General features: G+C 37.4%; 6 protein-coding genes across 8 annotated transcripts; 2 read left to right on the plus strand and 4 right to left on the minus strand.

Annotated features, from left to right (window-relative positions):
- Positions 1-25,119: 25,119 nt before the first annotated feature.
- On the minus strand, positions 25,120-30,623 carry LOC110605392 (L-aspartate oxidase, chloroplastic). 2 transcript variants are annotated; one of them, XM_021743956.2, is made up of 9 exons: positions 30,503-30,623; positions 30,298-30,353; positions 29,647-29,787; positions 28,707-29,070; positions 28,262-28,504; positions 27,955-28,011; positions 27,795-27,875; positions 27,057-27,118; positions 25,120-26,482 (listed from the first exon to the last, which is right to left on the minus strand). In XM_021743956.2, exons 3-9 carry the CDS (start codon positions 29,775-29,777, stop codon positions 25,474-25,476), a joined length of 1,947 nt encoding a protein of 648 aa, XP_021599648.1. In that variant the 5' UTR covers positions 29,778-29,787; positions 30,298-30,353; positions 30,503-30,623; the 3' UTR covers positions 25,120-25,473. The 2 variants fall into 2 exon arrangements, with proteins under 2 accessions (XP_021599648.1, XP_021599647.1); XM_021743955.2 differs by having other exon boundaries at positions 30,298-30,504.
- A 30,970-nt stretch (positions 30,624-61,593) lies between these two features.
- Positions 61,594-65,082, minus strand: LOC110604990 (protein KINESIN LIGHT CHAIN-RELATED 2). The gene is made up of 3 exons (XM_021743272.2): positions 64,916-65,082; positions 62,724-64,724; positions 61,594-62,009 (listed from the first exon to the last, which is right to left on the minus strand). The coding sequence occupies exons 2-3, from the start codon at positions 64,718-64,720 to the stop codon at positions 61,796-61,798; spliced, it is 2,211 nt and encodes a 736-aa protein (XP_021598964.1). The 5' UTR covers positions 64,721-64,724; positions 64,916-65,082; the 3' UTR covers positions 61,594-61,795.
- An 11,650-nt stretch (positions 65,083-76,732) lies between these two features.
- Positions 76,733-78,899, plus strand: LOC110604974. The gene is made up of 5 exons (XM_021743252.2): positions 76,733-76,779; positions 77,068-77,251; positions 78,045-78,280; positions 78,362-78,485; positions 78,567-78,899. Exons 1-5 carry the CDS (start codon positions 76,733-76,735, stop codon positions 78,897-78,899), a joined length of 924 nt encoding a protein of 307 aa, XP_021598944.1.
- A 22,736-nt stretch (positions 78,900-101,635) lies between these two features.
- On the plus strand, positions 101,636-104,287 carry LOC110605627 (RNA exonuclease 4). Its single transcript, XM_021744259.2, has 7 exons — positions 101,636-101,756; positions 102,225-102,376; positions 102,477-102,607; positions 102,717-102,937; positions 103,083-103,289; positions 103,645-103,725; positions 103,794-104,287. The coding sequence occupies exons 1-7, from the start codon at positions 101,722-101,724 to the stop codon at positions 104,026-104,028; spliced, it is 1,062 nt and encodes a 353-aa protein (XP_021599951.1). The 5' UTR covers positions 101,636-101,721; the 3' UTR covers positions 104,029-104,287.
- Positions 104,288-110,731: 6,444 nt separating this feature from the next.
- On the minus strand, positions 110,732-112,290 carry LOC110605038 (2-methylene-furan-3-one reductase). The gene is made up of 4 exons (XM_021743333.2): positions 111,974-112,290; positions 111,560-111,883; positions 111,322-111,481; positions 110,732-111,058 (listed from the first exon to the last, which is right to left on the minus strand). Exons 1-4 carry the CDS (start codon positions 112,178-112,180, stop codon positions 110,787-110,789), a joined length of 963 nt encoding a protein of 320 aa, XP_021599025.1. The 5' UTR covers positions 112,181-112,290; the 3' UTR covers positions 110,732-110,786.
- Positions 112,291-118,633: 6,343 nt separating this feature from the next.
- On the minus strand, positions 118,634-121,440 carry LOC110605386 (CASP-like protein 4A1). 2 transcript variants are annotated; one of them, XM_021743949.2, is made up of 3 exons: positions 120,636-121,434; positions 120,375-120,510; positions 118,634-119,014 (listed from the first exon to the last, which is right to left on the minus strand). In XM_021743949.2, exons 1-3 carry the CDS (start codon positions 121,322-121,324, stop codon positions 118,820-118,822), a joined length of 1,020 nt encoding a protein of 339 aa, XP_021599641.1. In that variant the 5' UTR covers positions 121,325-121,434; the 3' UTR covers positions 118,634-118,819. The 2 variants fall into 2 exon arrangements, with proteins under 2 accessions (XP_021599641.1, XP_021599642.1); XM_021743950.2 differs by lacking the exon at positions 118,634-119,014 and adding an exon at positions 119,520-119,679 and having other exon boundaries at positions 120,636-121,440.
- Positions 121,441-121,896: the final 456 nt, after the last annotated feature.

Here is a 121,896-nt window from a genome sequence, read left to right on the forward strand (position 1 = left end):
ATGCATGAAACATGCTAAAAGCATTTACTTTCTCATATTAAACTTAGTTCCACTTACCTCTGGCTGACTTTCTAAAGCAGTGCTCACTGCTGATCTCTTTGGTTCCTCTGGTCCGTTCCTACACAGATGGACTCAAATGAGGGACCAAACTAGCTCAAGAACAACTCTATAAAACTCCCCAAAAACCCCTTCATACATCCTAAAAGAATCAAGAAAAACAGGCAAAAGAAGGCTGGACAGGGCACTTTCGGCGGCAGGTTCGGCGGCCGAAAGTCCCTTCCAGAGCCGAACCTCAAGCACTTTCGGCGGCACTTCGGCTGCCGAAAGTCCTTTCAAGAGACGAAAGTCCCTAACCTTCGGCGGCACCTTCGGCGGCCGAAACCCCCCTCCAGAGCCGAAATTCCAAACTTTCGGGAGCAAGCTTAGGCAGCCGAAACCACCTCCTTAGCACGTTCGGCGGCTGAACCCTCCTTCGGCGGCCGAAACTGGGTTCTCCAGTAAGGCAGAACCCTGCTCAGCTTCATGCACAAATTCCTCTAATCTTCTCAAACATGCAAACCACAACTCCACAACACACATTGTAATACCCGGCTAGACTCCGGTATTGAAATTCCTACCGTCCGGTGGAATCTCGGATGTCAGAGACCTCTAGAAGGGTAAGACCATGTTTTCATAAAATGTTTTAATGTGTTTTATGGTTTTAAGTAAAAAGGAAATGAGTTTTTGCATGAAAACAACCTTGGAGGAAAACCCAGGTTCGGCCGCCGAACATGCAGGCATTTCGGGTGTGCCTTAGGCCCCCGAAGGCATGAGTGAGGGAAGTCCAGGTTCGGCCGCCGAACCTCAAGTTCGGCCGTTGAACATGGCATGCATGCGGAGGCACATTCGGCCCCCGAACGTGGCCTGGCCAGCCACTATAAAAGGGTCCCTTAGCCGAAAATGGGCGAGCTTTTCTCCCCATTGTCGGCCAAGGTGAGTTCTCTGCCACCCCTCACCAATATTGAGTCCTTTCCTTCAGATCTTTCAATATTTTCACAAGTTTTACTTTGTTTTGAAGATTTTTTGAGTTTAAAGCAAGTTTTGGAGCTTTGAGGTTCAAGAACTGAAATCTCTCCCATCTCCGAGTTTAGGTCGTCTCTCTCTCGATCTTTACGAGGTAAGAGCCGATCTTAAGCTCAATGCATGTTTTAAGTAAGTTTTATGAAGATCTATGGGGTAGAATGCATGTTTAGCTTATAGTTAGGTTTTTGAGTTATTGTTGTGTTTTGAGCAATGTGGCTTGCCAATGTATGTTTGATGTGTTGTAGATGGGGTTTTAGGTAGTTTGAAGCCCCTAGGAGCTTGTATGCTTGAGTATGTGTGTTGTAGAATAAGTTTATGCATGATTGGAAGTTTTGGAGACAAATGTGCATAGAGGAGCCAAGTTTCTGCCCTTTGGCAGAAACCAGGTTCGGCAGCCGAAGGACTTTCGGCAGTAGAACATGGCTGGGGAGGCAAGCCTTTCGGCTGCCGAAGCCTGCCCCCGAAAAGAGACTTTCGTCTCTGTCTGGGACTTTCTGCCGCCGAAGGTGCCGTCGAACCTGCCTGGGTTTCGGCTCTGGAGGGGCTTTCGGCCGCCGAAGGTGCCGCCGAACCTGCCCTATTCAGCCTTCCTTTGCATGTTTTGCATGTTTGTTTTGAGGTGTTTTAGGGGGTTTTTGGGGGATGTTTTAGAGATATGTTCTAGTTGTTTGGTCCCTCATTTGAGTCCACCTGTGTAGGTTCGGACCCGAGGAACCGAGGACCTCAGCAGTGAGTCAGCTGCTCCAGTGTCTGGTCAGAGCTACCCAGAGGTGAGTGGAATAAACCTTATGCTTTTAAATAAATAAATCAGTTTTAGCATGATTCACGCATCATGAATGCCATGAGATATAATAGGGTGTTTGCATTAGACTCACGAATATGTTGCATTGCATAATATGTTGATGATGTGGATGAATGTTGAATGATCCTTTAGTCCCCATATGTTATGATGATGATGATACGGTACGGAAGACCAGTGAGGCCCATTCTACGCCCCTGGCACCATGTAAGAGAAAGACCAGTGAGGCCCATTCTACGCCCCTGGCACAGTTGGACCATGTTATGTTATGTTATGTAAGAGAAAGACCAGCGAGGCCCATTCTACGCCCCTGGCACAGTTGGACCATGTAGGGGACTATTGGTGACAAATTCATCCTTGATGTGATTAGCTGTGATGTGATGCATTTCATGTTATCATATGTTTTAAATGTTTTATTATTCTGCTCACTGGGCTATTGTAGGTCACCCCTCTCCCTTAACCCCCAGGCTTGCAGGTACAGGGTAGACCAGGAGGTCAGCAAGAGTAATGAAGTCTTATGTATGTAATAGATAGAATGTGGACATGACGAATTGTAGAATGATAAATTGTAAAGTGATGAATAGATATGCAATGTAATGATATTGAGGTTTAGAGTGTGCTTGACCATAGTATGTTGTTATCCCTTTTAATACATGATCTCAGACGTTTTATGATGTATATGTGAACCAACTCAACGCAGGTTATGTAGCCCATTGAGGCTTTGATGAATTCCCAAAGAGGGGTCAATGTGTATAGTTATGACTATGTTCAGTGCATGCACAGGTTGAGGTTGGTATATGTGAAAATGAATGAAAGAAAAGTTTTAATTTTTTTTATATGTTGTTGATCATGTATGGGATTAAACAGGTTCACACGATGCATGTTAGGCTTGCTACGGGTCCCGGCGGCCTTAAGTCGACCTGGATCCTAGCGCCGGTAGCGGTCCGATTTTCGAGTCGTTACAGAATGGTATCAAAGCCCTAGGTTCATATGGTCGGACCTAGAGTGTCGGGCTCATAGATGTTATAGAGGGTCAAGCACAATAGGAAGATCATGTCCACTAGGATAGGATGTGGAGTCCTGTCTTGTATGATGATGTGAAATGCCATGATTATATGCATGTACATTAATGATATGTGATGTATGTGATGCGGGTTCATGTGTGCTCACATGAACCATATGATGCTAATGTTTGTGTGATGTGTACTGTTTTTCAGAAAACAGGATGAGAGGAACTCGTCGATCTGCACGATTGACTGGAGTACCACCTGAGGATGAGGGCACGAGCGCCCGTTCTCCTGCATTGCCTAGGGCAATGTCAAGCAGGTCTAACAGAGAAAGAGCAGTAAGAGACCCTAGAAGGTCTTTGGATCTGGGTAGAAGCAGATCAGTGAGGGGAATAGTTCGGGGAGGAATGTCAGAGGACATGGGGGATGATATGGATGTAGAGCAGAGGAGGGATGGCAGTCTGGGAGTTAGCATGTCAGAAGAAGGAATGGGAGAGTCCCAAGGAGGCACTCAGGCCTCGGAATTTGTTCAGCCACCTTACTACCCACCCTTCTCACAAAACCCTGGGTATTCGATGGGAGGCACATCAGATTACCATAGCTTTAGCCCTTATCCCATACAGATGCCATACCCACCTTATTATCCACCATACTCACAGTACCCAATGTATCCACCTCCACCTTACTATCCAAATCCGGCAAACCCTACCCCGGGGGATGCTGCACCTCCTCCTCCACCAGCAGAACCCACAGTTCCAGAAAACCCAGTACCTAAGCCTAGCTCATCTGGAGGGAGCAAGGTCAAGATGACCGACTACATGAAGCTGGGTGCTCCTCAGTATGAGAAAGGGGATGACCCATTTGTGTATCTTGAGAGGGTCAAGGTGATCACAGATTAGATTGGGGTTGATGATAGTAAAGCCATTCAGATGGCTGGGTTCACACTTAAGTGCAAGAAGGCACGAGAGTGGTTCAAGAATTATGTGAACCCGAGAGTAGACAGCATGTCTTGGGAAGAGTTTGCAAACGAGTTTGCAGGATGGGCTTTCCCTGACAGCTCAAGGGAATTGAAGATGATAGAGTTTGAACAGTTGAGGCAGACGGATGATATGAGTATAGATGAGTTCACAGACAGATTCTTGGAGTTGTTGCCATTTGCAGGGCAAAATCTTGACTCAGACCAGAAAAGGTCAAGGAGGTATATCATGAAACTCCACTCCAGGTATTCCTCCTTGATCCAGTCAGCAGATAGGGAGAGCTTCCATGCCATAGTGGATATGGCCCGAAAAATGGAGGCCAGTGCCATCGTTCAGGGGACGGTTAAGCAGTCAGTGGCACAGCCTTCTGGTTCTAAGACCCCAGGCTCTTCTTCTTTTAGTGCAGCAGCTTCAGGTAGCAAGAGGTGGAGCAGTACCACCAAGAAGCCAAAGAAGAACAAGTTTTGGAACAAGGTCAAGTCCAGTCTGGGACTAGGGAGTGGCTCGAGCTCTGGTGCGGATAATGCAGTTTGTGCAAAGTGTAGTAGGCCACACAGGGGAGTTTACCGGGCTGGGACAACAGCCTGCTTCAGATGCGGGCAAGAGGGACACATGGCTCGGGAGTGTCCTAGGGCAGCTTTTAGAGCACAGTCCCAGCAGACAGCTTCAGGTAGTGTAGCGCAGCCAGCAGCTCCAGCCACGACTCAGGCCAGTGGCAGAGGTAGAGGGAGAGGAGCAGCCTCTTCTTCAGCGGGTTTCAGAGGTGAAGGTCCATCAGCTCCAGCACGGATCTTCACCATGACTCAGCAGGAGGCAGATGCATCTAACACCGTGGTGGCAGGTAACTTAGTCATTGGTTGTTCAGATGTGTATGCCTTGATGGACCCTGGTGCATCTCATTCTTTTATTGCTCCGAGAGCCGTCGAGAGGTTGAGTCTGATGATCTCTGGGTTAGAGTGTCCTCTCTGGGTCAGTGGACCCAAGTGTGATCCATCAGTGGCAGAGTCAATCTGCCAGTGCAGTTCAGTCTTTGTTGAGGGAAGATGCCTTTCCGCCGACCTTGTGGTTCTAGACTTGACAGATTTTGACGTCATTCTAGGGATGGACTGGTTATCTACCCATGGTGCTACCTTGGACTGCAGGGACAAGGTAGTCAGGTTCAGAGGTCAGGATGGGTCAGAGGTTGTCTTCAGGGGAGACAGGAGGGGTACACCTAGAGGTCTGATATCAGCTCTTCAGGCTCGTAGGTTGCTTAGGAAGGGATGTCAGGGGTATTTGGCTCATGTGAGAGAGCTTAGCAGTCAGGTTAGAGAGCCCGCCTCGGTGCCAGTGGTTAGAGAGTTTCTAGACGTCTTCCCAGACAAGCTGCCAGGTTTACCACCTGCTAGGGAGATAGAGTTCGAAATTGAGCTGATGTCTGGAACCCGACCGATCTCTATCCCTCCCTACAGGATGGCTCCAGCCGAGTTGAAAGAATTGAAAGAACAGTTGCAAGAGCTGGCAGAAAAGGGCTTCATCCGACCGAGCACCTCACCTTGGGGTGCACCAGTCTTGTTTGTGAGAAAGAAGGATAGATCCCTTAGACTTTGTATCGACTACAGGTGTAATACCCGGCTAGAATCCGGCATCGGAATTCCTGCCCTCCGGCGGAATCTAGGGTGTTGGATCTCTCTAGAAGGGTAAAATGTATTTTCTAAATGTTTTTATAATGATTTCAATGGTTTTAATTGAAAAAAAATTGAGTTTTAAAGAGAAAAGACCAAGGAGGAGTCTGCCAGGTTCGGCCGCCGAAAGTGATGTTCGGCCGCCGAACATGGTTTGGTTTCGGGTGTGCCTTTGGCCTCCGAAAGTTGAGTTGGGCAGAAACCAGGTTCGGCCGCCGAATCTCCATGTTCGGCCGCCGAACTTGCATGAGTTTTGGAGGCACGTTCGGCCTCCGAAGGTGTTTTTGGCCAGCCCTATAAATGGACGCCATGACCGAAACAGGGAGTTTTCTCCCCATTTTCGGCCACGGTGAGTCCCTACTCTCCCTTGGTTCATTTTTAACGATTTCTCCTCAAATCTTGTAAGATTTAACGAGTTTCAACTTGGTTTTGAAAGATTTGAGCTTTTGAGCAAGGTTTTTGGAGCTTGGAGGTTCAAGAACCAAATCTCTCCAACCCCCGAGTTTAGGTCGTCTTCCTCTCAATCTTCAAGAGGTAAGGGTCGATCTTGAACTCTTTTTATGTTTTAAATAAGTTTTATGAAGATCTATGGGGGGTTAAAGGCATGTTTAGTTCATGAATAGGTTTATGGGTTTATGTTATGATTTGAACAATGTATGTTGGAAATGTGTTGTTTGAAGTGTTGTAGTTGGGGTACATTATAGTTTGAGACCCCTAGGTGTGATGTATGATGTGTATGCATGTGTAGAAACAAGTTTATGCATGATTTGAGGTGTTGGGAAGCAAATGTGCATGAGGAGCCGAGTTTCTGCCCTTTGGCAGAAGCTCAGGTTCGGCCGCCGAAGTGACTTTCGGCCGCCGAACCCTCTTGTGAAGGCAGTTTCGGCTGCCGAAGCCTGCCCCCGAAAGTGGAGTTTCGGTTCTGTCTGGGACTTTCGGCCGCCGAAGGTGCCGCCGAACCTGCCCGAGTTTCGTCTCTGGAGGGGACTTTCGGCCGCCGAAGGTGCCGCCGAAAGTGCTCTGTCCAGCCTTTTTCTTGGGTGTTTTCCATGCATGTTTAAGTGATGTTTAGAGGGGTTTTTGGGGGTATGGTTATGAGTTGTTAAAGTATGTTTGGCACCTCATTCGAGTCCACCTGTGTAGGATCCGACCCGAGAGACCGAGGAGGCCATTAGTGCTAGCAGGTGCAGAGTCAGTCGGCGTCTGCCAGGAGGTGAGTAGAACTAAACTTAATGTTTTATTTTAAGAAATTCTAAGGCCTAAAGCATGAGCATGCATCATGATTATGTATAGTAGGTTGATTGCACTAGTTCACGAATATGTTGCATTGCATTATTTCATGTTGATGCTGAGGTAGGTTTGGACCAAGGCGACTCCAATAGCCCATATCTGTCATTGAGTCTTGTCTAAGTCCTTTGAGAGCCGGACGAGTACCTGTAGGAAAGTCCATGTGAGCTCTCTGTGGACCAGACACCATGTTATGTCTATGTTAGTCCTGTGAGCTTCTTTGGGGAGCCGAGCACCGACAGAGGGATTTTTGGGGTCATGTCCGATCCTTGAGAGTAAAGATGCTAGCAATTCAAGAGTACTCTCAGAAAACACTCCGTGGGGAATAGTTATCTGCATGAACCCCGAGACGGACCAGAGAAAGTTATGTGATTTACTTGTGTTATGACGCATTTCATGAAAGCATGTAATTAATGAATGGTTTTTTTCTGTTTCTACTCACTGGGCTTTTTAGCTCACCCCTTTCCCCTAACCCCAGTGTTGCAGGTTTAAGTCAGAGTCCAGAGGCTGCAGGGTAAAGTCAAGGTTAAGATATGCATGTTGTAATAGCTTAGATTATGTTTATGTTTAGTATGTTAGAGTGGACATGTATTATAAATTCATGTAAGATAATGTAATGTTAAGTAAAGTTGTGTCTATGGATTAGTTGTGCTTGGCCCTATAGACTGGTTAGTCCCTGTTAATGCATGGTTATGTTTATGTTATATGTTGAGTTGAGAACCAAACTTGAGGCATGTAATGTTACCCCATTGGAGTATATGATGAGGACTCCAGTGGAGGTTTTATGATTTTATGATTTTATGATGTATGTTTCATGTCAGGATACATGCACAGGTCAGATTTGGGTTCAACAGATGTTCAGTTTTCATGTTTTTATGGTTAAGTTTTAATCATGTATGGGTTTTGACCAGGTAATAGTATGTATGTTTGGCTTGCTACGGGTCCCGGCGTGTAACGACCCGGAAATCCGACCCGTTACCGGCGCTAGGATCCAGATCGGCTTAAGGCCGCCGGGACCCGTAGCAAGCCTACATACTTCCTGTAAACCTGTGGAATCCCATACATAACAACATATACATGATCTGTAAAAATTTTTCTTTTTTTCTTATCCAAGCAAAACCTGTGCATGCACAAAATCATACATAAACCCCACACTGGAGTCCTCATCAAATACTCCAATGGGGTATCATCATCATACATATCAGCTTGGATAATCATGGTCATTAACATCATTACTCATTAAATACTCTGTACATAATGGGGATTCACACACCTCTAGGTCAAGCACTACTATAATCCTCAATACATCATCAAAATCATGAATTACATTACATGGTCATACATACTCATTACATCATGTTCATGTCCACTACTATCTATTACAACATACATGACTTGACTTCACTCTGGCCGACTTCTTGGTCTATCCTGTACCTGCAACTCTGGGGATAAAGGGAGAGGGGTGAGCTACTAGAGCCCAGTGAGCAGAAACTAAAAAAAACATTTGTTTTAATTCCTCCATTTTTAGGTATATTATTATTCATTTTATTATTATTATTATCATATAACCTTTTTCTTATTCATGCTTTCATGTATGCACCATAACACAAACATTTCACAACAAGGATGAACTTGTCACCATTTAGCCCCTATCTTTCTTACTTATACATGCCGGGGGCGTAGAGCCGTAGCAGGCACACCCGGACTTCCATAATCTGTCATAGTGCCAGGGGCGTAGAGCCGTAGCAGGCACACCTGGACTCACATAGGCTATCATGACATACAAGGGCTAATGGATCATTCAACATTCATCCACATCGACAACAAAGTATGCAATGCAACATATTCGTGAATTCTAATGTAAACAACCTAATATATCTCATGGCATAATGATGCATGGGCAATGCTTTATGATTCATTCATTTATTCATTTACTTTAAAGCTTAAGGGGTTGTTCCACTCACTTGGTAACTGAAGCTTTAACAACGAACTCTGAACGACTATCTCACAACCGGGGGTCTCGGTTCCTCGGGTCCGAACCTACACAGGTGGAATCAAATGAGGCACCAAACATACATGAACATGACTCTAAAATACTCCCCAAAAACCCCCTAAAACATCCTGAAAACATCACATGAAAACATGCAAGAAATGGCTGAACAGGGTACTTTCGGCGGCACCTTCGGCGGCCGAAAGTCCTGGACAGAGACGAAACTCAGGTAGGTTCGGCGGCACCTTCGGCGGCCGAAAGTGCCAGACAGAGACGAAAGTCTCTTTTCGGGGGCAACTTCGGCAGCCGAAAGGCCTGCCTCCCCAGCCATGTTCGGCGGCCGAAAGTACCTTCGGCTGCCGAACCTGGTTTCTGCCAAATGGCAGAAACTTGGCTCCCTTAGCACATTTCGCCTCCAAACCTTCCAAACATGCATATTGTTCAACCAAAGCATGCATACAAGTTCCTAGGGGCCTCAAACATGCATATACCCCATCTACAACACTTCAATCACACACAATCAAGTTACATTGTTCAAAAAGTCATCAAAAACCCATAGGTTTAACATATACCCTAACATGCATTCTACCCTTTAAAACTTCATAAAACTTGTTTAAATCATACATTGAGCTTAAGATCGGCCCTTACCTCTTGAAGATCGAGGGTTGAGGAGATCTAAACTTGGAGATGGGGGAAGTTCCAACTTTTGGTCTCCAAGCTCCAAAACTCGTTCTAAGCTCCAAGATCTTCAAAAACAAAGTTATAAACTTGTAAAGATCAGGGAAAAAGGAAGGAAAAACTCAAGATTGGGGAAGGATGGCGGAATGCTCACCTTGGCCGAAATAGGGAGAAAAAGCTCGCCCATTTTCGGCTAAGGGACCCTTTTATAGTGGCTGGCCAGACCACGTTCGGGGGCCGAATGTGCCTCCGCATCCATGCAAATGTTCGACGGCCGAACATGAGGTTCGGCGGCCGAACCTTGACTTCCCTCACTCATGCTTTCGGGGGCCTAACGTGCCTCCAAAACGCATGCATGTTCGGCGGCCGAACTTGACTTTCGGCGGCCGAACCTGGGTTTCCCTCCAAGGACTTTTCATGCAAAAACTCATTTAATTTCTTACTTAAAAACATGAAATACATGAAAACATTTCATAAAATCATAGTTTCACCCTTCTAGAGGTTTCCGACAACCGAGATTCCACCGGACGGTAGGAATCCCGATACCGGAGTCTAGCCGGGTGTTACATTCTCCCCCCCTTAAGAACATTCGTCCCCGAATGTTCCTCAACTAACATACAAAGCATGGCATCAATCATAGTATACAACATGGCATACAATGTCTCATACATGCAACACATAGAACAACTAACACTCACCTCAAAACAGATGGGGGTATTGCTGGAGCATGGACTCCCGCGTCTCCCAGGTGCATTCCTCTAAGTTGTGGTGGTTCCAAAGGACCTTTACCATCGGGATTTCCTTGTTCCTCAGCTTTCTGATCTGGGTGTCAAGAATCCGTACTGGCTGCTCTACATAGGTGAGATCCTCTTGGATCTCCATATCAGGCTCACTAAGAACCTTTCCAGGATCCGACACGTACTTCCGTAACAGAGAAACATGGAAAACCGGATGGATTCTCTCCATCGAAGCAGGCAAGTCTAGCTTATACGACACATTACCGACCCTCTGAAGCACCTCGAAAGGACCGATGTACCGTGGAGCTAACTTACCCTTCTTCCCGAACCGAACCACTCCTTTCATAGGAGACACCTTGAGCAAAACCAAATCCCCCTCCTGAAACTCTAGCTGTCTTCTGCGAATATCTGCATAACTCTTCTGCCGACTAGCAGCAGTCTTGATCCTCTCTCTGATTATGGGTACCACCCTGCTGGTAAGCTCTACTAACTCCGGACCCGCAAGAGTCCTCTCTCCTACTTCCTCCCAGCAGATAGGTGATCTGCACTTCCTCCCATACAAAGCTTCGTATGGAGCCATCCCTATGCTAGCATGATAGCTGTTATTGTAGGCAAACTCCACCAAAGGAAGATGCTGCCTCCAAGAACCGCCAAAATCTAGCACACACATTCTGAGCATATCCTCTATTGTCTGGATGGTCCTCTCTGACTGTCCGTCTGTCTGTGGGTGGAAGGCAGTACTGAAGTCTAATCTGGTACCCATAGCGTTCTGCAGACTCCGCCAAAACCTGGAGGTGAACTGGGGCCCTCTATCTGACACTATAGATACCGGGACCCCATGCAGTCTGACAATTTCATCTACGTACACCTGCGCCAACTTGTCCACAGAGTAACCACTCCTGACAGGGATGAAGTGAGCAGATTTGGTGAGTCTGTCCACAATCACCCATATGGAGTCCAATCTGTTGGACGTCGCCGGTAACCCCACTACGAAGTCCATAGCTATATTCTCCCATTTCCACTCTGGAATAGGTAGCGGGTTAAGCATTCCAGCCGGCTTCTGATGCTCTAGTTTCACCCTCTGACACACATCGCAGGCTGACACGAACAGTGCCACGTCCTTCTTCATAGCTGGCCACCAATACACTCTCTTCAGATCCTGATACATCTTGGTGGCTCCAGGGTGAACACTATACCGGGTATTATGGGCTTCCCCCATAATATCTCCCTTCAGACCAATGTCATCTGGCACACATAATCTGTTCCCGTAGCGGAGGATCCCCTTATCATCAAACTTGAACTCATTACTCTGGCCTGACTGAACCGTTCTGGCTATCCTGACCAACTCTGGGTCCTCATGCTGTTTCTGAGCTACCTGCTCCAGAAACACGGGTGTCACTCTCATCTGAGCCACTAAGGCACCTGTGCCAGACAACTCCAACTGTAATCCCTCACTCATAAGTCTGTGGAACTCCTTCACCACCGGCCTCCTCTCTGCTGAAATGTGGGATAGACTGCCGAGTGATTTCCGGCTTAGGGCGTCTGCCACAACATTCGCCTTACCCGGATGGTACTGAATCTTGCAATCATAGTCACTCAACAGCTCTACCCATCTCCTCTGCCTCATGTTCAGTTCTCTCTGACTCAGGATGTATTGCAGGCTCTTATGATCTGTGAAGATCTCACACTTTACCCCATAGAGGTAATGCCTCCACATCTTGAGTGCAAAGATGACTGCTGCCATCTCAAGATCGTGTGTGGGGTAATTCAGCTCATGCTTCTTCAGCTGCCTTGAAGCATAAGCGATCACCCTCTCATTTTGCATTAGCACACAACCCAGTCCCACACGGGACGCATCACAATATACTGAGAAGTCATCATCACTTTTTGGCAGAGCTAACACCGGTGCTGAAGTCAACCTCCTCTTAAGCTCCTCAAAGCTTTCCTCACACTGATCGGTCCATATGAACTTCTGATTCTTCTTTGTCAATTTGGTCATAGGAGCAGCAATCTTTGAGAAGTCCTGAACGAACCTCCTGTAGTAACCTGCTAAACCCAGAAAACTCTTGATCTCGGTCACTGTGGTGGGTCTAGGCCAGTTAGCTACAGCCTCTACCTTCTTGGGGTCTACTTCAATACCCTGTTCTGACACAATGTGCCCCAAGAATGAAATACTCCTAAGCCAAAACTCACACTTGGAGAACTTGGCATACAAGCCATGCTCTCTCAAGGTCTGCAAAACTGTCCTCAGGTGATGGGCATGCTCCTCTGCATTTCTGGAGTACACTAAGATATCATCTATGAAGACAATAACGAAGTGATCCAGATACTGACTGAATACTCTGTTCATGAGGTCCATGAATGTTGCAGGGGCGTTGGTCAACCCAAACGGCATCACAAGGAACTCATAGTGCCCATACCTGGTCCTGAAAGCTGTCTTCGGTACATCTTCATTCCTTACCCTCAACTGATGGTACCCTGATCTCAGATCTATTTTGGAGAAACAACCTGCTCCTGCTAGCTGGTCGAATAGATCGTCGATCCTCGGCAAAGGGTACTTGTTCTTGGTAGTGACCTTGTTCAACTGTCTGTAGTCGATACAAAGTCTGAGGGATCCATCCTTCTTCCTCACAAACAAAACCGGAGCACCCCAAGGTGAAGTACTCGGTCGGATGAAACCCTTATCTACCAGTTCTTGCAACTGTTCCTTCAGTTCTTTCAATTCAGCTGGTGCCATCCTGTAGGGAGGGATAGAGATCGGTCTGGTACCAGGCATTAACTCAATCTCGAACTCTATCTCCCTAGCAGGTGGTAACCCTGGCAGCTCGTCTGGGAAAACATCTAAGAACTCACTCACCACAGGCACTGAGGCGGGCTCTCTGACATGACTATGTAACTCCCTCACATGAGCTAGAAACCCCTGACATCCCCTCCTAAGCAACCTACGAGCCTGAAGAGCTGAGATCAGACCTCTAGGTGTACCCCTCTTGTCTCCTCTGAAGACGACCTCTGACCCATCCTGATCTCTGAATCTGACTACCTTGTCTCTACAGTCCAAGGTAGCACCATGGGTCGATAACCAATCCATCCCTAGAATGACGTCAAAATCTGTCAAATCTAGAACCACGAGGTCGGCGGAAAGGCATCTTCCCTCTATGAAAACTGGACTACATTGGCAGACTGCCTCTGCCACTGACGGGTCACACTTGGGTCCACTGACCCATAGGGGACACTCTAACCCAGAGACCATCAATCCTACCCTCTCCACGACTCTCGGAGCAATAAAAGAATGAGATGCACCCGGGTCCATTAAGGCATACACATCAGAACAACCAATGATGAGATTACCTGCCACCACGGTGTTGGATGTGTTGGCCTCCTGCTGAGTCATTGTGAAGATCCGTGCCGGAGCTGATGGACCTTCACCTCTGTATCCTGCTGATGAAGAGGCTGACCCTCTCTCTCTGCCTCTGCCACTGGCCTGTGTTGCGGCTGGAGCTACTGGCTGCACCACACTGCCGGAGGTTGTCTGCTGAGACGGTGCTGTAACGGCTCCTCTAGGACAGTTACCCGCCTGTCCGCATCTGAAACATGTGTTTGTCCCTGCCAGACATACTCCCTTGTGTGGTCTCCCACATCTCATACATGCTGCAACCTCTGCGCCAGAGCTTGAGCCACTGCCTAAACCCAGACCTGACTTGATCTTGTTCCAGAACTTATTCTTCTTAGATTTTCTGTGGCCTCTGTCCCACTTCTTACTGCCTGCAACTGCTGCACTTAGAGAAGAAGAGTCTACCCTTTCCCCACCTGGGGTCTTGGAACCAGAAGACTGTGCCACTGACTGTTTTACCTTCCCCTCAACGATAGCACTAGCCTCCATTCTCCTAGCCATATCCACTATGGCATGGAAACTCTCTCTCTCTGCTGACTGTACCAAAGAGGAATACCTGGAGTGCAGCCTCATAATATATCTCCTTGACTTCTTTTGATCTGTGTCCAAATTCAGCCCAGCATATGGCAACAACTCCAGGAACCTGTCTGTGTACTCGTCTATACTCATGTCATCAGTTTGCCTCAACTGCTCGAATTCTATCATCTTCAATTCCCTTGAACTATCAGGGAAAGCCCATCCTGCAAACTCGTTTGAAAACTCTTCCCAATTCATGCTGTCCACTCTCGGGTTCACATAATTCTTAAACCACTCCCGTGCCTTCTTGCACTTAAGCGTGAACCCGGCCATCTGAATGGCTCTACTGTCATCAGCCCCTATCTCATCTGTAATTGCCTTGACCCGCTCCAAATACACGAACGGATCATCATCAGTTTCAAACTGGGGAGCACCCAGCTTCATATAATCGGTCATCTTGACCTTGCTCCCTCCAGATGAGGTAGGTTTGGGTACTTGTGTTTCCGGGACAGTAGATACTGGTGGTGGTGGAGGTACAACATCCCCTGGGTTAGGGTTTGCTGTACTGGTATAGGGAGGTGGAGGTGGGTACATGGGGTACTGAGAGTATGGTGGGTAGTAAGGTGGGTATGGCATATGTGGAGGATAAGGGCTAAAACTGGGGTAATCCGATGTACCTCCCATCGAATACCCTGGATGGTGTGAATAGGGTGGGTAGTGATGTGGCTGGACATAACTCGAGGCCTGAGTGCCTCCTTCTGATTCTCCCATGCCCTCTTCCGGTATGCTCACACCGAGACTGCCATCCCTCCTCTGATCTACTTCCATATCCTCAGACATTCCTCCCTGCACGGTTCCCCGTACTGATCTGCTTCTACCCAGATCCAAAGACCTTCTAGGGTCTCTAGCTACTCTGTCTCTGTTGGACCTACTGGACATTGCCCTAGGCAAAGCTGAAGGACGGGCATCAGTGCCCTCGTCCTGAGGTGGCACTCCAGTCAATCGTGCAGATCGACGAGTTCCTCTCATTCTATCTTCTGAAAAACAGCACATAGCACAAGCAATCATTAGCATCATATGGTTCATGTGGAAACACATGAACCCTCATCACATACATAGCATCACATCATAGCATTTATGCACATGCATATCATCATGGCATATCATATCATCATATAGACAGGACTCTACATCCTATCCTAGTGGACATGATTTTCCTAGTGTGCTTGACCTTCTAGAACATCTATGAGCCCGACACTCTAGGTCCGACCATATGAACCTAGGGCTTTGATACCACTCTGTAACGACCCGGAAATCCGACCCGTTACCGGCGCTAGGATCCAGATCGGCTTAAGGCCGCCGGGACCCGTAGCAAGCCTACATACTTCCTGTAAACCTGTGGAATCCCATACATAACAACATATACATGATCTGTAAAAATTTTTCTTTTTTTCTTATCCAAGCAAAACCTGTGCATGCACAAAATCATACATAAACCCCACACTGGAGTCCTCATCAAATACTCCAATGGGGTATCATCATCATACATATCAGCTTGGATAATCATGGTCATTAACATCATTACTCATTAAATACTCTGTACATAATGGGGATTCACACACCTCTAGGTCAAGCACTACTATAATCCTCAATACATCATCAAAATCATGAATTACATTACATGGTCATACATACTCATTACATCATGTTCATGTCCACTACTATCTATTACAACATACATGACTTGACTTCACTCTGGCCGACTTCTTGGTCTATCCTGTACCTGCAACTCTGGGGATAAAGGGAGAGGGGTGAGCTACTAGAGCCCAGTGAGCAGAAACTAAAAAAAACATTTGTTTTAATTCCTCCATTTTTAGGTATATTATTATTCATTTTATTATTATTATTATCATATAACCTTTTTCTTATTCATGCTTTCATGTATGCACCATAACACAAACATTTCACAACAAGGATGAACTTGTCACCATTTAGCCCCTATCTTTCTTACTTATACATGCCGGGGGCGTAGAGCCGTAGCAGGCACACCCGGACTTCCATAATCTGTCATAGTGCCAGGGGCGTAGAGCCGTAGCAGGCACACCTGGACTCACATAGGCTATCATGACATACAAGGGCTAATGGATCATTCAACATTCATCCACATCGACAACAAAGTATGCAATGCAACATATTCGTGAATTCTAATGTAAACAACCTAATATATCTCATGGCATAATGATGCATGGGCAATGCTTTATGATTCATTCATTTATTCATTTACTTTAAAGCTTAAGGGGTTGTTCCACTCACTTGGTAACTGAAGCTTTAACAACGAACTCTGAACGACTATCTCACAACCGGGGGTCTCGGTTCCTCGGGTCCGAACCTACACAGGTGGACTCAAATGAGGCACCAAACATACATGAACATGACTCTAAAATACTCCCCAAAAACCCCCTAAAACATCCTGAAAACATCACATGAAAACATGCAAGAAATGGCTGAACAGGGTACTTTCGGCGGCACCTTCGGCGGCCGAAAGTCCTGGACAGAGACGAAACTCAGGTAGGTTCGGCGGCACCTTCGGCGGCCGAAAGTGCCAGACAGAGACGAAAGTCTCTTTTCGGGGGCAACTTCGGCAGCCGAAAGGCCTGCCTCCCCAGCCATGTTCGGCGGCCGAAAGTACCTTCGGCTGCCGAACCTGGTTTCTGCCAAAGGGCAGAAACTTGGCTCCCTTAGCACATTTCGCCTCCAAACCTTCCAAACATGCATATTGTTCAACCAAAGCATGCATACAAGTTCCTAGGGGCCTCAAACATGCATATACCCCATCTACAACACTTCAATCACACACAATCAAGTTACATTGTTCAAAAAGTCATCAAAAACCCATAGGTTTAACATATACCCTAACATGCATTCTACCCTTTAAAACTTCATAAAACTTGTTTAAATCATACATTGAGCTTAAGATCGGCCCTTACCTCTTGAAGATCGAGGGTTGAGGAGATCTAAACTTGGAGATGGGGGAAGTTCCAACTTTTGGTCTCCAAGCTCCAAAACTCATTCTAAGCTCCAAGATCTTCAAAAACAAAGTTATAAACTTGTAAAGATCAGGGAAAAAGGAAGGAAAAACTCAAGATTGGGGAAGGATGGCGGAATGCTCACCTTGGCCGAAATAGGGAGAAAAAGCTCGCCCATTTTCGGCTAAGGGACCCTTTTATAGTGGCTGGCCAGACCACGTTCGGGGGCCGAATGTGCCTCCGCATCCATGCAAATGTTCGGCGGCCGAACATGAGGTTCGGCGGCCGAACCTTGACTTCCCTCACTCATGCTTTCAGGGGCCTAACGTGCCTCCAAAACGCATGCATGTTCGGCGGCCGAACTTGACTTTCGGCGGCCGAACCTGGGTTTCCCTCCAAGGACTTTTCATGCAAAAACTCATTTAATTTCTTACTTAAAAACATGAAATACATGAAAACATTTCATAAAATCATAGTTTCACCCTTCTAGAGGTTTCCGACAACCGAGATTCCACCGGACGGTAGGAATCCCGATACCGGAGTCTAGCCGGGTGTTACACGGCGGCCTTAAGCCGATCTGGATCCTAGCGCCGGTGGCGGTCCGGTTTTCGGGTCGTTACAACAGGCAGTTGAACAAAGTCACTACCAAGAACAAGTACCCATTGCCAAGGATCGACGATCTATTCGACCAGCTAGCAGGAGCAGGTTGTTTCTCCAAAATAGATCTGAGATCTGGGTATCGTCAGCTGAGGATCAGAGAAGAAGATGTACCAAAGACAGCTTTCAGGACTAGATATGGGCATTTTGAGTTCCTTGTAATGTCGTTCGGGTTAACCAACGCCCCTGCAGCATTCATGGATCTCATGAACAGAGTGTTTAGCCAATACCTGGATCACTTTGTTATTGTCTTCATAGATGATATCTTAGTGTATTCTAGGAATGCAGAGGAGCATGCCCATCATCTGAGGTTGGTTCTGCAAACCTTGAGGGAACATGGCTTGTATGCCAAGTTCTCTAAGTGTGAGTTTTGGCTGAGGAGCATTTCATTCTTGGGGCATGTGGTGTCAGAAAATGGAATAGAGGTGGACCCCAAGAAGATAAAAGCTGTGGCTAACTGGCCTAGACCCACTTCAGTGACAGAGATCAGGAGTTTCTTGGGTTTGGCAGGTTACTACAGGAGGTTCGTCCAGGACTTCTCAAAGATTGCAGCTCCTCTGACCAGGTTAACCATGAAGAATCAAAAGTTTGTGTGGACCGACCAGTGCGAAGAGAGTTTTGAAGAGCTTAAGAAGAGGTTGACTTCAGCACCAGTGTTAGCCCTGCCATCTAGTGATAAAGACTTTACAGTCTTTTGTGATGCGTCCCGTGTGGGACTGGGTTGTGTACTAATGCAGAACGAAAGGGTAATTGCTTATGCTTCTAGACAGCTGAAGAAGCATGAGTTAAATTACCCCACGCATGACCTAGAGATGGCAGCAGTAATCTTTGTACTCAAGATGTGGAGGCACTACCTCTATGGGGTAAAATGTGAGATCTTCACAGATCATAAGAGCCTGCAGTACATCCTGAGTCAAAGAGATTTGAATTTGAGACAGAGGAGATGGGTAGAGCTGCTGAGTGACTATGATTGCAAGATTCAGTATCATCCGGGTAAGGCGAATGTCGTGGCAGACGCCCTAAGCCGGAAGTCACTAGGCAGTCTATCCCACATCACGGTAGAGAGGAGACCAGTGGAGAAGGAGTTTTACAAGCTCATTGATGAAGGTCTACAGTTGGAGTTGTCTGGTACAGGTGCTTTGGTTGCTCAGATGAGAGTGGCACCCGTGTTTCTGGAGCAGGTGGCTCAGAAACAGCATGAGGATCCAGAGTTAGTGAAGATTGCCAGGACTGTTCAGTCAGGCAAGGATAGTGAGTTCAGATTTGACAGTAAGGGGATCCTCCGCTATGGGAGTCGATTGTGTGTACCAGATGACATAGGGCTAAAAGGAGACATTATGAGGGAGGCTCATAATGCAAGATACAGCGTTCACCCCGGAGCCACTAAGATGTATCAAGATCTGAAGAAGGTTTATTGGTGGCCAGCTATGAAGAAAGAAGTGGCACAGTTTGTGTCAGCCTGCGAAGTGTGTCAGAGGGTGAAGCTGGAACATCAGAAGCTGGCTGGAATGCTTAACCCACTACCTATTCCAGAGTGGAAATGGGAGAATATAGCTATGGACTTTGTAGTGGGGTTACCGGCAACGTCCAACAGATTGGACTCCATATGGGTGATTGTGGACAGACTCACCAAATCTGCTCACTTCATCCCTGTCAGGAGTGGCTATTCTGTGGACAAGTTGGCGCAAGTGTATGTAGATGAGATTGTCAGACTGCATGGGGTTCCTGTTTCAATAGTGTCCGATAGAGGACCCCAGCTCACCTCCAGGTTTTGGCGGAGTCTGCAGAATGCCATGGGTACCAGGTTGGATTTTAGCACTGCTTTCCATCCGCAGACGGACGGACAATCAGAAAGGACCATCCAGACAATAGAGGATATGCTTAGAATGTGTGTGCTGGATTTTGGCGGTTCTTGGAGGCAGCATCTACCTCTGGTGGAGTTTGCCTACAATAACAGCCATCATGCTAGCATCGGGATGGCTCCATATGAAGCTTTGTATGGAAGGAAGTGCAGATCACCTGTTTGCTGGGAAGAAGTTGGAGAGAAGGCCTTGGTAGGGCCTGAGTTAGTAGAGATTACCAGCAGGGTGGTAACCCATAATCAGAGAGAGGATCAAGACTGCTGCGAGCAGACAGAAGAGTTATGCAGACATCCGCAGAAGGCAGGTAGAGTTTCAGGAGGGAGATCTGGTATTGCTCAAGGTGTCTCCAATGAAAGGAGTGGTTCGGTTCGGAAAGAAAGGTAAACTGGCTCCACGGTACATCAGACCCTTTGAAATCTTGCAAAAGATTGGGAATGTGTCGTACAAGCTGGATTTACCTGTTTCAATAGAAAGAATCCATCCGATTTTCCATGTTTCCATGTTGAGAAAGTTTGTGTCAGATCCGGGCAAGGTTCTTAGTGAGCCTGATGTGGAGATCCAAGAAGATCTCACCTATGTTGAGCAGCCAGTACGGATCCTAGACACCCAGATCAGGAAGCTGAGAAACAAGGAAATCCCGATGGTGAAAGTCCTGTGGAACCACCACAATATGGAAGAATGCACTTGGGAGACACGGGAGTCCATGCTCCAGCAATACCCTTATCTTTTCTGAGGTTAGTTCCTTGTGAGTTTTATGTGCTGGATATGTATGATATGTGTATGCCATTCTATGTGCTAGTTGAGGAACATTCGGGGACGAATGTTCTTAAGGGGGGGAGAATGTAATACCCGGCTAGACTCCGGTATCAGAATTCCTACCGTTCGGTGGAATCTCGGATGTCGGAGACCTCTAGAAGGGTAAGACCATGTTTTCATAAAATGTTTTAATGTGTTTTATGGTTTTAAGTAAAAAGGAAATGAGTTTTTGTATGAAAACAACCTTGGAGGAAAACCCAGGTTCGGCCGCCGAACCTCAAGTTCGGCCGCCGAACATGCAGGCATTTCGGGTGTGCCTTAGGCCCCCGAAGGCATGAGTGAGGGAAGTCCAGGTTCGGCCGCCGAACCTCAAGTTCGGCCGCCGAACATGGCATGCATGCGGAGGCACATTCGGTCCCCGAACGTGGCCTGGCTAGCCACTATAAAAGGGTCCCTTAGCCGAAAATGGGCGAGCTTTTCTCCCCATTGTCGGCCAAGGTGAGTTCTCCGCCACCCCTCACCAATCTTAAGTCCTTTCCTTCAGATCTTTCAATATTTTCACAAGTTTTACTTTGTTTTGAAGATTTTTCGAGTTTAAAGCAAGTTTTGGAGCTTTGAGGTTCAAGAACTCAAATCTCTCCCATCTCCGAGTTTAGGTCATCTCTCTCTCGATCTTTACGAGGTAAGAGCCGATCTTAAACTCAATGCATGTTTTAAGTAAGTTTTATGATCTATGGGGTAGAATGCATATTTAGCTTATAGTTAGGTTTTTGAGTTATTGTTGTGTTTTGAGCAATGTGGCTTGCCAATGTATGTTTGATGTGTTGTAGATGGGGTTTTAGGTAGTTTGAAGCCCCTAGGAGCTTGTATGCTTGAGTATGTGTGTTGTAGTATAAGTTTATGCATGATTGGAAGTTTTGGAGACAAATGTGCATAGAGGAGCCAAGTTTCTGCCCTTTGGCAGAAACCATGTTCGGCAGCCGAAGGACTTTCGGCCGCCGAACATGGCTGGGGAGGCAAGCCTTTCGGCTGCCGAAGCCTGCCCCCGAAAAGAGACTTTCTCTCTGTCTGGGACTTTCGGCCGCCGAAGGTGCCGCCGAACCTGCCTGGGTTTCGGCTCTGGAGGGGCTTTCGGCCGCCGAAGGTGCCGCCGAACCTGCCCTGTTCAGCCTTCCTTTGCATGTTTTGCATGTTTGTTTTGAGGTGTTTTAGGGGGTTTTTGGGGGATGTTTTAGAGATATGTTCTAGTTGTTTGGTCCCTCATTTGAGTCCACCTGTGTAGGTTCGGACCCGAGGAACCGAGGACCTCAGCAGTGAGTCAGCTGCTCCAGTGTCTGGTCAGAGCTACCCAGAGGTGAGTGGAATAAACCTTATGCTTTTAAATAAATAAATCAGTTTTAGCATGATTCACGCATCATGAATGCCATGAGATATAATAGGGTGTTTGCATTAGACTCGCGAATATGTTGCATTGCATAATATGTTGATGATGTGGATGAATGTTGAATGATCCTTTAGTCCCCATATGTTATGATGATGATGATACGGTACGGAAGACCAGTGAGGCCCATTCTACGCCCCTGGCACCATGTAAGAGAAAGACCAGTGAGGCCCATTCTACGCCCCTGGCACAGTTGGACCATGTTATGTTATGTTATGTAAGAGAAAGACCAGCGAGGCCCATTCTACGCCCCTGGCACAGTTGGACCATGTAGGGGACTATTGGTGACAAATTCATCCTTGATGTGATTAGCTGTGATGTGATGCATTTCATGTTATCATATGTTTTAAATGTTTTATTATTCTGCTCACTGGGCTATTGTAGGTCACCCCTCTCCCTTAACCCCCAGGCTTGCAGGTACAGGGTAGACCAGGAGGTCAGCAAGAGTAATGAAGTCTTATGTATGTAATAGATAGAATGTGGACATGACGAATTGTAGAATGATAAATTGTAAAGTGATGAATAGATATGCAATGTAATGATATTGAGGTTTAGAGTGTGCTTGACCATAGTATGTTGTTATCCCTTTTAATACATGATCTCAGACGTTTTATGATGTATATGTGAACCAACTCAACGCAGGTTATGTAGCCCATTGAGGCTTTGATGAATTCCCAAAGAGGGGTCAATGTGTATAGTTATGACTATGTTCAGTGCATGCACAGGTTGAGGTTGGTATATGTGAAAATGAATGAAAGAAAAGTTTTAATTTTTTTTTGTATGTTGTTGATCATGTATGGGATTAAACAGGTTCACACGATGCATGTTAGGCTTGCTACGGGTCCCGGCGGCCTTAAGTCGACCTGGATCCTAGCGCCGGTAGCGGTCCGATTTTCGGGTCGTTACACACATATACTCAAGTATATGTACAAAGGGGTCCCAAACTACCTTAAAACCCCAACAAACAACACAACTACACACATAAGCATGCTTTGACCACAAATCAACCCAAAACTCAACTTACCCTAATCATGCATCTCTACCCAAAAACCTTCATAAAACCGTAAGAAAATATCAAAGAAGCTACGGATCTCCACTTACCTCTTGAAGCTCTAGAGGATATGTGATCCTAACGTGGAGATGTGGAGAAATTCACTCTCAACCTCTCCAAACTTCAAACTCTTGGGTTTTAGCTTAAAACCTTCAAAACAACATACAAACTCATCAAAACTTTGAAAGATTTGTAAAAATCATAAAGATCACCCAAGGAAGAGCATGGTCTCACCTCTGTCTGTGAAAATGGAAGAACCTTATCCATTTCACCGACCTAGAGCCTTTTATAGGTGGCTGGTCAGACCACCTTCGGCGGCCAAACATGAAACCAAAAGCCATGCATGTTCGGCGGCCGAACTTTCACCTTCGGCGGCCGAACCTTGCATTTCTTCCTTGGCTCTTTTCTTTCACAAAAACTTATGTCCTTTATACTTAAAACAGAAAAACATACTAAAATGCTTTAGAAAAACATAAATCTTACCCTTCTAGAGGATTCCAACATCCTGGATTCCACCGAAAAGTAGAATTCTGATGCCGGACTCTAGCCGGGTATTACAATCATATTTGGATGATCAGATGGATCCCCGCTCACCTTGTCTACTGCATGCTCCTTATCTTTTCCCGAACTGGATGTCTTAATTCCTACCATGGGCACTAGACTTGCCATTCCTCTGTTTTCTAACATTCTGGCTGAATGAACTAAATGGAACAAAAGTCGCAACCTTTACCGAATCCTAGCCCTAGAAACTCGCCCACTCTAATACCATATTAAGAGAAAAAATGAATAATACTTCTTGTATATTGACATATTTTAGTTATATACAAGAAGACTATTTATACATATCCATAAGTTTAACTCACGTGCAATGTACGGTCTTAGAAAAATTCAGAAAATAATACAAAATTTTTTTTAAGAAATTTAAGCTAAACTAAGTAATGCTCCTTAGTTGAATAGGTTGTTATGCCAATCGTTAGTAGGTGACATTAGATCATTCATTAAATCACTCCATCTCATCATTAGGTCGTTCAACATCCTTCTACAAAAAACTTTATCCCACAAATCTAAAAAATTAATTTTGTGGATTGGTACAAATACCAAATCAGTAAATTCGAAAAGTTGAAACACAAATGTTCTATCACTCTTAACAGATTTGGGAACAACTTGGTACACCTTCACTGTTGTAGATGGACTTTTTTTTTCTCCTTCTTACGACTTCTTGCGACTCATGTGGGATTGCCCACCTTCAAAAAAAAAAATGACATGTATCCTTGTGTCCATTGCATACAAAAACTACTTTTCATGTTAATATGCTTGCAAACAAGGCAACAAACATATTTGCTTCTATGCGGCCAATTAAAATTCAATTATGCTCGAAACTCAACTCTTGGAAGCGGAGATGTCTATCTAGGGCGGGAAAGAAGTGATGTTAAAAACTGTTCTCCAGGCACTTCCAACGTATTCTATAAATTTATTTTTGGTGCTGCAAACAATTTGTTATGAATTGCAGCGACTTATGACTCGATTTTGGTGGGGGAGAGGGAGCTCTCACAAGCGAGGTATGCATTGGGTAAGCTAAGAACGGAAGGCAAAATCGAAGTTTGATGGTGGGTTGGAATTTAAGAAATTGCATGAGTTCAATTTATCTATGTTAAGGAAGCACGCATGGGCAATTTTCACTAGAGATAATTCATTGGTGGCAAGAACTCTCAAGGCCAAGTATTTTCTGTTTGGATTTTTTTAGATTCGGAGATTGGGAGTAATCCAAGCTACTTGTGGAGAAGTTTGTGGGAGAGTACGAAATTGATTGCGTCAGGTTCTCTCAAAAGAGTTGGACATGATAGAAGCATTTCGATTTGGGAGGATTCATGGGTGCCATTAAATTTGAATGGTAAGGTTTCTACTCCTCAATAGACAGATTGCGATGTGTTTTTGGTTTCTGATTTCATTCAACAAGAATGCTGGAAAAGGTATTTGATTCTGTCTATATTTAATTAGGTTGATGCTCATAATATATTGTCTATCCTTTTGAGTATCACTGGGCAAGCAGATATAGCAGTACAATCAATAATGACATTTTTTTGATAAGTTAAGTCAAACACCCTTGTAGCCTGCTTAAGTATAGTAGTGGAGTCTGCAACAGTTATGTGCTAAAAAAATGAATAGATTTGTGATCTACGAGCATTCTTTTTTCATAAATTGTCTCATCGTATTCAAATGTTGAAAACTAGCCGCAAACTTTGTATCAATTTAATTCTGCTTATATAGACAATTCTCACAGGAACTAATACAGGCCACAGCATGTTTTGTAGCATTTTCTTCCCTTCAAATATCCATCTACTCCGTACAAGTCTTCTTGGGCCCCACTTATAGCAGTGCAATCAATAATGACATTTTTTGTTAGGCTCTCTTAACAAGTTCATAAAAAGAAACAGATAGATTTGCAAGTAAAAGGAAGAATGGCGCATTCCATTTCTCACCAATTGTTTCACTGCAAATCTTCTGTTAAACAATGAGTGATATATGGTATAATAATGAAGTTTTGGCTGGAAGAAATCAGAAACAGGCCTTGCTAACAGACAGCCTGCTTGTGTAGCTGCCGCGAACTCCATGTAGTATTCATGGGAGAAGGGAAAATAATAGTGGGCAACCTCTTACTTTCTTCCACATGTGGAAAATCGGTGGTATAGTGAAGACCACGGCTTTCATGCCTAGCCAGGGCGCTGCTCACCACCAGCTTTGCACAACAAAAGAGGTTCCTCATTTCACAGGCCTCAAGCCCTACCATTGTTTGCTCCCATCCTTGCTCAAATAAGTGCTTCTCCCACTGAGACTCCAATTCTCTTATTTTTCTCTCAGCAGTTTTTAGTATAGTTGTTGAGCGAACAATTCCCACGTATTTCCACATGATTGATTGTAGTTCTTTCCTTACTTTTGTCGTTGTCTTCAATATGTCATCTATTACATCACTTCCAAGAGAAACGGGAACAATTGGTCGTGCCCAACAACTTGAAGCACTGAGATCAAGCCTAGAGTTCTCCATGTGATCAATTGAAGGCTGGACAGCTCTTCTTGCAAAAACCAGTGCTTCAAGCAATGAATTGCTAGCAAGTCTGTTCGCCCCATGCAAACCAGTGCATGCAACCTCCCCTGCTACGTAGAGGCCATGCACATTTGTCTCCCCCTGAAGCCCAGCACGGACTCCACCACACATGTAATGTGCAGCAGGAACCACTGGAATTGGCTGATAAGTTATATCCAGGCCATACCGAAGACACTCAGCAGCTATGTTGGGAAAGTGGGAGAGTATCTTTTCTCTGGGTTTGTGACTAATGTCAAGTAGCACGTACTTCTCATTGTGCTTTTTAAGCTGGTCATCTATACTTCTGGCCACCACATCCCTAGGAGCTAGCTCGGCTCTCTCATCATACATGGGCATAAACCTTTCCATGCTTAAATTATAGAGGAGACCCCCATCACCCCTGACGGCTTCAGTGATCAGAAACGCATTTTCTCGAGCTTTCTTTGGTTTGACAGGAAGGCCTTCATCAGCTAAGGCAGTTGGGTGGAACTGCACAAATCTGAGAAAATACAAGATTGTTGTAAATCCTGTCTGAAAGAAAATTTTATAACATGATTCCATAGATAATTTGATACATGTACAACATATAAGCACAACTGCAGGAACCTTCCCAAGCCAAACACCTGGGCAGGAGCATTTATGGACCAAAAGAAAGCAACAGTTACGAAGAAAGCTCTCCAATTTTATAAATCCCCCTCTCTAACAATTAGCCGACCTCAGTTTGCAATTCATAAAACGAAAGCAATTTTAATCATTCATGCGACCTTTTGTAGCTAAAGTTGTTTTAGACTTCCTGATAAAAGGAAAGTTTCAACTATCCGATTTTTTGCTGCCATTCTATTTTGTTAACATGTTTTTTTTGTTCGAATTAAACCACCTGGAAAACAATATTGCGTGCATAAGAAATGAGGCAAAACATTTTCATTTATATATCTTCACACTCCCCAGGATGATTTAAAAAATCTGCGAAATTCATTTATTACCATATAATGTTCACATAAGAGAAGTGGCAGAATACTAAGATTAGTAGTAAAATGTTCTTTTGGGATAATATGATATGAAATTTTACTTACTCCATGTTTGATATCACAGCTTGAGCTCTGTGAGCCATAGCAATGCCATCTCCAGTGGCCACCTATAAGAACATTTGGGGAAATAAGAATACATCGTATAATAGTATAGCTGTGATCAATACTGCACTCTGCTCATTTATCATATATGGAAGCAAAATAGATTGACAAACCAATTAACAAGTCAATAGATGAGTAAAGATTTCTATGGATTAGCTGAAAACGGATTCCAACTCTTTACTGCATGTTCAGTTGATCAATATTTTTTACTGGTGCACATCAGTGTAAGGTAGATTACATTCACCACCCTTTCAATCATTTCTCAGACACATTTTGCAGTGAGCACAAGTACATATGCTGATCTACAAGCTATTAATTAATTAGTTCAATAGAACAGCTAGCAAATGTTATTAAAACAATAAAACAGGCAGTAACCACTTTCTTTACAGAGTAAAACAGTAAGGCACAAGCCAAAAATCCATTTCAAGGGTGTTTCATGAATTATTCAAACTAGAGAGAGGTTTTGTCTAATTTGTTTGTTACTCCTTTTCAATCACATTCCTAATAGGGGTGTCATTTTATGAACTAAAGTAGCCAAGTCTTAACATCCATAGTCAATGATTAAAACAAGTGATTACACTAATCAAAGATTAATTAGCTGGTCTCTTAAAATATAAGATACAAAACCATCCAAACTATCATTTAGGAAACAACCTTGTACAACTAGAAAAATAAGCATACCGGAGGATTTGTGGTAGATGGATACACATGCCCAGCCCCACCTGATGCAAGTAAAGTCACTTTTGAAATGAATCGAACAACCTGGAAATTTTGGGGAAAAGGTTGTCAGGAAAAAGAAAATAAATTGGCAAGTCAGTCCTAAACAAGCAAACCCCATCACCTCTTGTGTTTCGGTATTCATTGTGTCAACACCATGGCAAACCGTGTCAGGACCATCCTACAGCAACACAATATTCATGTCAGCATCCACATTGATGTAAGCTTAAACTTTATGATATCAAATGAAGAGAAGCACGTTATGAGCGAGGCAAACACTTTCACCTGTTCATTAATTTTGAAACTGAATATTAAAGCTGCTTCTACATTTATACCTACTTACCTCTAAGAAATAATTCAACCAAAAATTTATTATAGTACCTAAATTATGCTTCTCAGTTTTTAATAAACAACAGAAGTAGGAAATGAACCTGAGAAGTTAGTAAATCAATAGCGAAGTGGTGTTCAAACATGGATATATTAGGATCATTGACAACTGCCTCAAGAAGAGCTCGCTCAATCTCTCTTCCAGTCATATCAGCAGCATGGACAATTCTATGGTGAGAGTGACCCCCTTCCCTTGCTAGGTTCAGATTTCCATCCTCACCGTGGTCAAACATCACACCCATAGCTATCAATTCCCTGATTCTGTCAGGTCCTTCGGTACAAACAACCTAGACAATAAAATAAAAATAACTAAAACAGGTTACTTTCATTGTGGTCAAACTTACTGAAGGTAATCATGGAAAAGATAGAAGATATCCTATTCAGGTTCAGGGAAATTCAGCATTCAATAGTTTAAATTCTTTAAAGATTGTAAATTCAGTTTGGCACCAAGTAGATTCATAATGCAAAACAAGTAGTTCTAAAACTTACTCTAACAGTTTCCTCATCACATAGATAAGCCCCTGCTACAATGGTATCTTGCATGTGGCTCTCCACAGAGTCCAAAGGACACAACACAGCACTAACACCACCTTGGGCATAGTTTGTATTGCTCTCATGAGGCTCAGCCTTGGTTATCATAGCAACAGTTCCATGTTTTGCAACTTCAAGGGCATAGCAAAGTCCAGCAACTCCACTTCCAATAACGACAAAATCAAAATACTTAGTGGAAGCATCTCTTAAGCAAGATGATACACTAACTGTTATTGTTCCAAAAGACTGCCAGTATTCACCAACGGTAGACTGGGAAAAGTTGTATCTTTGGATTTGCAACATCTTGGATACTCCATGTGACCTAGAGAGTTATGTGCACCACAAAATAAATTTTAACAAAAAAAAAGAAAAAAAAAAAGGCTGTGATATGATATATAATCATGACTTATTGCCTTATTGCTTATGATACAAGCCCACAAAATAATGAATTTATAATGTCAGAAGAAAAAGGCATGCCATAATTCATAAAGCCCGCGTCTCATCAAGCAAAATCCCTCTTGTAAAGCACCACATTTGCGGCAAACACTGCAAAGTTGAAAATCTTGTAGTATATTTTTGTGGTGTCACATAATTGAACACCGTAAAGGGAAAGCTGAAAAGAGCAATGTTTAGAAGTTTTAGGAGGCATAGTATACAAACATCATCTCTTCTACCAAGAAAATTTTCAAACAAATGATGTTCGTGGGATGAGATGCAACCTCAACTCTACAAATTAAGGATTCAACAAGCCCTTAACCCAGAAACTCCACAAATAAATAAACAAAAGAGAAAGAGATCACAAATTTATTGAATCGCCATTTAGATAAAATGAATAAATCATATCAATTTCTTTGCACAAACAAAACCAAAGCAAATGCTCAGCAAAGATCCTTAATACCATGAAAGTTCTTTCTGCAACCCTCCATTGAATGCCACACCAAAGACATAAGCAGGTCGTTTGCAACTATGTGCCCTGCATTTGTTTAACCCGTAGTGCAGGTTGCCGCTCAAGGCAGCTATACTTGTCATCTTAGTTCCTCTGCCAAACGAACAAAAAGTTAAAAAAAGCAACACTATCAGGAACAAGAACAGATCAAGTTAACAGCATATAATTGATCAAAACTAAACACAGGAACAACAAAGAATTGTCTCCTGAACTTTCATGAAATTCATTTTTGAATTCTCATATTTTTAAAGCAAAATCCCTTTAAAAAGGGAACAATAACCAGAATCCAACGTGGGAACGTAAATGGCTAAAATTCAAACACAAACGAAATATGGGAAAGACAAAAAGGGTTGGGGATAAGGCAGAAATTCCTCTAACTAAGCAAAAAACTACGAATCAGCCAAAAAAAGAGAAAGCTACAAATGAAGGCAACATGCAGTGATGCAGACAAGGCCGTAACCTTAAAACAACAAAAAAACAGAACTTAAGATCAGAAACCCAACATCTTCATTCTAATCATCAACAAGAATAACATCATTTCAATGATTCATCATCAAAATCCCATTACCAATAATGGAAAAATCTAACGATGTAAACACTTACAAAGATTGTTCTTCTCAGATGACAAGTTTAAAACAGTCCTCCGGTAAAATCTGAATCTGCGTATAAGGTTTTGCAGTTGAAGAAGAGCATCATTAGACACAACAAGAGAACAAATGGAGATTCAGAGAATACTTTTTGTTGAAAATTAAATATTGGGATTAAAAAACAAAAGAAGGAAAGGCGTCAAGAGACGAGAATCACACACCTACGAAGCGCAGCCCCAGAGCCACTCTAATTTAAGGGTAGTTGCTCAGAACTATCCCATGTTCGCTTTTTCTCTGCGCGCCGCCATGCTCTTTTCCTTTCTCTTGTTTTTTATTTTTTTTTAACTATTTTTGTATGTCATAAAATGACTTTAAATTTTTTTTTACCATGACTTTAATATTATTAAAATAAATTTAATTTTTAATAATTCTACATAATTAATTATAAAAAGCCTTTATTCAAAAAATATGTACAAAATTTATTTAATATTTTCTCATTCTAATAATTTTTATATATATATTTTTATAATTATTTTAAAATTATTTTTTTATATTATAATAATATATAAATTAAATTAACCGATATCATTTTATTTAAATTGATTGTTAATATTATTTAAACTGTTGACTTAGATTTATATTTTTGATGTCGCTCTAATTATTTAAATGAGATTATTTATGAATTTATTTAATGAATATGTTTATTAATTTATTTAATACATGTATTTAACAAGTTAGATTGCAAATTTATTTAATGAATTATCTCTTGAGTTTGTTTAACCAATAAATTTGCATGTTTATTTATGAATTTAAAAATAAATTAATTTATAAATTTAAAAATAAATTAATTTAAGAATTTACTTACAATCTGAAAATGAATCAATTCATAAATTTTAAGGAATCAAATATTATTAAGCTTAAATTCATCTAATTTAAATGAAAAGCCTCAAAATTAAATTTAAATTTTTATCTGCCTTTAAAATGAACCTTTAATAAGAGTAAGTCCTCCACTTGGCGTAAAGAACTTGTACCGATAAAGATAAATTTATTAACAATAAAAAATCAACCTCTCCTTATTTTTAAAATAAATAATATTATTTAAATAATGTATTTTTAAAGTATTGATAAATAACTACTCTTTTACATTAATTTATATTCAGAATTAATTTTAAGACCTTTAATAATATGAAATTTTTTTATTTTTTATTTAAAATTAAAAATTTTATAAAAATTTAATTTAATTTATATTTAGCCAATAATTTTTTATTTAAAATGAAAGAATTTAATTTTTTTAAATAAAAGATAAATGATTTTGCATTTTCCATGTGTGTAACAATTTAATTTTATTATTTTGTTTTTTTAAAATAAATAGGTGAAAATTTTTTATTTTTTTAAATAGTTTTTTTCTGAAATAAAGGATATAATAAATATGAAATTCAGGAAAAGACGTGGTTGGCAATTATTCTCACAAGCACCCTTTTCGAGGGAACCAATGCTAAAGCAGGATTAGGTCATGGCCCACAATACACGTACGTTGAATTGTCACTTGTACTAGAATCTCCAACTAACTTTTCAACTTTTTTTAAATAGCTATTAATAAAAAAAAATATATCAAAATAAAAATTATGTTAAAATTTAGAAAATTTATTATTTAATTTTTATATATAAAAAACTTGTTAATTGATTTTTTAATTTTAAAAAATATATTTTTTGTATTTTAAAAAAACTTTTAATAAATTTTAGTTATTAAATTTTTTAATTTGAAAAAGTTATTAATAGTATTTTAATTTATTCTTCGCTTTAGTATTTCATATTTTTTATAATATTTAATAAATAAAATTAATAAAGTAATTAATTAATATATTTTTAAAAATATTAAAATATTTTAATATATTTTTTAAAATCAATTAATTAATTAATTAATTTTTCAATATTACAAGAATTAAATAATAATTTTTTTAAAAAAAATTATCAATTATTTATAAATAAATATTATATTTTATTCAGTGATATCATTTTCAAATTATTAAATAATTAATTTGTATTATCACTATTTTTATGTTTAATTTTATAACTTGTATATGTATAAATCCACATAATTAATTTCAAGGTTAAATGATCAAAATATTTTAAGTTTTAGCTAATTGGATTAAATAAATCTCGGCTATTTGTGATCTAAAATGTTTTTCCTTTTAATTTTTGATCCTCTGCTTAATTTTTTTATTTCCGATAATTTTTTAAATTCTTAATTTATTTCATTCAATATTAAAATTTTAACTATTTAAAATCTATACTGTCACCTCTTTCTTATTTTTTAAATAAGTATCAAGACATTTTACCAATTCAATTCAATTCAAATTAATTTCTATTTAAAATTAATTCAATTCGATTTTTACAAACTTTAAAATTTTAAATTTTAAATTTTAGTTTAATTTAATTTTAAATTTTTATTTTTATTTTTTTAATTCAATTTGATTTTAAAATTGATTTCTAATTGAAATTACTCAAAATTTGATATTTTGGATCCATTTATTTTGTATAAAATATTTTATATTAAAAACATATATCTTTCACAAAATTATTTTTAATAGTGGGACTTATTTTCTATTATTTTAGTTGTAATATTAAAAAATAATACGATGCTAATAAAATTTATGTATGAAAATTTTAAAATTTAAGAAATTATTTCCTCTTAAAAATAGCTTAATTTCCTCTTTTATTAGGAATATTTTTTCTAGAATAAATTACTTTTTTTGTCATTAATTTTATGTTAAAATTAGTATACATATCCTTCTATTTTAAAAATTAACAATTTAATTTTTATATTTTCACTACATCAATTTATTTTAAAATTTTAATTTTCATATTTTCACTGTATCAAGATATATGCATTCACAAGTTTAATCTAGTAGTAAATACATTTGAATAAATCTAAGAGATTTTAAATTTTATTATTCAATATCCATTTCAAAAAAAAATAAAGATATCTTTATTTAATTTTTTATTAATTAATTATTTTAAAATTGATCAAAATATCTATAGATTTTTATTTTTGAATAATGTTAAAATTAACATTTATATCTCTTTATTTAAAAAAATATTTTTTTATCTTGAAAATATATCACTTAAAACTAAATAGACTAAGTTACACGTACTTAAATTGTAATATAAAATTTTTAATATTTTTAATCTATAATTCATGAATAAATTTAACATTTTAGTCTGTCTTAATTCAACATTTGAATTAAATAGTATGTATATTCATAAATATTTCTAAAATTCAAAATCAAATGAGATTTTAGTTCATTTTATTTAAAAAAAATATTTAAAAAAATATTTTAATATTTAAAACACTAGAAAAATAATCAACAAAAAATATTTTTATAGTAAAAAAAATTATTTTAAACACTTTGAGAATTTTATTAGTTGCTTTAGTATATTTTAGTTTTTAAATTAAAATTTAACAATGAAAAACAAATTATTTTATTAAAAATATTTTCTAAAAATATTTTGACTTTTTAAATATAAATTATTTTTCACAAATAAATCTATTAATAAAATTTAAAATTGCTAATATGTTTTAAAAAGTTGGTATTTCCTGACCCCATCATTCAGAACCCGTGAATGGTTCCGTTTTGTCAAAGAATGGTTGGTTAGCATTCATCTTGGAGGGGTGAGGCTATTCCATGAAAATTGAAAAGGACTCGAACACACAGAGAAAAAGACAAAGATGATTTCGTGCACTTTTCTTCTTACCACTGGGAAAAAGAACATGCGAGTCCACTTTTTGTCATGACTCCATTGTATGGTAGGAATAGTCTTTGGGTCCAGGAAATTTGAGGTTGAGTTGAACTTGGAGGTCTCCCCGTTTTAGATGTAAATCCACCTAGTCAAATCAAGTTTTGAAGTCTTTGAATTTTAGTTCATTAATATTAAGTTGTGTTTGACTTTAATCTTTTTTAAATTTGAGTTAAAAATTAATAAATTTAAATTTGATTCATTTAATCACGAGCTAAATTTTAAATAATTTAATTTAATTTAAAAATAATAAATTTAAAATTAAATATTTTAATTAAATAAATATATATATGAATCAATTCACCAATATATAAAAATAAAATAAATCTTTAAATTTCAATAAATTAAATATTTACAAATTAATAAATGAGCTTAAAAGTTAGATTCGGTTTATCCAGAAAATAAATTGAGTAAACTTTTTTTTGAGTTGAATTTCCAATAGTTCATATTCATTTACCGCATAAGACCATGTAATCAATTTCAGTTTGCTCTTTGAATAAATTCCTTGTTGATTTATATATATATATAGAAAAAAGAAAAGCTCCAAATGGGAAAATGGGCTTGAAGTACACACAGGCCCAAGGTCTGTTTAATATTACAAACTCCGAACCATAACCACAGCTCAATCTAACAAGCCTTACAAGGGCAAGCTCAATCCACAAGAGGAGATCCTTAGAACCTCTGGCCAAACTCCTTCCTTTATTGCTCAAACGTGAAAAAACTATTTGTTTGCTAATTGATTATTTGGATTATTCATTTTTATAATTAATATCTAGCAAAAAGGTAAAATTTGTTCTTCATTTATATAAGGAGTAAAAAAATATTCAATTTTATTTTGAAAATTTTATTACTTAATTTCTATGATATAAAAAAATTGACTACTTGATCTTTAAATGTTTGAAACACATTAAAATATTTCATATATTTTAATAATTTGATTAATTAGTCCTTCTATTATTAGAAGTCATTAAGAGAAACGAAAATATAAAAATACTTTTAAAAATTTACACTAATAACTTAAATGGTCTAAATAATAAAAAAACCTAAATTTTTAATTTCTCTCTTTTTCTCATATTTCTCTAATCCATTGCTGTCTTTCTCATTTTTTCTGTTCTCTCCTTTTATTGCTCGACATTGTTTAGTGTATTGCGTTGTCGTATTCTTGAGTAGTTATTTTTAGAATAAAAATATTTTCTTCTCTCCTTTCTCATCAAAACTAATGGCATTAGACATGAAAACTAATAGTAGGGGCTAACTAGTTGAATTATTAAAATGTGAGAGATATTTTAATGTGTTTTTAAAAAGTCAAGTGCTAAACAGTAATTTTTTAATTTTTCATCCAAATTTATTCTTAAATTACATTAAAATATCAATAAAAATTCAAATAATGTCAAATAATACATAGTTCAAAGACAGATAACTTTATTAATTTAGATTAAAATATAAAATTTTATATTTTTAGCTCCTAATATTTCATAAAAGAGAAAATTTTGCCATTTTAAATTGGCAATATTTTGAATCCTTCCAGACGAAAGAGAAATATACACATTAATGATAAAAATTAACAACAAATTATTTTTTTCTTGTAAATAAAAAAAGAAAAACTTATTTTTTAATTTTTAAATTATTTTATAATTAATGGATTTATCTTTTCAATTTTAGAATCAAATATTTTAATTCATAAATTTTAATTCTATTAAAATATGAAATCATTCCGTTCAATAATTCTGTTAAATCAACTATGTAAGAATAGTTAAAGGAAAAATACTAAAATTTAATTTCAAATATACTTTTATTAATTATAAAAGTTTTTTTTCCCTATAAATCTTCTAACTCATTTAACGTTCTATTTTCTTTTTCTTTTCCTTTTTTCAACTCCACCATATACGATGTTGATATTGAGAAATACACTTCCTCATTCATATTTAATTCAAACCCATGTGCTTTCCACCTTAGCTCTTAGCTTGTTGTGCCATCATTTTCTTCTTTTTTTTTTTCTTTTTATTCTTCTAGCAGTGGTATCACATGGGATGAGTCTCTTTTGTGCACTCTCACATATTGCTTCTTCTTCTATATTCATAGGCATGCTGTAACGACCCGAAATCCGAACCGCTACCGGCGCTAGGATCCAGATCGACTTAAGGTCGCTGGGACCCATAGCAAGCTAAACATACATCCTGTATACCTGTTAAATCCCATACATGATCAAACATACATATAAAACTTTAAACTTTTTCTTTCATTTACCAAGTTTAACCTGTGCAAGCACATAACCATAAACATAAAACCCCACACTGGAGCCCTCATCAAATGCTCCAATGGGGTAACTTAACATACATTAAGCTTGGTTTACATAAAATATCATTAAAACATTACACAGATCATGTGAAAAAGGGATTAACTATACATACTATGGTCAAGCACAACTCTAAACCTCAATATACATCATTGCATTACATTACTGTACTATACGTTACATTACAATATTTTTCATATCCACATCTAGCTATAACATAAAACATGACTTTACTCTGGCGGACCTCCTGATCTATCCCGTATCTGCAAACCTGGGGGTTAAGGGAATGGGGTGAGCTACTAGAGCCCAGTGAGCAGAATAATAAAAATATTTAAAACATATGCTATCATGGAATGCATCACATCACAGACAAATCACATCAAGGATGAACTTGTCACCAATAGCCCTCTACACATTCCAATAGTGCCAAGACGTAGAATAGGTCTTGGTCTTTCCCTTAAACATATCATAACATTCCAATATGCCAAGGACGTAGAATGAGTCTTCCTGGACTTTTTCTTACATAGTGCTAGGGACGTAGAATGGGTCTTCCTGGACTTCACACCGTAACATATCATATCATAGTGAGGGCTAAAGGATCATCCAACATTCATTCACATCATCATCATATTATGCAATGCAACATATTCGTGAATTCTAATGCAAACAACCTAATATATCACATGACTTTCGTGATGCATGAACATGCTCAAATTTATTTATTTGCTTTGGAAATAAAGGTCCATTCTACTCACCTCAGGCTAGCTCTGAAAAGACTATGAAGCAGCTATCTCACTGCTGGGGTCCTTGGTTCCTCGGGTCCAAACCTACACAGGTAGACTCAAATGAGGGACCAAACATACATGAACATGACTCTAAACATCTCCCCAAAAACCCCCTAAAATACCTTAAAACAATCATAGAAATCATGCAAAGGAAGGCTGAACAGGGCACTTTCGGCAGCAGGTTCGGCGGCTGAAAGTCCCTCCAGATCCGAAACTCAGCCACTTTCGGCGGCACATTCGGCGGCCGAAAGTGGTTCCAGAGCCGAAACTCATGCATGTTCGGTGGCACCTTCGGCGGCCGAAACTCCCCTCCAGAGCCGAAAGTCCAACTTTCGGAGGCAGGGTTCGGCAGCCAAAGCATGCTACCACAGGCAGGTTCGGCGGCCGAAAGTGCCTTCGGCTGCCGAACCTGAGTTCTTCCAAAGTAGCAGAACTTAGCCTCCTCATGCACATTTTGCCTCCCAAACCTTTCAAACATGCATTTAGCTATTCTACAACATGCATATACACATACATAAGCATATAGGGGTCTCAAACTAACATAAACCCCAACACAAACACATATAGCAACTCATACAACATACATTATCCATAAACTCAACATTAACCCTAACAACAAACAACTAACTTAAATACCATGTTTTTGTATTTCTCATATCAATAAAGAAAGATTTAAAAGTGTGTCATATGAATATGCTTGCATGCTTAGTATTCAGGATGTTCATGACAGACTGGGACATGTTTCTATTGACAAACCAAAATATATTGATGGGATTAGGTATGATGAAAATGAAAAATTACAATGTGAAATCTGTCATTTGGCTAAACAGCCTAGGCTTCCTTTTCCTATGAGTCATAATTTGAGTGTAAAACCGTTTGATTTATCGCATGTGGATATATGGGGGCCTTATAGAGAAGAATCCTTAGCTGGAGCTAGATATTTTCTCACTATTATTGATGATCACACTAGGGCAACTTTGACCTTTATGATGAAATTCAAGGGTCAGAGTGTGCATTTTCTATCCAGATTTTTAAAAATGATTAAGAATCAGTTTGAGGCTAAAGCAAAAATTATAAGGACTATAATGGGCATGATTTCTTAAGTAGAGAATGCCAAAATCTGTTTGAAAATAAGGGTATTATTCACTAGAGGTCTTGCTCTTACACTCCACAACAAAATGGAGTGGTGGAGAGAAAATATAGACATCTCCTAGACACTGCCAGGGCCTTAAGGTTTCAAGATAACATGCCAAAGAAATTTTAGTCGAAATGTATTATGATAGCCGCCTATCTCATAAATAGAATGACTATTGCTAGTTTTAATTGGCAAAGTCCTTATGAGAGGTTGTTTAAAAGGATTTTAGATTATACACACCTCAGAAAATTTAGGTGTTTATGTTTTGCTGCTAGAGTCGGTCCTAATAAGGACAAATTTGAGTTAAGGTCTATTAAAACTGTTATGATAGGATATGGAGGGACACATAATACAAACTTTATGATTTATAGACAAATAATATTCTGATTAGTAGGGATGTAGTTTTTTTTATGAAAATGTCTTTTCTTATGCCCATGCTATAGATTTAAATTCATCTCCTGTGATTCCTATCTCCATTACTAAGCTTGATGTTGTAGACAAGGTCCTTACACCTTCCATGCCTCACTCCATGTCTGACCAGTCCGACTAGGACAATGCAGGTCACTCCATGTCCGATCAGTCCGACCAGGACAATTCAGATCCATCTCCTTTTCATATTGAGTTAAGAAGGTCCACTAGAGTTATTCACCAGCCAGCTTAGTTACACGACTTTGTTAGTTTTGCTTCTAGCTCAACCTAGCCTGTTTTCAAGTTGTGCTTTGAGTTACACCATCAGTTCTTTGTCCATAATATAGCGGTTGTTAATGAGCCCACTACATATGCACAAGCTTGTCTTAATGCTCAGTAGACTGCTGCTATGCAATAAGAATTGATGTCTTTAGGGAAGGACCATACGTGGGTTTTTATAGACTTGCCTAAAGGGAAAAAGGCTATTAAAAATAAATGGGTTTATAAAGTGAAATATAAACCTACTGGTGAGGTGAAGAGACTTAAGGCTCGTTTGGTAGCCAATGGTTACAATTAAAATGAGGGTTTGGATTTTAAGGACAGGTTCTCCCCTGTTGCAAAACTAACAACTGCTAAGATTTTAATTACTTTAGCCACTGCAAAACAATGAGTTATTTTTCAGTTCGATATTAATAATGCTTTTCTCCATGGCACTTTAAATGAGGAGGTCTACATGTTACCTCCTCAAGGATACCATAAGGCCTTACCTGGCCAGGTCTGCTTACTTAAAAAATCTCTTTATAGTTTGAAGCAGGCCTTCAAGCAGTGGAATATTGAATTCACTAGTTTTCTCCAGTCTTTGTAATTCAAGCAGTCTTCCAATGATTAATGCTTGTTTATTAAGCAATCTGAGAACTCTTTTATGGCACTCTTTTATGTCACTTGATGATATTGCTGTGGTTAAAACTGCTTTGCATAATAAATTCACTATCAAAGACCTAGGGCATCTTAAATATTTCCTTGGGCACTTTTATGGCACTTTTTTATGTCTCTTGATGATATTGCTGTGATTAAAATTGATTTTGCATAATAAATTCACTATCAAAGACCTAGGGCATCTTAAATCTTTCCTTGGGCACTTTTATGGCACTCTTTTATGTCTCTTGATGATATTTCTGTAACGACCCGAAAATCGGACCGCTACCGGAGCTAGGATCCGGGTCGACTTAAGGCCGCCGGGACCCGTAGCAAGCCTAACATGCATCCTGTAAACCTGCATAATCCCATACATAATCAACAACATACAAAAATTAAAACTTTTCTTTCCATATACATCAACCATACTCAACCTCTGCATGCACTGTATATAACATAACTCATAAACATTGGTCCCTCAGTGGGATCTCATCAGTGCCCCCAAATGGGTGACATAACATAAGTCGAGTTGGTTTACATAAAAGACATAAAATCTCTAAGATCATGTATTACAAGGGATAACAACATTCTATGGTCAAGTACACCTCTAACATCCATAAACATCATTACATAACTATACTGTACTTAAGACATTACATTACAATTTGATCATGTCCATTGCTAGCTATTACATAAACATGACTTCTTTACTCTATCCGGACTCCCGCTCTATACTGTACCTGCAAGCCTGGGGGTAAAGGGAGAGGGGTGAGCTAAAAGCCCAGTGAGTAGGACTATAAAACATATTAACACTATGCTCCAATGAAATGCATCATAACACAGACAATTCACATAAGGGTTGGGTGAACTTGTCACCAATTAGTCCAAGTTAACATAGTGCCAGGCCGTAGCATGGGGTCCTGGTCTTCCTGTCATAACATACATTACTTACCATTTCCCCAGGGCCTCCTCTGGGCTCCTGGTCTTCGAGTCTCATAACCGTGCCAGGCCGTAGAATGGGGTCCTGGTCTTTCCTTACATAGTGCCAGGCCGTAGCATGGGGTCCTGGTCTTCCTGTCATGGACTAATTGGGTCATCCAATATTCACCCACATCAACAACAATCGATGCAATGCGGCATATTCGTGGAAACTAATGCAATCATCCTATTGCATAATCGTGATGCATGAAACATGATAAAACATTTAATTTAAAAGATTAAGTTTAGTTCCACTCACCTCTGGCTGACTCTGACAACACCGAAGCAGCTGAACTCACTGCTGGGGTCCTCGGTTCCTCGGGTCCGAACCTACACAGGTGGACTCAAATGAGGGACCAAACATACCTGAACATAACTATAAACCACTCCCCAAAAACCCCCTAAAACACTATGAAACAACCATACAAAAACATGCAAGGAAGGCCTGGACAGGGCACTTTCGGCGGCAGGTTCGGCGGCCGAAAGTCCCTTCAGAGCCGAAAGTCAGGCAGGTTCGGCGGCACCTTCGGCGGCCGAACTCCCAGACAGAGACGAAACTCATGCATGTTCGGCGGCACCTTCGGCGGCCGAAACTGCCAGACAGAGACGAAAGTCTCCTTTCGGGGGCAGCTTCGGCAGCCGAAAGGCTGCCTCCCCAGCCATGTTCGGCGGCCGAAAGTCCTTCGGCTGCCGAACCTGGTTTCTGCCAAAGGGCAGAAACTTGGCTCCCTTTGCACATTTCGCCTCCAAACTTATCAAACATGCATCAAACCTATTCTACAACACACAAACACAAGCATACATGTTCCTAGGGGCCTCAAACCAACATAAACCCCATCTACAACACATCAAGCAACTCACATTGTACATGAATATACATTTATACCCATAAACTCCAAAAGCATAACCATAGCCCAAACATGCATTCTAACCCATAGATCTACTGAAAACTTACTTAAAACATGCAATGAGCTTAAGATCGGCTCTTACCTCTTGAAGATCGAGAGAGAGACGACCTAAACTCGAAGTTGGGAGAAATTGGGTTCTTGAACCTCCAAGCTCTAAAACTTTGCTCAAAAGCTCAAATCTTCAAAACAAAGTGAAAACAAGTGAAAACCTTGAAAGATTTAGAGGAAAAACATCAAAGATGGGTGAGGGGGCGGCGGAGACTCACCTTGGCCGAAAATTGGGAAAAAGCTCGCCCGTTTTCGGCTAAATGACCCTTTTATAGTGGCTGTCCAGACCACGTTCGGGGGCCGAATGTGCCTCCGCATGCATGCCATGTTCGGCGGCCGAACTTGAGGTTCGGCGGCCGAACCTGGACTTCCCTCACTTATGCTTTCGGGGGCCTAAAGCACACCCGCAACGCATGCATGTTCGGCGGCCGAACTTGAGGTTCGGCGGCCGAACCTGAGTTTTCCTCCAATGCTATTTTCATGCAAAAACTCATTTTCTTTCATGCTTAAAACATAAAACACATTAAAACATTTCATAAAAACATGGTTTTACCCTACTAGAGGCTTCCGACATCCGAGATTCCACCGGACGGTAGGAATTCCGATACCGGAGTCTAGCCGGGTATTACATTCTCCCCCCCTTAAGAACATTAGTCCCCGAATGTTCCTCAACTAGCTCATGCAAAGCATACAACATATAATACACATAAAGACTAACCTTAAAAGAGATGAGGATATTGCCGGAGCATAGACTCCCGTGTCTCCCAAGTGCACTCTTCCAGATTGTGGTGGTTCCAAAGGACCTTCACCATCGGGATTTTCTTGTTCCTTAGCTTTCTGATCTGGGTGTCTAGGATCCGTACCGGCTGCTCAACATAGGTGAGATCCTCTTGGATCTCAATATCAGGCTCACTAAGAACCTTGCCCGGATCTGACACAAATTTCCTCAACATAGAAACATGGAAAACCGGATGTATTCTCTCCATTGAAGCAGGTAAATCCAGCTTATACGATACATTCCCAATCTTTTGCAAGACTTCAAAGGGTCCGATGTACCGCGGAGCCAGCTTACCTTTCTTCCCGAACCGAACCACTCCTTTCATTGGAGACACCTTAAGCAATACCAGATCCCCCTCCTGAAACTCTACTAGCCTTCTGCGGATGTCTACATAACTCTTCTGTCTGCTTGCAGCAGTCTTGATTCTTTCTCTAATTAAGGGTACCACCCTGCTGGTGATCTCTACTAACTCAGGCCCTGCCAAGGCCTTTTCTCCAACTTCCTCCCAGCAAACAGGTGACCTGCACTTCCTCCCATATAAAGCTTCATATGGAGCCATCCCGATGCTAGCATGATGGCTGTTATTGTAGGCAAACTCCACCAAAGGTAGATGCTGCCTCCAAGAACCGCCAAAGTCCAGCACACACATTCTTAGCATATCTTCTATGGTCTGGATGGTCCTCTCTGACTATCCGTCTGTCTATGGATGGAAGGCAGTGCTAAAATCCAATCTAGTACCCATGGCATTCTGCAGACTCCGCCAAAACCTGGAGCTGAACTGGGGTCCTCTATCTGACACTATAGAAACAGGAACCCCATGTAGTCTGACTATCTCTTCAACATACACCTGCGCCAATTTGTCCACAGAATAGCCACTCCTGACAGGGATGAAGTGAGCAGATTTGGTGAGTCTGTCCATAATCACCCATATGGAGTCCAATCTGTTGGACGTCGCCGGTAACCCCACTACGAAGTCCATAGCTATATTCTCCCATTTCCACTCTGGAATAGGTAGCGGATTAAGCATTCCAGCCGGCTTCTGATGTTTCAGCTTCACCCTTTGACAAACTTCGCAGGCTGACACAAACTGTGCCACTTCTCTCTTCATAGCTGGCCACCAATAAACTTTCTTCAGATCCTGATACATCTTGGTAGCTCCGGGGTGAATGCTGTATCTTGCATTATGAGCCTCTCTCATAATGTCTCCTTTTAGCCCTATGTCATCTGGTACACATAAACGACTCCCATAGCGGAGGATCCCCTTGTTGTCGAATCTGAACTCACTGTCTTTGCCTGACTGAACAGTCTTGGCAATCTTCACTAACTCTGGGTCCTCATGCTGTTTCTGAGTCACCTGCTCCAGAAACACGGGTGTCACTTTCATCTAAGCAACCAAGGCACCTGTACCAGACAACTCCAACTGTAGACCTTCCTCAATGAGCTTGTAAAACTCCTTCACCACTGGTCTCCTCTCTGCCGTGATGTGGGATAGACTGCCTAATGACTTCTGGCTTAGGGCGTCTGCCACGACATTCGCCTTACCCGGATGATACTGAATCTTGCAATCATAGTCACTCAGCAGCTCTACCCATCTCCTCTGTCTTAAGTTCAAATCTCTTTGACTCAGGATGTACTGCAGGCTCTTATGATCTGTAAAGATTTCACATTTTACCCCATAGAGGTAATGCCTCCACATCTTGAGTGCAAAGATTACTGCTGCCATCTCAAGGTCATGTGTGGGGTAATTCAACTCATGCTTCTTTAGCTGCCTCGAAGCATAAGCAATCACCCTCTCATTTTGCATCAGTACACGACCCAGTCCCACACGGGACGCATCACAAAAGACTGTAAAGTCCTCATCACTAGATGGCAGAGCTAAAACTGGTGCTGAAGTCAACCTCTTCTTAAGCTCTTCAAAACTCTCTTCGCATTGGTCGGTCCACACAAACTTCTGATTCTTCCTAGTTAGTCTGGTCAGAGGAGTTGCTATTTTCGAGAAGTCCTGAACGAACCTCCTGTAGTAACCTGCCAAACCCAAGAAACTCCTGATCTCTATCACTGAAGTGGGTCTAGGCCAGTTAGCCACAGTTTCTGTCTTCTTGGGGTCCACCTCTATCCCATTCTCTGACACTACATGCCCCAAGAACGAAATGCTCCTCAGCCAGAACTCACACTTGGAGAACTTGGCATACAAGCCATGTTCCCTCAAGGTCTGTAGAACCAACCTCAGATGATGGGCATGCTCCTCTGCATTCCTGGAATACACTAGGATATCATCTATGAAGACAATAACGAAGTGATCCAGGTATTGGCTAAACACTCTGTTCATGAGATCCATGAATGCTGCAGGGGCGTTGGTTAACCCGAACGGCATCACAAGGAACTCAAAATGCCCATATCTGGTCCTGAAAGCCGTCTTTGGCACATCCTCATCTCTGATCCTCAGCTGGTGGTACCCAGATCTCAGATCTATTTTGGAGAAACAACCCGCTCCTGCTAGCTGGTCGAATAGATCGTCGATCCTTGGCAAAGGGTACTTGTTCTTGGTAGTGACTTTGTTCAACTGTCTGTAGTCGATACAAAGTCTAAGGGATCCATCCTTCTTTCTCACGAACAAAACTGGAGCACCCCAGGGTGAGGTACTCGGTCGGATGAAGCCCTTGTCTACCAGCTCCTGCAACTGCTCCTTCAACTCTTTCAATTCTGCTGGCGCCATCCTGTAGGGAGGGATAGAGATCGGTCGGGTTCCAGGCATTAGTTCTATCTCGAACTCTATCTCCCTAGCAGGTGGTAAACCTGGCAGCTCGTCTGGGAACACATCTAAGAACTCTCTAACCACTGGCACCGAGGCGGGCTCTCTAATCTGACTGCTAAGCTCTCTCACATGAGCCAAATACCCCTGACATCCCCTCCTGAGCAACCTACGAGCCTGAAGAGCTGATATCAGACCTCTAGGTGTACCCCTCCTGTCTCCTCTGAAGACAACCTCAGACCCATCCTGACCTCTGAACCTGACTACCTTGTCCCTGCAGTCCAAGGTAGCACCATGGGTAGATAACCAGTCCATCCCTAGAATGACGTCAAAATCTGTCAAATCTAGAACCACTAGGTCGGCGGACAAGCATCTTCCCTCAACAAACACAGGACTACACTGGCAGACTGACTCTGCCACAGATGGATCACACTTGGGTCCACTGACCCAGAGAGGACACTCTAACCCAGAAGTCATCAGACCTAACCTCCCCACGGCTCTCGGAGCAATAAAAGAATGAGATGCACCAGGGTCCATCAAGGCATACACATCTGAACAACCAATGATTAAGTTACCTGCCACCACGGTGTTAGATGCATCTGCCTCCTGCTGTGTCATTGTGAAGATCCGTGCTGGAGCTGATGGACCTTGACCTCTGAAACCCGCTGAAGAAGAGGCTGCTCCTCTCCCTCTGCCTCTGCCACTGGCCTGAGTCATGGCTGGAGCTGCTGGCTGCGCTACACTGCCTGAGGCTGTCTGCTGGGACTGAGCCATCGGAACTGCTCTTGGACATTCTCGAGCCATATGCCCCTCCTGACCACATCTGAAACAGGCGTTCGTCCCAAACTGACATACTCCCCTGTGTGGCTTACCACACTTCGCACAAACTGCATTGTCCGCACCAGAGCTTGAGCCACTCCCAAATCCCAGACTGGACTTGACTTTATTCCAGAACTTATTCTTCTTACCCTTGGACTTACCCCATCTCTTACTGCCTGAAGCTGCTGCACTCAGAGTAGAAGGATCTAATCTTCCCCCACCCGGAGTTTTAGAACCAGAAGGCTGTGCCACTATCTGTTTAACTGTCCCCTGAATGATGGCACTGGCCTCCATTTTCCTAGCCATATCTACTATGGCATGGAAGCTCTCCCGGTCCACGGACTGAATCAAGGAGGAATACTTGGAATGAAGCTTCATGACATACCTCCTTGACTTCTTTGAATCTGTGTCCAGACTCTGCCCAGCAAAAGGCAACAGCTCCAATAATCTGTCGGTGTACTCCTCTACACTCATATCCTCTGTCTGCCTCAACTGTTCAAACTCTATCATTTTCAACTCCCTTGAACTATCGGGAAAAGCCCATCCTGCAAACTAGTTTGCAAACTCTTCCCAGGACATGTTGTCCACTCTCGGGTTCACATAATTCTTGAACCACTCTCGTGCCTTCTTGCACTTAAGCGTGAACCCAGCCATCTGAATGGCTCTACTGTCATCAGCCCCTAACTCCTCTGTAATAGTCCTGACCTTCTCAAGATACACAAACGGGTCATCACCTGACTCAAACTGGGGAGCACCTAGCTTCATATATTCAGTCATCTTGACCTTGCTCCCACTGGCTGAGCTAGGTCTAGAAGGTTGAGCAACTGGGGCTGCTGGTTCTGTAGGTGGTGGAGGTGGTGCAACATTTTCTGAGGTAGGGTTTGCTGAATTTGGATAGTAAGGTGGGGGTGGATACATTGGGTATTGTGAATATGGTGGGTAGTATGGTGGGTATGGCATCTGTGTGGGATAAGAGGTGAAACTAGGGTAATCCGATGTACCTCCCATCGAATACCCGGGATGTTGTGAAAAGTGTGGGTAGTAGGGTGGCTGAACAAATCCCGAGGCCTGAGTGCCTCCTTGGGACTCTCCCATACCTTCTTCCGACATGCTAACTCCCAAACTGCCATCCCTCCTCTGCTCTACATCCATCTGGTCCCCCACTTCCTCTGACATTCCGCCCTGAACTGTTCCTCTAACTGATCTGCTCCTATCCAGATCCAAAGACCTCCTAGGGTCTCTTGCTGCCCTTTCTCTGCTAGACCTACTAGACATTGCCCTAGGCAATGCTGGAGGACGGGCGCTCATGCCCTCATCCTCAGGTGGTACTCCAGTCAATCTTGCTGATCGACGAGTTCCCCTCATCCTGTTTTCTGAAAAACAGCACACATAGCACAAACATTAGCATCGTATGGTTCATGTGGGCACACATGAACCCGCATCACACATCACATATCATAGCATATCATCATGGCATATCACATCATTAATCAAGACAGGACTCCACATCCTATCCTAGTGGACATGATCTTTCCTATTGTGCTTGACCTTCTATGACATCTATGAGCCCGACATTCTAGGTCCGACCATATGAACCTAGGGCTCTGATACCATTCTGTAACGACCCGAAAATCGGACCGCTACCGGCGCTAGGATCCGGGTCGACTTAAGGCCGCCGGGACCCGTAGCAAGCCTAACATGCATCCTGTAAACCTGCATAATCCCATACATAATCAACAACATACAAAAATTAAAACTTTTCTTTCCATATACATCAACCATACTCAACCTGTGCATGCACTGTATATAACATAACTCATAAACATTGGTCCCTCAGTGGGATCTCATCAGTGCCCCCAAATGGGTGACATAACATAAGTCGAGTTGGTTTACATAAAAGACATAAAATCTCTAAGATCATGTATTACAAGGGATGATAACATTCTATGGTCAAGCACACCTCTAACATCCATAAACATCATTACATAACTATACTGTACTTAAGACATTACATTACAATTTGATCATGTCCATTGCTAGCTATTACATAAACATGACTTCTTTACTCTATCCGGACTCCCGCTCTATACTGTACCTGCAAGCCTGGGGGTAAAGGGAGAGGGGTGAGCTAAAAGCCCAGTGAGTAGGACTATAAAACATATTAACACTATGCTCCAATGAAATGCATCATAACACAGACAATTCACATAAGGGTTGGGTGAACTTGTCACCAATTAGTCCAAGTTAACATAGTGCCAGGCCGTAGCATGGGGTCCTGGTCTTCCTGTCATAACATACATTACTTACCATTTCCCCAGGGCCTCCTCTGGGCTCCTGGTCTTCGAGTCTCATAACCGTGCCAGGCCGTAGAATGGGGTCCTGGTCTTTCCTTACATAGTGCCAGGCCGTAGCATGGGGTCCTGGTCTTCCTGTCATGGACTAATTGGGTCATCCAATATTCACCCACATCAACAACAATCGATGCAATGCGGCATATTCGTGGAAACTAATGCAATCATCCTATTGCATAATCGTGATGCATGAAACATGATAAAACATTTAATTTAAAAGATTAAGTTTAGTTCCACTCACCTCTGGCTGACTCTGACAACACCGAAGCAGCTGAACTCACTGTTGGGGTCCTCGGTTCCTCGGGTCCGAACCTACACAGGTGGACTCAAATGAGGGACCAAACATACATGAACATAACTATAAACCACTCCCCAAAAACCCCCTAAAACACTATGAAACAACCATACAAAAACATGCAAGGAAGGCCTGGACAGGGCACTTTTGGCGGCAGGTTCGGCGGCCGAAAGTCCCTCCAGAGCCGAAAGTCAGGCAGGTTCGGCGGCACCTTCGGCGGCCGAAACTCCCAGACAGAGACGAAACTCATGCATGTTCGGCGGCACCTTCGGCGGCCGAAACTGCCAGACAGAGACGAAAGTCTCCTTTCGGGGGCAGCTTCGGCAGCCGAAAGGCTGCCTTCCCAGCCATGTTCGGCGGCCGAAAGTCCTTCGGCTGCCGAACCTAGTTTCTGCCAAAGGGCAGAAACTTGGCTCCCTTTGCACATTTCGCCTCCAAACTTATCAAACATGCATCAAACCTATTCTACAACACACAAACACAAGCATACATGTTCCTAGGGGCCTCAAACCAACATAAACCCCATCTACAACACATCAAGCAACTCATATTGTACATGAACATACATTTATACCCATAAACTCCAAAAGCATAACCATAGCCCAAACATGCATTCTAACCCATAGATCTACTGAAAACTTACTTAAAACATGCAATGAGCTTAAGATCGGCTCTTACCTCTTGAAGATCGAGAGAGAGACGACCTAAACTCGAAGTTGGGAGAAATTGGGTTCTTGAACCTCCAAACTCTAAAACTTTGCTCAAAAGCTCAAATCTTCAAAACAAAGTGAAAACAAGTGAAAACCTTGAAAGATTTAGAGGAAAAACATCAAAGATGGGTGAGGGGGCGGCGGAGACTCACCTTGGCCGAAAATTGGGAAAAAGCTCGCCCGTTTTCGGCTAAATGACCCTTTTATAGTGGCTGTCCAGACCACGTTCGGGGGCCGAATGTGCCTCCGCATGCATGCCATGTTCGGCGGCCGAACTTGAGGTTCGGCGGCCGAACCTGGACTTCCCTCACTTATGCTTTCGGGGGCCTAAAGCACACCCGCAACGCATGCATGTTCGGCGGCCGAACTTGAGGTTCGGCGGCCGAACCTGAGTTTTCCTCCAATGCTATTTTCATGCAAAAACTCATTTTCTTTCATGCTTAAAACATAAAACACATTAAAACATTTCATAAAAATATGGTTTTACCCTACTAGAGGCTTCCGACATCCGAGATTCCACCGGACGGTAGGAATTCCGATACCGGAGTCTAGCCGGGTATTACAATTTCTGTGATTAAAACTGCTTTGCATAATAAATTCACTATCAAAGACCTAGAGCATCTTAAATATTTCCTTGGGCTTGAAATAGCTCGGTCTGATTAGGCCGCTATTCTTAGTTAGGCAAAATTTATTATAGACATATTAAGTGATGTTGGCATGTTGCATTATAAACCTACTTTGTTTCCTCTACCTAGAGGTTTACATTCATTACTGGATGTAGGTGAGTCTCTTACTGAGTCGGATTGTTATAGAATGCTTATTGGGATACTTTTATATGTTAATCTCACTAGGCCGGACATTAGCCATACTGTACAACACCTCATTTAATTCATGGCTACCTCTAAAAAACCACATTGGGAAGCAACCATGCATATTTTACAGTATCTGAAAGCTACTATTAACACTGGTACCTCTAAAAAACTACATTGGGAAGCAACCATGCATATTTTACAGTATCTGAAAGCTACTGTTAACACTGGTCTTTGTTTTCATATTAATTGTGATTTTCAAGTTATTGCCTATTATAACTCAAATTGGGCATCTTGTTGTTTTTCTCAGAAATCTTTAACTGGGTTTGGAATCTTTCTCGGGTCTTCGTTGATTTTCTAGAAGAAAAAAAAAGCAAACTACTGCTTTCAAGTCCTCTGCTAAAGCAAAGTATAGGGCCATGATTGCAACAGTTTATGAATTGCTTTGGATTACATCTATTTTACGAGATTTGCAGCTTCCAGTTAATTATTAAAGAGATATTATGTACTGCGCCTTCCAAACGACGTCGCAGAGAACCAAAAGACAGAATTCATTCAGAAGCAAAACGGCGCCGCATAGACAAAGACAAAACGGCACCGTTTCATAAACTGTTGTAATTTATTCCAGAAAGTCTAGGAAATTCAAGAAAACTCTAGAAAGATCAGTTTGTTAGGAATCAGTTTTCCAGATGTGTATATATACATGACTTTTCTCAGATCTAATAAATATACTCTACATTTTTTCATCTCAATCTTAGCTAAAACTTTACATGGTATCAGAGCACTACTGCCTTGTGTAAACTACCTCAACAAACTCAGATCTAGATCTGAGAAAATTTCCTCTCACTTTCCCAAGCCACACAGCCTGTTCAACAAGCACAATGGCAGAGATCACTGAGGGAAACACACCAGGAAAAGAAGAGAAAGACGACAAGATGATGAAGTTGCTGAACTCTGATTCTCCCAGCATGATCCTCGTCAGCTCTCCATTAAATGGCAACAACTACCTGACATGGAAAAAAATCAATGGTCATTGCTTTGAAAGCGAAGGACAAACTAGGATTCATAAATGGCAAATGCAAGATGCCAGATCAAGGTGACAAAAACTATGAGGAATGGCAGAAAGCAGATAATATGGTAATGTCCTGGATCTTGAATGCTCTTTCAAAAGAATTGGCTGAGGCTTTTCTATATGCCACAAATGCTTATGAATTATGGGAAGAATTAAAAGAAAGATTTGGAGACAGTAATGGCCCCCTGATGTACCAATTAATGAAAGAAATCAACAATGTCAGTCAAGCAAACAACAATATTATGATGTATTACACAAAATTAAAAAAATTATGGGATGAATATGCATGTTTAAAGCCAATTCCAGTATGTGAATGTGGTGTAGCAAAGTTATTTGCTGAGATAGAAGGCAAACACAAATTAATGCAATTCTTGATGGGCTTAAATGAGTTTTATGACCATGTGAGAAATCAAATTCTCATAATGGAGCCACTGCCTAGTGTAAACAAAGCATATTCCATGATTTTGAGAATTGAAAAACAGAGGGAAACACAAAATGATGAAGCTGGGAACAGTGCAATGACAGCAAGCACTTCAGGGATCAACAAAGGCAAAACATGGAAAAATCAATTCAAAAAAAAGGATGACAGAACCTGTTCTTATTGCAAAACTACAGGCCATGTGAGGGAAACATGCTTTAAGCTCAATGGATATCAAGATTGGTTCAATGAACTCAAATTGAAGAAAAACAAAGGAAAAGAAAATGTTACAGCTCATGTGTTTGAAACCCCCCTAGAATGCAATGATTACACTCAAGGCAAAGTTGATTGGAACATGGAGTCACTGATGCAGGAGATGATCAAATACATGAAGAATCATGGCCAGAGCACAGCCAGCAACAATGATGCAAATTGTGTGAACTATACTGGATTTGCAGGTATGACATCTTCTTGCTACTCTAAGGTTTATGAAAATAGAACTATAGGAGAGTGGATTATAGACACAGGTGCCACAGCTCACATGTGCAATGACCTATCTCTTTTTTCAAACCACAGAACTCTAAATAAACCAAGTGTAGTAACCCTACCCGATGGCAGCATGAAAAATATCACCAAAATTGGTACAGTGCCTTTAAACCAGAATATGCAATTGCTAGATGTGCTATATATGCCCACATTTAAATACAATTTACTGTCTGTTAGCCAAATCACCCAAACTAACAAAATATCTGTACTATTCTACCATAATCAATGCATCTTGCAGGACCTAGTGACTAAACACCTATTGGTTGTTGGGAGAATGCACCAAGGATTATATAGACTAAATAAAGAATCATTTAGCCATCAAGAAAGCAGAATAAAGACAATTGGCACAGCATTGGCATCTCAACAACTTCAAAGCAACTACGAAGTATGGCACAGAAGATTAGGTCATGCATCAAAAAGCAAATTATTGCATCTAAATGTAATAAAAGCCAATGAATGTGATTCTCATGTATACATCATTTGCCCTATTGCAAAACAACAACGATTGAGTTTTAATAAGAGCAAGATTACATCTACATCACAATTTGAGTTAATTCATGTGGACCTCTGGGGCCCATATTCAATAGTTTCAGTATCAAATGCAAGATATGTATTAACCATAGTTGATGATTACACTAGGGCTACATGGACATATTTACTACAGCACAAACAATCTGTATCTGCTGTGTTAAAGGAGTTCATAGCCATGGTGAACAATCAATTTCATAAGTCAGTCAAGAACTTAAGATCAGACAATGGGACAGAGTTTGTGAACCAAGATTGTAGTAAGTGGCTGAAGGAAAAGGGCATTATTCATCAGAAATCATGCCCATACACCCCACAACAGAATGGGGTAGTTGAAAGAAAGCACAAACACCTATTACAAGTTGCAAGAGCTCTAATGTTTCAGTCAAAACTACCAAAAAGATTCTGGGGAGAATCCATACTCACTGCCACCTACATCATCAACAGATTACCAAGCCTTGTACTTAATTGGGAAACACCTTATGCTAGTTTGCACAAGGAAAAACCCAATCTAAACTTTCTCAAAACCTTTGGATGCCTATGCTTTGCAACCAATACCTTACCCCACAAGACAAAATTTGAAGAAAGGGCCTTTAAAGGAGTATTCCTTGGATATGTTCCAGGAATGAAGGCCTACAAAATCTATGCCCTAGACCTAAACAAAATCATAGTTTCCAGAGATGTGATTTTCCATGAAGACATATTCCCATTCAGATCACAACCTGACATCCATGACCCACATAAAACAGTATTACCAAATACAATACCTGAACCTAACTCAAACCCAACCATGCCAATACCACCACATACAGATATCAACCCTCCCCATGAATATTTAAGAATAACAGAAGAGACTGAACAGTATACTGAGGATTCTGCAACTGAAGACAGAAGAGAAACATCTACTGAAGATGAAGGAGAGACTCCTGACAATCTTGAACCAGCCCCAGAACTTTCAGAAGAAGGAGCTTCTACACACACAAGGAGAAGCACAAGGCTACCTACAAGACCAAGATGGCTAAATGACTTTGTGGCAACCTCTATATGTCCTATCAATCCTGGTGCATTCCCCAACAACACCATAGGTAATTCTCTCTATAACTACCCCTGTTTCACCTCTGAACCTATTTTTACCCCTCATTATCTGAGTTTTGTGGCAAATGTTTCTATAAACTGTGAACCTAAGTCCTATTCACAAGCCAAGGAGGATAGCAATTGGGTGCAAGCCATGCAAGATGAACTAACAGCCTTAGATACCAATAATACTTGGTACTTAACAACTCTGCCCAAAGGAAAAAGAGCCATTGCCTCCAAATGGGTTTTCAGAATAAAATACAAGCCAGACGGCTCAGTTGACAGATTCAAGGCCAGGCTAGTGGCCAAGGGATTTAATCAATTACTTGGAATTGATTATACTGACAATTTTTCTCCAGTAGCCAAATTGGTTACTGTAAGAATGTTCATGGCAATTGCTACTGCCAAGAACTGGCCTATACATCAACTTGATGTAAATAATGCATACTTACATGGTCATATAGAAGAAGATTTATACATGGTGCCCCCGGAAGGCTATGACAAAGCTCAACCAGGGCAAGTGTGCAAACTCATAAAAAGCATCTACGGACTGAAACAAGCAGGGAGAATGTGGAATAAGGAGCTTACCCAATGCTTAAACCAATTTGGTTTCAAACAATCACCTTTTGATCACTGCCTATTCACAAGAACAAAGGAAGGCAGATTTTTAACGTTGTTAGTTTACGTTGATGATATTCTTATAGCAGGTCAATCAGAAAAAGATATAACAGAAATAAAAGCTCACCTTGATAAAGCTTTCACAATCAAAGATCTGGGACATGTCAAGTATTTTCTGGGATTACAGATCGCACGTTCTGAGACTGGATTATTTCTTCACCAAAAGAAATATCTATTAGACATTATGCAAGAAATAGGTTGTATGCAAGCCAAACTTTCTGACAACCCACTACCACAAGGACTCAAACTTGACAACACAACAGGACCTTTTTTGACTGAACCAGATAAATACAGGAGGTTAATAGGTAAGTTACTCTACCTCGGAGTTACCAGGCCAGACATATCCTACGCGACGCAGCACCTCAGCCAGTTCATGCAACAGCCGCGTCAACCACACTGGAACGCCGCACTTCACGTGCTTCGCTATCTGAAGAGTTGTCCAACAAGAGGGTTATTTTTCCCAGCTCAGAACGATCTCAAGCTCCGAGCTTTCTCCGATGCTGACTGGGCTTCCTGTCCGATGACCCGGAAATCACTCACCGGGTTCTGCATATTCCTCGGACCGTCCTTAATATCCTGGAAAACAAAAAAACAAAACTCGGTTAGCAAGTCCTCAGTAGAAGTTGAGTACAGAAGCATGGCTCTCACAGTGTGCGAGCTCAAGTGGATAACATACCTAATGAAAGAGTTTCACGCCGATCCACAACTTCCTATACCGCTTCACTACGACAACCAAGCGGCCCAGCATATCGCGGCCAGCCCGGTTTTTCATGAACGAACGAAGCACCTGGACATCGACTGCCATATCGTCCGCGAGCAGATCACCAGAGGCCTCATTTCCACGGTGCATGTACCCTCACGGCAACAGATCGCCGATCTCTTCACAAAACCCTTGGGAGCGGCGCAGTTCCAGACTCTTCTATCCAAGATGAGTTTCCCTAAAGATTAGGGCAACTCTATCTTGCGGGGGGCGTGAAGAGATATTATGTACTGCCCCTTCCAAACGACGTCGCAGAGAACCAAAAGACAGAATTCATTCAGAAGCAAAACGGCACCGCATAGACAAAGACAAAACGGCACCGTTTCATAAACTGTTGTAATTTATTCCAGAAAGTCCAGGAAATTCAAGAAAACTCTAGAAAGATCAGTTTGTTAGGAATCAGTTTTCCAGATGTGTATATATACATGACTTTTCTCTCAGATCTAATAAATATACTCTACATTTTTTCATCTCAATCTTAGCTAAAACTTTACAATTATCCAGTCTAGCTTCTGTGTGATAATAAGGTGGCTCTCCAAATTGCGACTAATTCGGTTTTTCATGAAATAATGAAACACATTGATATCGACTATCATATTGTACGAGAATAACTTCAGAAAGGTTTCTTCGCATGTATCAAGTCAAGACCAGATAGCATACCTATTCACTAAGCCTCTATCAGCTGCCTTACACAAACATTTTTGCTCCAAGTTGTCTCTGGTGTCTCTTCCAGCTCCAACTTGAAGGGGAGGGGGGTGTAGAAGGAAAAGACCTGACCAAACGAGGTGTATAGACCTAAGACGAGGTGTAGACTTGATGACCTGATGGACTACTTGGACGAGGTGTAGACCTGACGACTTAGTAGACGACCAAATAAGGTGCAGGGGTGTCTTGGTGACCAACCTGCTGACAAACGAGATGTAGGGGTGTCTTAGTGGCTGACCTGATGACGAGGTGCAGAAGTGACTTAATGAACGACCTAATGCCACCTACTGACGACCGGCTTAACAACTTATTCAATTAAGGAGCATTACTTAGTTTAGCTTAAGTTTCTTAAAAAATTTCTCTTGTATTATTTTTTGAATTCTTTTAAGGCCGTACATTGCACGTGAGTTAAACTTATTGGTAAGTATAAATAATTCTCTTGTACAAAACTAAAATATATCAATATACAAAAAATATTATTCATTTTTTCTCTTAACAGTTTTTGTTGTACTTTTATAAAAAAGAAAAGATCCACACTCACGATTTGTGAACTTTTAAGAAACCTGTAAAATAATAGAAAATGGTCAGTAATTCACTAGAGATGTTCTCAAATAAGTTTTTTGGCGCTTAAATTATATGTAGAGAAATTTGTAGAGGTTTATTTTCAAAAAAGCTGCAGAGAAAATGGATAAAAAGAAAGAAAAAAAGAAAAAAAAAAAGAAAGAGAGCAAAGAAAAAGAGAAACTCCTTTTATCTTGTTGCTTTACATTGAGAGATGTAAGAATATTTTCTTTAACTTAAATAACTTCTTTAAATATTATCACCTTTCAATGACCTCCGTTTCAAAAATTGAATATAAATTCCGGTTTGTTAGTCCATTGATTTAGCTTATTGATTTTAATATGATATTAGAGTAATGGCCATAGATTCAAAATTTGAAATACCGGTGGACTAAACCATAGCTAATCAAACCCATAAATTAACCAAAATGATCATCAGGATTTGTCACCAAGAGGAACTAAACTTTCTGAGTAAAGCCGAGAGGGGCTAAACTCAAGCTAGATTGGTCACTCCATAGCATGCTAAGTGATAATTGAGCCTCAATAGGTCTAGCCCTCAAATTCTCCATCAGCCATCAAAAAACAAAAAAGGAAAAAGAAATGGAGGATATCTAAAGAATGAAGAGTTGCCAAACTAAGTTTGTGCTCCTTGCAATCTCCTGGCTGCAGTTTCAAATTCAAGGCTTCTTGACGATATTATTTCAAAGCTTATAACAGAATCCAGCAAGAAGAAAGGCTTATTTATCGTGGGTAGCTTCAACCCTTGAAGCATATTGCTGCTGCTGTCGCTGAGACTCAGCTAGAATGGATCCTGTGAGGCTGCTTGGGCATTTTAGGAGACCATATGGACTCCACTAGAGTGCTTATTGGGCTTCATGCCTCAAATGAGGCCCATTGGATTCTATTCAATCTCTTTAATTTCTCATTCTCAAAATAATTTAGAAGTGAATAGAACATTTGTTAACTCGATCATATAATTTTTAAATTCAATTAAATGATCTCTTATTATTTTTAAATATAATTATTTAATTATTTTATTAGTATTTCTGTGAAACTTTCCATTAAGATTTCCTTATAAATAAAAAGATTAATAAAGCATTGGCAAAAAATCAATTCCCAGTTACATCACACAATGTCACTTAGCATACAAACACATTATTGAAATTGCATAATGATTTAATCCCCAACTACTCATTAAATAGATCGGTAAAATACATTTGAGAATTCTTGGGGATCAGAAATTTCATTTTTTCTCTTTCTAAATCTTTATAGATGAAAAAAATCTATAGTCAAAATTACCACAAAAATATTTTTGATGTTCTAATTTTTCATATTTTGAATTCAAGTATGATGTGACTAAGAAATTATGGTTGCCCAAATGGTCAAATCTCCATAGTCCTATCCATTTTGTTGAGAAGTTGCATTCATATCAAATAAAACAAGAGCTAATAAAATAGAAAACTTCAAAGTTGAGTAGCTTATCAATATGGTAAATATAAATTACAAGCATTTTAATGTGCAGTTTGGCCTACCAGTAGAAGAAAATGATATTTCAACCCTTGTTTCTTTATTCAAGCTTAAGCCATACAAACAAGAATGTGATGAAGGATATTTCATTTCCTGCCTCACCCCACTTTCCAAAAAGATATTATTCATAGTAAGAAAGTAAAAATATAATTATGACTTTTCACCGATAAATTTCGATCACTTATTTTATAATTTAATCGGTAAATTTTATTATTATTTTATTATTTTTTTTAGAATTTCTCATATTTCACAGAGTTAATTTTTTTATGTAGATTAAGAAAATATAATTAAAATAGTTAAAAAAATATTAAATTTTGTATTATTTTTGCTAATGTATCCTCCACTCCTAAAATATTCTTAAAACTAATAAATTTTATTTTTTCAGCATATTAAATAGGGTATATTACATTATTATAAAAATAGATAAAACTAATAAATTTCATTTATTCAGCATATTAAATAGGATATATTACAATATTATAAAAATAGATTTAAAATAACAACCATAAATTGTTGTCTTATATATTTAAATCGTAGCCATAAATCAACACTAATAATTTAATGATCGTTGCATTTGCCTTCATTGTTATGACATAGAATATCAATTTACTTATTGTTTTGCAATGGATAAAAAGCACAAATAAAATTATAATTTTATTAAATATAATATAAATAATTTATTAAAATATATTATTGATACGGCCGAAAGGAAAACTGTGTTGTGACTAGTTAAACCTGAAAGAAAGAAAACGTGAGGTGGTTATTGCCTACGGTAGCTACTTTGACACTCAAGTCAGTAAACTAAAAAATAGGGCGAATATAGAACTTGAGAGTAGTTGTGTAAGAGAATTGCGTACCTATATTTCTGTGATCATTCGCTTTTATATTGTAAGAAGATAGAGTTAAATATAGCATATCCTGAAAATTCGACGATAATGTGGCTAGCTATTTGATAAGGGATTTCGCCAGCTAATCGGTCGATGATCCCACGATTACAGGAGTAATGGGGATATGTTGGCTTGTATTTGTTAACGTAATTTTATGCCGAGATTCGACCTTTTCAGGGGAGAGTGAGTCTTGATAAATAACCGGGTGTAACGGTGTCTATGTCTTCCTTTTCATGGGTGGGACCGCGTACCAACTTATCAGAACTTTGCTACGTGACTCTATTTTATGGTGACAACTAATGGATTAGTTTGGACGATTCTTATGTAGCATAGAGGTCCTTCTGTTGGTCTTGGATTCTTCAAATTCGAAGGTGACAACTGTCTCTACAATCTGGGGTACTTGGTTAACTTGGATAGGCCTTTCCTTGCTCACGTTGTTTCACTTGCTTCTGCATATTGATGATAACTATCCTGTTTCTTGAGCCGCTTTTAAAGTCTGCTGTTGAAACCGTCTTATAAGAATCCTTCTTCTTCTCCAAATATTACTTTTGCTCATAATTGCAATTTTTACTTCTGGAAAGACTCGGTCGCTCCTTTCTTATTTATACTCCATTTCTTTCATGGCAATTTTTGTGTTCTTTTTCTTTTAAAAATGAATATGAATACTTCCTCTTCTTCTCGTACTCCTAGTGAAAGTTTCGCCTCTAGCTCCTCCTCTAATGGCCCCATCCGCGCCCTAACTTCTATTGTTCCATTGAGGGGGCTCATGAAAGCGAATGTAGTTTGATCAGTGACATCTGTTTCATACTGACAAAGTAGGATATAGATCGTCTTCATGACAAATACCAGATTTCTCGAGAAGCTTTCTGTGTTTTTTCTCTATCCCCGTGCATCCGTGCGGATGACAAGATCCCTGTGAAGGATACCATCATAGTCTATGAGGAGCAGTTGAAGGTGGGTTTTTGGTTCCCTATGGACCCATTTTTTGTTGAGGTCCTTCGATTCCATAAACTTTTGGTTGCCCAGCTACATCCCAATAGTTGGAGAATCCTGGTGGATTTTCAGTTTATTTGTTTTAATAACAATATCGAGTCGAGTATGACCCTTTCCTCTCAACTGTATCAGTTGGACACTCGAAAAAATGAGGAGTTCTAATTTTTCTGTGGGAGGAAACACTAAACGATGTTTGACTGGATACCTTCTTCATTAAATCGATGAAAGAATAAATTTTTTGTCCTCCATCATCGGGCATTCGGGAGTTCTGGACGCCCTTGAATGAGCTGGAATATGTGGATGGAGTTGAGGAAGGATGGGTCCAGGCACAGAGGGATGAGGATGAGGCTTTAGACTTTCTCTTAATGATGACTAAGTCCTTGCAGAAAATGGACATCACCAAGGCAGTGAGAAACACCATCTTATCTTGGCAAAGCCTTTTTCAAGCTAATCAGGCTCAGGTTTCTCACCCACCCAACCTTTCTCATCTTGGGAAAAGTACCTCTCTAGCAAGCGAGTAGGATATTTTTCTTCTCGTCTTCTCTTGTATTTTAGACTACCTTACTTACTCATTTTTTGTTCTATGTAGATATGGCTGGAAAGAAAAACAAGTTTGCTGAGGTGGGTCGTGCTACCCGCAATGACAAAGTTGTTGCTGGGGCAACCGGTCCCCCTTCCCAAGCATGCTCACCAAGCGGAAGAAGTAAACATACTTCCTTCTCCTCCTCCCCCACCTACAATAGAAGAGTTGGCTCATTCATAGCCCGAGTCTTTTACAATGAGTGTCTCTGCATCTGTTCTAGTTTTCAAGCCTTCTACTGCAGTCTGCACTCCTACTGAGCCCATTCCTGCAAATGTAAGGGTTGATTCCTTGTGGCCTCCTAGCATCCAACGCTTGGTGCTAGCACTAACCCGAACGCCTTCTCTCCTTGAAGATCCCAGCCTAGCCGTCCTGTTAACTAAGAATGCTCTAAGGCCTGGGGACCATTGACACCTGAATGAGGTCGAGACGATCAAGCTTTCGGACAACGTCATGCATTCTTTCCTAAAGAGTGCCCTCTGTACCTATATGGTCAAAAAGCATAATAAGATCCTGAGGTAGGAGTTCGGTGTTCAAAAAAGAGAATGTGAGATGGTTGGCGCCTGTGACAGCTACTCCGACATTCAAGTTAATAAACTGGAGAAAATGGCGAATGTAGAGTTCAGAGTAGTCGTGTAAGAAAATTGTGTATTTTTATTTTTGTGATAATTCGCTTTTATACTGTAAGAAAATGATATTAAATATATAATTTTCTAAAAATCTGGCAATGATGTAGCGGATTATTTGATAAGGGATTTCACTAACTAATTAGTTGGTAATCCTGTGATTACAAGCGTAATGGAGATATATTAGCTTGTACCTATTAACGGTAACTTTATGCTGAGACTTGATCTTTTTAGGAAAGGACGAGTTTTGATAAAAAATCGAGGATAATGGTGTTCGAATCTTTATTTCCTTGAGTGAAACCAGATATAAATTTATCAGAGTTTTAACACGTGACTATTTTATAGTGACAGTTCATGGCTAGACGATTTTTTCATATAGTATCAATTATTATATATAGTAAAACATTAATTTTTCTTAGCAACAATTTTAAATTGTCTGAAACATGTCTTAAATATTAAAACAATAATTTTATAATTGCTGCGAAGATATCGTTATCCAAATCATAGTATATTAGCAAGTTAATAAATAGATAAAAATTAAATTTAAACAGGGAAACATCCAATAATTTGAAACGATTGAAAAAGAAAATTAAGCCTATTTTTATAGAGTGTTATATGCACAACAGTGGAAACATATTTTTTATTTCTCTCATAGGTACTTTGATTTGTTTATTTGTTTTTCCCAAAATGCCAACAGGAATGTAATAGAAACAAAACCAGCAACTTAATTCTTATCTAATATAATATTTTACAAGCATGAGTATACACAGAATTGGTATTATGAGACCTGAATGGCATCATCCTTTATAATTTGAAGCTGTGTGTCAAGGAGAGTTACTAGTGATCTTGATTTCCTATTTCGGACTTTTCCTGCATCTTTCAACAACTCAGCTAGCCTTCGCTTCTCATCATCCACGTCAGGATTTGCTGTTCCTAGCTTCTCCTCTCTCATACCCACAACATAGTCTAAGATTTCAATGGCATCATCCAATCTGTGCAAATAAAATAAATATGATAAATGTATATAAATATAATAAAGTTCATTTCTAAAATAAATTTATTTAAAAATGATAAGTAGCACTTTTGCACACGGACTGATATTAAATTCTGTTATCTCATGGTAAAATCAATAAAGAGTAAATATTCTCTTGAAAGGTATTTGCTCTATTTATGATAATTAAATTCTCGATTGAGAAAAATGTCAAATCACTCATTAAATTCTTTTTATTTTGTATGAAATATTATTATTATATAGCTAACTGTTATCATATATATACATTTTTATTAATAATAATAATTAGTATATATATATTAAATAAAATTTATTAGTTATTACTGCCGCTAATGGATATGTGATTTAGTTTCTTAATGTTTAACATAAAAAATTTAAATAAATCAATACACATCAATATTAATATTTATTAATTATAATATTAAACATATAAACTTTTAATAATAATAATAATTAAAATGTATATATTTATTAGCTTTGTTAATACCACTTATTAATATGACTTTTTAGTTTATTGATATTTTAAATATATATATATATATATATATATATTAAATAATAAAAAATAAATTATTATTTTTAGAAAATATTTTCTATATAAAATATTTCTCTAAATAAATAAAGTCGAAGCGTCTGGTTGTCAAATCAAACTAGAAAACTAAAGGAATAGTGTAACAATGGAAGAGAAATGTACCTTCCCATAGCATCATAGGTGCCTGCAAGATTGCTGTAAACCCCTAATGTATCAGGATGACAAGGTCCATATTCCTTCTCCAAAATGCTTCTTGCTTCTTCAAATAGATCTGCTGCCTCATTTATTGCATAACGTTGCACACAAGCTAGACCCATTTGATTCAAAGCAATCCCAAACAATGCTGATTTCTTTTCTCCACTCCCTCGAAATTTCAAGACAGCACTTTTGAATGTATTGTAAGAATCACCGTAGTTCCCCATCATGTAGTACATGACTCCCATCTGTGCTTCAATTCCTGCAATTGTGCTTTGTTGTCCAGGAGAATTGCCATATATCTTCAAAGCTTTTTTAAGCAACTTCAATGCTTGATCAAACTCGTTCATGGCTTGGTAGATTGCTGCAATATCAATCAACCCACTTGCTATCTCTTCTGCAGCGATTCCAGGATTGTGTTTTTCGTAGATTCTGAATGCATTTTCACAGAAAGTTTTAGAGTCTCTGAATTTTCCAATCCTGTTGTATAAATCAGCTAAACGTACGAAAACGGAAGCAACTGTTGGATGATTCTCTCCTTTTTTTGATTTGAACACTGTGAGCCCTTTCTGATAAGAGAAAATGGCCTCATCGTATCGTGCTAAAGATAAATATGCATCTCCAATGCTGCAATCAATTGAAGCTACGTCTATGTCATGCCCATTTGCTGCCATGGACATGCTTGCTAAAACGTAATGCTCAAGAGCAGTTTCGTATTCTCCTTTTGCTTCTGATATAAGTCCCATAAGCCTCCTATCTGCTGCTTCTTCAAGCGATGCAGGACCTCCTTTCTCCCTGTGGATGTCAAGTGCCACCTGACAAAGTTTCTCAGCTTCATCGAATTGCAGTGCTTGAACATGAGCCTCGGCTACGTACCTGCATGTCTCCCCAACTCGAGGATCTGTGTCTCCAAGGACTTGTCTTTGGATTTCTAGACCAGCTGTATAACATAGAATTGAATTCTCAATCTGGCCTAGCATTGCATATGTATCACCCAGTTGCATGCATCCAGCAAATTTAGCCAGTGCATGATTTTGGCCATCTTCTATTACTGGGATCTCAATAGATCGCTCAAGGACAGGAATTGCGTCGTTGTATCGGCCTAAGCTGCAGTAAATCGCTGCCAAAACATGCAAGGACATGACAAGATCTAAATTTGGTTTTCCATTTGCACAAACCTCAAATGATTTTGTTGCTCGAAGAGCAAATTCAAGAGTCTTTTGTGGGTTTTCGCCTGAAGAAATCATGTACTTCGTCTGTTGGAGTAAGAAAGGTCCAAGATCAGGGTTATCTAAGCCTGTCTCGAGAGGATCTGCAGTTTCACTCTGAAATTTTGACGCAATAGAACCGAAATTCTTGTGCTTCTTCATGTGAAAACTTGCATTTGGCCTTCTCATATTCTTGTCAAACCTCCTATCAAGCGAAGGCTTCTGATGGGGAGATCTGCTCTTAGGATTAGATTTTGCAGACGCCTCCATATCTGACTGCAACCGGAAAAGTTGTTTCTTGAGACTTGCAGCTCGGATTCTGTCCTTGTTTGCAGACCTTTGATCAGTATCACCATTAGTAGCTTTCTTGGGAGTGAAGTCATCAACACCGCCATCTTCTTTATTTTCCGTCACCACTTCTTTTGTTATTACCTCCACTTCTCCGATATCTCCGACAAGGTGGCGGAGTTCTGAATCAATCCTCGATTCCTCACCATAAGACAAGAAACTAGTCCGGGATGGCGAAGGATCAGAGCTCTGCATTTCACAGACATTGTGATACAACTGTTCGATTGATGTGTCAATCAGCCCATCAATAGATAGATCAATGGAGTCACTGCGGGGACTATGTGGACTCAGTGTGCTTCTTGGAGACCTTTGATGGCTAAAGCTTCCTTTATAAGGCGAGAATTCTCCATCAGCATCATCTTCTATTCTGTCTCTACTTATTGCATCCATGGCTACAAGTCCAGGCATTTCTCTGTGCCAAAAAATGAAAAATTATATAGAATGCATAGTAAACCAGTGTAAGAAGCAAAAAACTTAAGTTTTCATTCATAATTCAACTTTCCGAAATTCATAACAAATACCCAGAAGAGAAGTGACTCAAGAACTAGAGAAAAACTAAAAAATCATCCAAACAAACTACTAGATTGGATAAATGAGTCATACCTTATTGTTCTATTCAAGAAAAAGAAAACCAAACTTTTGTTTTATTGATGTAGGTGTTATATACAGATACAAAGAGAGAGATGTTGCTAAGTTCTGCTATATATATGAACAAGAGAATGAAGAAGGTGGCGTCTGGAGACAATGGTAGGGGCAAAATGGGGTTAAAGAAAATACAAAATGCAGCTAGATATATATATATATAATACATGCATGTACATAAATATTGTGAAGGTGTTGGGTTGCAGAGAAGTGGAATGTTGAAGCAATGGAAGAAGACGACTTCCCTCCCACCTTATATTCTGATGGTCCAACCTCCCCCTCTGCCTGGTAGTTAGGACCCAATGTTTTAGGTGGTAGTAGGTTTTCGTTTATTTTTAATTTTTTTAGTGGATTAAACGTATTTTTTTTTAAATATAGATGAGATGACGTGCGGAGAGTTAGAACCTGTATTTAGTAAGTAGATAATATATTTTTAATTACGGTAATTAAACATACTCAATAATTAATAGAAATCAAGATTATAAAAATAATCATGAAGAAATTTGTTTTTTTTTTTAGTATTCAACGTATTTTTAATAAAATATTAATTTAAATGGATTATGAATTATTTCTAAAGTTGATAATTAATTAAATCTGATTCCGATTAGAGACCGAGCTTTGAGATTAGCTGAGGTGGATATATAAGCATGATTGCATAATCAACAAAAGTTTAAGGTTGATTTTGCAATCTATAGTTGTCTAAGAAATAAGAAAGAAAACAAAACAACAAGAACGAGTAGGCCTTCCACCAATTTAATGATAGGGAATATCCAACGAACAAAATTTTATTAATTTATATTTGTCTGTCTTCTTTGTAATTAACTCATGTGTTTTTTTATTAATACTATATTCTAAGTTGCACCTCAAACTGTCTCATCTCACCGCCAAAACAATGACAGCTTCCACAAAAGGTTTTGAAGTAATTAAATTAATTATATGATTATTTATGTATTATATGTATAGGCCGAAAAGATATAATTCACGTCGATAAATTCAAATTTGAATGCCTATTTTAATAATTTTCTAAAAAAAAATACTTAAAATTCAATCATACAGAATCAGACAAAGCATATGAGTTATTATTATTATATATACATATATGTCTGCCTAATATAATTATCACCTAAAAATTATTAAAATATTGATGAATTAATGTTCTGTTGAAATAATATGTGCAATGCACTACACCCTTCCTCGAATCACCCTTTCTCCTTCTTGTTCGTTGTTTAAATAATATTTAATTATGTAAAGATATTCTTGTCTGATCACTTCAAATTTATTGATGAAGTTTTATATTTAAAATGAAAAAAAAAAAAAAAAAAAACTGAAACTCATGACTATTGTATATAACGGTATTATTTTTATTTGATTTAAAATAATTTATTTATAAATTTTATATTTATACAAAAATAATATAAATTTAAATGCATGATTTATGAAATTAAAATCAATCTAATGATTTCCAGAATCTAATTTGAAAATAATTTATTTGAGTCCATTTTGATTAACTTAAAATGAATGAATAAATCTATTTTTAAATTACATTAACTTTTTTATTAGTCGTGGAATTTATTAGTCCAAGCACATAAATTTTGTCTTTGGTGGGTCTTTATCGATGATTTTAATGATATGCTTAGCATGGATAATAAAGGAGTGGTGTCCCTCACCTTGAATACCTCTTGAAGGTTTTCGAAAGGTCATTGATGAGTGTCGATTAATCAATCTACCCTTAGTTTGTGTTAGACAAACTGGATAGATTTTCGAGGATAGGAAATCACACTGAATAAACTTTAAATCAAGATAGTAATAGTATGATTACTTTTTATGTACAACATTCATTAAAGTGACAAGTACAAAACATACTTTTTATCATTCTAATGCTTACAAACTTAAGTCTAATACTATCACACTTCTCTTCACTTAAGCTCTCTAGATCACTTCTCACTTTCACTTTTACAATCACTTTCACTCACAAGTACAAAAACTAAGCACAAGCATGACTATTTATTGTCATGCAAAGCCCCTATTTAATTAACCAGGTGCATTCCTGTGCTACCATAGCTACTGCTCTGTATTTTGGTTGTCTGAGACTATTGGTTGTGTTTTTCCATACCAAGAAATAGCTTTTGAGCCATAATTAAACACATATCCAGTTGTTGACTTGCGGGTATCTCGATCTCCAGCATTATTTGCGTCACAATACCCTTATAGTTCACATGTACTTCCTTTCTTATAAAAGTGTAATGACCCAAAAACTGGACTGCTACTAGCGTTAGGGTTCAAATCGATTTAAGGTCGCCAAACCCCATAACAAGCCTACTATACATCCTGTTACATCTGATATAATCCCATACCCGATCACACAAGCATATAAAATATTTCTATTTCATTAACCAAAATTCAACCTGTGTATAGGGGTGTAAATGAACCAAATCGTTCGTGAGCTACTCGAGGTTCGGTTTGATAAAAGCTCGAGCTCGACTTGATTTCTAAACAAGCCAAGCTTGAACTTAATTTTTAGTCTCGTTTGGTAAACGAGTCAAACTTAAGCTTCATAGTATTCGGCTCATTAAGCCTCGTGAACTCGACTCGTTTCTGAGTTCATGAGCAGGCTTGCGAATAGACTCGTGAACAGTCTCGTTAAGTAAGTTGAGATTATTATCATAAGAGAAATAAATTCAAACTCTGCATATACTTTCATGAGCCAAACCCAAATTTTCTAAAATTCAGCTCTATATAATTTAGTTACACTATTAAACTTGTATATATTTAGATCATTAAGATTTAAAAGCTCATCTTTATAAGTTTACGAGCTAATTTATAGATATACTTATTTAACTAAAATTATTTTAGTTTTAAACTTATTATTTTTAAACCCAAACTCATTATACATGTAAATAAATTGAACTACTCATGAACTAATCGAGACTAACTTCCATAAAAACTCGACTCGTCTAAACTCGTTTGCTAAACGAGTCAAGTTTGAGCTTCTTAATACTCGGCTTGAGTTCGAAATGAGTAAAGCTCGAATTTGGCTCGAGCTCAAAAAAATTTTAATGAACCAAGTTTGAGCTCTTCAAAACTCGGCTCGGCTCGATTCATTTACACCCTACCTGTACATGTATCATGATTGAAAATATAAAACCTATACTAAATTCCTCATCAAATGCTTTAATATGGTCAACATTACATGCCTCAAACTTGGTTAAACATAGCTTAAACTTTTAGACTTTTACATGAAAGATCATAAATAAGGGACTATAAAAGGAAACTCGAGCAAAGTACAATTCTAATCCATAAATTATTACATGTCCATGGCTATTCTATTACATCAGAATTATACCAAACAATTCTGCTGACCTCTCGAGCTAACTCTAGTCCTGTAAACCTAGGGTTAGGGGAAAATGATAAATTCGTCACAATACAGACAATTCACATCTAGATGGACTTGTCAATAGTAATCCTCCATAATTCTAACAATGCCCGGCCCATAATGGATACTCCTCAGGACTTCATCTTAAACATAACATAACATATCCATAGTGCCAAGGGCATAAAATGGGCAACCCTGGTCTTTCTCTTACATGGTGCTAGAAGTGTAGAATGGGCAAGTCTTGGTCTTTCCATATCCGTCATAACATATCATAACATACTCGAGGGCTAGTGGGTCATCCAACATCATCTACAATAACAATAAATTATGCTATACATCATATTCATGAATTCTAATGCAAACAACCTAATCATATATACATGGCATTCGTGATGCATGAGCATGCTTAAAACATTTAATTTCTTTAAAATAATAGTTTTGTTCTGTTCTACTTTCCTCTGACTGACACACGCCTAGCTCTGAAACAGTTATCTCACTGCAAGCCTCTATAGTCTCCAAAGTTCGATCCTATATAGATGGGCTTAAATAAGGGAATAAACATAATTTTACAAAACTTAAAACTATCCCAAGAAACCCCTATAAACATATAAGAACACATATAGAAAACAAACTGAAAAAGGCTGGACAGAAGACTTTTCGCAGCAACTTCGGTGGCCTAAAGTTTCCTTATAGATTCGAAGGTCAAACCTTCGGAGCTAGGTTAGGCGGCCAAAAGGTTGCCTCTATAGGCAGTTTTGGCGCCGAACTTGGGTTTTTCTGTAAAGCAGAACCCGATTTTGCCTTAAACCACAACCACCAAAATACTCCCAACCTCACATGCAGAAGCTCAAAAGCAACCCTATACCACTCAACACATTAAAAACACTTAAAACTAACCAAATTTTAAGCATGCATTCCACAAAAAATCAAACAAGAAAACTCATCCAACACCCTTAAGATTTCCTTTAAACAAAAAACTCAACCCTTGCATGAAAAAGAAACTCTAAAAATAGCTTTTTAAACTTCTCAAAACTGGAAGGAGTTTGAGGGTCTAGCTCACCTCTTCGGAGAAAGTGCAATGCTCCAAGAAAGAAGTTATGGAGGAGAGAGGGACGAGCTTCAAAGATCCTGAAGCCTAAAACTTCAAAAAACAAGCTTCGATTCTTCAAAATAGGAGGTAAAACTTATGAATTTTCTAGGAGATTTGAAGAAAACTCAATCAAAATCATTAAGGAATCACATGCTTACTTCTGCTTAGAAGAAGAGAGAAGAATTTCTCTCAAAATCGGGCTGAGACCCTTTTATAGCTGGGTTTGCCAGCTACTGTTCGGCAGTCGAACATAAGAGGACTGGCAGCCGAATCTTGATGACTTCAAAAACTCATTTTTTTAACACATCATAAAAGGCTTCAAATTAATTTTATAAAAATTCATTTTACCCTTCTAAAATTTTTGGTTCCGAGATTCCAGATTCTAACAAAAATTTCATTAAAAAATTAAAATTTCGACACTGTAGTTTAGCCGGGTATTACAAAAGACACCATATTCATTAGTTCCTTTAATATACTGCAGTATTCATCTGGCAGCTTCTAAGTGAGGCTTCTTTGACTTTTGCATGAACCTACTAATAACATTCACGGCGTATGAAATATCTGGTCATATTATAGTAAGGTAGATTAAACTGCCAACTAACTATCTGTACATTGTTACATCTTCCAAATTTTTGCGTTCTGATAAACACAACTTGACATTGACCTCTATGGGGGTTGTGATAGGCTTACAATATAGTAGCCCAAACTTTTGCAGTAAATTCATTACATACTTATATTGACATAGAAATATACTATTTCTTGATCTCTCCACTTCTGGACCAAAAAAATGCTTTAGTTCTCCAAGCTCTTTCATCTAAAACTGCATGCCCAAATTTCTTCTAATATATTGGATTTCATTTATATTATCTACAGTAATGATGTGATCATCTACATAGATGAGCACAATTGAAATTTGTTGATTTTGAGCTTTGATGAACAAGTTTGAATCTGCCGAAGAAACATTATAGCCACTGTATACTAAAAATTTTGCAATCTTGCCATACCATACTTTTGGTGATTGCTTCAATCTATACATAGCCTTTTTCAATATGCAAACAAACTTTGTATGAGATTTGCATATAAAACTTTTTGGTTGCTCCATGTAGATATCTCGATCCAGGTGACCACGTAAGAATGCATTTTTAACATCCATTTGCCAAAGCCTCCAATTTTTGCTGGCTGCAAGTGATAACAAAACATGTACTGTAGTGATTTTTGCTACTGAACTGAAAGTCTCATCATAATTCACCCCATACTGTTATGAGAACCTATGAGCTACAAGCCTTACTTTATACCTTTCAATTGATCTATCAGATCGAGTTTTCACTTTGTACACCCATTTACAAGATATATGTAATACCCGGCTAAACTCCGGCGTCAGAATTTTCTCTTTCCGACGGAATCTCCATCGAAATCCAGAATCTCAAAGTTGAAATCCTTAGAAGGACAAAGTAGGATTTTCATAAAATGAATTTGAACCTTTTCTTGGTGTGTTTTCAAAAAACAATTTTGTAAAGATTTTAAGGTTTGGCCGCTAAACCTTCAAGTTCGGCCACCGAATGTGGTTTCTCTAGCCAGCTATAAAAGGGGCTCTGCCCGAACTAGAGAGAACTTTCTCTCCATTTCGAGCAGAGGTAAGCTTTCATGGCCCTTTCCTTCACAATGCTTCTTTTAAGTAGTTTTCTCGTGAGCTTTCCTTTGTTTTGAAGATTGAGTGGTGTTTCAAGTTCTAGCTCTTGGAATCTTCTAAGTTCATCCATTTCCCTTTCCTAAAATCTCCTCTTTGTTGTAGTGTTTGTGATCCTTCAAAGAGGTAATTTTGGCTCTCTAAAACCTTTTGTTTTTGGACTCAATGTTATTTATGTGTTGCTGAAGTTGTTTTGAGAATGCATGTAAAGGATTGTGTCTTTTCCCCTTCTTTTTTTTTTTTTTTGAGTCTAAATTTCTATTTTTAGAGTAATGGAGGATTCTTCTTGTATTATTGATGATGCATGATGAGGATTAGGCTAGCTCTAGATGTCCCTTATGCATGTTGAGTGTGTACGGTTGATTATAGGCTATTGCATGTGAGATTGGGAGTAATTGGTGGCTGCATGTTTAGCGCAGAATTGGGTTCTACCTTGCTGGAGAACCCAAGTTCAGTCCCTGAAGCAATGTTCGATTGCCGAACCTACCTGTGAAGGCAGCTTTTAGGCTGCCGAACCTGCCCCTGAAGGTTTTGACCTTCGAATCTGTGAGGAACCTTCGGCAGCTGAACCTACCGCCGAAAGTCTCCTGTCTAGTCTTTTTCTGCTTGTTTCCTATGAATGTTCCTGTGTGCTCTTAGGATTTTCTTGAGGGTAATTTAAGTGTTGTAAAAGTTATGTTTGGTCCCTCATTTAAATCCATTTATGTAGGATCGAACTTGGGAGACCGAAGAGGCATGCAGTGAGATAATTGCTCCAATATTAGGCATGTATCAACCAGAGGTGAGTAGAACTGAACTAATCTATTGTTTTAAAGAAATCAAACCTTTTAAGCATGCTCATGCATCACGAATGCCATGTATATGTAATTAGGTTATTTTATATTAGAGTTCACGAATATGATGCATTGCATAATTTATTGTTATTGTGGATGGATGTTGGATGACCCACTAGGCCTCGAGTATATTCTGATATGTTATGACGGATATAGAAAGACCAGGACTGCCCATTCTACGCTCCTGGCACTATGTAAGGGAAAGATCAGGACTGTCTATTCTACGCCTCTAGTACTATGGACATGTTATATTATATTTAAGAGGAAGTCTTGAGGAGCACCCGTTGTTAGGGATGAGCATTCAGTCGGTTCGGTTCAAAACCGAACCGAACCGAATAAACCAAAAACTGAAATTTTAGTGTTTATGAAAATCGAACCGAACCGATTTTGATCAGAAACTGAATCGAACCGAACCGGTCTGATTCGGTTCGATTCGGTTTGGTTTGATCGGTTTTGATTTTTAATAATTTTTTATTTTTTACATTTTATTTTTAATATTTTAAAATTTAATTAAAATATTTTAATCTTAATATGATTTAATTTCTCTATATTATTGAAAAAATATATTATTATCACTAATCGGTTCGGTTCGGTTTTTTCGGTTTTTTCGGTTTTTTCGGTTTTTTCTGATCAAAACCGAACCGAACCGAAATAACCGAAATTTCTGAAATTAAAAATCGAACCGAACCGAACTTTATAAAAAACCGAATCAAATTTTCAAATCGGTTCGGTCGATTTTTTCTGTTTGAACCGAATACTGCTCACCCCTACCCGTTGTGGGCTGGACACTATTGGAATCTGTAGAGGGTTACTGGTGACAAGTCCATCTTGATATGAATTGTTTGTGTTGTGACGCATTCATACGATCATATGTTTTATGGAACTTTTTTTATGTTCTGCTCACTAGGCTCTTATAGCTTATCCCTTTCCCCTAATCTCAAGTTTGTAGAATCAGAGTTAGCTCGGGAAGTCGGATGAGTTACTAGTATAGTCTGTTGTAATAATATAGCTATAGGCATGTACTAAATTGTGAATTAGAATTGTGGTTTGCCCTAGTGTTTCCTTGTAATCCCTATTTCATGATCCTTATATGTAAAAGTTTTAAGTATATATTATGTTTGAATCGAGCTTGAGGCATGTTATGTTGACCATACTGGAGCATTTGATGAGGGCTCTAGTATGAGTTTTATGTTCTCAGATATGATGCATGCACAGGTCGAGTCTTGGCTCATGTAATGATTTTATTTTTGTTGTTTGTATGATCATATATGGAATTTTATCAGGTGTAATAGGATGTATAATAGGCTTGCTATGGGTTTCGACGACCTTAAATCGATATGAACCCTAGTGCCGGTAGCGGTCTGGTTCCCGGGTCGTTACAATATAGGTTGCACATTCTGAGGTTTGGGCACCAGCTCCCAAGTTTCATTTTTATTGAAAGCATGCATTTCTTCTTACATAGCCATTCTCCGCTCCTTCTTCTTGGATGCTTCTTCATATGTGGATGGCTCTGTGACTCTAGCATCTTCCACTAGGTTGCATTAGCATATCTGGGGTTCGACTTCCTTTGTCTAGTTGACCTTCGCAAAGGCCTTTGTGTGACTTCATCCACTCAATAGTCATCTATTTGACTTGGCCTTTCTTTTTTCATTGATGCACTCCTATTTGCCAAAGAATCTTCAATATTTTCAATATTTGATTCGATAGCATCTTCATCTAGTTGAACATCTTCAATTATTCTTTGCTCTTCCAATCATTCTTATAATTTTTCTTCAATCGCCTTACAATAAGACTACTTGTAGTCACAGCCAAGATAATGCTTCATCCAATACAACGTTCCTTGACACATAGCACTGCTCCATTGTTGGATCACAATATCTTCAACCTTTTCTTTGATCATTATATCCAACAAAGATATATTGAATCACCTGCTTGTCAAACTTTCCACGTAGATGGTATGGTATGAAAACATAACATACACAACCAAACATGTGAAAGTGGCTAATAATTGGCTTTTTCTTCATTAACTTCTCAAATGGAGATTCAAACCCGAGTGTAGCTTGAGGCCGTCTATTAATAACATGAGCAGTTATTTTCATGCATTCAGCCCAAAATCGAGGTCGTGCATTTTTGGCATGTAACATGCTTCTGCATATTTTTGTTAGATGTCTGTTTTTTCTATCAGCAACTCCATTCTATTGTGGTGTGTTTAGACAAATTAGCTCCCGCTTTATCTTGCACTATTGCAAGAATTGCATGAACTACGTTGATGTATATTCTCCCCCATTGTCAGTGCACAAACATTGTATATTTAGATCCAATTCTTTTTGAACATTCTCTTTGAACTCCTTGAATTTGTTCAAAACTTTTGACTTTTGTCTGAGAATATCTACCCAGTTATATATTGAGAAGTCATCAACAAATGTGCTCATATATTGAAAACCACTTATTGATGATTGTTTAAATGGTCTTCATCGACACCTTAGCTCTAAACTTGGACTCTTCATATGACAGTTAGTGTGCCTTTCCATACTAACATCTAGCGCATACAATGTCATCTCATACTTTCAGTTAAGGAAGTTCTTTGAGTATTGACTTCATTATCACCTTTAATTTCTGGTAGCCGATATGTCCTAGCCGAATATGCCATAAATTAGCTGTCTCATTCTTTCTTGTCTTGTCAACATAAGCAGTTTGGACAGTCATCACATAAATTGACTCAAGCCTCTTGCCTTTCATGATTGGCTCATTTACCGCTTTCAAACTTTTGTACACGTTCACATCATCTGGTTCGAACATCACACAATTGCCAAAGGTTGTACCAAGGTACAACTATCATACTACCAATATGAGTAATTGCTAGATTTGAATTATCAGCAGTTACGACCACTCGACTTCCTTTATATTTCATCACATTTGAAAGCTTGCTGGTGTCTCCAATCATATGATTAGAACACCTAGAGTCAACAATCCAATCATCTTTTTAGTTTACTACTTTATCATATGCAGTCATAAAAGCAACTTTATTTTTAGTTTCTATATGTTGATAGAAGTCTACCTCTTCTTTAACTGCAACAGAGACTTATAGATGCCATTCCATTTCACTTTCATGTGAAGTTGATACAGCAGCATTGCCTTCTTCCTTTTGCCAATAATTTCGAGCAAAATGGCGCTTCTTGCCACAATTATAACATTCACAATTTTTTTTTGAAATTCCTTTTGTCTTTTTGTTCATTATTATTATGAGTGCCCCATTTTTCTCTCCCTAGTTGAGAGCTTCGGTATTGGCGATCTTTCTATCAATCTTTTTGATTTCTCCTTTGCTTGCCTTCTCTATTCTAGAATTTCTCTTTATAATTCTTTTTCTTCTTGCTGAAAAGGGCTTTCTCATCATTTTTAATTGTAACTCCAGATATCTGCTTGTTCAATGCTTCTTGATTGGCTAACAAATTCTCCAACTCTATCAAGGTTGGTTCTTTAACCCATCCTCTAGTGGCAGTTATCATAGCATGCCTCCAATGATTTCATTACAACTACTTCAAACCTGCGGTCTCAGTCCCAAAAGCTAATTTCTCCGTAAGTGCTGTTCATGGGATTGACATTTTATAATAATAGGATTCATCGGATCAAATTTAGATTATTTTTAAGTAGATAAAGTATGATTTGTATTTATGGATAATCTTTCTTACTATATTTACGATGACCATATATTTACGATGACCATAATTTGTTGTTTGTATAATTTGGAGATTGATTCTATTGCGGAGAAAACAAACCTTGATGCATATATGATGTTTGGTAAAATATTTAGAAGAGATTGAGTATGAATATTTATGGTGCACGGGTGTTAGTTTTTCTTTAAATATTTCTAAAGTGTATTATAGTTATTTTATATTTTATTAACTATTTAAAAATTTAAAAATATAAATATTTGATTTTAAAAATAAAGAAATCAATCAATTAATTATTCTAAAATTTATAAACTAAAACATTATTTATCCTAATAATAATACACTCCTAGAAAATCAATTTGGAAATTTAAAGAACATTCAATTTGAAAAAAATTAAATTGAAATTATCAAAGTTAAAGTATTGAATAATGCAGATTAAAAAAAAAAAACTATCTAAACCTAAATTTGATTTTATATATCAATCATTTAGAAATATTGATATTTTTTTTTTAACAAATACTAAATCAAATTTATCCATCAGTTGGAATATCATCACTTTCACAGAGCTGTAGCTAAGGCACATCCCGAATCTAGAATACTCTTTTTTTTTTTCCATTATACATATTCAAATGTATATATTCAATTAATAATTATAAATCATATATGTAAATGTAAAATAAATTTGAATTAAATAAATATACAAGGATCCTATTCAAGGAAAAACTAGCCACATGCAATTAGCCGAACCTATAAAAATAGTTTATTTTTTAAAATTCTATTTGTTTTATGAAAAATATTTTTATATTTTATTAAAAAAATTTAATTAACAGAAAATATTTTTCTCATAGAAAAAAATAAATCATTTTCCTCACCTTAAAATTTTTATCAAATCTATATATATAAAATTTGTTAAAAAAAATAAAGATCTATATATATATATAATTTGTTAAAAAAATTTATTTTTTAAATTAAAACTAAAAAAATAAATTATCTCCTTAAAAAATATTTTTCATATAAAACATAACACTTTTCATGAAAAATATTTTTCAAATACAAATTATTTTCGGTAAACAAATAACTTGATAAAAAATTGAATGTGTGAAAATTCAAATTTAAATCTTAGAATGGGTTATATGTCTTTAATCACTATACAAGTTAAGCTCCGCATTGAGTATGTGTTAACATAAAAAGAAAATAAGAGAAAATTAATGGCAATTATAAAAAACATGCACTACCAAAAAACAGACTATCAGCGACGGATTTAGCGACGGAAATTACTTCCGTCGGAAAAAAAATTTAGCGACGGATCAGCGACGAATATTGCATTTTGGCATTTCTGACAGATTAGCAACGGATTATAAAAATATTAGCGACGGAATAAATTCCGTCGCTAATCCGTCAGAAAATACAAATCATATAAAAAAAAACCCTAATCATTCATCCTCACTTCTGATTTTAGCCGCCCACTTCCTCTCCTCTCCTCTCCTGGATGCCACATCTTTCTCCTTGCCGCAATCGCCACCGCCGCCGCCGTTGATCCCGTGATTGTCGCCGCTGCTAGACGCTCGCCACTGCTGGACGCTCCTCTCGCCATCACTGCATTGCCGCTCGCCACTGCCGCTACTTCCGCCACTGCCTATCAAGTAAGTGTCTACTTTGATTTTTAATTTCTTTTTGTTATATTATTGAAATTTTGAGTTTTAGTTTTTGAATATGTTATGATATAGTGAAAATATTATTCACTTAGTTATAAATTTGTGTTAATCAAAATTTATTTTTAGTTTTACTAATTATTTTTAAAAAAAAATTAAATTGAGGGCAACAGCAAGCACAGCAGCAGCTTGCTGCTGTGCGTAGCAAGCAGCTGCTGGGCAGCTGCTTGCCCAGCAGCTGCGTGCCTGCAGCTGCTCCCGCAGCTGGCTGGGCAGCTGCTTCTGCCTGCTGCTGGCAGCAGCAGCTGCTTGTTGCCCAACAGCATCGCACAGCAGCATGCTGGCTGCTGTTGTAGTTAATGTGGGTTTAATTTTTTATTTAAAATATATATAATTTTAATTGAAAAAAGAGATCAAATAATAATTGTGGGCCAATAAATCAAATAATAATTTATTTTATCTAATTGTGTCATCATTTAAACTGCATTTTTTTTCCTTTTTGTCTAATAAATCAATATTGGATTTAGCAAAGACTATTGTGATTAAGGAATTACAGAAAAAAGAATAAAAAAATAAATTTCAGAAATTAATTTGATTTGATTAGTATATTAATGAATGGATTAACAAACTAATCTATTAATTTAACTTTTTTTTTAAAAAAATAATATTTAAAAGTAGTTAGTTAATTAAAGAAATGAATTAAAATAGTATTTGTGGGTTTGCTTTACATGCCTTCCTTTCAACTCTACTTTGATATGTTACTTATGGACAATTATTTTTTCAGATGCCTCGAAGAGCAGTATCATCCAGAGGTAGAGAACATAGCCAGCATCTGTCTATGAATGAAATAGATGAGGCAGTACAGGTGCAGGAGGAAATACTGGAGCACACTCCACAAGCATTAGGGGGCCAAACAAACGCATCCTCATCATCATCAGTTCGAACTAGAGGTCCGAATTTGGGACATCCTATCCCATCAAACCCATCTGATCGACAATTGATTAGATTGAAAGGAACTGTGTAAGTCATATACAACTTTTTGCTATTGATTTAATATGTATTATTACTTACAACTACTCATTATATATAAAAATGTTGCAGTTTTTTAGATTCTACGGTTACTAGATCAATCACTAATGACATTAAGATGCGCTATACTGCTCCATGGAAAACTTGGTCAGAAATACCTTTAAAGACAAAAGACGAGCTCTTCGGACTTTTTCGGGTAAATACAACTTATATTCTAAAATTTATAATATGCATTTTAAGTTTTTTAAATTTACTTAACACTGATTGTTATTTGTAGAGTCGATATGCATGGGATGAGAGTGAAGAAGGTATGGTTCGAATTGCTTGGGAAAAGATAGGTAAAGAAAGACTGCGAGACATTCTTAATAGAGTTAGGAGCGAATTGTTGCGCAAGCACAAGAAGACAGATGTTGCTTATCTATACAATTTAGGACCAGATTGGATGGAGACAGAGATATGGAATGAACTTGTTGCATATTGGAGTACACCAGAGTGGAGAAAGAAATCAGAAGCTGGTAAAACAAATAGAAACGTAGAAAAAGATGGGACTATTACGAAACACTCTGCTGGTTCAATAAAATTGGAGGTTCATGAGAATAGATTGGTATAACTCTTTTATTTCTTACTTTTATTTATACAATTCTATTTTTATATATATGGTTAGAAATTATTCGTGCATCTTGTGTTGTGTGATTATTTCTTTTTTGTAGGCAAAAGAGTTGGGTAGACAACCAACTCAACTTGAACTATTTCGTGCAACTCACACAAAAAAGGGAGTCAAGGTGTTTACATTGATGGAAAATCACGACGAGTTGATGTAAGTTACTTTTTGCTTATTTAATGTTATCACATTATTTTTCTAATTGTTATGTTATCATTAGTTGTGTATGATTCATGAAATGTTTATTATGTTTTCTTTTTTTACTTAGGGAGCTTATTTGAGTGCAATTGCTGAAAATGTGAATGACAATTGTGAGAGTCAGTCTGCTTTTGATTTGAATAAGTGGATTGAAATTTCTGGAAGTAGCAAAGGAAGAGTTTATGGTTTTGGATCCTCTGATATTGCAAAATCAAGAACTCCAACTACATCTTTCTCATGCACATCAGCTCATCCTGGAGGACCTTCTCAAACTATGTTTTCTTTAGAGTAGGTTGAACAAATATTAGAGCAAAACCGGATCAAAATGAAACAAGACATGGAGCAAATGCAAGAGCAAATGCGAGTGCAAATAGAAAAACAAATAAAAGATCAGATGAAATCATTGAAGAACAAAAATAGATCTTCACCGCATAACACAACTGCAGATTCAGATGGTTCAACAAATTCATAGATTACTTTTAAATTTTATGAATATTGTTAAATATTATTGATTTATTTTAAATTTTATGAACATTGTAAAATATTATGAATTTAATTTAAATTTTATGAATATTGTTAAATATTATGGATTTATTTTAAATTTTATGAATATTGTTAAGTATTATGAAATATTTGATTTATATTCAATATGATTCTTAATTATAAATTATTTGAATAAAAGCAAGAATTTTTTTTGTCTTAATATTTCCGACGGAAAATTTCCGTCGCTAATTATTTTTGACAGATTACCGACGGATTGTTATAGGATGAATTTAGATATTCCGATGGATTTAGCGACGAAAAAATTCGTCGCTAAAATTTTCCGACGGAATTATTCGTCGGAAAATCCGTCGCAAATTTTTCCGACGGACTTAAAATCCGTCGGAAATCCGTCACTAATATTTCCGACGGCAGCCCGATCCGTCGGAAAAAATTAGCGACATGACTTTAAGCGACGGATTTGAGTCCGTCGGAAATCCGTCGCTGAAAGTTTTAGCGACAGATTTTTGACTATCAGCGACGGAAAAATCCGTCGCTGATAGTCTGTTTTTTTGTAGTGATGAATCTAAAAAGATGTCATTCTACTCAAATAATTTAAAAGAATAATAATACTTCTCTCTCAGTTAGAGAGTTAGAGAGAGTGTCTTCTCTTTTCCTTGACTTCTTCTTACTTTTTCGAAAGTTCAATCCTTCCATTATTGTTGCACCGTTGGTCCCTTCTAACCCATCTGAATAATAAAGGAATTTTCTTCTTGACTTCTAAGGGAGTAGGTTTTCTCCCACCTTTAAGTAATTTTTTGTTATTTACGTATAATTTTTGTTATTTAATTTTTATTTTTTGATTGTAATCCCGTAGCTTAGAAAATGAGTTCTTGATATATATTTTCCTTTTTCTCTTTGATTGGTGGTTTATGAGCTTGCATAGGTGGTTGCTTTTCATTAATCTAAATCAGTTTATCTTCTCATTCTTGCTTTGGAAATGTGTTTTTTTCTCAAGATCAATTGTTTTTTCTCAATCTAAAACCAACGGCAATCTATTGGATAGTGGCTCATGGAGTTTAGCCTTAGGAGGTCCGACTCTATCCTCACACTCATCAATAAATTTTTTCCGATATGTGAGAGTTTCCTCGCCCTAGATGCTGGCTGTACTGCTTCAAAGTTTCTGACAGCGATTTTTTGCTTGGTGTGGTAGTATGTTACTCTTTTTATCTAGATCTAATTTTTTGGATGTTGCTTCCATATAATATTTTTTTCTAGCCATTAGTATGTTGATATTATGACAATATGACCACTATTGAAAAAGAGAGGACCACCATTAATTTGATTTTAGTATGATCGAATCTAGAGAAAGAGATAGTACTGAAAGATGGTTTTGCCACCAAATCAAATTTGGATCTTAGATGGATAATTTTAATAGAGGTGAGCAGTATTCGGTTCAAATTGAAAAATTAACTCAACCGATTAAATTTAAAAATTTAGTTCGTTTCAATTTGAAATATTTAATATATTAATTAGTTCAGTTTAGTTTTGATAACAAAAAAAAAAATTTAGTGACACTAAACAAATGAATAATTTCAAAGATACAATTAATGTCTTTTTCCACTTTGTTTAGTGGTAGTAAGATTTTTTAAGTGATGTGGATCTTGGGTTCAAATCCCACCGTTGTCTATATATATATACATATGTATTTGAAAACCAAATCCAATCATTCAATTACCCTACCCACATCTCTTCCCCTATGCCATTCGGTTACTAAATTGTATTTTTATGAGATTCTAAAAGGAAAAAAACAAAAGTTAATGTAACTAATTTAATTGTATTTTTAATGTAATGAGATTTTTTTTTTCATGTTAATAATTTTTGTTTTATTCCCTGTTTAATACTAGTTCAATCCAGGAGAGCTCAAATCGTTTCAATAGAATTCTTTTGACCAATTGGATAAATAAAATACCAATATTTACGTGTTTTGCATTTTAATATAATTTTTTTGATTTTGTATTTATTGTCTCAAACATTTAATTATGCACAATTTTAATTAAATATTAAAATCATCTGAAACTTAATTTTTATAGACATGTTATGCCATAACTTTTAATTTTCATTTATTGATTTAAAATTTACCTAAAATCATATTTAAATAAAAAATTGAAATAATAAAATTAAAAATAAAATGTTTATATTAAGATATATAAACGCAAATGTGTAGGAGTATTTCATATCCAATTAGCCAATTTCTTTTATGTATATTATAAAAGAACAATATTCATGATGTTGATGTGATATATAACCCCAAATATTAAGTCAATGGTGTAAGAATCTATCATTTTTTTTATGCGGAAAGTTTTCTCAAAATTCACAGAAAGATTAGCAGAATCTAATTAAGGAGATTAATTTTAAAAAACAGTATAAAAAACAACTTTGTTGATTTTACGTTTTCACCTTAGAATTTAATCAATTAAATTGAATTGAATTGAATATTAAAAAATTCTTAATTTTAAAAAGTCAATTGAATTAAATTTTTATAAAATTTTTAATTTTAAACGGAAGAATTATAATTTTCTTTCGTGAAAGCAGTCAAATATCAATAAAAACCACTTAAGGGAAACAAAATACTTACTGTCTACAACAATGATATACTAATTAGAACAATAAAAAAATAAAAAAAAAGAAATACATTTATATATTCTAACTCGTGAGTTTATCTAGATAATTTAAATTATAATTTTTTTAAATATAAAAATTAATATCTTCTATTAAAATTATTTGGGTGTAATTTGAAATAGTTATATTCTTGATTTGTCTTTTTCCACAAAAGAAAAGAAAAGAAAAGAAAACTTTTGAGGAGAGAAAAAGAAAGGCTATGATAAGGATGTTGATATAAATATGCATTAGAAAAGCTTTGAATTTGGCCAAGAGAGCATCTTCATTCTCCTTCTTCTTCTTTTTCTTTTTTTTCAAAAGGTTTCTCCTTTTTTCTTTCTTCTTCTTTTGTATATGCTTCTGTAGCTTTTCAGTTTGACTCAAACCAATTGATTCTTACATTGTCAAAATTCCATACCTTAGTGGCTCTAAGATATAGAGGATCAGATTTTGGAATACAAGGCTTTGTTTGTTTTTTCTTCTTTTCTTTATTTTCATTGCATAGATTAAAAGTAGGAAAGAAATGCAGTTGCTCAGTATATGCCGCAAGGATAATGGATCATCTATGTGGACAATTCCTTTTAAGGATATGTTTGAGAAAATATTTTATTCAAAATTGGTAATTATATAGCTTGAATTTTGAATATACTTTTAAGTATGTATTATGACCCAACTCGAAATCTTTTGAAAATACAAGTTTTTTTTTTTTAAATTAAGTTCAAAATAAAATTTGAAATTAAATATTTAATCAATAGTTAATAGTTTTTGGCAAAAGATTAATAAAAAAACCCAAGTACGAGTATATCAACATCTATTATTATAAATCATAAAACTCTATTTAATTTATAAATAATTTAATTTAAAAACTTACTAACTTTATTATATATATTGATTAATGTGCAAAACAAAGCTTAAAAAATATTTTTCAAATTTGATGATATAAATAAATAATATTAACATAAAAAAAAAAGTTGTCTTAATATTTGTTAACATATTTTAGCCTAACTTTCCAAATTAATATTTAATCCTGCAGAGAAGATAATAAATATTGATAAAGTTAAAGATAATATAGATCTTATTATCATTCAAATAGCAAAGAGCTGATTTGTATAAGCAAACGTATAGTTCAAAAACAATAGTGTATAATTAATAAATATTGAAATAAATTATTTATAAATTAAATAGAATTTAATTTCATTTGAGGGTGAGAGCAAAATAAAATATATGGTGGCAAATGAATTAATAAGTCAAAAAAAAAAAAGTTATATTAATATTTTTCTTAATGGGTTTTAACTCGTTGGTAATTGGATTCTTTTTGAAACGCATAAATTTTAAATTATAATTTTAGTCCAATCTAACTATACCGAAAAACATATTTTTATTATATTAAGCTTTATAAATTTTTTTATAGAAAATAACTTATAGACAAAAAAAAATATTCGAAAAATGTTTTTCAAAAAATAATTTATTTTTTATTCTTTATTATAAGATAAAAATAATAATAAATTTAATTATAACTGTAGTAATAAAGTTGTTAAAATTTCTTTTTCTTTAAAAATAATTTAATTTTTTTTCTTGACCATAAAAATATTTTTTTATTAATTAATTTTTTTTAAATATTTCAAATATAAATAAAAAAATATTTTCTTTAAAAAAAATTCTTGTAAAATAAATGGAGGCTTAGTGTTCATTTTGATAATTTATTCAGCCAATGAATTATTATTTTTAAAATAGAATTATAATAAGGGCTTAACTTATAATATAAATTGAGGATTTCATCAAACTTTTTGTATAAGTTGAAGTGGTAGACATTTGTTTTTTAAAAGAATTGAAGTGGTAGACGTGTTAAACTTATAATCAAATGTATATATATATATATATAATTTCAAAAAAGCACGAATCGATTTAGTTAAAATAAATTCAAATTTAATCAAAATTTACCATTTCTAATTGCAAAGCTTAGGGCGTGCTCTAAAAATTTTTTTTCTTACAATTAAGTAATAGAAAATTTAATTAAGAAACAAACATACAGCGGTAGCGGTAGAAATCATTCAATCGCAATACCATGAACTACAAAGTCATAAATTCAAACTTATGAGAATTTGGCGACATAAAAAAAATCTAAAACCCCATTCTTCATTGAATCATAACACTAAACCATAAATCAATGGAGCAGTGTATATTTGATAGTAGAAGCACAAATCAATAAAGAGATCCAGGAGTAGAAAATAACTGTACATGAGGTGTAAAGTGACATAGTGTTGGTCGAAGATGAAAAAAGAAAGAATCTCAGAAGAAGAAGAGCATAAGAAAAAATGGCAAGAAGAAAAAGGAAAATAAAATAAAAGAGAGAAAAAGAATCGAAAGCTGAAAAAGAAGAAAGATAAAAAAAAAAAACATAGAAAATCAAGGTTTCTCTAGTAGCATTTAGAGAAGGGAAAATAAGGGAAAAGACAGAGCAAGATTAGCACTTATATACATGCTTAAAATTAATGGCACATAATTAAAATAGCAGATAAATTTATATATCACTCATTAGATGAGTTGACAATACATGTTTACAGATTTCTTGATAACTAGAATTCAAGTCTCCTCTCCTCTCTCCAAAATCCTACCAACAAAAAGAAAAAGTAATGGATAAAATTGGTTCTATTTAATTATTTTAATTTTTTTTATTTATAAATTGAGTTTAACCCAAAAATGAAGAGAGGTTTTCTCCATTTTCGGATAGAGGTGAGCCTAGGACGAACCGTTGATGTTTTTGCTTTATTCTTCTATAAATCTTTTAAAAATTCATAATATTATCTTTGGTTTTGAAGAATCAAGCTTGAGTTTTTAAGTTGTTTCAAGGATTTAAGCTATATATGCAAGTGTTTGAGGGTTAGGTTTAAAGACTGGTTTTGTTTGGATAAATCCTTATCTATATGTTGAAGTTTATTATGGTTTTAAGTTGTTTTAGGCTTCCTGGAATGTTATATTATGGTTCTTAGCCGTTGGATGTGGATTGAGTTGTGTTTTGGAGGTTGTTGTAATGCCCCGCTAAAATCCAGCGTCGGAATTCTCACTTTCCGACAAAATCTCCATCGGAATCCAAAATCTTGAAACTAGAACCTTTAGAAGGGTAAAATGGAGTTTTCATAAAATGAATTTGAGATTTTTAGAATCGTGTTAAAAAAAGAGTTTTAAAGAGGTTTTAAGGTTCGACCGCCGAACCTTCAAGTTCGGCCGTCGAAGGGGTCTCTCTAGCTACCTATAAAACCAACTTTGCCTGAAATGGAGAGAATTTTCTCACCATTTCGAGTAGAGGTGAGTTGCATGACCCTTTTCCTTCACAATGCTTCTTTTAAGTAGTTTTCTTATGAGCTTTTCCTTTATTTTTGAAGATCTGAGTTGTGATTCAAAACTCTAGCCCTTGAGATCTTCTAAAGTTCATCCATTCTTCTTTCTCCGAAAATCACCTCTTGTTTGCTGTGTTGGTGATCCTTTAAATAGGGTAAGTTTGACTTCTCTGAAAACCTCTTGTTTGGGACTCAATGTTAGTCGTGAGTTGCTGTTTTGAAATGCATGTATAAGTTTGGGTATTTCCTTCTTTTTATGTTTTGAGTTAAAATTCTATTCTTTTTAGCATTGGAGATTTTTCTTCTTGTGTAGTTGTTGTTGCATGATAAGAATTAGGCTAGCTTTGGATGCCTTATGTGTGTTGAGTGTGTACCTTTGTTTCTGAGCTATTGCATGTGAGATTGGAGCTTTTGGTAGCTGTGAGAGTAGGACATAATCGGGTTCTACCTTGCTGGAGAACCCAGGTTCGGCCGCCGAACCTGCCTGTGGAGGCAGCCATTTGGCTGTCTAAACTGCCCTCGAAGGTTTGACCTTCAGATCTGTGAGGGGCTTTAGGCCGCTGAACCTACCCCCAAAGGTTTCAACCTTCGAATCTGTGAGGGACTTTCGGCCGCCGAACCTATAGCAGAAAGTTCCCTGTCCAGCCTTTTTCTGCTTGATTTCTACATATGTTCTTGTATGTTCTTAGGAGTTTCTTTGGGGGGATTGTTTTAAGTATTGTAAAAGTATGTTTGGTCCCTCATTTAAGTCCATCTGTGTAGAATCAGACTTAAGAGACCATAAAGGCCTGCAGTAAGATAACTGCTTCAGTATTAGGCAAGCGTCAGCCAGAGGTGAGTAGAACTGAACTAATCTATTATTTTAAAGAAATCAAACTTTTAAGCATGCTTATGCATCACGAATGCCATGTATATGTAATTAGGTTGTTTGCATTAGAATTTATGAATGTGATGCATTGCATAATTTATTATTATTATGAATAGATGTTGGATGACTCACTAGCCCTCGAGTATGTTATGATATGTTATGACGGATATGGAGAGAACAGGACTACCCATTCTACGCCCCTGGCACTATGTAAAAGAAAGACCAGGGCTATGCCTCTGGCACTATGAACATGTTATAATATGTTTAAGAGGAAGTCCTGAAGAGCACCTGTCGTGAGCAGGGCACTATTGGAATTTGTAGAGGGTTAATAGTGACAAGTCCATCTTGATGTGAATTGGTTATATTGTAACGCATTTATACGATAATATGTTTTATTAAACTATCTTTTTTGTGTTATGTTCACTAGACTCTTATAGCTTATCCCATTTCAACTAACCACAGGTTTGCAGGATCAGAGTTAACTCGGAAAGTCGACTGAATTACTGGTATAGCCTTTTGTAATAGTATAGTTGTGGACATGTTTTATTTTATGGATTAAAATTGTGCTTTGCCCTATTGTTGTCCTTGTAATCCCTGTTTCATGATCTCTTATATGTAAAAGTTTTAAGTATATGTATGTTTGAACTGAGCTTGAGGCATGTTATGTTGATCATACTGGAACATTTGATGAGGGTTTTAGTATGAGTTATATGACTTCAATTATGATACAGACACAGGTCAAGCCTTGGTTCATGTAATGATTAAGTTTTTGTTAGTTCGTGTGATCATGTATGAGATTTTATCATATATAACAGGATGTATAGTAGGCTTGCTACGAGCTCTGGCGACCTTAAGTCAATCTGAACTCTAGCGCCGATAGTAGTCCGATTTTCGGGTCGTTACAATTGTAATGTAGAGACAGAATCGAGTTCTACATTATAAAAGAATCCAGGTTCTACTATCAAACCTGCCTGTGAAGGATACCACTTTAGGCAGCCTAACCTGCTTTCGAAAGTGAAGGCTTTTAGATCTATAAGGGACTTTAGACATGAACCTACCATCGAAAGTCCCCTGTACAGTCATTCTCAGTCCGTTTCTATGTATTTTCTTATATGCTTTTAGGAGTTTTATGGAATATTTTTAAGAGTTGTAAAAGTTATATTTAGTCTCTCATTTAAGTTTGACTGTGTAGGATCGATATTGTGAGACTATAAAGGCCAACAATGAGATAACTGCTTCAGAGAGAGCCTGGTGTCTGCAAGAGGTGAGTAGAACTAACTAAACTATTATTTTTAATCGAATTAAAGGCTTTTAAGCATGCTCATATATCATGAATGTCATGTATATATAAATAAATTGTTTTGCATTAGAATTCACAAATATGATGTATTGCATAATTAATTGTTGTTTTGGATGGATATTGGATGACCCACTAGCTCTCGAGCATGATATGATATAGCATAATATGATATATTATGTATGACAGTTATGGAAGTTCAGGTCGAGATCCATTCTATACCCCTAGCATTATAGAAGAGAAAGATAAGGGTGTCCATTCTATACCCTTGACACTAATATATGTTTATATTTAAGAGGAAGGTCTGACGAGCACCCATTGTGGGTCAGACACTATTTTAATTTACGGAGGATTACTGATAATAAGTTCATCTTGATGTAAATTGTTTGTGGTATGACACATTCATACGAGCATATATTTTATCAAATTGTTTTATATTATATTCCTGTTCACTAGACTCTAGTAGTTTATCTTTCTCCTCTATACCTTGGGTTTTCAGGATCATAGTTAGTATGTGAGTTTGGCTTTTGCAGTAGGTATAAGCTTGTTATGTGATAATTAGTTGTGGACATGAATTGATGTTATGGTCTAGTATTGTGCTGAGTTTTCTTTTATGATCCCCTTGTTAATGATTGTAACAGCCCGAAAATCCGGACCGCTACCGGCGCTAGGATCCAGATCGGCATAAGGCCGCCGGGAACCGTAGCAAGCCTGACATAACCTGTAATCCTGTTTAATCCCATACATGATCAACAATACTCATAAACCTGTAAACATTCTCATATAACAACCAAGCTTAACCTGTACATAAACATAAACATAACATAAACCTCCACTGGAGCCCTCATCAAAATGCTCCAATGGGGTATCTCATCATACATAAGCTTGGCTGAAACATAACCTCATATCTCATATCATAAAGACCATGTACATACAAGTGGGATTAACAATCTGTATTGGTCAAGCACAACTCTATCCTCAATATTCAAATTACATAACATAACTTAAAACACTTTTACATTACATCATAATACAATTGTCATGTCCACAATCTAACTATTACATAAACATATCTTCCATACTCTGGCTAACCTCCTGATCTACCCTGCACCTGCACATCTGGGGTTAGGGGAGAGGGGTGAGCTATAAAGCCCAGTGAGCAGAATAGAGAAAACATATATTAAATATTTCATGCTTCCATGAAATGCAACACATCACAAACATATCACATAAGGATGGTATTGTCACCTATAGTCCTCAACATAGTCCAATCGTGCCAGGGGCGTAGAATGGGCCTCACTGGTCTTTCTCTTACATACATAACATAACATAACATTCCAATATGCCAGGGGCGTAGAATGGGCCTCACTGGTCTTTCTCTTAACATAGTCCAGGGGCGTAGAATGGGCCTCACTGGCAATCCATACCGTATCATCATCATATCATACCATAGGAGGACTAGAGGATCATCCAATAGCCAATCCGCATCCACATCATATTATGCAATGCAACATATTCGTGAATACTAATGCAAACAACCTAAAATATCACATGGCATATATGATGCATGAACATGCTCCAAAAAGTTATATTTCATTTATTTAAAAACTTAAGGTTTATTCCACTCACCTCTGGCTGAAGCTCTACAGACTCTGAAGCAGCTGTCTCACTGCTGAGGTCCTCGGTTCCTCGGGTCCGAACCTACACAGGTGGACTCCAATGAGGGACCAAACATACATAAACATAACTCTAATAAACTCCCCAAAAACCCCCTAAAACATCAGGAAAACATCACATAAAAACATGCAAGAAATGGCTGAACAGGGCACTTTCGGCGGCAGGTTCGGCGGCCGAAAGTCCTGGACAGATTCGAAAGTCAGGCACTTTCGGCGGCACCTTCGGCGGCCGAAAGTCCCAGACAGAGACGAAAGTCTCTTTTCGGGGGCAACTTCGGCAGCCGAATGCTGCCTCCACAAAGGGGGTTCGGCGGCCGAACCTGAGCTTCTTCCGAAGGGTAGAAACTCAGCTCCTCTATGCACATTTTGCCTCCCAAGCTCAAATCATGCAAAAACTAGTTCTAAAACATGCATACATATCATACATTTCACCTAGGGGTCTCAAACTAGCATATACCCCAACTACAACACTTCAAACACACAAAAATCAACATACATTGTTCATCAAAACATCAAAACCCATAAACTCATCAACAAGCCTAAACATGCATCTCTACCCATAAAACAACTTAAAACTTACTTAAAACATACAATGAGCTTAAGATCGGCTCTTACCTCTTGAAGATCGAGAGAGAGACGACCTAAACTCGGAGATCCAAGCAAATGGGCTCCCGAGTTTCCAAAGCTCCAAAACTTGGTTTAAATGCTCAAAACTTGCAATGTGAGTTTAAAACTCAAGAAAAATGGAAGAGATTTGGAGGAAGAATACAAGATTTGCAAAGGGAAGGTCGGAAGCTCACTGTGGCCGAAAATGGGAGAAAGCTCGCCCATTTCGGCTAAGTGCCCCTTTTATAGGTGGCTGGCCAGGCCACGTTCGGGGGCCGAATGTGCCTCCGCATCCATGCAATGTTCGGCGGCCGAACTTGACTTTCGGCGGCCGAACCTGGACTTCCCTAACTCATGCTTTCGGGGGCCTAACGTGCCTCCAAAACGCATGCATGTTCGGCGGCCGAACTTGGCTTTCGGCGGCCGAACCTGGGTTTTCTTCCAAAGACTTTTCATGCAAAAACTCATTTTATTTAATACTTAAAAATCATAAAACACATTAAAACATTTTTATAAAACATGATTCTACCCTTCTAGAGGTCTCCGACATCCGAGATTCCACCGGACAGTAGGAATTTCGATACCGGAGTCTAGCCGGGTATTACATTCTCCCCCCCTTAAGAACATTCGTCCCCAAATGTTCCTCAACTAGTACATGCATAACATAAAACATAACATACATACTAAACACATAGAACACATAGATACTAACCTCTAAAAGAGATGGGGATACTGTTGGAGCATGGACTCCCGTGTCTCCCAGGTACACTCCTCAATATTGTGGTGGTTCCAAAGGACTTTCACCATCGGGATCTCCTTGTTTCTCAACTTTCTGATCTGAGTGTCAAGAATCCGCACTGACTGCTCTACATAGGTGAGATCCTCTTGGATCTCCACATCAGGCTCACTAAGAACCTTGCCCGGATCTGACACGAGTTTTCTCAACATAGAAACATGGAAAACCGGGTGGATTCTTGCCATAGAAGTAGGTAAGTCCAGCTTGTACGATACATTCCCAATCTTTTGCAAGACTTCGAAGGGTCCGATGTACCGCGGAGCCAGCTTACCCTTCTTCCCGAACCGAACCACTCCTTTCATAGGAGACACCTTGAGCAATACCAGATCCCCCTCCTGAAACTCTAACTGTCTCCTGCGGACGTCTGCATAGCTCTTCTGTCTGCTTGCAGCAGTCTTGATTCTCTCTCTGATTATGGGTACCACCCTGCTGGTGATCTCAACAAGCTCAGGCCCTGCTAAGGACCTCTCTCCAACTTCTTCCCAACAGACAGGTGATCTGCACTTCCTCCCATACAAAGCTTCATATGGAGCCATCCCGATGCTAGCATGATGGCTGTTATTGTAGGCAAACTCCACCAAAGGTAGATGCTGCCTCCAAGAACCGCCAAAATCTAGCACACACATTCTGAGCATATCTTCTATAGTCTGGATGGTCCTCTCTGACTGTCCATCAGTCTGGGGATGGAAGGCAGTACTGAAATCCAACCTAGTACCCATAGCATTCTGCAGACTCCGCCAAAACCTGGAGGTGAACTGGGGTCCTCTATCTGACACTATAGATACCGGGACCCCATGCAGTCTGACAATCTCATCAACATACACCTGCGCTAACTTATCCACAGAGTAGTTGCTCCTAACTGGAATGAAGTGAGCAGATTTAGTAAGTCTGTCCACAATCACCCATATGGAGTCTAATCTGTTGGATGCCGCCGGTAGCCCCACTACGAAATCCATAGCTATATTTTCCCATTTCCATTCTGGAATAGGTAGCGGGTTAAGCATTCCAGCCGACTTCTGATGTTCCAGCTTCACCCTCTGACATACCTCGCAGGCTGACACAAACTGTGCCACTTTCCTCTTCATAGCTGGCCACCAATATACTCTTTTCAGATCCTGATACATTTTGGTGGCTCCAGGGTGAACGCTGTATCTTGCATTATGAGCCTCTCTCATAATGTCTCCCTTAAGCCCTATGTCATCTGGTACACATAATCTGTTCCCATAGCGGAGGATCCCCTTACTGTCAAATCTGAACTCACTATCTTTGCCTGACTGAACAGTCCTGGCAATCTTCACTAACTCTGGGTCCTCATGCTGTTTCTGAGCCACCTGCTCCAGAAACACGGGTGTCACTCTCATCTGTGCGATCAAAGCACCTGTACCAGACAACTCTAACTGAAGACCTTCATTCATGAGCTTGTAAAACTCCTTCACCACTGGTCTTCTCTCTGCCGTGATGTGGGATAAACTGCCTAGTGACTTCCGGCTTAGGGCGTCTACCACAACATTCGCCTTACCCGGATGGTACTGAATCTTGCAATCATAGTCACTCAACAGTTCTACCCACCTCCTCTGTCTCAAATTCAGTTCTCTCTGGCTCAAGATGTGCTGCAGGCTCTTATGATCTGTAAAGATCTCACATTTCACCCCATAGAGGTAGTGCCTCCACATCTTGAGTGCAAAGATGACTGCTGCCATCTCAAGATCGTGTGTGGGGTAATTCAACTCATGCCTCTTCAGTTGTCTAGAGGCGTAAGCGATCACCCTGTCATTCTGCATCAACACACAACCCAAGCCTATTCTGGATGCATCACAGAACACTGTGAAGTCATCATTACTAGTCGGCAGAGCTAACACTGGTGCTGAAGTTAACCTCTTCTTGAGCTCCTCAAAACTTTCTTCACACTGATCGGTCCATACGAACCTCTGGTTCTTTCTGGTCAATCTGGTTAGAGGAGCTGCAATCTTTGAGAAGTCCTGAACGAGCCTCCTGTAATAACCAGCCAAACCCAAGAAACTTCTAATCTCTGTCACTGAGGTGGGTCTAGGCCAGTTAGTCACAGCCTCTATCTTCTTGGGGTCTACTTCAATTCCGTTCTCTGACACTATATGCCCCAAGAACGAGATGCTCCTCAACCAGAACTCACACTTGGAGAACTTGGCATACAAGCCATGCTCCCTCAAGGTCTGCAGAACTGTCCTCAGATGATGGGCATGCTCCTCTGCATTCCTGGAATACACTAAGATATCATCTATGAAGACAATAACAAAGTGATCCAGGTACTGTCTAAACACTCTATTCATGAGGTCCATGAATGCTGCAGGGGCGTTGGTCAGCCCGAACGGCATCACAAGGAACTCATAGTGCCCATATCTGGTCCTGAAAGCTGTCTTTGGCACATCCTCTTTTCTGATCCTCAACTGATGATACCCAGATCTCAGATCTATTTTGGAGAAACAACCCGCTCCTGCTAGCTGGTCGAATAGATCGTCGATCCTTGGCAATGGGTACTTATTCTTGGTAGTGACTTTGTTCAACTGCCTGTAGTCGATACAAAGTCTAAGGGATCCATCCTTCTTTCTTACAAACAGCACTGGAGCACCCCAAGGTGAGGTACTCGGTCGGATGAAGCCCTTGTCTACCAATTCTTGCAACTGTTCTTTCAATTCCTTTAACTCGGCTGGAGCCATCCTGTAGGGAGGGATAGAGATCGGTCTAGTTCCAGGCATCAATTCAATCTCGAACTCTATCTCCCTAACAGGTGGTAAACCTAGCAACTCGTCTGGGAACACATCTAAAAACTCATTGACCACTGGCACTGCGGCGGGCTCTCTAATCTGACTGTCTAGCTCTCTCACATGAGCCAAATACCCCTGACATCCCCTCCTAAGCAACCTACGAGCCTGAAGAGATGAGATCAAACCTCTAGGTGTACCCCTCCTGTCTCCTCTGAAGACGACCTCTGATCCATCCTGACCTCTGAACCTGACTACCTTGTCCCTGCAGTCCAAGGTAGCGCCATGGGTAGATAACCAGTCCATCCCTAGAATGACGTCAAAATCTGTCAACTCTAGAACCACAAGGTCGGCGGACATGCATCTCCCCTCAACAAAAACTGGACTACACTGACAGACTGACTCTGCCACTGATGGATCACACTTGGATCCACTGACCCAGAGAGGACACTCTAACCCAGAGACCATCAATCCCAACCTCTCTACGGCCCTCGGAGCAATAAAAGAATGAGATGCACCAGGGTCCATTAATGCATACACATCAGAACACCCAATGACTAAATTACCTGCCACCACGGTGTTAGATGCATCTGCCTCCTGCTGTGTCATGGTGAAGATCCTTGCTGGAGCTGACGGACCCTCACCTCTGAACCCTGCTGAAGAAGAGGCTGACCCTCTCCCTCTGCCTCTGCCACTGGCCTGTGTCATGGCTGGAGCTACTGGCTGTGCTACGCTACCAGAAGCTGTCTGCTGAGACTGTGTCACAAAAGCTGCTCTAGGACACTCTCGTGCCATGTGTCCCTCCTGCCCACATCTGAAGCAGGCTGATGTCCCAACCAGACATACTCCTCTGTGTGGTCTCCCACATTTCTTGCATACTGCATTCTCTGCACCTGAGCTCGAGCCACTTCCTAATCCCAGACCTGACTTGATCTTGCTCCAGAACTTGTTCTTCTTAAACTTCTTGGTGGTACTGCCCCACCTCTTACTACCTGAGCTTAAGGAAGAAGGATCCACTTTTCCCCTACCTGGGGTTTTGGAACCAGAAGGTTGTGCTGCTGACTGTTTGACTTTTCCCTCGATGATAGCACTAGCCTCCATCCTCCTAGCCATGTCTACTATGGCATGAAAACTCTCTCTATCTGCTGACTGTATCAAGGAGGAATACCTGGAATGAAGCTTCATGATATACCTCCTTGACTTCTTCTGATCTGTATCAAGATTCTGCCCAGCAAATGGCAGCAACTCCATAAACCTGTCAGTATATTCATCTACACTCATGTCATCAGTTTGCCTCAACTGCTCAAATTCTATCATCTTCAATTCCCTTGAACTATCAGGGAAAGCCCACCCTGCAAATTCATTAGCAAACTCCTCCCATGATAGACTATCTACCCTCGGTTTCACATAGCTCTTGAACCACTCACGGGCCTTCTTGCATTTTAGTGTGAACCCAGCCATCTGAATGGCTCTACTGTCATCCGCCCCTATCTCATCTGTTATCGCCTTGACCCTCTCAAGGTACACAAACGGGTCATCACCGGTTTCAAACTGGGGAGCATCCAACTTCATATAATCAGTCATTCTGACCTTGCTCCCTCCAGATGAGCTAGGTTGAGGTATTTGGGTTTCTGGGACAGTAGGTGCTGCTGGTGGTGGAGGAGGTGCAACATTTTCTGTGGTAGGGTTTGCTGGATTTGGATGGTAGGGTGGTGGTGGATACATAGGATACTGTGGGTATGGTGGGTAATATGGTGGGTACGGCATCTGTGTGGGGTAAGGGTTAAAACTAGGGTAATCCGATGTACCTCCCATCGAATACCCGGGATTCTGTGAGAAAGGTGGGTAATGAGGTGGCTGAACAAAACCCGAGGCCTGAGTGCCTCCTTGGGACTCTCCCATACCTTCCTCCGACATACTCATCCCCAAACTGCCATCCCTCCTCTGGTCCACATCCATGTCATCTCCCACATCTTCTGACATACCACCTTGAACTGTTCCTCGTACTGATCTGCTTCTTCCCAGATCTAAAGACCTTCTAGGGTCTCTCACTGCTCGGTCCCTGTTGGACCTGCTAGACATTGCCCTAGGCAATGCTGGAGGACGGGCGCTCATGCCCTCATCCTCAGGTGGTACTCCAGTCAATCTTGTTGATCGACGAGTTCCTCTCATTCTGTTTTCTGAAAACAACACATAGCACAAACATCAGCATCATATGGTTCATGTGGGCACACATGAACCCTCATCACATAAACATCATTCATATCATAGCATCAATGCACATGTGTATCTTCATGGCATTTCACATCATCATACAAGACAGGACTCCATATCCTATCCTAGTGGACATGATCTTTCCTATTGTGCTTGACCTTCTATAACATCTATGAGCCCGACACTCTAGGACCGATCCTATGAACCTAGGGCTCTGATACCACTCTGTAACAGCCCGAAAATCCGGACCGCTACCGGCGCTAGGATCCAGATCGGCATAAGGCCGCCGGGAACCGTAGCAAGCCTGACATAACCTGTAATCCTGTTTAATCCCATACATGATCAACAATACTCATAAACCTGTAAACATTCTCATATAACAACCAAGCTTAACCTGTACATAAACATAAACATAACATAAACCTCCACTGGAGCCCTCATCAAAATGCTCCAATGGGGTATCTCATCATACATAAGCTTGGCTGAAACATAACCTCATATCTCATATCATAAAGACCATGTACATACAAGTGGGATTAACAATCTGTATTGGTCAAGCACAACTCTATCCTCAATATTCAAATTACAAAACATAACTTAAAACACTTTTACATTACATCATAATACAATTGTCATGTCCACAATCTAACTATTACATAAACATATCTTCCATACTCTGGCTAACCTCCTGATCTACCCTGCACCTGCACATCTGGGGTTAGGGGAGAGGGGTGAGCTATAAAGCCCAGTGAGCAGAATAGAGAAAACATATATTAAATATTTCATGCTTCCATGAAATGCAACACATCACAAACATATCACATAAGGATGGTATTGTCACCTATAGTCCTCAACATAGTCCAATTGTGCCAGGGGCGTAGAATGGGCCTCACTGGTCTTTCTCTTACATACATAACATAACATAACATTCCAATATGCCAGGGGCGTAGAATGGGCCTCACTGGTCTTTCTCTTAACATAGTCCAGGGGCGTAGAATGGGCCTCACTGGCAATCCATACCGTATCATCATCATATCATACCATAGGAGGACTAGAGGATCATCCAATAGCCAATCCGCATCCACATCATATTATGCAATGCAACATATTCGTGAATACTAATGCAAACAACCTAAAATATCACATGGCATATATGATGCATGAACATGCTCCAAAAAGTTATATTTCATTTATTTAAAAACTTAAGGTTTATTCCACTCACCTCTGGCTGAAGCTCTACAGACTCTGAAGCAGCTGTCTCACTGCTGAGGTCCTCGGTTCCTCGGGTCCGAACCTACACAGGTGGACTCCAATGAGGGACCAAACATACATAAACATAACTCTAATAAACTCCCCAAAAACCCCCTAAAACATCAGGAAAACATCACATAAAAACATGCAAGAAATGGCTGAACAGGGCACTTTCGGCGGCAGGTTCGGCGGCCGAAAGTCCTGGACAGATCCGAAAGTCAGGCACTTTCGGCGGCACCTTCGGCGGCCGAAAGTCCCAGACAGAGACGAAAGTCTCTTTTCGGGGGCAACTTCGGCAGCCGAATGCTGCCTCCACAAAGGGGGTTCGGCGGCCGAACCTGAGCTTCTTCCGAAGGGCAGAAACTCAGCTCCTCTATGCACATTTTGCCTCCCAAGCTCAAATCATGCAAAAACTAGTTCTAAAACATGCATACATATCATACATTTCACCTAGGGGTCTCAAACTAGCATATACCCCAACTACAACACTTCAAACACACAAAAATCAACATACATTGTTCATCAAAACATCAAAACCCATAAACTCATCAACAAGCCTAAACATGCATCTCTACCCATAAAACAACTTAAAACTTACTTAAAACATACAATGAGCTTAAGATCGGCTCTTACCTCTTGAAGATCGAGAGAGAGACGACCTAAACTCGGAGATCCAAGCAAATGGGCTCCCGAGTTTCCAAAGCTCCAAAACTTGGTTTAAATGCTCAAAACTTGCAATGTGAGTTTAAAACTCAAGAAAAATGGAAGAGATTTGGAGGAAGAATACAAGATTTGCAAAGGGAAGGTCGGAAGCTCACTATGGCCGAAAATGGGAGAAAGCTCGCCCATTTCGGCTAAGTGCCCCTTTTATAGGTGGCTGGCCAGGCCACGTTCGGGGGCCGAATGTGCCTCCGCATCCATGCAATGTTCGGCGACCGAACTTGACTTTTGGCGGCCGAACCTGGACTTCCCTAACTCATGCTTTCGGGGGCCTAACGTGCCTCCAAAACGAATGCATGTTCGGCGGCCGAACTTGGCTTTCGGCGGCCGAACCTGGGTTTTCCTCCAAAGACTTTTCATGCAAAAACTCATTTTATTTAATACTTAAAAATCATAAAACACATTAAAACATTTTTATAAAACATGATTCTACCCTTCTAGAGGTCTCCGACATCCGAGATTCCACAGGACAGTAGGAATTCCGATACCGGAGTCTAGCCGGGTATTACAATGATCTTGCTATATAAAAGTTTTAAGTTAAGATATGTTTGTACTGAAGCATTTGATGATAACTCTAGTATGGGTTTATGTTTTCAAGTTATGTATATTTGTACATGTTTGAGTTTTGGTTCACATTATGAAAATGTTATATATATATATTTTTAAGATTATATAGGAGTTGTATAAGATATAACAGGATGTATAGTAGGTTTACTATAAGCTCTAATGACCTTAAGTCGATTTAAATCGTAGCACCAATAGCAGTACAATTTCTAGGTCATTACATTTCTAATAGACTCTCATCAATGATTGCCAATTGTTCCTAATGAAGTTTCACGTTTTGCTATTATTTTGGTCCTAGGTGGCTTTGGCCCTGGTTTTCGGTGGAGTTGAGGCTGACTCAAAGATGGCTTTGGAAGATGGTTATGGGTTAGGTGTGGTGTTAGAAAAATTTAGAGTATAAATAAATCAAACTGTTTGTGAGTTATTCGAGATTCGACTGGATAAAATTTCAATTGAATTGGAATCAATTTCGAAACAAATCAAATTTAATCTTAGTTTTTATACTCATTTAGTAAATGAGTCAAATTTGAGCTCCATAATATTCAACTCGTTAAATCTCGTTTGTTCGACTTTTTTCTAAATTCATGAGCAAGTTCACCAACATATTTATGAATAATTTTATTAAGTAAGTTGAGATTAATGTTATAAGAGAATTAAACTCAAATTTTATATTAAATTTCATGAGTCAAATATAGATTTTTTAAAATACAGTTTTAAGTAATTTAATTATACTTTTAAAATTTATAAAAATTTAAATTATTAATATTTAAAAGCTCTCTTTTATAAATTTATAAAATAATTTGTATATATATTTATTTAATTAAAATTATTTAATTTAAAATTAAAATTTATTATATTTTTAAATAAATTAAATTATTCATAAATTATTTAAAATTAAACTCTATAAAAATTTAACTTATCTAAATTTATTTATTAAATGAATCAAATTTAAATTTATTAATATTTAATTTCAATTTAAAATAAAAACAACTCAAATTCAATTAAATTTAAATTCTTCAAAAAGCTCGAATTTACTTTTTTTTTTTTTTTTACACTCCAAAATAAATCAGTGCTTTAGTAAAGGGGCCGGGAATCTCGGAGAGCTTGAAGAGGAATATTCAATGGGGCCACTCTATGCTTCAGTCAAAAGCGAGTCTCGTTGACATTCCCTGCCCATGATTAAAAGTCAGAATTCTGTCTCTCAGAGGCTATGAGCAAGTGGAGATAGATAGCCCCACTCCCCATTGTAATTGTATATATATTAAAAATACTTTTCAAAATATTAATTTTTAAAAAGTATTGATATAAATAATAATCGTAATATAATTTAAAATTTTTAAAATAAAAAATTAATAATTCTATTTCTCGTAATTAAAAAAATGCAATTTACGAAATCCTATCTAAGTAAATTACTTCACTATATAAAAAATAGAATATTTTACATCTTAATAAATTAATTTAATAGTGTAAATTAAATAAGAAAATTTTTTAATACTTTTTAGAAAAGTTATATCTCTAATTTATTTACCTCAATCAAAGGTAAAAGTCTTGAAAGTATTATTGAGTTGAATCGATATGCTGAAAGTTGAAAATAATAATAATAATAATAATAATAGACAATCGATGAAAAATTCTATACTTTTAAGTTTTTATAATATAATTTTTATTAATTAAATTTTAATATTTTAAAATTATTTTGAATGCACTTATTTTTATATAAAATTATCACATTATTATCATACTATATTACCAAAATTTAGAGTTACCTATGTTATTGGAGGCTAATAAAATTTGTTAAGTCAACCTTCTACTCCGTTAATTGTAAATTACTTTTTTATATTATTATTATTTTTAAATTTTTATTTATAATTTCAAAATAATAATTTATTTTGATTTTATTAAAATAATTTTTTACCGACTTTTTTAACATATATGTTATATTTATGATCTAGCATCATCTTAAAACTATTGTTAAAAAAAATAATATTATTAAATATATTACTCATGAAATATTAAAAATTAATTTAAAATAATATTTAACATAATTTATTTTAAAAATATAGACTAATAAAATAATTTTTTTAAGATGTTTTTTCTAAACTGCTTTTTTACCCTTAAGAATGATGGCAATCAGATTTTTTTATAAGGTTTTCCCTTACTTCAGGTGTTTGCAAACTGGACATGGATGAGAAAGTTTATTTTCTCTCTCTCCTAGCTCATTTTTATATTACATGTGCTAATTGTAATCTGCCTCGTGTTTTTTGCTGTTTTCTGTAAGGCTTTGTTTAAGTTTACTTCGTTTCTCCCTAGATCTTCAATGTGTCCTCCATAGCCTTTGACAATTGATTCCTCTAGAAACAAGAAGCGACACAGGATCAGATGTGTACCGGATTTGAAGACGGATCAGTCTAGTCAGATATCTAGTTAGAGTTTTGTTTATTTTGGACTTTTATGTTTGGCTTTAGAGACTTCCAAATGTTTTTGGCCCTCTGAGTGGGCTGTATTATTTTTATCTTCTGCTTGAATTTTCCATTATTATTATTATAATTTCAAAATTACAACTATTTTATCTCCATAATTATTTATAAAAAAATAATTAATTATTTACATGAATCTATAATATAAAATTATAATGGCACCTAATAAAACGTCATGCATTTAAATTCATCTGTTTTATTGATTCAAAAAAAAATTCATCTGTTTTATGAAAAATATTTTTTTAAAAAATATTTTTTATATTTTCTGATCTTAAGATTCAGAAAATTTAATAAATAGAAAATAGTTTCTAGATAAAAAAAATAAATCATTTTTAAAAAATGACTTCTAGAAGACAAGTTATTTTTTACCCACCAAAACTTTATTAAAATATATAAAATTTTTAATAAATTTTATTTTTTAAATAATTTTATTTTTAAAATTAAAATTAAATAAAAAAATAAATTATCTTATTGAAAAATATTTTTTATAAAAATTTCTTTCTAAATATAAATTCTTTTTTATAAATAAATGGAGATTTACCATAAGATTTATATAGATTTGGTGTAAATAGTTCGGATAAAATTATCCAACTGTAGAGGTGAAAGAATCACGGAATGGAGCAGTGGACCCCAAGCTTTTGGATTACAACGAATGTCACCACGATGCAACCATTTATAATAAAAGTAAGAAAGGCTCAAAAATCAGGTAACATGTGTGGACTTGACGATTCCCCCTCTTGCTGCAACTTGGAATATTTCTTTTTTTTTACTCTTTTTTTTTTTTTTCCTGCTGATATAAATGCGATGCCTGCATTCTTCAACTCGTCAACTCATTTCTCTTGCCTACCTAAATTTTCAAGATTTGCACTACTGCTTCCACAACTCTCATGGACTCTAGAAATGAGTCATCTGAGACTTTAAGGTGCTCTTTCCCTCTCCTTCTCTCTCTCTCTCATTTCTTGGCACACAGTTTTATCTCACATCAATTAGATATGTAGGTAATGTGAACTTAAAAGTAAATTTTTCTCTAAATTAGCTAGATTTTGGAGATAAATTAGGCCGGTTCGATTTTTTTATCATACTATAAAAGTTTTCAAATTTCATACTCTAACATATTAAAATTTTTCAGTATCGATTGGAGATTCTGATACTAAGTTAAATTTAATTAAGGAAAAAAGTATTTAAAACTTTATAAAAAAGACATTATCTTACCATAAATCGATGTGGGATTAAACAAAGATGAGTTATATTATAAGAATAGCTCTTTCTATTTGAAATATTATACTGCAACCGGTGAAAAATTTCACCACGGATGAGGGTTCTCGACATGCATGCATGATCCCAATGATGCTATATGTATAGTGCATGACTATAATAGTACCACATGCAGGAACAAGTGTGCAGCTTGCTTCAGACAATTCAACAGAATGGAGCACTTAGTGGAGCACATGAGAATCTCCTATCATTCTGTTCATGAACCCATGTGTGGAATCTGTAAGAAACACTGCAGATCCTTTGAATCCTTAAGGGAACATCTTATAGGTAAACTTCAATCATAAATTCTCCTCACTCGTATAATCTCCAGTTTTCTCTCATTACAAGGGTTTTTAATATCAAGGGTCTAATTTGTTAATTTCTACAGGGCCACTGCCTAAACAAGAATGCAAAAATATCTTCAGTATCCGAGGATGTAAATTTTGCTTGAACATCTTTGATAGCTACAGTTCTCGCATGATTCATCAAGAAAGATGCCAGCTATCAAATCTTAGTACTGTATGAATCATCTTCACCCTTGTGAATTATTGTTATTACACTTCCATATTAATTAATGATGAAACCCCTTTTGCTAATTTCCCTAATTGGTTTTGTTGTTTTTTTGTAGGGACTAATTGCTCGCATGTCTAGTTTAGGACTGCGAGACCACCTCATGATCGACAATGGCTACGCAGTAGGTAATCAAGTAGTTGCTCTGGCATGCAAAATGGTAGGAGGAGGCAGTGATGGCTCTCTAGACCTTTGTGGAAGGGTTTGCCTCATTGATGAGAATGAAAATATTATCTTCCACACTTATGTCAAACCACCAATTCCAGTGACCAATTACAGGTATTGATTTTAACTTAGTCATGTTAGAGTCATCTTTGCACTTATAAACTTTCGAATTTAAGTCTCAATCGGAGCTAAATAAAAAAAAAAAAAAAAAAAAGAAAATTATCAAGAGTCTTTGATCGATTCTTGCAAAACTTTGCAGGTATGAAAGCACAGGGATTCGGCCCGAGTACCTGAGGGATGCAATGCCATTGAAGATGGTTCAATCTAAGATTCAGAACTTCCTTTGCAATGGTGAACCAATGTGGAAAATTCGACCCAGGGGAGGAAAAGCAAGGATTCTTGTTGGTCATGGTTTGGACCATGATCTTGACCGTCTTCAACTAGAATATCCAGCTGTAATGATCAGGTAATAAAGGTCCTCCCGACAGCTAAAAGTTTCACCCTGTTTCCTTATAGCTCTCTCCCTAGCAATTATAAAGTAAAGCGGTTATATCAAGTAGGATTAACTATACAGTACAAATTAAAGATAGACAACTATATAAATATAACCTAGTATAAATGAGTAAACCCTAATAATTTTTTTTCAAAAAAAAAAACTATTTTTATATAATTATTTATTTGTTATTGACTTATTATACTATATAGACAATTTTATATGATATAATGGCTTTTACGGTATAATTTTTTCTCACTCTTCTTTTTTTTGAATTGTTTTGAGAAACCCGTTAATATAAAAGCACCTTGGATGGATTCCATTACAGGGATACAGCAAAATATCCTCCATTGATGAAAACAAGCAAGCTCAGCAACTCACTCAAATACCTAACTCAGGCCTATCTTGGGTATGTATTATCTTTTTTTTTTTTTCCCTTCTACATGTTTAGTGTGCCTAAAAGTTTTTAACGCACAGATATGACATTCAAACTGGCATACAAGATCCATATGAGGATTGTGTTGCAACAATGAGACTTTACATGAGAATGAGATATCAGCGACATGCAGTAGAAGCTTACCCATTTGCTTCAGACCCACAAAATCGAAACAATTTTGCTTCATGGAGGCAAGCTGAGCTTGAAAGGGTGAGCCCAGAAGAATTGCTTGCAATATCAAGGTCTGATTACTATTGTTGGTGCTTGGATTCTTAGAGGAAATGGATGTTAATTCCTACAGGAACCAACTTAATTCATCAACACACATGATTTATGTACGTGTGTTGACCATTGGAAACAAGGACTTGAGAACTATCCAATACTTAAGATAGCTAGGAAGAATAATTAATAAGTTGGAGATATATGATGTATGTGTTTCCATTAGCTACTTAGTACTTACAGTGTAGTAGTGTCATTTAAAACTAAATTTATATAAGCTGCTTAAAAATAAATGGAATCCAACTTATTTATTGGCTGAATTCATGTGATTTTTCCATTTCAATCTGTACCTAGCTAGCCTGGTTTAGTTCATGATTCTTAATTCCTTATTTGTGAGAGGAAGAATAATGGGATATGCCTTATTACAGTAACGCTACACAATAGGTAAAGAAAGTTTGAGACGTGGGTTTTGGCATACTTAATTATACAGCTGAGGAAATTAGGGTTTTGTTGGGATAATTATTGGAGTCCACTGCTAATAAAATAGGTTTAAGACATGCCCTATATAATAAGATAATAGTAACGTTTTAAAAATTATTTTATCTGTTTTCATTAGTATGATACAAGACAATAATTTATATATATTTTTATATTAAAATTAAAAAAAACAGTTAAAATTATAATTTTATTAAATATAAATAAACTATTTATTTAAAATATATTATTATATGCAATGAAATTTAATTTTATTTATAATAATTTTAAATTTTTATTATTAAGGTAACAAATTTAAACGGTTGCCTTAGTGGTGGTTTTGCTGGCTTTTGTTTACTGTTGTTGAGTTTTGTAAGGGTGATTTGAGTCGTCTAGGGTACTATTCTGTCCCAGCTAGAATAGTACCATTAGCTGTATCTTTGAGAATATTCAATGGTAGATCTTGAAATCAATTTTTCCTAATTCTTTGTGCAATGAAATATTTTTACAAAAAAATAATAATTTTATAATTATTGATATGATATTGGAGCATGAACTTTAAAAATATAATTGCGAGTATTTTCATGAATATGTTTAATTTTATTAATATAATATTAATTAAATTTAAATAAAATATTCATATAATTAAATAATTAAATTAAAAAATTTTAAATAACAATAAATTTGTAATTAAAAAAACATAGTAGAAATAGTTTAGAAGGTATTAATATTCCTCCTCTTTCCACATTTATATATATATATATATATATATATAATTTATTCTTTAATTTTTATATAAAAAAATTAGTTAGCAGGTCAACCTTTTTGTTATTAAGTTTTGACCACTGATCTTTACAAATATATAATTATTCAACATTTAAATTTTATAAATTATAACTATTTAACACTTAAACTTCATAAAATATAACTATTTAATCCTGAAAATTTTATATAATGTACAAAGACATTATTATTCTCGTCCCTCAAATTTAATTCTAAAAAGCAAAATTATGCAACAGATTTTTTTTTAAAAAAAAGAAAGTTTCTTTATTTAGTTTAAAAGATATGAAAATAGACAGTCTGGATAGATAATTATTCCAAATTTAATGACTTCTATTGCTTAATTTTGATACGCCTCTATGTCAAAAACAACTTCAACAACTAATCACGTACTTTAATAGAAATTTGTTGCCAATTAATAACTCTATAAAAATGAATTATTGAATTATCCTAAAGCAAGCCTAGCTTCTCCCAATCACAAAGGTTGAAAAGGAGAAGTTTAAAGGCTTCAAAAACATGAAAGGAAATAAAATTAGCACAGCAATCCTGATTGTGATGTTGATTTATTCCATCGGAGTTGCAGAAGCTTGGCTTTGGAATTTTTATGGGAGCAGAAGAGGCAAAGTTGACAAGTCTTGTTTTAAAGTTTGCTATAAACAGTGCATGTCCCACAGATCCTCCAATTCTCGTCATTGCAAAGTTCAATGCAAACCAGTATGTCGAAATGTAGGTTATATAAATGGCATACTAAAATCAAAACCAGAGCATGGCAAGGCAAATTTACCACAGTTGGACCACAATGAAGAATTACCACCGGTGGAAGGCGCCATACAATCGCCACCACAACCACGACGGCCATAACCACTTTAATTCTTCCAAGAATTTATATAAAAGGTTTATTGGAATTATTATATAAATACTTATTGCAAATGTATTTATCCGATTTGTGGAAATGCATAACTTTAAACTTGCTCGGGAAGGTGATTTAATTTTGGTGTGATTAAGCTGGTTCCAAAAACATATATTTCTTTAATTTCTTTAATTATTACCCCATTTGACCACCATCAACCTATCTACTGTGATAATTAATCTATAAAATAATTAAAAAAATATAAAATTAATATAATTCGCCATAAACTTATTCTACTATAAAAAAAATAATTACAATCACTAATTATTTTTTTTCTCTTAAAAAATTACTCCCATTACCTATCACTCATAATTTAGCCTTACCATATACAATTCGCTAGACAAAATACAAATATTTTATCAACCACCCTGCCTTTTTTTACATATATAAAGAAAACCTTATTATATTAAAAACTTAACATGGCAAGACAAACTACATTCCTCACGAACCAAAGGAAAGATCTTCCAACTTAAGTAAAGCCATGCTAATACAAAAACATGGAAAAGAATAAAGTAAAAATCAACAAACAGGTTCAAGCCAATACAACCCCTACCAACAATCAAACAAAACAAAAGCAAGACCGAAACCGCCTAAGCCAAAAGAAAAAAGCAACCCAAACAAAACAAGAAAAAACCTTGCTACAAATTTTCTTTGCCAAAAAACCATACTTAGCTACTCTTAAAAGTGAGTATCATCTCGCTGTAAGACCTTCTCTGATGTATCTTGTATAAATATTGATAACCTTCGGGTCTTTCATCCCATTGGGTTGAGTCAAAACTCACAAAAGCAGATCGGACCTTGAGCTCGGAACGCCCCTAAGCATGTCTATCCAGCGGTTTCGACCCAGAATCTAGCATGAATGACAGACCTAATCGTCTGCGAGCCCAAGCCCAGTAAGAAGGAGGCCGGCCTGAGAAGGGGACATGGGGAGAAATAAGCAAGTCTCGTCCCTTCGCAGCCTTATTCGCATGCGCACTGGAAAAAATTAAATAGCCGCCTGACATAGGTATAGCGACTGACAGTATGAGCCTGCTTGACAGAAACAGATGTCACTATAGCAGAGAGACCATTAGGCGCCACTAGCAAGCAAGAAGAAAAGAATAAAAAGAGAGAATGACTCAAGTTTACACATAATAAAATCTTATTCTCCGTTTCTTGAAGAGGAGATATATGGGGGTTTTCATTCACTGGATCAGAAGACAAAACTTTATTTCTTCTTTTATATCACTGCTTGTGGCCTCGAAATGTTCAGGGGAAGCATGCTTACCTTTGTGAGCCTTATGGACTTTTGTCTTCCCTTCAGACCCTATTTTTGGATAAAAATCACATAAGTCGCCTATGGGCCGGGACTTGCCTCTTTTCTTGATAAGGCTGTTTACTTTATAAAATGAGAGGGGAACATTGTTGTCCAAGCTTTGATTGGGTCCAAAATCATCTGCCAAGGACTCTTCCTCATGGAAAGGGTCTTCAAGTAGAGGCGCAGTAACTCCAAACTGTTCCATAGCAAGGCATGCATTTGAAAAGCATTGTTCCATAATAGGATTGGCTTTCCTCCAGCTGTACAGGGACGTTGTTCATGACATTAAGGGTAGGATCAGGTTCCAAAAGTGGTCTGAGTGGACGATTGGAGTGATTGCTGCGTCTCGAGGAGAAAAAGATTGTTGGTTTGAACCGCCTGGAGAACTTTTGGAAGTAAAAATGTTGGAGCTTCCATGTAAGCGAGCTATCAAGTTTGAGTGGTCTTGGGTGCCAATCACCTTAGACTGATCCTCACTATTACCAGAACCATTTTCTGAAGAAGAAGACGAGAGACCTGATTTTGCATGGAACCATAATGATAATTAACACCCTATTAACTACAAACAAACTAAAAATATAGTAATTCAATCATAGGTATTTCAAATGGTCAAATCGTTAATTTATTTTACCGACTACTTTTTTTCATAATTTAATTGATAAATTTTGTTGTTATTTTTTACTTTTCTTATAATTCATTAAAATTTTCGACGACCAGAATATGAAAGCGCTATAACCCACCTCTTCAGAATAAATTTTGTTAAAAAACAAAGATTATCTATAAGAACTTAAATTCTTGCAAAGTCCATGTGAGTGTAGAAAGATCTAAGCCACAAAGTAACTCAATTTGTTGTTGAACCACTTGAAAGAAAATGAAGAGACCATATGTGGATAGGTATACCAAATAATTTAATCCAGGTTAACATTTTATCTTGAGCAAAAACATTAATATAGAGTTTAATGTCATAAAACCAACGCTGCAGTGAGTCTTGTTACGAGTAGAAAGATCTAAAGCCACAAAGTATCCCAATTTGTTGCTGAACCACTTGAAAAAAAATAAATTGTATATTTATTTATTCTCACAAAGTAAGTTAATTTATTGCTGAACCACTTAAAAAAAATATTAATATAGGGTATTATAATTCAATCACTTATATTTATTTTCACATTCTTATGTTTTCGATGTGATATTCTTAATAATGTACAAACTCTAACACTTAGTATATTCCTAAAATCTTTTATTCAAGTATGAATCTCTTTTATATTGGAGTTGTTAAATTTGATATATTTGAATAGAAGTCTTGTAGTGACAGCTTTCACAGAAAAAGTTATAGGATGTATAATAAATAATTTTATTAGAAATGCTATAAGAGAATTTATTGTAAATGTATTTATTAGATTTGCGGGAAGTGCATCTTTATCTCGGGGTGGAGATTTAAATTTGGTGTGCTTAAGTTGGTTCTAAAAAATTGTATTCAAGGATAATTTTTACTTAAATATATTTTGTTAAGTTTGTTTTTTCTTTCTTTTTTTTTCCAAGATAAATTGCATGGCATAAAAGGCTCAAGGCCTAAAGTACAAAGAAGTCCATACAACAAACACAAAATGGCTAAGGCCCATAACGGATAGGAGAAATCGGATGAAGCCCATAATGGAATCCTAGAACCAACAAACCTTAACCGGACCTACATGACCCGTAACCAGACTCAATCAAAGAAAAATAACGCTGCATCCTGAAACAGTCGTCTCTGGTCATCCTTGTTCTTGACTAAATGGAAAAAGTTCACTTCCAAAACAATAGTCGAAGCCATAACCATCCTACTGAAGCACAAGAAGTAAAGCAAATCAACAAAAGAAAAGGCCTTCAGAAAATAGAAAGAGTCGCAATGATGAATAAAAATACAAGCACTGCCAAAAACTAGAAAGAGAGAATAAAACTTTGATACTACAGAAAGGGAAGATAATGAGATTCCACGATCGCACTGAAGACTCCATTGCCAGAACCAAAGATCTAGCCTCCAGAAATCAAAAAGACAAAGCCGGCGAAAGAACCAGGGAAGAGATCTCGTGAGCCACCGACTTCTCTAATCATCGTTCTTAAATTTGAAGCCCAAATTTGGAGAGAAAAAAAGAAAAAAAAAAAAAGAAACCAACACGACAAAAGGCAGATCCAAGAAAGCCCCTCACTTAAAAGCCAAAATGCTGGAAAAAATAGAATCAAAAAATTAAAACTATTAACAACCCTCACCGGAAGGGAGGTAGCCAAAAACCCACTTGAAGCAATTTTTTTTTTCTTTTTTTTTTAGGACTGTCAACCAGATCACTGCCTCATCCAATTTGAAAAATTAAGCAATATTAATTTTCTAATTTTTTAACTTTTAAGTTATTTATCTTTTCATGAAAAAAAAAAAGCCATCTGATTTAATTTCAGTATTTAAATATTTATTTATTTAAAAAAATAATTTATATGTAAACCTACTATAATAATTAATTAATATACTAATTAATAAACGAAAAGAAAAGTTAAATGTTAGTAGCAAATTCATATTTATATTATAAGTTTTTCTTGAATAATAAAATTAAGACTTTAATAATTTTTATTAATAAAATAAAAAAATAAAAAATTTAACGGTAAATTATAGTATAATTTTTTTAAATTTTTATTTTTTTAAATTAATAAAATAGTCTTTTAAAATAAATATTAAATTGTATTCTAATAATATTCTTATTTACCATTACTAAATTCAACATGTCCCCTTTTATCAGTTATCTTATTTCCTTTTTCAATAAATAGAGAATTTTGAAAAATTTTCAAATTAAATTTTACATATCCTAAGAATTTCCTTGAAACATAACTGCTTATAAAAATAATACTGAAATAACCAAAAGAAACTTCAATTTTTAAATAACAAAAAGGGAAAATCACATTGATATCTTTTCATATTTATGAATGAATGAATTACTATTAAATCTGAAAAATTATTAATTTGTGATTGTTTTAAAATTATTTAATTAAAATATTTTTATATTTTATAAAATTTAATTCTTTAGTCTTTCTATTAAAACGTACCTTAACCTTCTTAAATATTTATATTATTTAATTTTTATAATTTTAATTATTCTTTTTATTTAATTCACATAATTTTAAATATCTAAACTATTCAATCTCTGATCAAGGTTAGAAATAAAATAATTAACAATTTATTTGATATTACTAAATAGTTTTATTTTACAAAATACAGAAATTTTTTAATTTAATAATTTCAAAACAGAAATAAATGAGTAAATTTTTTTAAAATATAAAGATCTAATAGTAATTTTCCTTATTAATTAATTTATTTTATTTGTGTCCTTGTCATGGGATTGGATACACAACCACTTTTCCAATAGCTCTTGCAGTTTGAAGATGTGAAAAAGCTTCCTCAGCTTGAGAAAATGGGAATGGGGCTTTAGGATCAAGAACTGGCTTCAGCTTTCCAGATTCCAAGTATGGATTTAATTTGTCCAACACTTCACCATCAGAAGTTTCTATAAATAAAAATGCTGGTGGAGGAGGATTCATTGGCCCTACTATTTCCACCACACTTCCACCTTCTTTCACTGCCTTCACTGCCCTTTCACACTCCCCTGTTTTCCATTTTTCCATCATCAAGCGTTAGTCCATGAAACTCATAGAATTCATTATAATCACAGCTATAACGAATAGATTGTATTGTAAAATTTCTCAAGCGGAAAATTAGAACCATTCTTGAATGTTTTAATACATATCCTTCCAAGTTTAGCAATAATTCATCTATTCTAAAACAAATATAAATAAATAACAAAATTTTAAGTATTCCTTGTGATTAAATAAACCCTTTTGAAAAAGAGTAAAGAATTTAGAATCATACCAGCAGCATCATACACTACATCAAACTTCTCTGGGAGGTGTTCATATTTTTCCTTGGTGTAATCTATGGCTAAATCCACTCCCAAGCTTTTCAACAACTCCAATTTTCCACTACTAGCAGTTGCAGCCACTCTAGATGCACCAAACACATGCTTTGCCACCTATCTCAAGCATAAAAGAAAATTACAAATCCAATGCAAGTAATACCTTAATGAAGAAAAGAAAAGAAAATATATTACCTGGATTGTTAGGGTTCCAACTCCACCAGCACCTCCCAAGACAAGAAGAGATTTACCAGGAGAAAACCCAGCTTTTTCAAGTCCTTCATAAGCAGTCTCAATGGCTAAAGGTAACCCAGAAGCTTCAACAAAACTCAGATTCTTGGGTTTAAGAGACAGCAGCTTCTCTTCAACAGCAGTGTATTCAGCCAAAGTCCCAAATTGTTTTGGGTAATTCAGAGGATGCTCATTAATATTACCATACACTTCATCTCCTATCTTAAACTTCTTCACTTGGTTTCCCACTTTCACCACAACACCAGCAACATCATACCCTGGAACAGTCTGCAAAGAAAAACAGAGCACAACAGAGACTAAAAAAAATATTTGAGAGAATCCCAAATCAAAGAAGGAAGAGAGAAGAGTTTTTCTCACAGGATGAGGAGAATCAGTAACTTTGAACCAGCCAAGAATTCTCTTAGAATCAACAGGATTAAGGGCTGCGGCCACGACCTTGATAAGGACCTGATCTTCTTTCACTTGAGGAACCTCAACTTCTGAGTCGAATCTTAAGACGTTTTCTGAATTCCCATATTCATTGTAAAGCCAAGCCTTCATTTTTGAGGGGATAGAGTCCGCCATTTTAGAATTGAAAACAGAGATTTTATTGCTCTGAATGGAGCAGTGTGTATCGGACTATATAATGCTAATAGGAACTGAAAAAGAAGGGCAATTTTACCCGCGCTGCTTGCTAGTAATTCATAAAAATTCATAGAATTTTCGATTGGGTGTTTATATAATTTCTTATACGTGAATTAAATTTAAAAAAAAATCTTTATTTTATAGGTTAGGAAAATATTTATAAGCTTTTATAATTCTATATAGTAAAAAAAAATTAATTTAATCCAAATAAGAAAAGTCAATCAAAATATTTGAGATTCCATCGGTTCGTTTAAAATTCAAATAAAAAAATTCTTTTATATAAAAAAAAATTGAGTGATTTTTTATAAAATAAAACTAAGTTTAATGATGATGAAATGAATATTAAAATTCAATGATCACTTAGCCGGAAAAAAACAATAATAATGATGGGAGTAGTTGGGCTGGGGCGTACTTGAACAGCGTTCTGTTCTCCCAGGATGTATGAAGAGAGTTTTGTGTCTAAGTTCATAGGGAAGTTGCGAGAAGTAGGTACACGTTTCTTTAGAAAATTACTGTTTAGTTTTAGTATACCTAGCCATTTAATTTTTTTTTAATATAATAATTAACTTTTATTCTTTCAACTATTAATTGATATTAATAATTGTGATTTTAAAATTATAGAATTTAATTAAAATAAAAATGTTTATTATTAACAAATTAAATAAATATTTAATCTGATTTGATTAGGGGTGTAAATAAACCAAACCATTCGTGAGCTATTTGAGATTCGATTCGATAAAATCTCGACCGAGCTCGATTCGATTTCTAAACGAGACAAACTCGAGTTTAATTTTTAGTCTCATTTGGTAAATGAGCCAAACTTGAACTCTATATTATTTGGCTCATTAAATCTCGTGAACTCGACTCGTTTCTGAGTTTTTGCTAAACGAGCCAAACTTGAGCTTCTTAATATTCGATTCGAGTTTGATATGAGTAAAGCTCGAATTCAGCTCGAACTCGAAAAAATTTTAACAAATCAAGTTTAAACTCTTCAAAACTCGGCTCGGTTCGGTTCGTTTACACGATTTGATTCAATAGTTAATTACGTATGATATACTTAGTAAATTCATAATTGAATATTTATATTCTTCATTTCTTATTAAAAATAAATTATATAACAAAAAATTAAATAATTAATAATTTAAAGATATAAATTAATTGTAAAATTATTAGATATCTTTTTTTTTCTTCTCTCAATGATTAGTTAATTTTTTTTTTGTTTTTTATCATTCTTTTATTTCTTTAAGATTAGTGATAAATTTTTTTTTTCGGTTACGTTGAGCAACTTTTTGTCTCTTCTTAGCAGACTTGCTCTTTTTGTCACTTTTGTATATATTTTTATTTTTATGTGTTTTGTGCAATAAGAGAAAAAATTCTTTCTACTATTTTGCTATCTCTCTTATTTTTAGTCGCATAATACTTTTAATCTCTCGTAGTCTTAATATGATATTAGAATTATAGGTTTTTTGAATTTTTTTTTATTAACGATGGCAAATAAAGAAAAAATAGTTAATATATAGACTAATCAAGCTCGAACTCCAACTGGAGAGAGAGCAGTAATGTTAAGCCCAGATGATCCTTTATTTCTGCAAGGATCAGATAATCCTAGAATGACACTGGTTATAATAACACTTACTGATAATAATTACTTGATTTGGAATAGGTCTAATAGACGAGCGTTGGTTGCCAAAAACAAATTGGATTTTATCACTGGTGTTATGATTGAACCCAAAAATGAACCAAACAAGAGAAAATAGAGAAGAGTTAATGAAATGGTATCTTCCTGCATAATTAGTTTAATGTCCAAGGAGATTGCAGAGACCTTTATCTACTCAACTTCAGCAAGAAGATTGTGGCTAGATCTAGAGGAGCAATTTGGTGAAAGTAATGGGCCACAAATTTACTAGATACGAAGGCAAATTTCCTCAATGGAGCAAGGTAACTCAATTGCTTATTATAGCAAACTTAAAAAACTGTGGGAAGAATTAAATGTTCTTCAACCAATGCCTCAATGCACATGTGGAGTTATGTGTGCTTCTACTTGTGATGTTTCAAATGAGATCGTTGAAATAATGTCACAAACTAAACTTATTCAATTTCTCGTGGGTCTGAATGAGTGTTATGACCATGTCAAAAACCAGATCTTAGTTCTTGATCTATTACCATATGTTAATAAGGTTTACTCAATGATTTTGAGGGTTGAAAAACAAAAAAATGTGCAGTTAAACTTTACATAGAATTCAGATAGCAGTGTCATGATGGTAAAAGGCCTGATTGGTCAAGTGGGTATAAGGGATTTGGCTCAAAGAAGAAAGATAAGAAAGAAGATAGACTATGTGAATATTGCAAGGCAGGGGTACATACCAAGGATACATGTTTTAAGCTACATGGATATCCATATTGGTATAAACAGTTAAGGACAAGACAACAATTGGAAAAGGGCAAGGCAATATCGTAGGCAACTTTGTTGAAGAATACATAGTTGATGAGATGAAAGAAAGTGTGCATCAGTGTTCACCTGCCATTACAAAGCTGATTCGGTAGAAAATCAACAAAATTTTGAAGAGAAAGCAGATGATTACTTCGGAGAAGGTCAACTTTGCTCAGATTTTTGACTTTGCAGGTAGCTCTATCACAAAACCTAAACAAAATAACTTTGTGAGTTGTTTGATAATAGATACAGATGCAACTAATCACATATGTACTTTCAGAAATATGTTTACAACCTTAAAACCATTAACCAAAAAATTCATTGTTTATTTATATGATAATGCAACCAAACTGATTGAGCTGCATGGAGATATAAGGCTTCATGATTCGTTAATTCTTAGAGATGTGTTATACATTCTTAGCTTTAAGCATAATTTACAGTTAGTTGATAGATTGGTACAGAAAAATTACCTGAAGTGTACTGTTTACCCTGAGTTGTGTGTTTTCAGGACCTGAAGACTAAAAAGGTTCTTAGAGTGGGGAAGTTGAAGGAGAATTTATATATAATTGATTCTAGTTCATATAGGAGTGATATTATACATAGACGCAGCAGTTTACTTGCTTTGAGTAGTAGCTCTATTGATGTCAGTTTTATAAATAAGATTTTTGATGTAAGCTTACATACTTGGCATCAGAGATTAGGACATCCTTCTCATATTGTTCTTGAACATTTGCCCTTTATGAATGCAATTGATATTTCTATTAATTGTGAAGTTTGTTCTCTTGCCAAGTAGAGTAGATTATCTTTTTCTGATAGCAACAGTAAGATTTTTGAAATTTTTGAATTAATTCATATTGATCTATGGATCCTACAAGTATGCTAGTATGACAGGGGCTCATTATTTCTTATTTTTAATAGATGATTATAGCAAATATAACTAGGTTTTCCTGATGAAAAGTAAATTGCAGACTGCTTCAATATTGAAAAACTTCATGTTATGATAAAGAATCATTTTGAGAAATCTATAAAGTATATTAGATTAGATAATGGTCTGGAATTTATAGGAGAGAACCTGAGAGATAATCAATCTTCCACCTGCTAAGAAACCCATAGATTGCAAATGGGTTTATAAAGTGAAAGCAAATGGATCCATTGACAGATTCAAGGTAAGGTTAGTAATAAAAGGCTATAACCAAGTTGAAGGTATTGACTTTCATAACAGTTTCTCCTGTGTTGCTAAGGTAGTCACCGTTAGATTATTTTTTTCCAATATTGTTATAAAATGTTGGTATCTTCATCAACTAGACATAAATAATGACATTTTACATAGGCATTTAGATGCAGAGATTTACATAAAATTACCAAAAGGTTATGATAGAGCTAAATCTGGGCAAGTAAGCAAACTAAAAAAGAATTATATGGGCTTAGACAAGCTTCCAAACAAAGGAATACATAACTTACTAATCAGCTGCAGAAATATGGGTTTAAACAATCATGCCATGATAATTTTTTATTTATAATGTCCAAACACAATGTCTTCTTGGCTTTGCTCGTTTATGTAGATGATGTACTGCCCACAGGCAATTCATAGGAAGAGATTATAAAGATAAAGAGTTTTTTGAATGGAAAATTCACTATAAAGGACATGCAGCAGGCCAAATACTTCTTGGGTTTGGAAATAATAAAGTTTGCAACTGGTTTGTATGTCAACCAAAGAAAATATGCTTTGGATTTGATCAATGATGCAGGTTTAATGGGTGCAAACCAATTGCAACTCCCTTGATGAAAGGTCATAAGTTACATGAAGATGATGGCTCTAAGTTAAAAGATCTTCATACTTACAGAAGGTTAGTACGCAGACTGTTGTATTTGGAATACACCAGGCCAGATACTACTCATGCAATTCAGCAGCTATGCTAGTATGTTCATGATCCTGGATATCATCATCGGAAGAATGCTCTTCATGTTCTAAGATACTTGAAAGGAAGACCTTTCCTTGTCGCTCTACTTTCCAACAGATAACAACATGAAAGTAGAAGCCTTCTGCGACTTAAACTGGGCTTTATGTGTTGATAGCAGAAAGTCATCAACTAGTTTTTGTATTTTTCTAGGAAATTCAATTATTAGCTGGAAAATAAAAAAGCAAACTATAATTTCAAGATCAATAGCTAAAGTAAAATATTGATCCATGGGCTCAACAGTTTGTGAACTACAATGAATTAGTTATATTCTACAAGATTTTAAGATACCAATCATTGTCCTTATAACTTTGCACTATAATAATCAAGCAACCCTACATATCACAACTAATCCGGTCTTTCACGAAAGGATTAAGCATTTGGATATTGACTGTTACATTGTGAGAGAGCAATACAAAAAGTGTTTTATTTCTCCCCAGAAAATATCTTCCAATAATTAAATAGTTGATTTATTCACAAAAGCTCTTAGTGCACCTATTTTTCAGTCTCTGGTTTTCAAGTTGAGCCTTCATGATTGTTACCAGGCCTAAACTTGAGGAGGAGATGTAACATTATTATTTAGCCTTCTTCTTCTCTCTGTGATTAGTTAGTCCCTTTTTTTTTTATCATTCTTTTATTCTTTTAAGATTAGCAGTAATTTTTTTTGTTATATTGAGTTATTTTTTGTCTTTTTTCAGCAGACATATCACTTCTGTATATATTTTTGCTTTTATGTACTCTGTGCAATAAGTGAAAAAACCCTTTCATATATTTTTTAAAAATAAATAAATTAAATAATTAATTACATTAATAATAAGAATCGAATAGGAAACATGAATTTTCAAAGAAAAAAAATGAAAATATGAAAATATACAAGGAACTACATCCAAATTAATTTTTCTATTTTTTATGGGGTTAAATAATTTTATTTTAATTTGTTCTCACTAAAAATATTTCATTCTTTCCTCTTAATTGTTCTACTTTTTTCTCAATAATTATAGGTGAAGTAGTATAAAAAGTAGAACAAATTACATTTGCCATGCAAATTAATATTTTTATTTTCTAAATCAACCTTTCATTCTTTCAAATATAGGTGAAGTAGTATTAAATGAGATATATACATTATAGTCCAAAAAATTAAATTAGACAAAATTCATTAACAAATATTAGCAATAATTAAACTAGCACACTAGATATTTGCCTCTCTTTTAAGTCTTTTAGAGTGAGAATTCTCTCTAAAAATTTTCCTTCTTCCTTAAGGCCAAATCCCTCCTTCTATCGTGTCCTACAGAAGGGATAGGGAAACCTCACTTCTCCTACTCAATTGTGGGTCTACCTCTACCCACAATCAGATGGAGTGCAAATCTACTTAAAGGGATATACCAGGCCATTGCGTTTGGGTGGAGATCCATTTTCGGGACATTCACAATACCCTCCCATTTGGCAACCTATGGTCCTTCACGAGTTCTGCCTACCACCAGCATGCATGGTCGTTACGCTTCTTATTTTGTTTTCTTCTCGAAGCTTCGGCCAACCAGAGCTGGATTTCTAGTGGTTACATCTACCCCTCCTTTGTAATATGTGGGGACCCCTTCTTTCAATCCTTTTATGAGATCACTAAAAGAAAGAGTTTTAAAACTTTTGTGTTTCTGTGTGAAATAGGTGCCTCTCTTCGCTCTGCTTCCTTTAGCTTGTCGTTAGAGGGCAATGAACACTAGCGACGCTGCTTTCCTTCTTGTTCTAAATGTCGGGTTATGCTGCGGGTCGAATCTAACCTATTTTCTTAGGGTTTGTCGGTCTAAAGAGATTTTTGGGCTTTGGAGTTTAGGTTTGTGCTATACTTGAGCTAGCTAGTTTTTTCTTGTTTTAACCTTTTTAGTTTTGGCCATGAATAGAACTTTGTTGGGCTAGCTTGTATATTTCAGCTTTAATGAAACTCTACCTTTGGAGGAAAATTAAAAATTAAAAAAAAAAAATAATAATAATAAAAGAAAACCAGCGCACTATCAATAATCAGACTATATTTAAGACTCTTGCGCCCTTCTGATTAGAACATGTATAGCAACCATATCCACTAGTGATGATAAACCAGCATTTTTCTGTACACATTTTGAAATATTTTCTGAGCATAAGGATAACTTGGCCCTATAAGACTCTTATTACAAATCATACTACGCCAACAATTATAAACTACATAGATTTAGGTGTAAAAAGTGTATGGCCAGATATTAGAGAGCATAAAGCAAAGGCTATAAATGCCAGGTAGGACAATACCACAGATGATCTTGCCATTGCTGGGAACTTGTCCTTACCCCAATTGGATTCCCATTCCTCAAATCTGAAAGTAGCTGATGATGATGATGATAAGAGCAGATATGTCAAAATCTGCAAATATTAAACAAAGAGCTCAAAGTTACTCAAACAATCAACACAATAAGCTGTTTAATCAAATAATGGCAGTGTAAATCCTTATTTGAAATTAAAAATTTTACAAGAATTCAATTTAATTCAATTTGTTTTCCATCAATTTTCTTATTTGGAATAAAAGAACTTTTTTCTTTTTCAACTTACAAAATTTTTATTTTCAAAGGAAATTATACATGATTTTGTTTCTTACAAAATGAACATGTCAAACCGAGGATAAAGTAATAAACGAGGGATAGGAATGGCTTCAGCATTACTGCAAAAAAAAAAGTACTCATGAGCTTCAGAACAGGACCATCTTGCGCTGTTCATTTCTCCACCAAACTCTCCTTTCACCTTCAGCACGGGTCATATTTGACACCCAGTCTCAGGAAGCGCAAATGCTTCAAATGAAAGAAAACAGAGCCTTTTGGCAAAGTTTTTACGCTACTCAATCTTTTCCCATAAGCCACAGTTCACCAGGTTCTCTCTTTACTTCTTTGCTACCTCATTATCCCTCTTCGCTACTTTCAGAACTTGTATCCTGTTAGAAACCATGTTTTTTTTTTTTATCAGAGTCAGGGGCCCCAGAGTTTCATTCTCTGGAATAAAATACCTTTTCCCCATTTAAGGATATAGACAAATGCCTGCAATCAAGAACATACTTTAATGTTCTAGTCAACGTATGTTCCTTCTATGTAGCTTCTGCTTTGTATCTTTAAGCACTAAAATTGCAAAGCTTGAAAGTTAAAGGCCGTAAAGTCGCATCCTAAGGACCTAAGCCACTTTTTAACTACCGCTTCCATAATCCAGGTTTAGCAGTGAATCAGTGAAAAGCAACTTTATTCCTCACTTTAGTTGCAGCAAATATTGCTTGCACATTAAGCATTTCGATCCCCCCGCTTCATTATTAAAATGGGTACACTCAAACATCAATGCAAGCCACAGAATCTGAGAGTAAAAGGCATCAGCGGTTCATCATACTGGGTAAAAGTTAGATATTGCTTTAAGAAAATAGTCCAAGAATCCCCAAGAACAATAGAAGAAGTGGGCCCAAAAATTTTATCCTAAGCAACTTCATGTGCGACAATGACCCACAAAGACTCAACATTCATTTAGCTAGTTGAGACTTTTTAGCAAACACGACATGAGCAAATGGATAGTTATCCACCGTCCATGGCCCCTAAGGGCACTATCCCCTTTAAGGATTATAGTGGTCCCTAAACTCTATAATTACTCCAATTGAAACCATTGCATACCCAAAAATTAGGGTGACGTCAATATGGCTCCTTAGGTTAGGTGTGGCAATTAATCAAATAATGACCCAAGGAAAAGGACTTGCCTGATCAAGAGAAAAATCCAGGTAGTACCGGAGCTGATTCTGGGAAACCAATTTCCCTGCGGCCAAAGAGTTGGCGAGATCGTACACTTGCAGGCCTGAGTACGCAAAACCCATCACATTCACTGACATACAGTACCTGAATCCACAAACCAAGAACCGCAAATCAAATCTAATGATAATTATTTCTGTTCATCTCTGTCACTTGTACAAGTTTCCTGAGAAAAGTGATTTAAATAATTCATCACTAAAATGGTGACAGACCTGAACTCCTTGTAGCGATGGAAAGAGTCAAGTGCCCAACCCTGATTTTTATCAGCAGCCATGATCGAGAACGAAGCTAAGCAAAACACCAACCCAAAAAACCTAAAACCCAGCAAAGTCTTTCTCTTTGTAACCTCCCTCTTTTTCCCTGAAATTGAGAAATTTGCTCGTCTCCTACTACTGCCACCGCGACCAACAACCCCATCTTCGACTGATTTAACGACCTCATCGTCTTGGGTTTCGGACCCAACTTTGGAAACCGGCACCGCAGCTGCTTCCGGGAGTGGAGGAGACGAAGGCTTTACGGGATTAACATCTGGCGATGATGAGAATACATAACTGTGAGAGATTTGATCTTCCGGCGGAGATTCGTACTTGGATTGATTGAGCTGTGCATGAGAGAATACATAGCCATGAGATAGGGAGGAATGATCCGAGGAACGAATAGGAGAATCAAAGCGTGAGGAAGGGAGTTTAGGAGGGGGTTTAGGTGGAGGTGAAGAAGAAGAAGAGTAGTGCATGGTGACTGGTAGTGGAATTGGGATGGGATGATTACGTTGTTTTTCTAGTTCTTGGAGCTGTGGTTCTTCTTCTTCTTCTTCTTCTTCTTCTTCTTCTGGTAGTTGATGATCATGATCATCTTCTTGGACATGGGAGTGCTGCTGCTGGTAATTTTCTTGGGTTTTCATGGATTCCTAGATTTACAGTGAATTATGAGAAAGATTTTGGGAAGGAGGGTACGATATTGAAGCACCAATCACGTAAGAGTTTAGTATTGAATAGAATATATAGAGACCTGACAGTATTTGTCGACATGACGAAGAAGCGAGCCAGGAACTGTACGAATCATGATTAAAGTAGTAAACGGTTCGGTCGGGCGGATTTTGTTTAGATCCAAGATATGAGAATTACTCAATAATTTTTGAACTTTAATATAATATTTAAATTTATGTATTGGTCCAATATTTGAGAAAGATAAATTTATTCTCCAAATATGTATTATTTCATTCATTTAAATTGTAAAAAATTAAGAGTTTTAATAAGTGATATTTAAATTGATTCAAAAAAAAAGTGATATTTAAAGGATAAAATTATTTAAAACTAATTTAATTTAATAATTTACATTGAAACGGAAGTATTATTAGACATGGAAGTATTCTGTGTAATGATGTGTGAAAAATTGAAGTGTTTAATATTTGTTGAAATTTGATTAAAAAAAATATTTGTTGAAATTATTTATTAAATTGAAATATATTATAAA

This window comes from Manihot esculenta, chromosome 17 (genome assembly GCF_001659605.2).
Source record: "Manihot esculenta cultivar AM560-2 chromosome 17, M.esculenta_v8, whole genome shotgun sequence".
Taxonomy (NCBI): Eukaryota; Viridiplantae; Streptophyta; class Magnoliopsida; order Malpighiales; family Euphorbiaceae; genus Manihot; species Manihot esculenta.

What these genes read in the sequence shown, in the direction of transcription:
- LOC110605392 (XM_021743956.2), bottom strand. Translation starts at nt 29,777, where the DNA reads ATGACAAGTATAGCTGCCTTGAGCGGCAACCTGCACTACGGGTTAAAC. An exon ending in GTGATGAGGAAACTGTTAGA is followed by an intron (nt 28,505 to 28,706) that starts GTAAGTTTTAGA and finishes TTTATTGTCTAG; the next exon opens with GTTGTTTGTACCGAAGGACC. An exon ending in CATCTACCACAAATCCTCCG is followed by an intron (nt 27,119 to 27,794) that starts GTATGCTTATTT and finishes ATGTTCTTATAG; the next exon opens with GTGGCCACTGGAGATGGCAT.
- LOC110604990 (XM_021743272.2), bottom strand. Translation starts at nt 64,720, where the DNA reads ATGCCTGGACTTGTAGCCATGGATGCAATAAGTAGAGACAGAATAGAA. An exon ending in ACCTATGATGCTATGGGAAG is followed by an intron (nt 62,010 to 62,723) that starts GTACATTTCTCT and finishes TTATTTGCACAG; the next exon opens with ATTGGATGATGCCATTGAAA.
- LOC110604974 (XM_021743252.2), top strand. Translation starts at nt 76,733, where the DNA reads ATGGGTTATATGTCTTTAATCACTATACAAGTTAAGCTCCGCATTGA. An exon ending in CAAGTTAAGCTCCGCATTGA is followed by an intron (nt 76,780 to 77,067) that starts GTATGTGTTAAC and finishes TTCTGATTTTAG; the next exon opens with CCGCCCACTTCCTCTCCTCT. An exon ending in ATTAGATTGAAAGGAACTGT is followed by an intron (nt 78,281 to 78,361) that starts GTAAGTCATATA and finishes AAAATGTTGCAG; the next exon opens with TTTTTTAGATTCTACGGTTA.
- LOC110605627 (XM_021744259.2), top strand. Translation starts at nt 101,722, where the DNA reads ATGGACTCTAGAAATGAGTCATCTGAGACTTTAAG. An exon ending in CTTAAGGGAACATCTTATAG is followed by an intron (nt 102,377 to 102,476) that starts GTAAACTTCAAT and finishes TAATTTCTACAG; the next exon opens with GGCCACTGCCTAAACAAGAA. An exon ending in TATCCAGCTGTAATGATCAG is followed by an intron (nt 103,290 to 103,644) that starts GTAATAAAGGTC and finishes ATTCCATTACAG; the next exon opens with GGATACAGCAAAATATCCTC.
- LOC110605038 (XM_021743333.2), bottom strand. Translation starts at nt 112,180, where the DNA reads ATGGCGGACTCTATCCCCTCAAAAATGAAGGCTTGGCTTTACAATGAA. An exon ending in TTACTGATTCTCCTCATCCT is followed by an intron (nt 111,884 to 111,973) that starts GTGAGAAAAACT and finishes TTTTCTTTGCAG; the next exon opens with ACTGTTCCAGGGTATGATGT. An exon ending in TTGGAACCCTAACAATCCAG is followed by an intron (nt 111,482 to 111,559) that starts GTAATATATTTT and finishes TGCTTGAGATAG; the next exon opens with GTGGCAAAGCATGTGTTTGG.
- LOC110605386 (XM_021743949.2), bottom strand. Translation starts at nt 121,324, where the DNA reads ATGAAAACCCAAGAAAATTACCAGCAGCAGCACTCCCATGTCCAAGAA. An exon ending in CATCGCTACAAGGAGTTCAG is followed by an intron (nt 120,511 to 120,635) that starts GTCTGTCACCAT and finishes TTGTGGATTCAG; the next exon opens with GTACTGTATGTCAGTGAATG. An exon ending in TGGATTTTTCTCTTGATCAG is followed by an intron (nt 119,015 to 120,374) that starts GCAAGTCCTTTT and finishes TAATATTTGCAG; the next exon opens with ATTTTGACATATCTGCTCTT.